The sequence below is a fragment of the Gorilla gorilla genome, chromosome 22, assembly GCF_029281585.2.
Source record: "Gorilla gorilla gorilla isolate KB3781 chromosome 22, NHGRI_mGorGor1-v2.1_pri, whole genome shotgun sequence".
Taxonomy (NCBI): Eukaryota; Metazoa; Chordata; class Mammalia; order Primates; family Hominidae; genus Gorilla; species Gorilla gorilla.
Window position 1 is genome coordinate 34,041,257 of NC_073246.2, and position 144,179 is coordinate 34,185,435.

Below are 144,179 nucleotides of genomic sequence, written 5' to 3' on the forward strand. Positions count from 1 at the left end.
ATACCAAAGTATAGGAAGGTGGAAGCTGATATATACACTAGATTTCCATCTTTTCCCTCTTGGTGCCTGAATCTTAGTAAAAGTGTTCTGGTTTGGGGGATGTTTCTTGAATTACATGGTTCATTAGCTCGTTCATGCATTCAGCACTATGGCAGGTCCATTGTCTGCTGAGAATAAGCAAGATGTGGAGGACACAAAAATAAGACCCAGTCACTGCCTTTGAGAAGCTTTGATAGCAAGATCCACACTTAAACCTATTATTGCCACATAATCAAAGAGCTATACCAGGAATGACAGTTCCTGGGCTTGGAAGCATTCAAGCTGAGTTTGCAGTTTGAGTTCAATCAAGTTAATTAATGCTGCACCAAACAAAGCAAAAACAAATAAACTCCTGTGAAAGAATATAACAGAATCCAGAATTCTACAACATAAACTTTGTAATATGCAGGGTACAATAAAAAAAACTATTCAACATATGAAAAGCCAAGGAAATGTTACCCATTCTTGAGAGAAAAGACAATCAATGGAGATCAAAACCAGATGGTGAAATTTGCAGACTTGGGTTTTAAAGCACCTTTGAGCCACATTCATTGACTTAAAGGAAAATATGCTTGCAATGAATGAAAAAATAGGAAATCTCAGTGGAGAAATATAATCTATAAAAAGACCCAAATAGAAATTCTAGAACTGGGCCGGGCGAGGTGGCTCATGCATGTAATCCCAGCACTTTGGGAGGCCGAGGCAGGTGGATTGCCTGAGCTCAGGAGTTCGCAACCAGCCTGGGCAACATGGTGGAACCCGGTCTCTACTAAAAAATTCAAAAACAAATTAGCTGGGCATGGTGGTGTGCACCTGTAGTCGCAGCTACTCAGGAGGCTGAAGCAGGAGAATTGCTTGAACTCAGGAGGCAGAGGTTGCAGTGAGCCGAGATCATGCCACTGCACTCCAGCCTGGGTGACAGAGCAAGACTCTGTCTCAAAAAAAAAAAAAAGAAAAGAAATTCCAGAACTGAAAAACACATCTGAAATTTAAAATGTACTGGATGTGCTTGAGATACAGGAAAGAGTCAGTAAACTTTAAGATAGATCCATAGAAATTATTTAATCTTAAAAAAAAGGGAGAGAAAAAAAGGTTTAAAAACTAAATAGTCTCAGGAACCAGTTAAAAAAAGTTTAACATATATGCATTTGGAACCTCAAAAGGAGATAAGAAAGATTATTTATCTTTCTTAATTATTTTTCTACTGCCTTTATTTGGAGGTAATGTTTCAAAAAAACAATTGTAATAAATAATGGATGAAATTTCCCCAAATTTTGTGAAAGACATAAATTTACAGATTGAAGAAACTCAGCAAACCCCAAGCAAGGTAAATATGAGTAAATATGAAGAAAACTATGCCTAGGGGACATCATAGCTAAATGCTGAAAATAAAAATAAAGGGGAAAAACCTTAAAAACAAGCAAAGAAAAATAATATAATACATAGAGGAGACAAAGATTTGAATGATTTTTGACTTCTCATTAAAAACTCTGGAGGCCAGAAGACAGTGGAAGAACATCTTTAAAGTGCTGAAAGAAAATTCACTTGGCAAACATTCAGTGAAAATATTCTTCAAAAACGAAGGTGAAATAAAGATATTTTTAGATAAAAAGAAAAGAGAATGTGCTAACAGAATGACACTACCAGAAATAAAAGAAAAATTTTAAGTTGAGAAATAAGAAAAGCTGGAAAATCAAGTCCTTAAGAAGGAATAAAGACTGTCAGCAATGACAAATATCTGTCTAAATATCAACCCCATAACTGGGAACTATATCCCTCCTTCCCTATATAAGTTCTGTTTAAAGTTGAACACAAAAGGAATTCCATGATATCTCTGACATGGAAAGGAAGCAGTAACCATTACTCCCTGAAGGCTTAGAGTCAGATGCAGCAACTGAAGAAGAAAAAACTTGGGCTCGATTTACAGATGGTTCTACACAATATACTGGTACCGCAAAGGAGAGCTGCAACACGACATTGCCACTGAAGGACAGGGGTAAACAGAAATTCTCTCCGTTGGCAGGAATTCAAGCAATGTACTTGTTCATTTTGTCTGGAAGAAGAAGCGGCTAGAGATATGTATGTATACTGGCTTATGGGCAATGGCAAATGGTTTGGCCAGATGGTCAGGGACTTGAAATACAATTGGGAAATTAGTGACAAGAGGATCTGGGGAACAGATATGTGGATATGTGGATAGGCCTCTCTGAATGGACACAGAGGACAAAGATATTTGTGTGCCACATGAATGCTTGCAAAAGAGCAAACTTACCTGGGAAGATCTTAATAGACAAGAGAGCCCATTCTGTAGATGTCAGTCTCATTGCCACCTTTCCCTGTCTTCGCCCAATGGACTCATGAACAAAGTGAACATTGTAGCAGGGTTAGAGACTATGCATGGGCTTTTGCTTACCAAAGCTGATCCACCTACAGCCACTGCTGGGTGCCCAACCACCCAGCTGCAGAGATCAACAGTGAGCTCCTGATAAGTTATCATTCCCAAAGGAATCAGCCAGGCACATGGTAGCATATTTTTCACATTCTCTATCACTTCCATATGGCAGTGATAGCACTTTGGTCTCACCAAAATAGACACTTACTCTGTATATGGATTTGTCTTTCTTGCCTGCAAACCTTCTGCTAAAACCATCATCTCTAGGCTCACAGAGTGCTTTATTTAGTGCCATGATATTCCATGTAGCATCGCTGCTGATGGGAGGGCTCATTTTATAGCACATGAAGTACCACAATGGACTCATACTTATAGAATGCCCAAGTCTCACAATCATCCTAAAGCAGCTGGCCTGGTAGAATGATGGCATAGCCTTTTGAAGACTCAGTTGTAGCGTCAGCTGGGTGGAAACATTTATGGGCCTCCAGAATGTGATACTTGCTCTAACTCCATATACGCTGATGTTTCTCTCAAAGCCCGAATTAAGATGTCTGGGAATCAAGGGGTGGAAAAGGGAGTGATTTCTCTTACTAGTCCCTTAATAATTCACAAGCAAAGTTTTTGCTTTTCGTCCCCATGATTTTGGGTTCTGCTTGTCTAGAGGTGTTTGATTCTGACAGAAGACACAACAGTGGTTCTATTAAACTGGAAGCTGAGACTGCCACCTGGCTCCTTTGTGTTTCTCATGCCATGAACCAACAAGCGGAGAAAGAGCTTACTGTACTGACTGGGGTGCTCGATCCTGACTCTCAAGTGGAAACTGGGTGGTGACCTCACATGAGGGCAGATGAGCGTATGTCTGAACCATAGGAGATCCTCTTGGGCACCTCTTGGCACTCCCATGTCCTGTGACAAAAGTTAGCAGGAAATGACAACAAGCCAGTTCAGACAGGATTGCCAGTGGCACAGAGCTTTCAGGAATGATGAAAGCATGGCTGCTGAGGTGCTTGCTACAAACAAAGAAAATATGGACTGGGTGGGGAAGAAGTAAGTGATGAATGTCAGCCATGACCATGTGGCCAGTTGAAGAAAACAAAGACTGCCATCATGATTAGTAATTTCAAAAAGGGACCCAGCTAGAAGAGAAATGAGTATCACACAAAGATGGATAAGAGGAAGATTTGTGTATCCTCTTTCGGGGAAAGGATGACATGTTTGGGGTGTTCAAGTTGTGCATCCTGTTAGGTGGAGGCATTATTTTTCTACTGCCTTTATTTGGAGGTAATGGTTCAAAGAGGTGTGTGTGGATACCAAGTTGATATAGAGTCCAGGAGTGTCCAATCTTTTAGCTTCTCTGGGCCACACTGGAAGAAGTATTGTCTTGGGCCACACATATGACACATTAACACTAATGATAGCTGATGAGCTTTAAAAAAAAATTGCAAAAATAATCTCATAATGTTTTCAGAAAGTTTACAAATTTGTGTTGGTCCATATTCAAAGCTGTCCTGGGCCGCATGCAGACCTCAGGCCACAGGTTGGGCAAGCTTGGTGTAGCCTGTGTTAGATTGTCCTATTGACAACTTGGTTGAGTTGGAAATTTCACTCCCAGAATCCTCTTCTCTGTATGGTTCTGGGTTAAATTTGGCCAAAAGGGGAACTTGAAAAAGATCTGGGAGGCAGAGGCCAGGCACGGTGGCTCACGCCTGTAATCCCAGCACTTTGGGAGGCTAAGGCAGGCAGATCACAAGGTCAGGAGATTGAGACCATCCTGGCTAACACAGTGAAACCCCATCTCCACTAAAAATACAAAAAAAAAAAGAAAAAAAGAAAAAAAATTAGTCAGATGTGGTGACGGGCACCTGTAGTACCAGCTACTCAGGAGGCTGAGGCAGGAGAAAGGCGTGAACCTGGGAGGCAGAGCTTGCAGTGAGCCGAGATCGTGCCACTGCACTCCAGCCTGGGTGACAGAGTGAGACTCCATCTCAAAAAACAAAAACAAAAACAAACAAACAAACAAACAAAAGATCTGTGAGCCAGAAGTGAAGCAGCATCATTTTTGCAGGGCATCACAGTTACATGCAGAAACAGCAGCACGGAGGTGCCAGGGATCCCGGCTTGGCCTTGCTCCCCCCTGCTCCACGCCCAGCACATCCTCCTGACAGTAGATCCCCTGACCAATAGTGGCCCTGGGGCCACCACCAGACTCTTGGTGGCGGACCCACAGAGTGGTGGTTGCGCTCAGGCAGCAGCCTCCCATCAACATGTCCCCCACTTCATGGTCCCACTTGGTGGCTGGATGTACCTGGTCTCTCACATTTCTCCTGAAAGCTCCAACTTGTCCACTTACACCAGTGCTTCAGGGAAAGCTGGTTAATGACTTCATCTCTAGCCCTCTAACTCTCCTTAACTACCTTCACCTCCCCGGTTCCTCTCATCATTATGTAAGGTCTAATTCCTGAACTAAATGTCTTATTAGGTTGCTGCAAAAGTAATTGCAGTTTTTGCCATACTTTCAATGCCATTACTTTTGAAAGGAATGGCAAAAACCGCAATTACTTTTGCACCAACTTAATATCTAATAACATTGATAGTGGTTCCACTTCCCTGGATGTATTTTGGCTTCCATACTAGGTGGCATGGGGGAGGGGAGGTGGGGATATATTAGGGTTCCTTAGAGAAATACGGCCAATACCATATATATATATATATACATATGATTTCTTATGGGAATTGGCTCATGCAATTATGGAGACCAGGAAGTCCCATGACGTACTGTTGCAAGGTGGGGAACCAAGAAAGCCAGTGATGTAATTCAGATTCCACAGGCCTGTGAAACAGGGGAGGCAATGGCCTCCTAGTCCGAGGCCAAAGGCCTGAGGACTGCAGTGGGGACAGGGGAGGCCTGGAGGGTAAGTTCCAGGGTCCACTGGCTGGAGAAGCAGAAGCACGGAAGTCTAGATGGAGGTCCCAGTGCAAGGAAAAAGAGAATGTGCCCTTCCTCCCCCTTTTTGTTTTATTTCAGGCCTGCAATGGATTAGATGATGCCTACCCACAATGGGGAGGGTGGGTCTTCTTGACTCCATCCACTGATTCAAATGCAAATCTCCTTCAGAAACACCCTTGTAGACACACCCAGAAATAATGTTTTACCAGCTATCTTGGCCACCCTTAGCCAGGCAACTGGACAAGAAAAATTAACCATGACAAGTAGTGAATTGCACACTTGTGCTGGAAGTTTCCATCCATCAAGAGGTACATCATTTCTGCTTAAGCCTTATTAGCCAAAGCAGATCCGATGGCCACACCTAACTTCAAAAATGGCAAGGAAATGCGATCCTATTGAGCCTAAAAGGAACTTGAACCAGAATATTTGTGAACATGTGAAGGTGACCACCATGCATAGGAAATAAGTAAATGACCAATAGATATTTGGATATTTGGATGAATGTATAGATGTGAGATTTTAAATATTTATGAAGATCAGTAGAAATCAACAAAGAGGAAAACAAATTTTATTGATCAGGTCTCATGCACTATGCACTAACCTTGTATAAAATCACTTACAAGCTTTTCATTAGACCTCAAAAACTCCTATAAAATAAATTTCCTTCTCATTTTACAAACTCCATGAAATCAGGAACCATGCTTTTTTAATGGGCTGTATTTTTTAGAGCAGTTTTATATTTACAGGAAAAACATTGAGAAGATAGTCTGGAGAGTTTACATAATGTTGATGAAAAGAGTCAAACTCTGTAAAATATTTGAAGAGATTTATTCTGAGCCAAATAGGAGTGACCATGGCCTGTGACACAGCCCTCAGGAGGTCCTGAGAACATGTGTCTGAGGTGGTTGGGGTACAGCTTGGTTTTATGTATTTTAGGGAGGCATATTTTTAGGGAGCAATCAAATACATTTAAGAAATACATTGGTTTGGTTTAGAAAGGCGGACAACTCAAAGCAGGGGCTTCCAGGCTATAGGAAAATTTAAACATTTTCTGGTTGACAATTGGTTGAGGTTATCTGAACACCTGGGATTGATAGAAAGAATGTTCATGTTAAAGATAAAGGATTGTGGAGACCAAGTTTTATTGTGCAGATGAAGTTCTTACCAGACTTTAGAGAGAGCAGGTGGTAAATTGTTTTATATCAGACTTAAAAGGGCACCTGGCTCTTAGTTGATTATCTCCTGGATTTGGGAAGGAAGGAAGGAAGGAAAACCAAGGGGAAAGGGGATTCTCTACAGAATGTGGTTTTTTCCCACAAGAGACTTTGCAGGGCAATTTCAAGGTATAGCAAGGAAATATATTTTGGGGTAAAACATTTTGATTTTCCTCCTTGTTATGCCAGAGTCAGATTGGAAAGTCACGAGATACAGGATTAAATAAAATCCATTTGATAAAAATTTCTGGTTTTTAGGGCGTGACTCCCCAGACCTCTTAGAAAGGAATTTGGGTAAGGTAAAAAATCAGAGTTTAGTCTTCAGTCCTCCCTCTTGGCCAAAAAGCATTCACAGAAAGCATATGCAGGCCAACAGCGGCAGATTCCATGGCTCTAGGAGCGCTTATTCCTAGAGTTGTCTGATCTGGTCATTTGGTGAGGTCCCACGGTGCTAGGAAGGCTTATTCCTAGTGTAGTCTGGTTGATGGCAGTTTTAAATATTAGCGATTTGGATAATGGGGGGAGGACATGGTCTGACCTGATGCAATAGCCAATTGTTTACCGAGTGAGATGGAGTCAGGCCTAGGGTTTAGTCTAAAAAAAAAACCATCCCGGATCAGATCTATTTTCTGAGTTATTATGATCCAGGTTTTTAATTGTGTCTTTCCTTTTGCTGTACCTGGCATAATATTTGCAAGAAAATGTCTAATGTTAATATAGTAACAAATATTATAAAGATAGAGAAGGTTTGGGCGTCCAAGGTTGTAGTTAGAATCAGAGGATAGTAACCAACCCAATCAGCCAGAAAACCCCACATGCATCATCATATTTTTGATCAAACTCACAATGTGTTTACCTTCCTTATTAAGGGTTATTTGGACCTTGTGAGAAATCTTACTTGAGAATTGTGGGACAAACATTAAATTAGAATTTAATAAATTTAATCTCTTTTCTAGCCGATGTGTTTCCATAGGTATAGCATCCTATGCATATAACATAAATTAAATACCAGAAACACCTGGTCCTCAGTGTTTAAATTGTGATAGACTTGTTAACAGTAGACAAATCTATTTCCCGCCCACCACCCCCACCAACCGACTTTTGTATTGCACCATATACTGGTATTTGGAGGGAAAAGGTTTTGTCACAGGGGAAGTTATATAATTCTACAGTGTTATTTTTTTCCTTGGCAGGACTACCTATGGCTGAGGACCATAAGAGTTAAAAGACTTATAGCCAATTAATTGTTCTAGGCCAGATAGGAAGGGTTGTGGACAGCCATTTGTTACTTTTTAAAATTATTATTTTAAGTAAAAAGGCCAGCAGAAAAACCAAAAGGCAAAGTTGCAAGACTGACTTATTTTTAACTTCTATGTGTTGAGCTGCTGTGAGTTTGGTTTTTGTTACAGACTTACAGCAATTAGCTATACAAAACATAAGCACTGCTCTGAAAAATTAAAAATATATATATGGATAGATAGGTTTATTTTTACCAGTTATCATTGGGAGTATTATACCCAGGAAGCTTTGTGGTAAGGTATTTTATCCTGTTAGTAAATGTTTTTCTTTAATTTTATAGCGAAATTTTATGGTTGGGATGGATGCAAAAGTGACACATAACAGTTTAGAAGACAAGCAAACTTGTTTTACCAGCTGTTTAGGCATTTTTTTTTGGACCTCCTTTTTGATTTGGAGGGTTTGATCTTGTCCTAATTTTATCCCTCGAAACTGGCCCTTACAAATTGTACATGCCCGCCCTTACAAATTGTACATGCCCGCCCTTACAAACTGTACATGCCCGCCCTTTCTGTGATAGTCCCTGGACCTAGAGGGAGGCAGCTTGTATAGTTCTGGCAGCAAAGCATTAGCAGTGAAACAGATCCAGACCCAGTGGATGTCAAATGAGGGAGATTCCTATCTCTGGTCTTCAGAATACCATGATTTTGGTTTCCTTGGAAGTAAAACAAAAAGAGAAAAATAACATTTATGGTTTGACAGTTATAACAGTAATTTGTATGTTAGAACAGAAAAAGGAACCTGTTCCATTAGGGCACCAACTGAAAACATGAAGAAAAATTATAATCAGGTACTTTTTAGAGGATTATTGTAGCCAAGAAATAATGATTTAATCTGTACGTAAAAAGTTAGGGTTGAAATGTAGTATTAAGTGTTACACTTTGCCCTTCAAACAATTTTTTTGCTGCCTTTTTTATTAAAGAGAATTTTATAGCCAGGCCAATTTGTGTGCAATGCTAGTTTTAGGCTTATTATGCTTGCCTGATTATTTGCATAAAATGCAGCAAGAAACTGACTGGCCATATAGACTTCTTTTAAAGTTGATTTTGCTGAAACTTTACCTAAAAATAGGCTATACTAGTTTCAGTCTTGGTAAAATAACCAGTGTCACCAATTGTTAGGAAAAAAAAAACTATTATTGAACTTATGCAGGCAACTATATTGCCATAAAATTACAATCTGAATTTTGGAGGATTCAGAAAGGGAAATTTGCTTACAAAAACATACTTTATCCAAATAATTTAAAAGAAAAAAGATTTCCTTGACCCTTTTTTAACCGGAGCAGCAGCTTTTAAAACAAGATGTTTGTTTACCTTGGAAATGTCATTTACAAATCAAACAGCTCAGGAGAGCTATTAGGCATTGTGGAATTTAGCAGCTCCTTACAATTAGTTCTAGAAAAGAGCCTCTCTGCTTATTAGGTAGCAAGATTTTATGTAAACCATTTTTATTTTATTATGGAACTTTTTGGGAAACATTATTTCCATTAATATAGAGGTAGCTTTAGTTAATATTCCATAGCAAGCCAGTAAATGCCCCATCAAAATACCTCAGTTGTTGTTATTGAAAAGTACTCACAGTTTTTGCCATCAGCCCGGATAAATGCTCCACACAAAAGGCTATGCAGTGGAGGATTTACATGAGCAGATTTACATGTCTTCAGTTTTATAGTACTAGAAAGGGGAAAACATCCCCCAGTGAGTTAGATATCGTATCCACTTTTATAAGACATTTAGGTAAAAGGGGTTACAACTACCTTACATAAAGCTTGTTTAAATATTTTACATTTTATAATTCTATTAACCTATATATTTTTATGTTCTGGTCCCAGGAAGCGTTTTTACCCCCAGACCATTTTACCTTTTCTGGAGAAAAGGATTTGGGTTTCCAGCGGGGGGTTGCATCTGTGAGATCTATGAGGGATATCAGATTTGATAAGGCTTCTTAAACAGACCTATGATTCTGTGGGAGGGGCACCCATGTAAAAGAGACCCCCTTAACCCCCAAATTGACCATGACCCAGGTAATAGACATATTAGGTGGGAGGATATCCCAGTTATAAAGCTAGTTCAACATGGCTTGCATATGAAAGATATTAACTGCTTCATCTAGGTACTTCACTTGGTATTTTATAGGGAGATTTGGGCAGTCCCCTTCTCAGGGCAAACAGAACTTATATGGCCCACTAGGCTGATTGCATTTTCTTTCTTTCTTTCTTTCTTTCTTTCTTTCTTTTTTTTTTTTTTTTTGAGATGGAGTAGTCATATTCTGTCACCCAGGCTGGAGTGCAGTGGCGTGATCTTGGCTCACTGCAACCTCTGCCGCCCGGGTTCAAATGATTTTCCTGCCTCAGCCTCCTGAGTAGCTGGGATTACCAGGCACCTGCCACCGTACCCGGATAATTTTTTTTTTTTTTTTTTTTTGTAGTTTTAGTAGAGACAGGGTTTCATCATCTTGGCCAGGCTGATCTTGAACTCCTGACCTCGTGATCCACCCTCCTCAGCCTCCTAAAGTGCTGGGATTACAGGCATGAACCACCGGGCCCGGCTGTTTGCTTTTTCAGGAATAAACCTTTGTGCATTAGTGATTGTTCAGTAGTGAGCTCTGCGTCCTGCAAGCTCTTAAATTTTGTAGCTTTTAAAATCAAGAATTTTGTCCCTAAAGTGGTTAAGTGGTTATTTTTACAATTTACTATAGTAAAGTGTTTTTTTGTTATTGTTGTTTTTAAAGAAGCTAAATGATACCAATCTACAAAGTGGAACAATTCCTTTACATGACACCCTTTGGTTTTAAATAGTTACTTGGTTTTGCCCTTCCCCCATATCAACTATTTTCTTGGTAACCATGGGGCTCAGAGTTTTGTTGCCCTAGATTGTTATTTTTTTGATTTAGTTTTATTCGTATAACTTCCTTTATTATAAAGCAACTCTTAAATAGTTTCTTAACCAAAAAGAAACTTACATTTTTTTGAGATTTGATACTATGTTTATAAAATTTTAACAAAAGCATATTTTATGTTTCTACTATTTTAACTGTTTAGTAACCGAAATTTCCAGTGGGGGAAAAGGAAAAACCAGAGGGTTTAACACGACTTTGAGAATTTTAAATTACTGGAGAGTTTTGAGATTAAATTTACCAAATTAATTTTTACCAAAGATTACCACGGTCATGTGAATTAAAAGGCATCTGAGCTAGTGTTTACCAATTTGATAACCATTTACAATTTTTTAAGTTACTTGATTAGAGCTTTTTCATGTGGTTTGGTAGTGAAATATCACTTCCACATGACACATATAGAAATAGAGATATAACAGGCATGCAGAATTAAAAGGCAGGTCTTTACTTGTCTGTTTTCAAAAATAATTATTCTTCCTTACTTAGATAATTAGTAAAAGTTACAGGAGCCAACAAAAGGTGAAGGAGAGAGCCATCATTCAAGGCCTTTTCAAAAGAGAAACAGTGGCACTTTAAAGATATCAATCTGAAGAATGTTAAAGAAACAGATTATAGAATTTAAAAATTTAAAAACTTTTTGCATTGAAAAAAAGTCAATATTTGTAATAAAATCTTGTTTTAACCAATTGTTTAGTTTTGTATTAGTGCATTTTTTTAGTATTAAAGACCCATCTCTAGAAAGATTATTATGATTTTTTTTTTCTTTTTGAGACAGAGTTTTGCCCCTGTTGCCCAGGCTGGCGTGCAATGACACAGTCTCGGCTCCCCGCAACCACCGCCTCCTGAGTTCAAGTGATTCTCCTGCCTCAGCCTCCCGAGTAGCTGGGATTACAGGCATGCACCACCATGCCCAGCTAATTTTTGTATTTTGAGTAGAGACGGGGTTTCTCCTTGTTGGTCAGGCTGTTCTCGAACTCCCGACCTCAGGTGATCTGCCTGCCTTGGCCTCTCAAAGGGCTAGGATTACAGGCATGAGCCACCACACCCGGCCTGACTTCTTTTTAATTATAGCCAATACCAGCTGAATTATATAACATCCTTAAAAATTTATTTTACTAACCTTATTACGACTTACCTAGACCTTTAACAATGGTTAGAGTTTCTGTTTTATCCTAAATATCTCTCTTCCTTGAACAACCCAGTTATTTTATTTTAGGGCAAAAATTCACCACACAAGATTCTTTCTTATATAAAATCACTTTCCTTTTTACTTTCTTTACCAAAAATACCTCCTTATATCTTTAACTTTTTTCATCTTTTATTTCCCGATTTCTTTACCTTGTTTTATACATAACCCTTAAATAAGGTTTGAATTGGACAAAGATATTGTACCTCTAATAAGAATGTTAAAAAAATGTTTTCCTACAATTCTTAAATTGGAAATTACCCAGATACTTCATATCAGAGAATAACCTTACGTCCTAAATTATGACAACTTTGTTTAAAAGCATTTATTCCATTACATTTACCTCATTAATTTTGTAGTTTGCCTAGATTGTTTACAAAAACTGTGAGAGCCAATATTTAAAGTTAATTTTCTATTAACCATTTTTATAGCTCTGAATTTCCGGTATTTACTTTAGTAATAAAACTTATGGTTAGTTTTAAAAGTATTTATACCAATAACTCAGTATTTAGCTGTTGTCATTTAAGCCAACAATATTTCATAAGCATATACAGGCAAAAATCATTTTGTCTTGGTCTGTTTTATAGTTTATAACCCTTATGGCAAAAATTATAGTATTCAAGAGTCAAACTCTATAAAATATTTGAAGAGATTTATTGTGAGCCAAATATGAATGACCATGACCCGTGACACAGCCCTCAGCGGGGCCTGAGAACATGTACCCAATGTGGTTGGGCTACAGCTTGGTTTTATGTATTTTAGGAAGGTGTGAGACATCAATCAAATACATTTAAGAAATACATTGGTTTGGTTTGGAAAGGCGGGACAACTCAAAATGGGGGCTTCCAGGCTACAGGGAAATTTAAATATTATCTGGTTGACAATTGGTTGAGGTTATCTGAAGACCTAGTCAACAGAAAGGAATGCTCAGGTGAAAGAAAAGATTGTGGAGACCAAGTTTTATTGTGCAGAGGAAGCTCTTAGGTAGTGGACTTTAGAGAGAGCAGGTGGTAAATTGTTTTATATCAGACTTAAAAGGGTGCCTGACTCTTAGTTGATTATCTCCTGGATCTGAGAAGGAAGGAAGGAAAACCAAGGGGAAAGGGGATTCTCTATAGAATGTGGATTTTTCTCACCAGAGACTTTGCAGGGCAATTTCAAGGTATGGCAAGGAAATACATTTTGGGGTAAAACATTTTGATTTTCTTCCTTGTTATGCCAGAGTCAGATTGGAAAGTAAGTCATGATATACAGGGTTCAATAAAACCCATCTGATGAGAATTTATGGTTTGTAGGCCATGAGTCCCCAGACCCCTCAGAAGGGAATTTGGGTAAGATAAAAAAATCAGAGCTTAGTCCTCAATAAACACCTCTGCAACACACACACACACACACACACACACACACACACACACACACACACCATTTCCTCTATTACTGATATCTTACATTAGTACAGTATGTGAACCCCAAATATCTGAGACAGGTCACAGTTAATATAGAAAGTTTAGTTTGCCAAGATTGCGGATGGGCACCTGTGACACCCTCAGGAGGACCACCTCTCAGGAGGTCCTGACAACATGTGTCCACGGTGGTCAGAGCACAGTTTGGTTTTATACATTTTAGGGAGGCATGAGACATCAATCAACATATGTAAGATAAACATTGGTTTGGTCCGGAAAGGTGGGACAACTCTAAGCAGGGAGGGAGCTTCCATTCCAGGTAGATGAGAGACAAGTGGTTGCATTCTTTTTTTTTTTTTTTTGAGACAGAGTTTCGCTGGAGTGCAATGGCATGATCTCAGCTCACCGCAACCTCCGCTTCCCGGGTTCAAGAGATTCTCTTGCCTCAGCCTCCCGAGTAGCTGGGATTACAGGTATGTGCTACCATGCCCAGCTAATTTTGTATTTTTAGTAGAGACAGGGTTTCTCCACGTTGGTCAGGCTGGTCTCGAACTTCCAACCTCAGGTGATCCGCCTGCCTCAGCCTCCCAAAGTGCTGGGATTACAGGCGTGAGCCCCTGCGCCTGGCCTGTTGCATTCTTTTGAGTGTCTGTCTAGCCTCTCCAAAAGAGGCAATCAGATACGCATTTATCTCAGTGAGCAGAGGGGTGATTTTAAATAGAAGAGGAGGCAGGTTTGCCCTAAGCAGTTCCCTGCATGACTTTTCCCTTTAGCTTAGTGATTTTGGGACCCCAAGATTTATTTTCATTTCACAGTACATTCATCATAATTAACGAATCGATAGTGATACATTACTATTAAAGTTCACACTTTAGCTTGATTTCCTTGGTTTTTATCTAATATCCTCTCTTCTTCAAGAATCCCATCGAGGATACAAGTTACATTTCATTGTTGTGTCTCCTTTGTCTCTTTTCGGCTGTGACCACTTCTCAGATTCTCAGGCTGTCCTTTGTTTTTGATGACCTTGACAGTTCTGAAGAGTACTGGTTGGGTATTTTATAAAATGGCCCTCATTTGAGATTTGACTGATGTTTTTCTCAAATCAGACTAGTGTTATGGGTTTTGGGGGTGACCGTTTACTTAGGCAACACAGGGCTGCATTTGGAAGCTTGTTTTTTGTTTGTTTGTTTGTTTGTTGTTTTTGAGACGGAGTCTCACTCTGTCACCCAGGCTGGAGGGCAGTGGCGTGATCTCAGCTCACTGCAAACTCCGCCTCCCGGCTTCAAGAGATTCTCCTGCCTCGGCCTCCCAAGCAGCTGGTATTGCCGGTGCCTGCCACCACACCCGGCTAACTTTAGTATTTTTAGTAGAGATGGGATTTCACCATGTTGCCCAGGCTGATCTCAAATGCCTGATCTCAGGTGATCTGCCCACCTTGGCCTCCCAAAGTGCTGGGATTACAGGCATGAGCCACTGTACCTGGCCGGAAGTTTTTAAATAAATGTTTTTTGACTAAATGAATATTTACCAGTAAGAAAATACATTCAGAAAGTTTAAGAAATGTGTTGAAAGGTATCTTGCTCATCAGAGGCAAAACTAGGATAGAACCCAGGACTCTGACTCAGAAACTCTACTTTCCAGTAGATTATATTAACTTCAAAATAATTATAGCCACAGCTTCTAGACACTGTCCTAGTTAATATAGTATATATTGTTTCTAATTCTCTCAACACCATTTCAAGGAATGCATTATTATCCTATTTTCCTGAAGCTCAGGGGTATCTGGAGCATCTTTTCCAAGGCCACATGTGAAAAAGTGGCCTGGGTTTTGAACCAACTGTGGCTGCCTCTAGAGTTTCTGCCCACACCATTACCATCGCAGTGAGCTCTCAAAGACGACCAAGTGATTCTTCCCGCCTCAAAACTCTCCAAAGCCTCACTGACACTGCCAGTGAAACTTTGCCTGCCCTACGCACCCTCACTTCCCACTTTCCCAACTGCACTTCCTACTCCAGGCATGGGAAGCCCCTGGCCACTCCCCTAATGGGCGCGCTGCGTCGAGGATCTTTGTAAGTGCTCTTGTCATGCTTAGAACACCTTTCCTCTCCCATCTCTTACCCCTCTGTGGGAGACGGGGGATCTTATTTATATTTCACCCATCAGTTTCAACTCCCAACTCTATGAAACAAACCTCTGATCCATCCAAGTGGACTTCATCCTCCCAACATTGTGCACCTTAGTTCATAGTACATGCCACTATTATTGTACTGATCGTATCATAGTGATATTGTTCAAGTATAGCTCTTACTCTCTAATCAGACATGGAACTTCTCTGGGCAAGGATACTTTCCTATTCATCTTTATACCTACCATAACCTAGTAGAGTGCCTGGCATATCACCAGTGTTCAATAATGAGTGAATGAATGAACAAATAAATGAGTAAATATGGAAGAGTATATAGCAATCTTCCACACAGGAACGTACAGCTCCCGAAAGTGAACTGAATGCTGCCTCCAGACTCCCTTCTCCTCCAAAGCCAGGGGCACATGGCCAATCGCTCCAGGAGTTTTCCATCTTGCTATTAAATGCATCTTGTTGGATCCATGGACAAGTAACACCAAGGACCTTAGAGTGAAGAATTGGCTTAATCTCAGTATCTAAGCAAGTTAATGAGCCAGAAATCCAGCAGAGCCTCTTCTGTCATTTCGCAAAGAAAACACAGGAAAAGTCCCATCATAAACTACCTTAAAGGCCAAGTATCTATTCCACAAAGACGTTCTCATCAGCTCTGTATAGAAGAATCAGATGCTGGTTTAATCCCCTTTCGCTTTTGCTGTCCCTGAGCAATTCAAAGTGGAGTGGAAACCTGGCAGTTAACCAATTAGCTTGATTGGAATAAACAGCCAAATTAGATAATTAATGACCATGTTTGCCAAATTTCCACTTCATTTTTTGCTGGGTAGATACATCCCTGAGGCTACAGATACATTTACAAGCAAATTGCCCAATTTTCCTGCTGAATCCTCCTGTTTCGTGAATCTCACATCTACCCCTTCTGGTTCTTTTCCATCACTTTAGAAAACAACTAGAGAAAGAGTCATGCTCACAACATCACAACACTGGGAAACTAACCCTCACACCTAGTTCTTAGAAGGAGACTGGTGTCCACGTCTGGCAGGTCAACCCAGGCCAAGGTTATGACCTTGCCTTTGCTTTCTACATCAGCATCCGCAAAATGACTGCTCTGCCTGCCCTTTGACACAGGAGCCAAGAAAAGTGGGAGATCCCCTCCTACAGGTCACATACTGGATGTGACTTGAGGAATTGATATCCTTCCTCTCCAGATTGTTTCATCTCACTATTTGCATGACTGGGAGAAGCTACGTCTATTGCTTCCCAAAGGCTCTTTTTGGCCACTATTGCATTGATGGAAAGTTGAGTGGCAGGACGTTTCTAGATCAACAAAAGATTTCTGGAGGTCTAAAGGTCTAGAGGTGTAAAGGAGGCAGTTTTTTGTAATGGAAGTAACATGGTGGTTGTCTTCATTTGTTTGTGTTGCTATAAAGGGATACCTGAGGTTAGGTAATAAGGAGAAGAGGTGTGCAAGAAACTTGGGGTCAGCATTTGTTTCTGGTGAGGCCTCAGGAAGCTTCCACTCATGGTGGAAGGTGAACAGGAACAGTCATCACATGATGAGAGAAGAGGCGAGAGAGAGGAGGTGCCAGGCTCTTTTCAACAAGCAGTACTTGTGAGAACTAAGAGTAAGAACTCATTCATTACCATGTGAGGACTGCACCAAGCCATTCTTGAGGGATCCACCCCCATGATCCAAACACCTCCCACTAGCCCGCACCTCCAACATTAGGGTCAAATTTTAACATAAGACTTGGTGAGGCCAAGCAAACCATATCCAAACCATAGCAGTGGTCAACAAGATAAGGAGTATAAAGCATCCTGCACAGATTTTAATCAGGTGCTGGGAAGCTAGAAGATGGGGGATAAAGAGAGTTGCAGAGCTAGTATTAGCATAGTCAGTCCATCCTGTAGCTATATTCAATTACTGGCGTTAGAGTACTCAGGAATTCTCAAACCTTTCAAGAAGCACACTTTCTTTTTTCATTATTTAGAGAATACTTTATTAGTTTCTGTAATCAAACTCATGTAGATAAGACCTTACATATTTAATATAGTGTGTTACCCCTGTACAAATGGAAAAATATTAAGTTTAATGTTTCTAGACCAATATGGCTGTTAATTTCTGTACAATGCCAACTTAACACAGTAAACTGGGATACTTTTTCCAAAGGTCACAGCACAGCTGAAGTTTCCAAAAATTCAAATTATATATATATATTTGTATATATATATTTATATAAAAAGACCAATAATAGCAGTATGTTATGCATCAATAACAGCAACAGCTTTTCTAGGTTCTGCGGTCATCTGAACAAAATTATAGAGACATCCAGCACACTCCATTTAAAAAAAGTCAGGGGGTGGGGGAAAGGTAAAAAACAAATCCCCAGAAAATTGCAAAGTTCTGTTACTGTTATGGTACCTGGCACCATTTTTTAAAATTAGCTTCTGAATCATCATCTGGAAAGAAAACATTCTAGAATAACATCCTTAAAAATAGCTCTGATAAAGCATGGTCACTACTACATATCAATAAGCAGGTACAAGACATTTTACAATCACACAGGTATGACACAGTACTGTCCTATGCCAATAGATAGAGGATACAATTAAAAAGGCATTACTTGGCCAGGCACGGTGGCTCATGCCTGTAATCCCAGCACTTTGGGAGGCTGAGGCAGGCGGATCACCTGAGGTTGGGAGTTCAAGACCAGCCTGACCAACATGGAGAAACCCTGTCTCTACTAAAAATAGAAAATTAGCTGGGCATGGTGGCGCATGCCTGTAATCCCAGCTACTCGGGAGGCTGATGCAGGAGAATTGCTTGAACCCAGGAGGCGGTGGTTGCGGTGAGCAGAGATGGCGCCACCGCACTCCAACCTGGGCAACAAGAATGAAACACATGAAGAACATAGAAGCCCACACTGAGAGACATTCCACAAAATAATCAAAAATCCTCAAAACTCAATGTCATGAGTACTAAATTAATTAATTAATTAAGTAACATGATCTAAAAAAAAAAAAAGGCATTATTTGAGACTTGATTCTACTTTTCCAGCAGAGGGCCCAAAGGATGGCATGACACAGCTCTGTAAAGAAAGGCACTTTCTTAGGATTTCCTTTAATTAGTGACACAGTTCTAGGTCTCACTGTTCTTCATGAACACCAGCTAAAAACTGGTTTAAAAAAAGAAAGAAAGAAAAGGAAAAGGAAAAAAAAGAAAAGAAAAAACCCCCAAAACCATGGGATTCATACAAAGATGACTGAGTGGGGGCAAGGAAGACTCAGCCTAACTAGTATTTTACCAAATCTGACACATTTGAATGATGAGAGCTCCATGGAAGAAAGGAGATGATAAGAGGTGAATAAGCACACTTTTAATGGTCACATGTCTACATTACACTGGGCCCTTGTTGGGATTTTATGCATTAAAAAATATCTTTTTAGTGTCTACCTACTTCATGCTAACTGCTATTCTACAGACACAATGATAAACAAGACAAATAACTTACAATCTAGTGAACAGGCATTATCACCTTCTCACTCCTGCAAAGCTGATATTAAAACCCCATCTTGGTCATCCCTGACCACTCCAAGGTCTACAAACCAGGTAGAGATGCTAGGACTGGAACTAAATGCAGAAAACAGATCAGAGTTGCCAGGGGGTGAGGGGCAGGGTGGACAACTACAAAAAAGATGCACAGGACAATTTTTAGGTGACTGTAGTGTTCTACATGTACTATGGTGATGGATACACGATTCTATGCATTTTCAAATGCCATTGAAATGTATCTCACAAAGAATGAAGTTCAGTGTAGGCAAAAATGTTAAAAATCAACCAGGAGGTCATGGAATCTCAGGAGGTAATGCAGACAGTGATAAATTGTATTACAAATGTATCACATAATCCAGTTAGCAGCAAGCACACCAACACCAGATATTGGCTTCTAAATACCATTCTCTGACAAAAGAAACCAGAGCACTGGAGAAATGTTTGATTCTAGGGCTGGGACAGGGAAAATGCAAAATGAGCCTGGAGTATCGTGTAGTATCAAGAAAGGAAGTGCTCAAAAAACAGAAGGATGGAGGCAGGTCAAAAGGACATGACAGCCAAACTGAAAGAGTTCCCAGTGACCAAAGCTGGAACAAATTGAGTACTAAATTAATTAATTAATTAACTAAGTAATATGATGCTAAATTGCAATCCAAAGCATAAAATAATTATACATGAGTCCACACTGATATAAATTTATTCATATAATTAAATAAATATGTAAATAAGGGAGAAAAGATAAAGCTTTCTTAAAAAAGAATTCCAAATAATTATGTAGATACTCCCCTTCGAGAGATGGAGTCTAGTGCTACCTCCCTGTGCTTGAACCTGGGTGGATCTTTATGACTTGCTTCCAAAGAAGAGAATATGGAAGGGGGAAAGGGTAACTTTACAGTGGAGAAAACTTCCAATTACTACCTTGACTGAGTGATCAAGGAGAGGCAAGGGCTGAAAAACTACCTGTTGGTTAGTAGTTCACTATTTGGATGATGGGCTCGAGAGTAATTCAAACCTCAGCATGATATAATGCTTAGCATTTATTACCATGTAATAAACCTGCACATTTATCCCCTGAATCTAAAAGAAAAAAATTTAAAAAAAATTTCCAAGTTCTCAAACTGAGCTTAACAAAGACCACAAATTAGTCTTGACTTTTCTCAATCCCTGACTGGATTGAGATGTTCTTCTCTTCTGTTGTCTGCCAGAGTATAGGGTGAATCTTCTCTGGAGGTAGATAATATGATCCAGAGCTCTATAATTTATTATGTACAACATCCAGCCTTCAATTGAAAATTATCAGACATACCAAAAAACAGGACCAAAAGAACAACTAGAGAATAGACTTACAGGTTCCCATATGCTGAAATTATCTGACATAGATTTTAAAATAACTGTAATTAATATGTTGAGAAACTAGATTACCAGATGAAGTTTTCACCCAGATAATTGGAATTTATTTTTTAAACACAATGGAATTATAAAACTAAAAATTACAAAACTGAAATTAAAAACATAACATGAGGTTAATAGTAGATTAAACATAGCAAAAATAAAGATTGGTGAGCTGCAAGATAGGTCAGCAGAAAATATCCTTACTGGGGCATAGAGAGCAAAATGAATAAAAAAAACAAAAACAGCATAAGAGAAATGTACCACATGATGAAAGAGTTAACATCCATGTAATTGTAACAATATATGCAGAAATAATGGTCAAGGATTTTTCCAAATGAATTAAAGACATCAAACCACAGATTCAAAAAGTATTACAAACTCTAAGCAAAGCAAGCAAAGAAAATCATACCTTCTCACATAATATTAAACTGTCAGAAGCCAAAGACAAGGAAAAAAGTCTGTTTAACTGCCTGAGAAAAATATATATATTATTTTCCAAGGAGAAAACATAAGACTGACATCTCAGCAAAAATAATGGATACAGAAGACAATAGGACGTTGTTATGGACTGAACGATTGTGTCCCCCCAAAATTCTCATGGTGAAGCCCTAGTTCCCAATGAATGATGTTTGGAGGTGGGGTCTTTGGGAGGTAATTAGGTCATGAAAGTGGAGCCCTCACAAATGGCCCTCATATATGTCTCTTATGCTTCCCTTATATGAAGAGATGTAATAGAGATGATCAATCTCTCTACCACATGAGGAGACAGCAAAAAAGGCAGCCATCTGCAAGCAAAAAAGAGGGCTCCAACCAGGAACCACATTGGCTTGCATCTTGATCTCATACTTGCTGGCCTTCAGAACTATGAGAATTAAATGTCTGTTGTTTAAGCCACTCAGTTTGTGATATTCTGTTATGCCAGCCCAAGCAGACAAAGACATATGTCATCTTCAAAGTACTAAAAGAAAATAAATGTCAACAGAGAAATCTACATCTAGAAATAATATCCAATAAAAATGAGAAAGAAATGAAGGAGTTTTTCTAATGTCTACCAGGAGACTTACATTAAAAATGGACTTATTTAGACAGACAGAAACGTATGAAGGAATTAAAGGGAACAGGAATGGTAAATATATTGCTGAAACTAAATTTTATATTGACTAGATGAAATAATAATAATATGTGGTACAGTTTCTTATATTGTAAAATAAAAATGCATTGTAAAGGGTAGAAAAGAGGGAAATCAAGTCAAAGTGTTGTAAGGCCCTAGCATTAATCTGGGAAGGGCAAAGGTACTAACTAATAGTAGTCTTTAAAATGACAGTTGTGATATTTAAAGTGATCACTGAAAGAGTAGTAAAAAAATATGCATGTAACTAATAAGCTAGCATTGGGAAAAACACTAAAACACAATCTTTTTAAAGCATAAAATGAGGGAAAAAGGAAAATAAGAAATAAGCGGCAAACAGAGTCTAACTAGTAGGATGATGGATAGGTACCTGAATATGTCAGTAATTTAATCAGTGTAAACAATCTACATACTTCAGTTAAAAATCAAAGATTGGTAAGGCACTTCTGGATTGATGGGGCCCTCCAAAATTCCACTCCTCCATAAAAGCGCAGAGAACAACAGAAGCAGAATTGGTCGAAATCACCTATGTCAGAACTCTGGAAATTAACCAAAGGCTAACCAATATGAGGTGCATTTATTCAAGAAAAATAGCTGAATCTTAGTAAGGATAACAATCTCTGTGGTTTTTTCACTTGCCCTGGTCTCACCCCCACCCCTACCTTTCAGCTTAAAAACCAGCAGCCTCACAAGCACAGCAGCTGTGAAGAACAGCAGTCTAGCAGCCACTGGAAGGGGCATAATGGATTTGAAACCCCTAAAAAAACTCATTCCCAGAGAGTTGTCACTATATGGCCCTTCTAGCAACTCCCTGGAAAAGCCCCATTCATAAAGCCCCTCTTTATTTAACCTGACTCAGAGCTCACTCAGTGGGCATTTGTCAAAATCATCAGTGCCAATTAATTAACATCACAGCTGCCTCAAGTGGCAAAACTAGTTGGGCCAAATGAGAGGCTGGCAGAAAACTCAAAAGGAAAATATGGAAAACGAGATGTCCATAGGGAACTTTGAAAAATCTAAAAGGCCATGAGCATGGCTAGGATTTCATGCATGCCCAGGAAATATCTGAGAAAACCCTAATCTCTTACCGGTGTCTAACCTTGAGGCTTTGTACAAGCAGGAAATGAAGGCAAAGGCAGAATTGTAAGCCACTGAACACTGAAGATATACCCCGACACACACACACACAGAGCCCCTCAACTTAAAATGAGAGCTATACTGGTTCAAGGCATTTGAGGAAACCTCTGTCTAATAATTATATGAACATTAAGTTAGTCAAGTAGAAGCTGTAATGGCCACACACAACAAAGAATAAAACTTCACGGAATAAGCCCAGGACAGTCACTAGAAAAACAAACAACAACAACAATAAAAAACAACAACAAAACTTGAAGAGCAAGGAAGAATCTGACTTCCAGAGTGGCTGCATTCTATTATTTTTAATGTCCAGTATTCACAAAAAAGTATAAGATATGAAAATAAATAGGAAAATATAGCCTATATATAGGAAAAACAGTCAACAGAAACTATCCCTGAATAAGCCCAGATATTGAACTTGCTAGACAAATACTTTAAACAAACTATTATAAATATGTTCAAAGAACTAAAAGAAACTGTATCCAAAGACTTAGAGAAAATTATGACAACAACATCTCACCAAAAAGAAAATTACTGGGTATATACCCAAAGAAAAATAAACCATTCTACCAAAAAGACACCTACACTCATATTTTTATCACAGCACTATTCAAATAGAAAACACAAGGAATCAACCCAGGTGCTCATCACTGATGGATTAGATAAAGAAAATGTGGTACTTTGGAATACTACAGAAAATCCCCATTCATAAGGCCCTTCTTTATTTGACCAGACTGAGAGCCCACTCAGTGGGCATTTGTAAAAGACCATCAGTGCCAATTAATTAACATCACAGCTGCTTGTGATGTTATATTTATATAGAAAATATAAGAAATGGAAATTCTGAAGTAGAAAAGTAGAATAACTAAAATGAAAATTTCAGTAGGGGGGCTGAATAGAAGATTTGAGATGGCAGAAGAAAAAAATAGAAAGACTGAAGATATATCCATTGGAAGGACATAAGGAATAGAAAGGGGAAAAAATTAAGAAAAACTAACATAGCCTCATAGACTTGTAGGACAACATCAAGCCTACCAACATACACATAATGTGAGTCCCAAAAGGAATATAGATGATTCTATATTATAGAATAGATATAGAATAATGTCAATAAAATACTAGTGAACGAAATCAAGCAGCATATAAAAGGATTATATATCAAGACCAAGTGGGATTCATCCCAGGAATGTAAGGTTAGTTTAATACCCAAAAATCAATCAACATAATATACAATATTCATAGAATAAAGCTGAGGGGGGAAACATATGATCATCTCAATAGATACAGAAAAAGCATTTGACAAAATCCAACATCTTTTTATAATAAAACACCCTACAAACTAAGAATAGAAAGAAACTTCTTCAGCCTGATAAAGGGCATCTAGGAAAAAACCTACAGTTATCATTACACTTAATGGCGAAAGACTGAATGCTTTCCTTTAAGGTCAGGAAGAAGACAAGGATGTCCATTCTTGCCTCTTCTATCCAACATTACACTGGAGGGTTTAGGTAGTGCCATTAGGCAAGAAAATGAAATAAAATGTATCCAGATTGAAAAGGAAGAATTAAATATCTCCATTAGCAGATGGCATGATCTTCTGTATAAAAAGATCCTAATGAATCTGCAAATAAAACTATCAGAACTAATAAATGAATTCATCAAAGTTGAATTTAACAATATAGTCTACAAGATCAATGTACAAAAGTCAATTGTAGTTCTGTACACTGACAATAAACTGTTTGAAAAACATTTTATAAACAATTCTATCTATAATAGCACCAAAAAGAATAAAATACTTAGAAACAAATTTAACAAAACAAGTACAGTTATGTTTCACTTAATGACAGGGATACATTCTGAGAAATGTCTTTAAGACAATTTCATCATTGTATGCACATCACAGAGTGTACTTACACAAACCTAGATGGTATAGCCTGCTACACAACTAGGCTATACGGTATAGCCTATTGCTCCTAGGCTACAAACCTATATAGCATATTACTTGACTGAATACTGTAGGCAATTTTAATACAATTATAAGTACTTGTGTATCTAACCCTCTAAACACAGAAAAGCTACAGTAAATATACAGTATTATAATCTTATGGGATCACTGTCATACATCCAGTCCACAATTGACTGAAACATTGTTATATGGCACATGATTGTACAAGATTTGCAGACTGAGAACTAGAAAACATTGTTGAAACAAATAAGAGAAGACCTAAAAACATGCAAAGATACCATTCCATGTTCATGGACCAGAAAACTTCATACTGCCAGAAGGACAAGACTCCCCTATATTGGTCTATGGAACTTAGTAGCAAGAAAACAAGCTTATTTTAAAATGGGCAAAGGACTTGAATAGCCATTTCTCTGAAGAAGACATAAAAACGGCCAAAAGGTATATGAAAAAGCACTCAATTTCACTAATCAACAGAGAAGTACAAATTAAAGCCACAAGGAGATATCACCTCACACCTTTTAGGATGGCTATTATCAAAAAGACACATGATAACAAGTGTTGGTGAGGGTGTAGAGAAAATGAAACCCTTGTACTCTGTTGACAGGAATATAAATTGCTGCAACCTTCATGGAAAATAGTATGTAGATTCTTCTAAAAATTAAAAATAGATCTATCATAGGATACAATAATCCTTTTTCTGGGCATATACTCAAAAGAAACAAAATCAGTGCTTCATAGAGATATCCGTGCTTCCGTGTTCATTGCAGCATTATTCACAATAGCCAAGATATGGTAACATCCTAAGTGTCTGTCGACAGATGAATGGATAAAGAAACTGTGAATAATATTCTATTTGACTATAGTAACACTTCACTATGTATATCAAAACATCATGTTGTACACCCTAAGAATATACAATTTTTAAAAACCAAATTGATGTATAGCTTCAAAGGAATTGCTATCAAAATCCCAGATGCGTTTTTTTCCTTTTCTTTTTCCTTTCCTTTTTTTTTTTAACAGAGACTAACAAGATGATCCTAAAATTCATATGGAAATGCAAAGGACCAAGAATAATCAAAACAATCTTTAAAAAGAACAAAGTTGGAGCACTTACAAATCCCAGCCTCAAAACTTAACAATAAAACAGCATGGTACTGGCATAAGGATAGACCAAAATATCAATGGAATAGAATTGGGAGTTCAAAAATAAACCTTCATATTTATGGCAAATTTATTTTTGACAAGAGTCTAACACAATCCAACAGGGAAATTGTCTTTTCAACAAATGGTGTTGGGACAACTGGTTATCCATATAAAGACAACAGAAGTTAGATTCCAACCTCACACCATAGCCAAAATTAACTCAAAATGGATCATCAACCTAAATGTGGGAGCTAAACCTATAAAACTATGAAACTGTTAGGAGAAAACTGTTGGGGTAAATCTTTGTGACCTTAGGTCAGGCAGTACTTTCTTGGTTATGACACCAAAAGCATAACAAAAAAAAAGATAAATCATACTTCATCAAAATTAAAGTCTTTGGTGCTTCAAAGAAGACAATCAAGAAAATGAAAAGGCAACTCATAGAATGGAAGCAACCATCACAGGAATGAATGCTCAGTATCTCTAGTCATTAAGGAAGTGCAAATCAAAACCACAATAAGATACCACTTATTAGAATAGCTAGAATCAAAATCGACCATAACAAATGGGGGCAAGAATGTGGAGAATTTGGAATCCTCATGCAATGCTGGTAGGATTATAAAACGGTGCGGTAACTTTGGAAAACTGTTTGGCAGTTCCTCAAAATGTTAAGCATAGAGTTATTGTATGACCCAGCAGTTTCACTCCTACAAATATACCCAAGAGAAATGAAAATATATTTTCACACAAAAACTTGTATTTGAATGTTCCTAGCAACATTTTTCATAATAGCCAAAAAGTGGAAACAACCCAAATGTCCATCAATGGATGAATAAACAAAAGATGGTATATACATACTCTGGAATATGATTTGGCAGTAAAATGAAGTACTGATGATGAACCTTAAAAACATTAAGTGGAAGAAGCCAGTCACAAAGATATATTGCATGATTCCTTTTATAGGAAATATCCAGAACAGGCAAATCCACAGAAACAGAAAAAATACATCAGTGTTTACTAGGGGCTAGGGGATGGGGGTAATGAAGAATGACTGCTAACGGATATGGGGTTTCTTTTGGGAGTAGCAGTGAAAATGATCTAAAATTAAATAGTTGTGATGATTGCAAAACTCTGTGGATATACTAAAACCACTGAATTTTATACTGTGAAGTAGTAAATTTTACTGTATGTGCATTATCTGTCAATAAAATATTACTTTTTAAGTTTTTTTTTTTTTTTTTTTGAGACGGAGTCTCACTCTGTTACCAGGCTGGAGTGCGGTGGCACAATCTTGGCTCACTGCAACTTCCACCTCCCGGGTTCAAGCGATTCTCCTACTTCAGCCTCCAGAGTAGCTGGGACTACAGGTGCCCGCCACCATGCCCAGTTAATTTTTGTATTTTTAGTAGAGACGGGGTTTCACCATGTTGGTCGGGCTCATCTCGATCTCCTGACCTCATGATCCGCCCGCCTCAGCCTCCCAAAGTAGTGGGAGCAACCGCACCCAGGCTTTTTAAGTAATTTTTAATACCAAAAATTGTCAGACTGCGTTTTTAAAACATGCATGCTGCTTACAAGATGCCCTATATAGAAGAAAGTTGAAAGTAAAATAATGAAAAATACATACTATGCAAGCACTAATCAAAAGAATGCTGACATAGCTCTCAAACAAGGTAGACTTTAAGACAAGAAGCACTGCTAGAGCTATAGATGAACACTACCCATGGCATATGTTTACCTATGTAGCAAACCTGCACATCCTGTACATGTACCCCGGAACTTAAAATAAAAAGATGAACATTTCTCAATGAATAAGTGGTCAATTTCCCAGGAAGATACAACAAAACTTGCATGTGTTTAATAACACAGCTTCAAAATATACAAAACAAAATTGAAAGAGCTAAAAGAAATAGTAAACAAATCCACAATCACAGTAAGAGTCATTAACACACCATCCTCAGTAACTAATAACACAAGCAGAAAAATGACAGTAAGAATGATGAAAACTTGAACATGATTAGCCAACTTCACAAGTGACATACTGAGAACATAATATTCAATGACATAGAATATACATTCCCTTCTCAAGGACACATAAGATATTTATTAAAACAGACCATATCCTGGTCATAACAGAAGTCTCAAATATAAGAGAATGGAAATCACTCAGAGTAAATTTTCTAAACACTATGGAATTAAGCTAGAAATAAATACAGTCATGCATTGCTTAACAACAGGGATACATTCTGACAAATATGTAGTTGGACAAGTTTGTTATTGAGCAAACATCATAGAGTGTACTTACACAAACCTAGATAGTATAACCTACTACACACCTAGGCTATATGGTATAGCCTATTGCTCCCAGGCTACTAACCTATATAGCAGGTTACCAGACTGAATATTTTAGGCAGTTGTAACACAATGGTAAGTATTTGTGTATTCAAACATACCCAAACATATAAAGATACAGTAAAAAATGATATTAAAAATATCGAAATGGTACACCCATATATGGCACTTACCATGCCTGAATGAAGCTTGCAGAACTAGAAGTCGCTCTGAGTGGGGAGTGAATGCGAAGGTCTCAGACATTCTTGTGTGCTACTGTAGACTTTACAAACATTGTACACTTAGGCCACACAAATTTATAAAAATATATCTTATTTCTTCAAGAATAAACCTTAGCTTACTGTAACTTTTTTACTTTATAAACTTTTTAATTTTTTTTAACTTTTTGGCTCTTTTGTAATAACACTTAGTTTAAAACACAAACACACTGGCTGGGCACAATGGCTCACTCCTGTAATCCCAGCACTTTGGGAGGTTGAGGTGGGTGGATCATGAGGTCAGGAGTTCTAAACCAGCCTGCCCAACATAGTGAAACTCGGTCTCTACTAAAAAAAAAAAAAAAAAAAAAAAAGTAGCTGGGCGTGATGGTGGGTGCCTGTAATCCCAGCTTCTACTTAGAAGGCTGTGAATCACTTGAACCTGGGAGGTGGAGGTTGCAGTGAGCCAAGATCGCACCATTGCACTCCAGCCCAGGTGACAGTGAGAGACTCCATCTCAAAAAAAAACAAAAACAAAAACAAAAAAACAACACATTTTACAGCTATACAAAATTTTTTTCTTTATATTCTTATTCCATATGCCTTTCTGTTTTAATTTTTTTATTTTTAAACTTTTTTGTTAAAAACTAAGACACAAACACATACATGAGCCTAGGCCTACACAGAGTAGGATCCTTAATCCCACAGTCTTCCGCCTCCACATTTCACCCCACTGGCAGGTCTCCACACAATAACATGCATGGAGCTGTCTATGATAACAATGCTGTCTTCTGGAATACCTCCCGAAGGACATGTCTGAGGCTGTTTTACAGTTAACTTTTTAAATAAGTAGAACGAGTACACTCTAAAATAACTAAAAAGTATAATATACTAAATACATAAACTAATAACATAGCTGTTTATTATCATTATCGAGTATTACGTACTATACATAATTGTATGTGCTATACTTTCATACAACTGGCAGCATGATAGGTTTGCTTACAGCAGCACATAGTTCATTGAGCTATGATGTTACAACGGATATGACATCACTAGGTGATAGGATTTTTTCAGCTCCATTATAATCTTATAGAACCATCACTGTATATGCAAACTATCATTGACCAAAATGTTATTATGTGGTGCACAACTTTAGCTAAAAATCCCTAGGAAATCTTCAAATATTTGTAAGCTATATTGTTTAATTTAAAAAATTCCATTTTAAATGAATGATAATGTAAACATGACCTATCAAAACTTGTGAGTTACAGCTAATGCTGTAAAGAGGGGGAATTCATAGCTTTAAAAGTGTATATATTAGAAAATAAGAAAGGCTGAAAAATCAGTTGTCTAAAGATCCATCTCAAGAAGTTAGAAAACAGCAGGAAAATAAAACAAGAGAAAGTGGAAGGAAGGTAATAATAAAGACAAGAGCAAAAATTAACAACATAGAAGAAAAGCGTATAACAACTGAATATCAACAAGGCAAAACTTGATTCTTCAAAAATCAAGTGAAAAAAAGTGAAAGAAGAAATAGCACAGATATTACACAAAACTATCCCAGATAATAGAAAAAGAGAGTATTCATACAAAACCATTTTATGAGGATGAAATAATATGGGTACCAAAGCGTGATGAAGACAATACAAGAAGAGAAAATTACATTCCATGGGTTGAGCTGGGGGTAATAAAAGACAGTGAGAAAGAGAGAGAGAAAAAATTTCAGGAAAATCTCTCTCATGAAAGCAGATGCAAAAATCCTAAATAAAATAGTAGCAAGTCAGATCCAGTGATAAATAAAAAGGAGAATCCTTCGTGATCAAGTGGGTTTATTCCAGATAGACGATGCCTGTTTAAAAATTAAAACTCAGTTAATGAGTTTACCATATTAACATAATAAATAAGTTAAAGTATAAGACCATCTTAATAAATGCAGAAAAGCATCCAATAAAATTTCATCTCTACTCATGGTAAAACCTTTAGCAAACTAGGAATAGAAAATAACTTTCTCAATCTAATAATAGTATCTTTAAGAAAAACACCTACATCAAATATGATACTGATGATGCATTACTGAAAACTTTCCATCTGAGATCAAGAATAAAACAAGAATCCCTGCTTTCACTATAACTATATTGTACTAGAAGTTCCAGCCATTGAAAAAAGGCAGGAAAAAATGCAAGTATTGGAAAGTAAGAAATGAAACGTCATTATTCCCACACAACATAATCACAACATAATTGTATGTATAAAACTCTGAAGAACTTGCAGACAGTTGAGTAATTTTAGCAAGGTCATTGGATATAAGGTCAATTTAAAAATCAATTGTATTTTATATACAAGGAATGAACAATTAGAAAATGAAATTTTAAAAACAGCATTTACAATAGCACAGAAAATCAGAATCATGGGAATAAACCCAAAGAAAATTTTTCTATACAGAAACTACAAAACTAATATTGCTAACATTATATTATTAATTAGTAATTATTAGTAAGTAAAGAGAGAGATGATGTTCATGAATGGAAAGACTCAGTATTATGCAGATGTCAGTTATCTCCAAATTGATCTATAGATTCAATGTAATCCCAATAAAAATCCTGGCTTTTTTTTCTTTTTTCTTTTTTTTTTTTTTTTTTGAGACAGTATCTCGTTCAGATACCCAGGCTGGAGTAGAGTGGCACGATCATGGCTCACTACAGCCTTGACCTCCAGGGGTCAAGAGAGCTTCCCTCCTCAGCATCCTGAGTAGCTAGCTGAGATCACATGTGCACGCCACTATACTAGGCTAATTTTGTTTATTTTTTGTAGAGACAAGGTCTCACTATGTTGCCCAGGCTGGTCTCAAACTCCTGGGCTCAAGCACTCCTCACATCTCCGCCTCTCAAAGTGCTGGGATTATAGGCATGAGCCACAGCACCTCATTTCCAGCATTTTTTTTTTATTCCTGGAAATTTAAAAAACTGTTCTAAAATTTACATGGAAATGCAGAGAGACCAAAAAAAGCCAAGACAGTTTCATAGAAGAAATTAGACATTATTGCTGCTGTTGTCATTTTTATATAGTCATTGTTTTCTTAGGTTTATTCACATATTTACATTTTTGTTTTTCTCTATTTTTTCTTGCATTTCAGACTTTCTTCTGGATTCATTTCTTTTCTTCCTGAATTATATTTTTTAAAGTTACTAATAAATGTCTACTTACTAAACTATCTCAAGCTAGCTCTCCAATTCTAGGTTTACAATTATTTCTTTAGCATTTTGAAGACAGAGTATCTTAATGTAGTCTTGATGATTTTGAGAAGTCAGCTATCAATCTGTCATCACTTAATAGGTCATCTATCTTTTCTCTTTTAAAATCTTCTTTGTCTTGGTCTTTGACTAAGTACAAGGTACTCTTTCCTTATCCTATTTGGAATACATTGAGCTTGTTGAGTCTATTAATTCATATCTTTCATCACTGAGGGAAAATCCTAAGCCATTATCTCTTCAAATATTGCCTCTCCACCATTCTGTCTAGTCTCTCCTTTTGATTAAACTCATGTAAAACCTTTTCGATCTGCCCTCTGTTTCTCTTATCTTTCTTTTTTTATCCTTTATTTCTCTCTGCTGCACTTTCAGTAATTTCTCAGCATCTATCTTCAGCTGCTTCAGCTGCTGTTTAACCCAACCATTTGAGTTCCTAATCCCAAGTATTATATTGTTTATATTTAGAATGTTAGAATTTTATTAATCTTCCCAGTTCTTTATAATAGTGTCTTCTCCCTTAGTTTTATTTTCAATACTCTCTTTTATTTTTTTAAATATATAAAATATATATATCTTATATTTCTCTTTGCTGATTCCAGTATCTGGAATATGTATCTCAGTGTGATGTTACTGGATTTCAGTTCCCAACCCACACAAGAACTTGAAATTAGGAACTCTCTAGACTTTCTCTTTCCCCCTGTACTCAAAGCGAAGGCCAAGATCACCAAGAATCTTCACTTTGTACTTCTGTGAGACAGGCTTCCTTCTTGGGATTCTTGGCTGTCTTTGGGAGAAGCCCCAGGTTTAGTGGAGGTGAGTGGTCTCTGATTCAACTTCACACTTTGTGTGGGCCAAGATCACCTCCTACGTCCCCCTTCATGCACACATGCACACACACACAAGCACGCAAATGCACATATACACACATCTACACTCTAGTTTTCCAGGAGCCTGCAGATGACCCCAGGATAACCGCCAGTTGCAGCACTGATGTGCCCTTCTAGATTCACACCTAACCCTGAAGGATTTCCCTCGCTTTACCGCCAGATCACCCATGCATTCATTTTTCATCTATTTTATCAGTGTTTTAGCTGCTATGTACTGAGAGTTTCTCTCCAGACATCAATATCACCAATTTTATTGAAAAGGAAATACAAGCTTAAGGGTTTCTATTAGATAAATGAGGAGTAGCCCATTGTTGGGTCAAATGACTTTCTCGAGTTCAGACAATGTCACTCACTAAGGAATGTGGGATAAAAAACAACAACAACAAAGAGGAGTGTGAATGGGGTGGAGGTTGGGATGTTCTCATGAAACTCTGTATACAATGTTCCAGTAATGGAGTTACGAATGAAATCTACACCTCCTAATTTCCAAGGTTAGTCCTTAGCCTAGGCTTTCTGACAGCTCTTTCTTCAGAAACACAGGTAGAATACTGTACAAGAGAGCGGACACAGCCAATAGCCTATTGAACACGGGTGTGTTTCAAAGAAACCCAGAACTGGCTTATCAAGGTGAAGACTTCAGAAAGCCCTAAATTCAGCAAAGTAAGCAAAATGTATTGGGGGGAATTAATGAGACATGTTCCCTCCTCAAGGAACTTCATATACAGACTCTCCTAGGCCAGTTCTTCGCTTTCAGACAGGTGAACCTACACTGAAAATACAGCATGGTCTTCTGTGGATCAATTTCAGAAGTCACCCAAGCTGGAACTCTGCTTCTACTGAAGCCAAAGCTCTCTTCATCCAAAAAACAGGACAGCAGCCCAGTTCCTAAGGTCTCTGCTGCCAGACCCCATTATGCCACTTTCATTTCCCAAGGCTTCCCTCTGCAACCCACCCTGCTTTCCGTCTATAGCTGACCATCCTTTTCCCTTCTCCACCAAACCTCCACAGTCCCTCTCTCTCACAGCCCTCTTCTCCATGATCTTGTGAATGCATTGTTGTTTCTAATTTTCACTATCACAGCTGCAATACACGTTCTTGTGCACATGTGTCAGTTTCTCCAGGAAAAATGCCAATGAGTGAAGTTGGTTGATCATAGAGTGTGCACATTGTTCACTTTCCTAGATATCACCAAAGACCTCACCATAGTGGTTTACCAACTGCACTACCAACCACAGTGTATGGTGGAATCCTGGTCCTCCATATCCTTGTCAACACATGGTGCTATCAGAGTTTAATTCTTAAGGAGCTTCTCCCTACAAGCCTATCCAGTGAACTACTCCCTTCTGACCTGCTGATGGGTAGTGAATAACACATTTGCACTAGTTCAGTCTCTTCTGAACATTGGATCTTAGAGCAGGGGTCTATAACACTTTCTGAAGAGTGAACTGAGATCTGTCAATTCCTCCCAGCAGCTGACTGGGAGAAGGGAATGTGATGGTTAATTTTATGGGTCAACTTGATTGGGCCATGGGATGCCCAGATAGCTGGTTAGACATTATTTCGGGGTGTGTCTGGAAGGTTGTTTCCAGGAGATAGTAACATTTGAACCGGCATATAGAATCAAGCAGATGGCCCTCCCCAGTGTGAGTAGGCATCATTCAAATCACTGAAGGCCTGAATAGAACAAAAAAGCAGAGAAAGGTTGAATTAATTCTGCCCGACTGCCTGAGCTGGAACATCAATCTTTTCCTGCCCTCAGCACTCCTGGTTTTCAGGCCTTCAGAGTCAGACCGGAACCTACACCACACTCTCCAGTTCTTAGGCTTTTGCACTGTGTCCCTGGCTTTCCTGGGTCTCCAGCTTGCAGGTAGTAGATCGTAGGACTCTTCAGCCTCCATAATCGCATGAGCCAATGACTTATAATGAATCTCTTTGTAGATACAGATATAGACATTAATATGCTCTGTTGGTTCTGTTTCTCTGGGGAACCCTCACTAATACATGGGGAATAATGACTCTATCTTAGTTTGAGTGAGAGCACATGCCAGTGAGAAGGAGAAATGAGGCTTCTACCGCCCACACTGCTTACCAGCATGGGTCTTGGAGGTAAGGTCAGAAATAGCACTGACTCTTGAGCCAGGGGAACTGCCCCACCTGCTGCTGCTGGGACACAGTGCCCAGTTAATGGGAACACCAGGTCCTGGAGCCACAGGATAGAGAGACATCTGGTCTCAATGATAGATGGCAGGGCAGAGGAGGCCAAGCAAAGAAGGGACAAAGAAACAGGAATGAGGGCAGTGAAAGGCCTGGGAGACCTCTATGCACATCTGGATCTGAGACATGTGTTTGCCCATCATTCTTGTCAGTGTTAAGAGGCAGCAAAGGGGGCAGAGTGATTAAGCATGACCTCAGAAGGTAGCTAAGCTGGGGTCTTCTACCTACGAGTCCATGATCTTACACTGACCACTTACCCTCTCCCTGCTTCTGGTTCCTTGTTTGTAAAATGAGAATATTAGTACATGTTTATAAAGTTGCTATGAAAATAAATGAGATAATAACAGTAAAATGCTTAGCAAGGGTCTGATGCATAGTGAGGACTCAGTAAATGTTAGTTGTTATTCTTATCACCATCATTATTGCTATTTCAAATTATAGCCTATGACCAGCTTCCTTGGAGCAAACCGCAAATCAGGACTGGCATCTTATCCATCAATTCTGATTGATAGTGGTTGTCTGCTGAGGATTCCATGGTCACCCTTGTGCTCATCTGAAAAGAACAGTGAACTGTGATCCATTGGCAATGTCTGCCATGGCTCTAGATAGGGAGCAATAGCAGAGGCACCATGCACTTGATTCCCGTGGTCTACATTTCACAATTTATCTGGCAGGAAATACTGATTCAGGAATGTTCCCATTTTAAGTTTCTAAGAGAGTACCTATGAACAGCATCCCCCCCACAAACACACACAAAAGGGCTGGTTTTTAAATGAGGCCAACTGCACATGGCTCTTTTTAAAACTGTACGGAAAGCAGGTTCTCCCTCCTTTTCTGCTCTGTAGACAATATCCATTTCATCATTCCCGGCTGCTCAGCCACATTCCTGCCTGCAGCGGCAGGTGAGCCTCGGGTGGGCTTGTCATAAGTGGGGTCCACACATAGCTTTCTACAGCTGGAGCTACTAAAGCAGACAGCCCTAGGGTGCCAAGGGATCCACATAAGAACACGGTGCAATAAAAAATGCCTGGGAATCCACAGGCCTGGATTCCAGCTTCAGCAGAAACCCACAGTGTGAAGCTGGGTGGGGCAAGTGACTTCACAGAGGCCTAGTTTCCTGTCACCAAAATAAAAGTCAATGATCTCCAAGATCCCTTCCAATTTTATTATTCTGTTCTAGCAAAGGGAATGCACCTCCTGTAGTTACTGTATGTTTGAAAGAGGGAGAAACAGGCAAAGACGTACACTTTAGTAGACCCTTGACTTTCTTGAAGGGGAAGCTCCAAAATTTTCTTAGATTCCCAAATGGCGAAATAGCACTCCAGCCCCATTTCTTCTGGGGATTAGTTTTTCACAATGATCAAAGGGTTTATCAGTATGAAAGATGATATTATAGAAAAGCAAGAACTAGAAAAATGGATTCTGGGGCAGGAGCTGGTCCTGTCTTAGCATCTATTCCCCTGCCCATCCTGCCCCACACACTTGTACTCACACACACCAACTTCTTAGTCCATTGAACCAATGTCATATTTCAACAAAGTTATAAATTAGTGCCTATCACGGACTTCTGCTATTAACACTACAACTGTTAAATTCCTCACCATGAGGCAAGCATCCATTGAATACACACATACACAAAGCACCTAGACAACCATAGCTGTGTAGCCTGTTTTGGTAATATGTCATCAAGCAAATGTGCAATTGCTTTTGCCAACAGCTATATACTGAAAACATCATGATAATTTCCCAAAACCATAATGGATTTTGCACCTGTCTTTTCTCATATACAATAAGTATAATATGTAATGATTTATTAGCACAAACTCATATGAATGACTTCTCAGAACCATCCAGGTCCTCTCATCTGAGTGAGAAGTGTTCCTTTCCAAACAACCCCCTCCTTGGGAGTAGCTGTCCTCACTGACATGGTGTGGTCATTTTTGGCCCTTCTCCTTAGAAACTGCTTTTCAGAGCCAGTGAAGGAGTCTCAGAAGGAAACTGTATCCCAGCTGCTGACACACCTTGTTTCAGATCCAAAACAATATTTGCAGATCCATCACAATGACACAGTTCACTTCAAGTCTCAAAAACCATGTATAGAGATTTGCCTCTGAATGGCTCTTTGCTGTTGTCCAAAACCCACATCTACCCTTTATGGAAGAAAGTGGTCACCACTAAGGTTACTGGAGAAAGTGCACCACACCTGAATGCAGTTCCTCGCAGACAATATCAAACATGTTTTAGACTTGGGCAGCACACACACGATCTGTTGATACCATCCTTAAAGGGGCTGTATTTAAGGGAAGGACATTCATCTGCGTTTTTCAAAATACCAAGTTATATATGAGTCTCAGGGATTTCCGAGTCAATTTCTAAACCCCCACTCTGTCTACACCCATTCAGCCTCACCCTCTCCCTGACTCCTGTTAAAGTGGCTGTGTCAAAACGGCCACTTCAGAAAGCCCCCAGCATCACAACTGCCACCTGGGCATGACTGGGATATCATCTGCTTATCATCCCCGGTCAAGAAATTTTGTAGATTCTGCTACTGCCCTCCAGACGCGACTTGCTTGTTTAGCCGCCTACTCACAGGGTGAGGCTGCACAGCAGGGCATTTTCAAAGACATCATCAGGAGAAGCAACAAACCAGGATCTCGCTTCCATACTGAGAAGATAAAAGAGGAAGCGACAAATAACATGTCCAAATGCCACCTTCTGAATCACTTATAATTCTGCCACCAAACTGAATAGAAAATGCCAGACCCAGGTTACATGGGCTCCTCCTTTAGGAAATAGGCCATTTGAAATTTTTTCACAATCTCTGTTCTTACATGGGCTGTGGAAAGGTCATCTGAGACATCCCAATTATCACCCTTAATGGTTTCCAGTCTGCACTCATCTGACCTGATATCCGTGACATGTGACACCTCCCCACCTCCTTCGGCTTCCTGCATCCCTTTTCAGTTGCACAACCCCCTCCTGTGTCCCAGTCTCATACGACCAACAGATGTCCCACTTGCACTTCATGCTGGAGATGCACAAATGCGCGCTCGTCCCCGCCCACTACAGGTTGGGCTCCCTCCGCTGACACCTTAGTTGCTGTCCCTGTAGCATCATGCACTGGGTCCTCTGGGCACAAAACCTCAACTACTCATTGCCACTCTCTCCTTGTCCCTCACAACCAGCCACAGGGTCCTGGTGATTCTGCCTCCTCTGTGGCTCCCAGCCACCGCAGCCAACTCCCTAGCTTGGGCACTTACAGCCTAAGCTCAGCGCCGGCTCCCACCAGCCTTTCTCTTACTGTCCCTTCTCCCAGGATATCCACTTCGCAGGTCTGTCATAGATTCATCTCCCTCAAAGCCTGCTTAAAGCATTTCCCAGAATTTTCCATGGCTCCCATTGCCTACGATGTAAGTACCCCAGCCCCTCTCTGTCAATCAAGGGACTCTTCACATAGCCCCCATTTAACCTTACCCCTTCAGACGGGTCTCTCCACTGCTCCCCGCACACTTACTAATGGGGATCCCACCTCCCCCACAGCTGGTTTCCACCTGGGGCAGTTTCTATAAACACCCTGGTCCTCCTCCCCCTCACTCACTCCTCCCCAGGAGGGACTTAACTGATTGGTTAATTTGGGAGAAGAAACGGAGCACTCCCAGCCCAGCATTTTTCTCTTCTCTCTTTACCCTGGGAGCTGAGCAGCCCACTGGGCTCCTCCAGGCCATGCTTCCAGAGGCAGTGCTCCCACAGGGAGGCCTGTGGTGCTCCCATGGGGAGGTCTGTGGTGCTCCCAGGCTACCTGTGATGCTGTCAGGAGCCCCCTTCCCTGTCAATGTGGCATGCATCCTCCAATATCAGACTTCTCAGTAATAAAAGTGATCATGGTTTTGGACTCCCAGGTGCCATATTCCTTTTGATTCATTCTCAATTAGTGTAGAACCCCAGGGAAGAGAGGAGCTCTTGATAGAGCCCTTTTACACACCAACAACCCTGGAACTTTGCTGCCTCTGGGTCTGGCACCTCTCATTCCTCCCTCACAGGAGCACCTTCCCCTCTCGCTCTGTCTAGTTCTTACCCACCTTCAAGACCCTCCTAAAATCCAATATCACCTGAATCCTCCCTGGGCCCCTGCCACCTCCCCTCCCTCTGAACTCACAGTTCCTGGCTAGACTCATCACTTGGCAACCATGCACCGCCACATCGTGTTTCCGGTAACTTCATCCTGCATTCTAGTGCAGGGGTCTCACCTGTTTACATTTTGGCTCCCTGGTAAGTTACACCTGAGGACAGGTGCATTCCCTTCAGCCTCATTATCATGCTTCCCCTCCACAGCACCTGCCCAGGGTCTTGCTCAAGGTAAGCTCTGGGTGACTGTTTAATTTTGCTGCTGACAATGCACAGGCGGCTTCCCACCTTCTCATCTCAGCCCTAGACAATGTGAAGGTCCAAATTATGGCATCACGGCAACATTGGCATGGTCCTTTTTAACTCCTAACACTTTGATTGTGGCCTTGGACAGTAACTCTACCTGACAGATGGAGAAATGATCACAACGACTTGAGAGATTTTCAGAGACTCTGTTCTCTGACAACGTGTCTATCCTGTACCAAATAACTTTGCCTTGAATAGTGAGTAAAATAGAAGAAGACAGCAAACACAGAGCACAGGCATGCTAGCTTTGCCTTGCCCACGAGCCTGCAGGCTCCTTAAGGCTAGGCCTTATGTTATTTTCTTCTCCCTAGTACCCTAGTAGCATGGATGCTGTGTTCAAGGTAGGTGCTCAGGAAACACTTGTTAGCTCAACTTATTTAACAGTGGGAACGATCTCCAAACTCCGACATCAGGGTCACCTTTGCTTTTGATTATGTAATATGGTATTTTGTTACTTGAGGTTAAACTTTATGCTTCAGTTGCAGATAAAATAAAGAAGAGGGTGATACATCTACAACTAGCTTGTTGGGGGCAGCTGTGTGAAAGAGAGAGCGCAAGAGTGAGAGAGAGAAAGAAATTAAGAGCAATAAGGCCAGTCTTGAAACAAAGTACCATTCACACGAGCAAAATTGTTCTCATTACAGTTATTTTGCCCTCCCCTAAGCCTCCATGAGCACTGAATGGGTAGAAATACCTCTTTGATTCAAGGCAATGGTTGGCGAAGTAAACCATATGCTCCTGGCTGGTGCAAGGAGCTCAGAGAGAGCCCATTCTAACCGAGAACAAAGGTTCGGGGAAAAGCAGTTTCCCGCACAATGCAGCTGAATGATTGACAGGCAGATTATTATTAGGCTGAGTTGGCCTCATCTGGCCTTTTTTTAAGTGCAATATGGTCTGCATAACATGACATATGAATGCTAAACTCCTGGCAGGTCCTGCGAAGGGGACAATGGAGCTGGCAGCCTGACACCGGTGCAGCTGGGAGGGGAAGGCTTGGTTTCTGCACATTAACACATTTGACATTTGGTATCTAAAGGGAAGGGCTAATAAATAACCCACCAACGATGACACTCTGTAATGACAGCTTTTATTACCAGCCAGTTAATCCTCCACTCCAGTTCTGTCCTTTCAGGCCATCTGGTGTTGAATTCTTATTTACTTATTTTTATTTTCCTGTAGCTTGAACTTAGGACATTTGCCTCCTGCCAGTGTCATATTTTGAAGTCAATTCAAGGGCCAGGAGGGTGGCAGACTGATTGTGGATGATTCCGCACCAAGGTCTGCAGAAAGTGGAGTGAATGGAGTTTTTAGCAGGTGACCTTGGGTTTGGGGTTCAGCTGCATGAAACCAGTTAGTCATCTTGGGTCCAGAGGGATGGGGGAAATTCACCTCTTCATTACCACCTCTTTCTAGAAACAATACGCATGGTTTCTGCCTCAATGGATCTGACATACATTTTCTGAGCATCCACTCTGTGCCCCATAAAAGGATGTGTTCTAGGTATGTTAGTCCATCCCTTTAAGGCCAAAGCTGACAGACAAGAAGGTGAGCCCTCGCATAATAAATCTATGTAATAGGATCTGAACTCTAATAGGAAGAAGCATAAAGTGCTAGGGGGTGGGAGATGACGAAGAAATCCCTTCTTCCTCAGAGGATTTGAGGAAGTTGCCCAGAATTATAAAGGATCTGAGGTTTTACCCTATTTGCATGCTAACAGGTTAGCTGGCATTATGGACTGAATGCCCCAAAATTCGTATGTGAAATTCCCAACCCCCAGTGTGATAGTTTTTGGACGTGGGGCCTTTGGGAGGTGCTTAGGTTTAGATGAGGTCATGAGGGTCTGGCCCCCATGATGAGATCAGGGTCTTCACAGGAAGAGAGACCAAAGAGCTCCCTTTCTGTCTCTCTCTCTCTCTCTGTCCCTTTCTCTCTCTCTCTCCGTCATGCAAAGACACAGCAAGAAGGTGGCCATCTGCAAGCCAAGAAAAGGGCCCTCACCAGGAACCAACCATTCTGGGACCTTGATCTTGGACTTCCAGCCTCCAGAGCTGAGAAAAGTAAATGTCTGTTGTTTAAGCCACCCAATCTGTGGTATTCTGCGTTGGCAGCCCAAGCTGACGAAGACAGCCAGCCACAGTTTCATGCATGTTGGCAGAAGACACAAGACACCAGGGTCAGAGACAAAGGACTTTATTACTCACAGCATTGGCAGTAGCCAGAATATCAGCTTTTGTATGGATTCTCCAAGCTCATTTCCCACAGAGTGACACAAAGAAGGCCAGATGACACCTGCACACATGGCAAGTTACACTGCAAGAGAGGGACCCTGGAGCTAGGGAACCCAAATCTTTCACAGTGGGCAGTAAACATGCCCCATTTTTGCACTGGAGAAAGACACTAACTCTGTCTTTAGTCCCTTGTAAACTCAGACCCATGACATCAAGCGCTGGGTGGAAGAGAAAATGAGGGTTATTCCCTTAGTGAATATTTGTTGGGTAAGTGCTCAGGGCTGGGTCCTTTGATGGGAGCAGAAAGAGGAAAAGACGTTGCTCCAGGTATCCCAGTGACTGGTGTGGAGAGAAATACATGCAGATAACTAAGAATGGTGTGGAAGGGCAGTGACAGGCTGGGCACAGAGGATGACAGGAAGCACAAAGAAAGGCATCTCCTGTAGCCTGAGATGATCAGAGATGGGGTGTCCACCGGACAAACACCCATGAAAAGAGAATGGAGAATGAGCCAGTGAGTGCCTCTGTTCACAGATGTGCAAAAACACAAGAGACCCTTGGAGAACTGTCTCCCAGAAGAGGCCACCAAATCAATGGATATCAGTTCCCAATCAAACGATTTTTACAAAGGCCAAGATGTGTTCAAAAAAGGAAACAGAAATTATCTCAAGGTTGTGTTTCTCTGTGGTTGGGCTGTCTATAGGACCCCCTTAAAATACAACCCACAGTGGCACTTCTGGACAAACTCCCTCAGCTGTCACCTCATGGAAGAGGGGAAGCGGCCATGGAAAAGCAGGCGGTGTGCGGAGCGCCGCCATGACTCCATGTGCAGGTGCATCAGAAGGGAGACAGGAATTGGTATTCAAGGCCCTTCACGATGTGGTCCTTGCCCAACTCCCCTGCCTTGTATCTGGGAACTCCCTGCCTCATACTTCATTTTATTTTATTTTTTATTTTATTTATGTAATTTTTGAAACAGAGTCTCACTCTGTCACTCAGGCTGGAGTGCAGTGGCATGATCATGGCTCACTGCAGCCTTGACCTCCCAGCCTCAGGTGATCCTCCCATCTCAGCCTCCAGAGTAGCTGGGACCACAGGTATGCACCATCACACCTGGTAAATTTTTATAATTTTTGTCGAGAAGGGGTTTCGCCACGTTGCCCAGGCTGGGCTCAAATTCGTGGGTTCAAGCAATCCACGTGCCTTGGTCTACCAAAGTGCTGGGATGACAGGCATGAGCCACCACTCCCAGCCATGCCTCATGCTTTATACTTTGCCATGATCCTGATTCCGCACCTTGCTGTTTCTCCCATCCCTTTACCTTTTATCATGCAGTGCTCTCTGTCTTTCCCACCCCAAAACTCAGCTCCCTTGACTCACCTGTGTCCTTTAGGACTGAGCTCCAATACTGTCACCTGCAGGCAGTCCTCCTAGATCACCTCAGGTGGGAGACACCTTTCTTTTGCTTCCTGCCATCCTCTGCATCCACCCTGTCACTGCCCTTCCACACCATTCTTAGTTATCTGTGTGTATTTCTCTCTGCACCGACTCTGGGATACCTGGAGCAACGTCTTTTCCTGTTTGTGCTCCCAGCGCAGGACCCAGCCCTGAGCAGTTACCCAACAAATACTCACACAAGGAACAACCCTCACTTTCTCCTCCACCCAGCCCTTGACATTATGAGTCTTGGTCTACAAAGGTCTAAGGATCCATCAGCAAATGTGAAAATTACAGAAGAAGGTAACCATGTGCCACAGAAAACTCTGTTATTTTCAAATAGCCCCCAAGGGCCGTGAGATAGTGAAACTGATTTTTTTCACTACTTTATTTTCACCTTCTTCCTCTCCTAAATGCAAACAGCAACTGCAGCATCATCTCACTGTCTCTCTCTCTCTCTTTTCTTCTTTTTCCTGCTTCCCTTCTCGTGGCATGATTATACTAGCTGCATGCAATGGTATTGCACAACCCCTCTGGTAGCTAAAGGTGCCACCCACCTCTGTTCTACAGAGAAAAATGAAAAATGGAAGATGCTCGATGATTAGATGGTTCCAAACCTTTGTCTGTGTTTTGAGAATTGGTAGTGAGCATTCCTGACAGACACCCCTGAGAATCTGATGAAGTACACAGTTCCCTCAAAATGCATATGCCCATTTACCCACAAAATTTCACAGACCATTGCTGGGAGTTCATACAAGCCTGTGGTCTCCAGCTATAAGAACACATTTTTTAAAAACACTAAACAAGACACCCACATATTAAACCCACATATGTTTAATTTTCTAAGCTTCCGTAGCGATGAAGCACACTGTCTCAGAAGAGGGCCAGGTCCTGCAGCTCCTGTCAAGTGAGCCAACCGTGGGATCTAACAACGGGGACTGAGGAGCAGATGGCATGTGACTGTTTGCTGTGGCCTCACTGCATGTGGGTGACAAATAGGCAGAGAAGCTATGAGAATAGTTTTCAGTAATCTTTAGACCAATGAAAGTTCAGCCCAACCTGGAAAGTCCGCATTCATTAATTCTACCTCCTCCTGCTCCTGGACACTTCGATGTATGTCTGCCACTGCCAGTTGTATTGAATATGCAAAATGGAGTCAGCTGTGTCATACATACATTCCCCCACCTGTGCCCACATCCTGTGAGGCACACGGCTTTCCCTGAAATTGAAACAAAAGATGTGCAGAAAGAAAGAACCCGGCGGATTATATTTTGAATGTGTAACCTGAGTTCAGCCCACCAGGCTATCTGCTCTTGGAGAGCCGTAGCCATCTCTTGTTCATGGCTGCACTTCCAGTCAGCACCTGGCATATAATAAGTGCTCAACAAATAAATGTCCAGGGGATAAATGCATGAATGGACAACGTAAAGCGCACCATAAATTCCCAGTGCCCCCACAATATCTTTTCTCTATGAAAGTACAGAAATTTACTGTATCCCAAAGCCCGAAATCCACCTCAAATTTTCAGCATAAAAGTTCTGCCCTTGGCTGGGCATGGTGGCTCACACCTATAATCCCAACCACTTGGGAGGCTGAGGTGGGAGGATTGCTTGAGCCCAAGAGTTCAAGACCAGCCTGAGAAACATAGCAAGACCCGATTTCTACAAAAAAAGTTTAAAAACTTAGCCAGGCATTGTGGTGCAAGCCTGTAGTCCTAGCCACTAAAGAGGCTGAGGCGGAAGGATCATTTGAGCCCACGAGTTCAAGGCTACAGTGAGTTATGACCCATTCCAGCCCTGGGTGACAGAGCAAGACCCTTTCCCTTAAAAAAGAAAACAAAAACAAAAACAAAATTCGTCAGGCATGGTGGCTCACGGCTGTAATCCCAGCACTTTGGGAGGCCAAGGCGGGTGGGTCACCTGAGGTCAGGAGTTCAAGACCAGCCTGGCCAACACGGTGAAACCCTGTCTCTACTAAAAATACAAAAAATTAGCCGAGCGTTGTGGCGGGTGCCTGTAATTCCAGCTACTTGGGAGGCTGAGGCAGCAGAATCGCTTCAACCTGGGAGGTGGAGGTTGCAGTGAGCTGAGATCGTGCCATTGCACTCCAGCCTGGGCAACAAGAGTGAAACTTCATCTCAAAAAAAGAGAAAGAAGGAAAGAAAGAAGAAAGAAAAAGAAAGAAAGAAAGAAAATCATCTCCCCTTACCCCCTTTTACCCATGCTCTTTCTCCTTCAAACAAAGGTGATGCAAATGTTTGGAGACAGAGTAGAATAAAACCCATTGGAAGGAAGGGAAGATATCTCACCAAGTCCTGATGCCATCAATCATGGTGTTGATTGAATTGAGCTTGTATCCTCTTTCTGGACTCAGTAGACTCCTGTGCCCAGATGCACCCCACTCACTGTTCCAGTGGAGTCCCCTCTGTTCCCATAGGCAGCCCCAGGACAGGACAAGCAGTCTGGCATTTGCCCTGTGGACATATTTTGCAAATGCCATCATAGGGACCCTCACACCAGGCCCTCCAACCCGACTGCAGAACTGCAGCCCCACCCCAACCCTACCCTGGGGTCTCCTCGCGTGGCTGCGTCTTCCCTCTGCTCAGGAACAATGTCACTGAGGTCTCCTTCCTGGCCTCCATATGGGTACTCCTTTGTATCTGTCCCCCACTCCCCACACTCCAGGAGCTTGGCAAATTCTGCTGGGGAGCCCAGGACCCCCAGGCCACCAAAGCCACACTGAAGTTGCAGGGGGGGGGGTCAGAGACTAGCCCCCTTTCCAACTGCATCATCTGGTTATGCTACAGTCTCACGTGGTCTCTCGTGGATTCACCTCCCTCAGCCTCTTGCCCTGACCCTGCCCTCCAAGAGGCATCGTGCTGCCCATTAGCAGGGAGCAGGGGGAATCATGGCGGGAATATCAACGCTTCACTTCTCCCCACTTCCCCCTCTACATCTCAGGTGTCTCCAAACTCCTCCTTCCTCTTTTAGTCCAAACAACCAAGCTCGGCTGAATAACCCTCTCGTAGGAGCAACCTCTTGCAAGGTGGGAGCAGTCACCCATGTGGCCCACCTAAGAAGCTCTGGCGGTCTTTGTGAGAGCTGCTTCTAGGAGCTATAAGATGTCACTAAACAGATAACTGCATCCCCAGCTTGAGGTTGACCATTATCCCTATCTCTTGTTTGCCTGATTAAATCAGATTAAAATCAACATCAAAGGCTGCCTGTGGACACACGAGAAAACAGAGGGTCAACACTTTGGTTTCCTGATCATGAAAAATGAGGGAAGACAGCAAAGATTCCATGCCCAGAATCTGCCTCACATTTTCATTTCATTTTGTTTTATTTTAACATGAGCTGAAGCAATTCCCTTGCGCTCTGTCCCCTAAGCCACTACCAGGGACAGGCAGTGCAGCAAAAGGCGAGGGCATGAGGAGGCCAGGCCTGGGGCTCCTGATGCTGTTTCCCAGGGACAGTCCTGTCCTTAACTGCAAGGAGAAAAGGCCTCCCACATCCTTAACAGTTCATGGACTAAGGACTGTGTTCATGGGTTCTTCCAACGTGGCAGATTACAATTAGAAATGCAAGGCTAGATCCTAGGCCAGCAGTGGAAACAGAAACTCACACGTTTCAGCCCAAAGAGAAATTACCTTGTTCCATTTTACCAAAGTTCAAGCAATTTGTGCTTGATATAATAGGTTGATGATAGATGATAGACAGATAGATAGATAGATAGATAGATAGATAGATAGATAGATAGACAGACAGATAGATATAGATAGATCGATCTAATTGAGCTTAAACCATAATGAGCTCTGGAATTGCATAAATAATTTTAAGAAAATAAATCTGTAGAAACTAATGGTTTCTGTTTCATTTTTGCCCTCAATCAGTAACCATTCTATTTCTCTAAGAAACGGGTTTTATTTAAGAGGTCCACTACTGTCAACTATAACCTGTTAAACTATTTCTTTTTTTTTTCTTTTTCTTTTTCTTTTTTTTTTTTTTTTTACAGCAGATTTGCCACTGCTTTGGTTTTATTTTTCTGATGTTTTAATGTGTACTTCTGCAAATGACCAATAAACAAACTAAGAAAGATTTGGTGACAATTTTGGCATAAAACTCTGAAATGGCTTCTCAGCATTGGCTCTACTGGTATTTGGAGTCTGCTCATTTTTTGTTGTAGGGCAGGGGGCTGTCCTATGATTGTGGGATGTTTAGAACATCCCTCACTTGTACCCACTAGAGGCCAGTGGTACCCCCTTGCCAGCTGATAACCAAAAATGTCTCTAGACATTGTCAAGTGGGAAGCCCCCAGCTGAGAGCCCCAGTTCTGAAATGATGAGGCTGTGGAATGGGGAATCTCAGTCACCCAAAATGAAATTTGGGCACCAATATTTCTAGACTCCCTGGAAGTTGGAGGACCCACACCTGTGCCTTTCCACGCAAGCCCTGAACCTGTATGGAAAATGGGAAAACAACCATTGTCTTCATGAGTAAGTCCTTCTGTACTTTTGTTTATCACAGCACTACTCACAGTGGCAAAGTCATAGAACCAATCTAAGAATTCATCAATAATTGGATAAAAAATATTGTATATATATATTCCATATATATGATATATATATAGTAGATAGATATAGATATAGGCCAGGCATGGTGGCTCACGCCTATAATCCCAGTACTTTGGGAAGCTGAGGGGGGCGGATCACCTGAGGTTGGGAGTTCAAGACCAGCCTGGCCAACATGGAGAAACCCTGTCTCTACTAAAAATAAAAAATTAGCCAGGTGTGGTGGTGCATGCCTGTTATCCCAGCTACTTGGGAGGCTGAGGCAGGAGAATCGATTGAACCTGGGAGGCGGAGGTTGCGGTGAGCCAAGATCATGCCATTGCACTCCAGCCCGGGCAACAAGAGCAAAACTCCATCTCGAATAAAAAAAAAAAAGATATAGATATAGACACCATGGGATACTACTCAGCCATAAAAAAGAATGAAATCATGCCTTGCAGCAACATGGATGGAACAGGAGGCCGTTATTCCTAGTGCAATGACTCAGAAACAGAAAGCCAAAAACCGCAACTTCTCACTTACAAGTGGGAGCTAAACAATGGCTACACACAGACATACAGAGTGGAATAACACACATTGCAAACTCCAAAGGTGGGAGGGTGGGAAGTGGGTGAAATACCATCTGTTAGCTACAATGTACCGTGTTCGGGTGATCCTGCACTAAAAGCCCAGGCCTCTCCAGTCCATAACATATTCACATAACACAATTGCACTTGTAACCCTAAACCCATGTAAAAATTTTAAATAAAATAAAATAAAATAATAAAATTCATAAAATAAAAAGCAGAGGGTTACAAAATGCACCAATTCTACGGAAAGACAGTTATCAAAAAGATTTGAATCTGTCATATGGCAGGCCTCATCATGACTGTACTGTTAACATGGTGAAGAGCTCAAGAAATATTTTGAGATGCCTGTCTTAACTGTAATGTGATACAAAATATGTCTTTTGTGTCTATTGGTTTCAAAGTCACAGGCACTATTCATATTACTGAGCTACGTGGCCTATGTGCGTCATTCAAGAAAATCCTCGATTTCAGTTAGAGGGATAGTTGAAATTAAAATGCAAGTTCTCAGACCAAGTTGGCACACCTCCTGAATTCTGAGGCCTTTAAATTCCAGTGGCTTCCATGTCCCAAGGCAGGAGCTCTTTTTCCCTCACCACGGGGGCTGGCTGGTGCCCCATGCTAGCCAGTTGGAAGCCCCTCCCTGGAGACCTAGTGAGTTTTCCAGGGATAGGCACTTGACCTGGACCAGACCAATCAGGGTCCTTTCTGGAACTTTCTGACAAATTTCTCAACGTAGATCCTCTCTTTGCACAGGGGATATTGTGAGTGTGTTTATTTATTTTTAATTATGAGCTCCGTGCTCCAGAGCAGCTTAGAGGAATGGAGGTGGGAAGCAGGTGCCTCAAAATTCTAGTCTATTTGGGCCAGGCACAGTGGCTCACACCTGTAATCCCAGCCCTTTGGGAGGCAGAGGCAGGTGGATACCTTGAGGTCAGGAGTTCGAGACCAGCCTGGCCAACATGGTGAAGCCTTGTCTCTACTAAAAATACAAAAATTAGCTGGGCATGGTGACACATGCATGTAGTCCCAGCTACTCAGGAGGCTGAGGTGGGAGGATCGCTTGAACCTGGTTGGAGGAGGTTGCAGTGAGCCGAGATTGTTCCACTGCACTCCAGCCTGGGCAACAGAGTGAGAGTCCAACTTAAAAAAAAAAAAAAATTCTTGTCTGTCTGTGATGGTTACTTTTATGTGTCAGCTTGACTGGGCCATGACGGTGTCCAGATATTTGGTAAAACACTATCTGGGCATGTCTGTGAGAGTGTTCTGGAGGGGATTACCATTTGAACTGGTACACTGAGTAAAGCAGGTTGCCACCTCCGTGTGGGTGGGTCTCGTCCAACCTGTTGAAGGACTGAATGGGAAAAAAGGCGGAATAAAGGAGAATTTGCTCTCTCTCCCTGCCTATCTTCAAGCTGAGACATTTGGTCCTCTCCAGTCTTTCGACTGAAACTCAGACTGGAACTCACATCATCAGCTCTACCGCCTCTTAGGTCTTAGGACTTAGGTCTCAGCTCTCCTGGTTCCCAGCTTGCTGCCTGCAGATCTTGGGGCTTCTCAACTCCCATAATTGAGTGAGCTAATGTCTTTTTTTTTTTTTTTTTTTTTTTTTTTGAGGCAGAGTCTCTCTCTGTTGCCCAGGCTGGAGTACAGTGGCACAATCTCGGCTCACTGCAACCTCCCAGATTCAAGCAATTCTCCTGCCTCAGCATCCCAAGTAGCTGGGACTACAGGTGCACGCCACTATGCCCAGCTAATTTTTGTATTTTTGTAGAGATGGGGTTTTGCCACGTTGGCCAGGCTGGTCTTGATCTCCTGACCTCAAATGATCCGCCCGCCTTGGCCTCCCAAAGTGCTGGGATTACAGGCATGAGCCACCACGCCTGGCCAAGCTAATGTCTTATAATAAATTCCCTTAGAGATAGATTGATGATTAATAGAGAGATAGGTCGGTTAGATAGATAATTGATTGACAGGTAGTTAGGTAGATTGATAGAAAGATAGGCATCCTATTGATTCTGTTTCTCTGGGGTGCCCTAACACACAGTCTAAGCCTAAAGTCCATGGTTCACATGTGTTTGTGTAAGATGCAGTATACACACACAGAAAGTTTACATTTTTCCCAATGTACAAGCCTGTCATTAATATTTTAATCTCAGGACAGCAGGATTTAAAAAAAATAAATAAAGATCTATTGAGAATAACAGAACCTATTGTACAAAATGAACTGATATGGGTTTATTACATGGTAAATACATAGTCCCATAAACTGAGTATAACCTACTAAGTAGTTCTGAAGTTCAGTTCCGATCCCTCGGGATAGCTTCTGGAAAGAAGGAAATTTTGAAGCCAAGCACCTTCTTCACAAAGTCTGTCCTTATTAGGTCAAAAAGACATTACCCTTTGGTAGTTCCTTATGTCATGCTATCACATTTATTATCCCCAGAGCTGTAGCTGTCTGAGGTTTTGCTACCTATTTCCTACCCACCCACGTGGGGCTGACATTTAGACATTCACTGCCCATCTATAGTTCTTGCATGATACATGGATTTGAATCTCCGCATCTGACCACCAGTTCCAGCCATGCCAAGCAGATAATGAACCCAAGGATCCAAGAAGAAATGTTTTTTAATGGATTCAATATTTCTGGTTCACTTGTAGCATCTGGGAAAAGGTCTCAGGATCCCTGAGGCTGAAACTGAATATTTTGAGCAACTTTGCACTAATGAAATAATCAAATCAAAATTAGAACTATTTAGATCATTTCTGTAGAGACCGTCTGCCTGCTCTCTGATCAAAGCACAGCAGAGGAAAAGTTTCCTTGTAACTTCCTCCCTCTTCATTTTGAGGATGGGAAGCATGTTTCAAAGACCCACTGGAGCTTTAAATCAAGGAGAGATAAAAGAATCCACACCTGAATTCTAGGAGGGCTCATTCCAGACACAGAGCTGTTTTCTCCACCAGCATCTCATGGTTGGCCCCGAACAGGCTTCAGTTGTTTTTAGTGCCTTGTGCAACTAATTCCAAAGAAATGGCTATTTTATTTGGCTTTTATTCTATTACTCATGCAGTGCAACATGTCTGTGCAACCACACATCCAAGAAAGTGAAATATAAGAGATTAAAAACAGATCCGTCTAGTGAACAGGTGTCAAGCATTATCTAATAGCAAACTAAATATAAAAACGGAGCCTAATTAGAGTTCTGGCATCTCTCCTGCTGTGGGCTTCACAGCTCTTTAACTCTTGAAGTTGCTTCTCAGATCAAAGACCAGAATTCATCAACAAAGGGAGGCTGTGATTTCTGTATTTAGGAGGGTGTGCACGTGCATGTGCACATATGGGAAGGGAAGGAAAGAGGGCCTGGGAAGGGGCAGTTTTGCCAGGCAGTGCCAAACAGTGAGCTACACTGATGAGAAGTTGCTTTTCTATCACAGGTATTGAATGAGAATAAAAATAAATTTTAAAAAAGAAATTGCTTTTCCTGAAAAAGAGTTCTAGACACTTGTTCCTCAAAGTGTGTTCCTTCCCGGGTGGGTATCAGAAATGAGAATAAGCATTTACCAGCGACTCCTCTGGCAGAGACCTGGGCACACTGGCCAGCAGAGAGCTGGGACCTGTTAATGCAGAGAAGGCAGGGTCCATGCTGCCACCGCCTCCCCTCGGGTGCCGTTGCCCCGGGCCCGAAGCACTAGGCAGTCTGCCCGGTTCTGCCCATGGCTTCTGCTCCAGAGGAGCCCAGCAGGGATACTCACAGTGGAAGAGTGAGGGGCTGTCCTTGCGGAGGCCCTGGCTGCTGCCCCCAGTGGCACTGTCTCCCAAAGGCTTTGGAGGCCCCAGAGGGCAAAGGGGCCGAAGACCCAGCTTTGAATGTAGTTGAGAGATTCTTGGAGCAGTGATGCTTGTTACAGAATAATTTACCGGGAATTGAAAAGGTGGCTTTAGTCCACATGTTATTAGCCTGAGATGATAAGGAGTTTTAACCAGTTGACCCCATGGTATGGCATGGGCCTGGGCAATAGAGTGAGGCTCTGTCTAAAAAAGAAAAAAAAGAAAGAAAGAAAGAAATACAGTCGTGGGCACCATCCCAGAGGCACTGAGTCAGAACGTGTATTTCTAAGCACTGATTGCCAGTTGATTCATATGCACATTAAGGTCACAAAAGTGTGTTTCAGGAATTGGAATGGATTGGATTGGGATTTGCAGCAAGGCGGGCATGGGGTCGGGCTAAAGTAGGCGTTTTTCTCATGGTATGGAAAAAATTCCCAACAGGAACATATTTTATATGGATTTGCATATTTAACAAATGTTTGTAAAAGCCTATATCTGTGCTTTTAACAGGTTTAGGTATTTTAGGGTAGGGTGTGGAATGGATTTCCAAGACAGGAGCCCTGATTTATACCGTCGTGCTGTGGAAAAGGATTGACTTGCCTTCATTATTCAGGACCAACTGGAGTGGGAGTTGGGGCTACCTTTGCTTACATGCTCCCTCTTACTTCTTCCATTTGAATCCTGTTACACTTGGGTTGAAAAAAATCATAAAACATTTTGCCTTGAAAACAGAAAAAAAATATTTAAAAAAATGAAAAGGAACTAAAAAAGAGGGTGGCCTCAGACCACAGAACGCCCTAGCAGCTTGTTAGAAATACAGTCTTGGGGCCGGGCGTGGTGGCTCATGCCTGTAATCCCAGCACTTTGAGAGGGGGAGGCAGGCAGATCACCTGAGGTCAGGAGTTCGAGACCAGCCTGGCCAACCTGGTAAAACCCCGCCTCTACTAAAAATACAAAAATTAGCCAGGCATGGTGACACGCACCTGTAATCCCAGCTTCTCTGGAGGCTGAGGCAGGAGAATCCCTTGAATCCAGGAGGTGGAGGTTGCAGTGAGCTGAAATCACTACTGCACTCCAACCTGGGCAACAGAGCGAGACTCTGTCTCAAAAAAACCAAAAACAAACACAAACAAACAAACAAAAAAACAAATACAGTCTTGGGCACCATCCCAGAGGCACTGAGTCAGAACCTATATTTCTAAGCACTGATTGCCAGTTGATTCATATGCACATTAATGTCACAAAAGTGTGTTTCAAGAATTGGAATGGATTGGATTGGGGTTTGCAGCAAGGCGGGAATAGGGCTGGGCTAAAGTTTTCCTGAAGAGGCAGATTTGAGTGGGATACTCGGCAGTTGCCTGAGGCTGAGGTCAGCAAGCTTTTCCTGTAAAGGTCCAGACAATAAATACATAGGCTTTGCAGGTCATACAGCTTCTGTCACAACCAGTCAACTATATCACTGTAGCGCAAAAGCAGCCACAGACATAATGTACACAAGTAGGTATGGCCATATTCCAATAAAACTTTATTTGCAAAAACAGGCGCTGGGTCCAGTTTGGCTCATGGGGAGTAGTTTGCTGACCCCTGGCCCCAGAGAACAAGTGTGTCTTCATAAAGTGTGGAACATTCTAGATCAATTGTGGGTTGGGTTGTACCTGGTCCCAAGACTCAAGGTCTCACTAGCTTCTGAACCCAGCTCTGTTAATGAAACAGAATACTTTATATCAAGGCTTTTTCTTTTTTTTTTTTGAGACGGACTCTCACTCTGTTGCCCAGGCTGGAGTGCAGAGGTGCAATCGTGGCTCACTGCAAGCTCCACCTCCTGGGTTCATGCCATTCTCCTGCCTCAGCCTCCCGAGTAGCTGGGACTACAGGCATCTGCCACCATGCTCAGCTAATTTTTTTGTATTTTTTTTAGTAGAGACAGAGTTTCACTGTGTTAGCCAGGATGGTCTCGATCTCCTGACCTCATGATTCGCCTGCCTTGGCCTCCCAAAGTGCTTGGATTACAGGCGTGAGCCACCGTGCCCCGCCCAAGGCTTTTTCTTTAAAAATTAAGGAGATGTGATGTAGTTCTATTCCTCAACCATGCTCCTTATTCTGAAAAATGTTCAAAACTCAGGTTACTGTACACTTAGAGCACTCCTAATTATCTACTACTTAAAACTCTCCTAATTATCTTTTGATAACCCTCAGGAGGCAGGAGAACCAGAGGATGACGAAGTCAACCTACCTGTGCCTATCAGTCCCTTTTGCCTTGCTATAAAGGAATACCTGAGGCTGGGTAATTTATAAAGAAAAGAGGTATATTTTGGCTTATAGTTCTGTAGGCTGTGCAGGAGACATGGCGCCAGCATCTGCTCCTGGTGAGGCCTCAGGAAGTTTACAATTGTGGAGGAAGGTGAAGGAAGAGCAGTCATGGTGAGAGAGGGAGAAAGAAAGAGAGGGGACAGGTATCAGATTATTTTTAATAAGCAGAGCTCACATGAACTCATTGCTGCTGGGAGGGCACTAGCCACTCATGGGGATCCGCCCCTATGACCCAAACACTTCCCACCAGGCCCCACCTCCAACAAAGGAGCCAACCCCAAGACAGAGGATAAATAGAGGAACCAGGTGGAAAAAAAACAAAATACACTGAAAGTCTGTTTACAGACTGGTGGAATCCTTATATTCGTCCCCCATTTACCCTCAGAACTTCGGAAGGCAATTTAATAAACTTTTCTCTTGAGATTTTAAAAGCCCCAAAATAAAGACCTCCAGTATTGACATTTCGGGATCCCCAGTTGTCCCCCAAGGCTACAATGACATCTACCAATCAAAAAGTTCCTTGCAGGCTGGGCACAGTAGCTCATGCCTATAATCCCAACACTTTGGGAGGCCGAGGCGGGAAGATCACCTGAAACCAGGAGTTTGAGACCAGCCTGAGCAATATAGTGAGCCCCTGTGTCTACATAAAATTTAAAAATTACCCTGGCATGCACCTGTAGTCCCGGCTACTTGGGAGGCTGAGGCAGGAGAATCACTTGAACCTAGGAGTTCAAGGTTGCAGTGGAGCTATGATCGTGCCATTGCACTCCAGCCTGGGTGACAGAGCGAGACCCTGTCTCTAAATAAATAAATAAAATTTAAACTAAAAAAATTTTTAAAAAAAATCCTTGCAACACAGGAAATGTCCTTTCAACTTTGCGTTACCTTTCTTAAATATAAATAGAAAGCCGAGTATTACCTGATATTCAAGAAAGGCCATCAAAATTAAAGGCATATACCCAAACATACAAATCAGGGATAAAGAAACCCTGAGGCCAGGTGCAATGGCTCATGCCTGTAATCTCAGCACTTTAGGAGACCAAGGAATGTGGATCACTTGAACCTAGGAGTTTAAGACCAACCTGGGAAACATGGCAAGACCTTGTCTCTACAAAAAATTAAAAAATTAGCTGGGCGTGGTGATGCATGCCTGTAGTCCCAACTACTTGGGAGGCTGAGGTGGGAGGATTACCTGAGCCTGGGAGGTTGAGGCTGCAGTGAGCCGTGACTGTGCCACTGAATTCCAACCTGGGTGACAGACTGTGACCTTGCCTCACAAAAAGAAAAAAAACAGAAAAGAAAAGAAAAAAAGAGCTCTGAGTTCTAGAAATTTGTTTTAAACTTCAAAGGAAACAAACCATTACTATGAAAGATAAGAGTTTGAATTCATGAAACAAGCACAAGATGCTATGTAAAACAATTAGAAAATAGCAAAGAGCTCTTGGAAATTTCTGTAATCAAAATACACATAACATAAAATGTACCATCTAAACCATTTCTAAGTGTTCAAGGGTATCAAGTACATTCATATTGTTGTGCAACCATCACCACCACCTTCTATCTCCAGAACGCTTTTCATCTTGCAAAGCTGAAACTTTGTACTGATTAAACAATAATTCCCCATTCCACATCCCCCCTTGGCAAAAACCATTCAACTTTCTATGTCTATAAAGTTAACTACTCTGGAGACTTTACATAAGTGAAATCAGACAGAATTTGCCTTTTTATGACACACTTATATCACTTAGTACAATGTCTTCAAGGTTCACCCACGTTGTAGCATGTGTCAGAATTTTCTTCCTTTTAAGGCTGAATTAATATTCCATCATATGTATATACCAGTTTGCTTATCCATTCACCCACTGATGGACACTTTGGTTGTTTCTACCTTTTGGCTATCGTGAATAATGCTGCTATGAACTTGACTATACAAATATTTCTTTAAGACCCTGCTTTCAATTATTTGGGGTATATGCCCAGAAGTGGAACTGCTGGGTAATATGGTAATTCTATTTTTAAATTTTTGAGAAATCACCATATTGTTTTCTTAAAAATTTGTAATGTAATAGAAAATTTTAAAAGTACCCCCCAAATAAAGATGAAAGAAAACATTAAGAAACTCTTCCAGAAAGTAGAACAAAGAGACTAGAAATATAAAACAGAAAAGAGAAAAAAAAAATGAGGATCGCTCCATAAGGTCAAATATCCTAAGAGGAACTCCAGAAAGAAGGAATAGAAAAAATAAAGAAGAAAAAATTATTATCTAAAGAAATGCAAGACATTTACCCTAAAACTTAAGAAAATTAGTTTCTAAAATGAAAGGGTCACTAAGAGCTTAGTACAAGTCATGATGAAATCTCAGAACCCCAGAGATAAAGAAAAGATATTACAGTTTTTAGAGAGTGATGGGAGGAATCAGTTTACATGCTAAGGGGTGAAACTCAGAATGGTACCTTACTTCTCAATACCATCCTTGGGAGCTTAAAAAAAAAAAAGATAGTGTTACTTTTAAAATTCTGCATAAAAACACATTTCCACCTAGCAATCTATACCTAGCTAAACTATCAATCAAGTGGAATAAAATATTTTTTAAATGCCTTTTTTTTTTTTTTGAGATAGGGTCTCACTCTGTCACCCAGGCTGGAGTGCAGTGGCATGATCACAGCTTACTGCCTCTAATTTCTGGGCTCAAGTGATCCTCCCACTTCAGCCTCCTGAGTAGCTGGGACTACAGGAACATGCCACCATGCCCAGCTAATTTTTTGTATTTTTTTGTAGAGACAAGGTTTCACTATGTTGCCCAGGCTGGTCTTGGACTCCTGGGCTCAAGTAATCTGCTGACCTCAGCCTCCCAAAGTGCTGGGATTACAGATGTGAGCCACTGTGCCCAGCCCAGCAAATTTTTTGAAGAATGGGTGAGCTTATAAATGGAAGACAAGGCCCAATCATTAGACTCATGGATTCAATCCTGTAAGAGAGAGGAGCACAAGAATGTCTCAGGAGGGAAGTAAAGGGCAGGACAAGAACAACTGGTCCAGCTGAAGGTGTAGAGAAGCCCTAGAAGAGAGGTCAGCAGGAAGAGGATATGAATCAAATGAATTGAAAGACATATTGCACATTTGTAAAATAACAAGCTGCTGATGGAGCAATTAGAGGGGTTCATAGAAAATGAAGCAAATGAAAAAAAGGAAGGCCAGGCACAGTGGCTCACGCCTGTAATCCCAGCACTTTGGGAGGCTGAGGTGGGTGGATCATGAGGTCCACAGTTCAAGACCAGCCTGGCCAAGATTGTGAAACCCCATTGCTACTAAAACTACAAAAATTAGCCAGGCACCATGGCAGCCGCCTGTAATCCCAGCTACTCAGGAGGCTGAGGCAGGAGAATCACTTGAACCTGGGCAGCAGAGGTTGCAGTGAGCTGAGATCCCGCCACCGCACTCCAGCCTGGGTGACAGAATGAGATTCCGTCTCAGAAAAAAAAAGAAAAAAGGAAGCAATTATTAACTCTGGGGAAAAAATCCAAAGGTACAAGAAAGGAAATAGAAACATGTAATTGCTACACTGAATGTTGCAACTTGACATGTAATTTAGGCCAGACACAGTGGTTCATGCCTGTAATCCCACCTCAGGTGGGTGGATCACCTGAGGTCAGGAGACCAGCCTAGCCAACATGGTGAAACCCTGTCTCTATGAAAAACACAAAAATTAGCCAGGCATGGTGGCAGGTGCCTGTTGTCCCAGCTACTCAGGAGGTTGAGGCAGGAGAATCACTTGGGCTTAGAAGGCAGAGGCTGCAGTGAGCCAAGATCACGCCACCGCACTCTAGCCTGGGCGACAGAGCAAGACTCTGGCTCAAACAAACAAACATGTAATTTAAAACAACAACAACCCTAGACTATAACTATCAACAATGAAGAACTGGAGTTGAAGGATAAATGGCATAGCCTCCCATTCATTGGATGGCCAATTCTAGGAAGTATTCTCCATTCTCCACCAAAGTCCTGGCAAGATTGAGCCACCTTTGCCTACCTCAGTGACTTTACTAATTACATCCTTATAAGAACTTGTCCTTTTTTTTTTTTTTTTTTTGAAACAGAGTCTCACTCTGTCTCCCAGGCTGGAGTGCAGTGGCTCGATCTTGGCTCACTGCAAGCTCCACCTCCCGAGTTCACACCATTCTCCTGCCTCAGCCTCCTGAGTAGCTGGGACTACAGGCACCCGCCACCACACCCGGCTAATTTTTTGTATTTTTAGTAGAGACGGGGTTTCACCATGTTAGCCAGGGTGGTCTCAAACTCCTGACTTTGTGATCTGCCCGCTCGGCCTCCCAAAGTGCTGGGACTACAGGCGAATTCATCCTTCTTATCTGTCTCATTCTCCCTGCTCCCTCATTCCTAGTTTCTGGGATCATATTGCAGATAGAGCACCTGCAATGAAAACAAACCCCATTTTCATTTTTCCCCCACCCCTACTTAAATCCAGCCTGCACAGCCTCACCATTTGAATAAAATCTAAGACAAATCCAGTGATCTCTGTGTGTGTGTTGGGGGTGGAGAGGGTCTTTATTAAGTAATTTAAAAGCTTCTTGGCCATCTAAAATAAGAAAAAATGACTTGTTTCAGTGTTAAAATCTCCAGATCTACCTAATGATATGTATTTTACTTAAATTTAGAGCTCCACCTTCTCTGACTGTCCCATTCTGGGCCGGTTGGCTGCCTGAGGGGGTTGGCAGCTCAGCCTTGCGTTTTCTGCTTTCTACTCTCAGCTTGTTAAGCAAGGGTGCTGGCCCCTTCAGGATGGGAGAAAGGAGAGGTAAGGTTCAAGGGAGCAAGAAAGGTCAGATTTGCCATAAGATGGCCAAGCTGCTTCTGGGCTGGATAGGGGGGTTTGGGAGACCCCCCCATTCCAATCGTTCTTGGGGTTTTTCTCACCTGCAATTCTCTTGATACTGGCCAATGCCTTTCCCTGGCTGGCCACTCCTTGTTTTCCCTTCAGCTCCTGGGAATCCAGTGGTCCCCCCATCCACTGTAGTCACCAGGTCCTCCAGGCCAAACTCAGAATTCAGATGACCCCTCTCATGTGGTCCCATCTGACTCAGTCTCACTTTTAGATTTTTTTAAGTGTGATTCAGGCACCACCTAATAGGTCTCCACAGGCTCTTGGAGACTTGCATCAGGGACCCCTGGAAACCCCTTTCCCTAGGCTGGGGGTGAAGGAAAAGTATTTTCCATCCCTTCCACGTGTGTTAGGGTGTATATTGGGTGAGGGGGGATTAGTGTTAAGATTCTCAGCACTCTGACAGCTCTCTCCAAAAGGACTCATCTAATCTCCAACTCCCTAGACTTCTACAGTATCTTTGTATAGACTGGAGCTGGGTGGTCAGTTAAGAGCAAAATCTCATTATTGGATTCTCCATTGCAAGTCCTGCTTGGCGGCCTCATTCCTCACTTTGAAATGTGGGATTCATCAGCCTCTTTTGTCCTGGAGTTTTAGCTTAAATGGAGGGAAAAAGCATCCTATTTTAACATCCTGTTACACATAATACACAACTTGGTTCAGCACTAAATAACATTTACATGGTTGTAATAATGTAAACACTGAAGACTGATTTAACAAAAAATGATGATGGCACCGTAACGGGAGATGGGCAGAAGGGTGAGAGAGCCGCAGCTTCATCTAACAAGTGTGAAAGTCAAGGCTCTGAACTGCAAACAGCAGACTTTCCCTGGCTAGTGCAAGCAGGAAATGAGGTTATTAAAGGAGATCAGGTCACGCTCCAGCATCTTAAGGAACAATGCCCAGCCACACTGCGGGCTGCTCTGTGAATGCCCCGCTGTCTCTAGTGCCCAGCACCCACACTACACCTGATACATCACACCACTGATGCCTGGGACCATATACCAGAGGCTCTACCCGTTCAGTTTCACAAACGCCAAACTGTGAGCCACCCACCATGGCTGCCAGAAGATTCCTTCCCCTGCACGCCCCTTTCCTCATGGGCTTACTTTGGGATCAAAATCTTAACAAGGGGCATCTGATTGATGAAGTCTAAATTCCACGCCTGCGCCCCAGCTGTAATGTAATGACACATTTTTTTATGACTTCTATCTTGGGAACTCAGGAAATTACCAGAATACGAGGCGTATTCAAAAAATGTTGAGCTTCTACAAGTAACAAATATCTGCTTCAGGAAGTCAACAGATAATGAGGAAAATGGATACATGCAAAAATTGCAGATAAGCATCTCGTCTAGAAAGATAATGGTAAATACCAAAAGAAACAGCTCAGGGTTGAAAGTCCTGGAAAGAAGGATGAGGGGAGACGATGGTGGGTCAAGGGCAGATGTTTTTTACATAAGTCGTTGGGAAATGTTATATTTTTTTACACCATGCGCATGTGATACCCTGATAAATATAAAACTGAGAAACGGGTCACATTTCATAAGCATCAGATTTTAAAGGTATTTCACCTCAGGTACTGCAGTCCAGCTGGCCTGGTACAGCCGCTTGCCAGGATATCTGGCATGTTGCCATATCATGCATTTTCTGCTAATCTGCCTGCAGCTGTCTATGGTGGAGGGGCTGCAGCCTCTCTTGCTAACAGTTCAACACTGGCATAAATAGGCAAAGGTTTGTTGGAATTTTTTGGTTTCTTCTTTTCTTTTTCTTTTTTTTTGGGGTTATCCACCGTAAATATAAAGGTCTTGTTGAAACTTTAAAAATTATAATACCAAGTTCACCAAACATCTATTAATGCAGGATATTACATTTTATAACGCTGTGCTTTCAAAAACAGACCAGAGAGTCCAGTGTACCTCTTGGCCTCCTGGGCCCAGGGTCTACTTCATGGGCAAGGGATCTGTGCAATGGCATAGGGGCCTATGCTCAAGCTTGGTTTAATGTTTAATGCTTGGTATTGCTGTCTGGAAATCCCTAATGATGTTTGAACAAGGCACGCTGCATTTTCATTTGGCACTGGGTCCTGCAAAATATGTAGCCAGTCCTGCATGGACCTCAAAGTCCAGCACCAAATGTAGGCATAAACACACAGGTCTCATTAGTCAAGCTTTAGTGTACTTCTTTTCTCCTGCTTCCTCATCTGCCTTTCGTCTCTCTCTCTCTCTCTCTCTCTCTGAGACTCTTAACTTGGGGACTCCACAAACTGCAGAGAAACATTCCTGTGGACATGTGAATGTGAATAACATGGTTTGGATCTGTGTCCCCACCAAATCTCTTGTCGAATTCTAATCCCCAGTGTTGGAGGTAGGGCCTGGTGGGAGGTGACTGGACCATGGGGGTGGATTTCTAATGAATAGTTTAGAACCATCCCCTTGGCTCTGATCTCAGGATAATGAGTGAGTTCTCATGAGATCTGGTTGTTTAAAAATATGAGACCTCCCCCGTCTCTTGCCCTTGCTTCTGCTTTGGCCATATGAGGTGCCTGCTCCCCCTTCACCTTCCACCATGATTGTAAGTTTCCTGAGGCTTTCCCAGAAGCTGAGCGGATGCCAACACCATGCTTCCTATAAAGCCTACAGAACCATGAGCCAATTAAACCTCTTTTCTTTATAAATTACCCAGTCTGAGCTATTTCCTTATAGCAATATGAGAATGGACTAATACAGTGCATTTTTTGGGAAAGAGTATCTCCTTAGCCTTTATCAGGTTCTCAAAAGTGCTGTGGCCTCCAAAATTTGAGAACCACCAATTTACAGGAGCTTTGGCCTTCTAGTTTCTCTTTAACTACTCAGCATAAGTGTGGATGTCATCCTATGCCACCTCCAAGCCTTATTGATAGCAGGTGGCACATAAATTATAACTACATGGAGTGTTCACTGAGTAGGCGGAGCCAGGTCCTTGCATTTCTCATCACCAGGTGTCCCTCCCAAAGGAGAAGACTGCACCAAACAGTGGGCAAACCTCCTTTGTTTAAAATGGCTAGAAATGGTATAATTACTAGTCAAACTCTCTCCTGAGATCAAAAAGCAGTTGCTAGAAAGCAAAGTTCTCGCAGTAGCTCTCTATCTAGAAGGAGGCATTTAATTTATGTAAGGAAGTCACCTAAAAGAAAATTCATTTGTTATGGTGTGGCTTTAAGAGTTACTTACTTTTAATGGAATCCCCCAGATAATAATAAATTCTGAAAAAAAAAATCAGAATCATGGCATGTTAAAACTGGATACATTCCTAGAAATAGATGGAAATTGCTCTTGCAAAAAGCTTAGCACACGTTAAAGCATTTTAGAAACAATTTGCCAAAGTTTATTTAGTCTAGTGATTTTGACAGGTTAAATGGACCCTTTGAGATCTTTCTTCCTCAAGTACAAAGGCTCACTTCCTTAATGAACACAGTCCCAGAAAAGCAGGGGGCTGAACCTTGGCTCTACCATCTTACCTAAGATTCTAGAGTTAGCAAAGGGTTTCCACAAGCCCAAATTATTATGTTTAATCTTTTCAATTATCTGTGAAGCATTAGGTTGGTGCAAAAGTAACTGCAGGTTTTGACATTAAAACTGGCAAAAACTGCAATAAGTTTTGCAACAACATAAGAACACTATCCCCATTGTTCAGTTAAAGAAATTGATATGGTTTTGCTGTGTTCCCACCCAAATCTCATCTTGAATTGTAGTCCCCATAATCCTCATGTGTGATGGGAGGGGCCCACTGGGAGGTAATTGAATCATGGGGGCGGTTACCCTAGTGCTGCTGTTCTCATCATAGTGAGTGAGTTCTCATGAGATCCGATGGTTTTTTAAGGGGCTTTCCCCACTTTTGCTCACTCTTCTACTTCCTGCCACTACATGCAGAAGGACATGTCTGCTTCCCTTCCACCATGATCGTAAGTTTCCTGAGGCCTCCGCCACCCTGTGGAACTGTGAGTCAATTAAACCTCTTTCCTTTACAAATTACCTAGTCTTGGGTATGTCTTTATAGCAGCAGGAGAATGGACTAATACAGAAATCAAAACTCAGAGAAGTTGTATAACATGCTCAAGGCCTCCCTCTTCCTCTCCCTCCCCCTCCCCCTCCCCCTCCCTCTCCCTCTCCCCTTTCCACGGTCTCCCTCTCATGCCGAACCCTCTCCCTCTCTTTCCACGGTCTCCCTCTCATGCCGAACCGAAGCTGGACTGTGCTGCTGCCACCTCAGCTCACTGCAACCTCCCTGCCTGATTCTCCTGACTCAGCCTGTCGAGTGCCTGCGATTGCAGGTGCGTGCCGCCACGCCTGACTGGTTTTCGTATTTTTTTGGTGGAGACGGGGTTTCGCTGTGTTGGCCGGGCTGGTCTCCAGCTCCTAACCGCGAGTGATCCGCCAGCCTCGGCCTCCCGAGGTGCCGGGATTGCAGACGGAGTCTCATTAACTCAGTGCTCAATGGCTCCCAGGCTGGAGTGCAGTGGCGTGATCTCGGCTCGCTACAACCTCCACCTCCCAGCCGCCTGCCTTGGCCTCCCAAAGTGCCGAGATTGCAGCCTCTGCCCGGCCGCCACCCCGTCTGGGAAGTGAGGAGCGTCTCTGCCTGGCCGCCCATCGTCTGGGATGTGAGGAGCCCCTCTGCCTGGCTGCCCAGTATGGAAAGTGAGGAGCGTCTCTGCCCGGCCGCCATCCCACCTAGGAAGTGAGGAGCACCTCTTCCCGGCCGCCATCCCCTCTAGGAAGTGAGGAGCGTCTCTGCCCGGCCGCCCATCGTCTGAGATGTGGGGAGCGCCTCTGCCCCGCTGCCCCGTCTGGGATGTGAGGAGCGCCTCCGCCCGGCCGCGACCCCGTCTGGGATGTGAGGAGCCCCTCCGCCCGGCAGCCACCCCGTCTGAGAAGTGAGGAGCCCCTCCGCCCGGCTGCCACCCCGTCTGGGAAGTGAGGAGCGTCTCTGCCTGGCCGCCCCGTCTGAGAAGTGAGGAGCCCCTCCGCCTGGCAGCCGCCCCGTCTGAGAAGTGAGGAGCCCCTCCGCCCGGCTGCCACCCCGTCTGGGAAGTGAGGAGCGTCTCTGCCCAGCAGCCACCCCGTCTGGGAGGGAGGTGGGGGTCAGCCCCCGCCAGGCTAGCCGCCCCATCCAGGAGGGAGGTGGGGGGTCAGTCCCCTGCCCGGCCAGCCGCCCCATCCGGGAGGGAGGTAGGGGGGTCAGCCCCCCACCCGGCCAGCTGCCCCGTCTGGGAGGTGAGAGGCGCCTCTGCCCGGCCGCCCCTACTGGGAAGTGAGGAGCCCCCCTGCCCGGCCAGCCGCCCCGTCCAGGAGGGAGGTGGGGGGGTCAGCCCCCCGCCCGGCCAGTCACTCCGTCCGGGAGGTGAGGGGCGCCTCTGCCCGGCCGCCCCTGCTGGGAAGTGAGGAGCCCCTCTGCCCGGCCACCACCCCGTCTGGGAGGTGTACCCAACAGCTCATTGAGAACGGGCCATGATGACAATGGCGGTTTTGTGGAAATAGAAAGGGGGGAAAGGTGGGGAAAAGATTGAGAAATCGGATGGTTGCTGTGTCTGTGTAGAGGGAGGTAGACATGGGAGACTTTTCATTTTGTTCTGTACTAAGAAAAATTCTTCTGCCTTGGGATCCTGTTGATCTATGACCTTACCCCCAACCCTGTGCTCTCTGAAACATGTGCTGTGTCCACTCAGGGTTAAATGGATTAAGGGCGGTGCAAGATGTGCTTTGTTAAACAGATGCTTGAAGGCAGCATGCTCGTTAAGAGTCATCACCACTCCCTAATCTCAAGTACCCAGGGACACAAACACTCTGCCTAGGAAAACCAGAGACCTTTGTTCACTTGTTTATCTGCTGACCTTCCTTCCACTATTGTCCTATGACCCTGCCAAATCCCCCTCTGCGAGAAACACCCAAGAATGATCAATAAAAAATAAAATTAAATAAAAAAAAAAAACATGCTCAAGGCCAAGAATGCAGCAGGATGAACAGAGTTGTTAGACTCTGAATCACGTGCTCCTTTCACTACCAGAGACAGTGATGCTTTCCCCAAATAGCTTCTCTGCAAAGTCTCTCCTGAGTGGCTTCATAGGGAGGTGCTGGCACTCACTTCTTAGCTATGTGATCTTAGGCAAGTTACTTAACCTTTTCTTGCCTGTTTCTTCATGCTTACAATGGGAATAATAATAATCTCCATCTCACAGAGTTATTGTGAGGATTAAATGAGTTGTTATTTGTACAACCGTATTTTAAAAGGCCCTAGCTTATAGTAGGCACCATGGCGTTGTCATTATTAATAATACTATTATTACCCTTATAGCTCATCAGTATTGGAAATTACTTGATTTGCACACTTGGATACCTAGAGAGGCTAAACTCTTCATCTCTAGCAGCCATTTGTGCTGATTTTGTGAGTTGCCTCAAGTGTCCTCATGCATTTTCAACAGTCGAGAAGGGCTTCAGGCTGACGGTGTGCATCAGATGGGATCAGTGTATTTTAATGTGCCTCCTCCCCATTGCCCCCCATCTGCATATTGAACATTGACTTTATGATGTCATGAGCACAAAGGTCCCTTGAAAATTAAATTCATTGTTTACTTGGAGCAGTGTCGGGGGAGCAGGAATGTTTGTGCTGACAACTCGGGGCGTTAACAGTTTCATAACTGTAAGGGAGAAGACAAACAGTGTAACCCACTCATTGTTAATAGAGGCATTAAAAGGTGGATGGACTTCTATTCCTATAAAGGTGACTTTTAAATTCATATGCAATCTGCTGCCTTTTTATCACATCACCATTCTTGCCTTCCTTCTGACCAAACCATGAGTGTGGGATTTACTCTCATCTCCTACTCAGCCCATTTTCTTCTCTTCCATTAATAAAATAAATTCTGGAAAAAAAACACTTTCCTGAGTCTGCCTCCGAAATAACTCTCAGGTCATCTTGATAGCCCTGTGCCAAGCCAGTCACCAGTCCACAAAAGCCAACCAATAGGCAAGATTTTTTCTTTTTTTCCTTGAGATGGAGTCTTGCTCTGTCGCCCAGGCTGGGGGGCAGTGGCGCGATATGAGCTCATTGCAACATTTGCCTCCCGGGTTCAAGCAATTCTCCTGTCTCAGCCTCCCAAGTAGCTGAGATTACAGGCATGTGTCACCATGCCTGGCTGATTTTTATATTTTTAGTAGAGATGGGGTTTCAACATGTTGGTTAGGCTGGTCTCGAACTCCTGACCTCAGGTGACCCACCCACCTTGGCTTCCCAAAGTTCTGGGATTACAGGCGTGAGCCATCATCCCTGACTGGGCAGGATTATTAATTGGAGAAGGGAGGAAAGGGGAAACATGTAACTGTTCCACCAAATCATGCCTCTCCTTTCTCTTTCTGAATTTCAATCGGGAAATGACATGCATCCCCTGCCAGCTGTATTACTTAACTGCCACCTCAGACACCATCTCCTAATGAGAGGCTGTTTCGGAAGACGGCTATCACCTCCTTATGATTCTGTTTCCAAGATCCCAAAAGACAGATTAGCTCAGTGTCCTCCCTGCCACCACTGAGTTACAATCTGAGAGAAATCCTAGGCATGCAACCCATGATGGAAGTCTTAGGAGCAGCTCTGTTTTGAACTAGAGATTAGAAACTTCTCATTGGTAGTTTCTGGTTACTCTTACTGACCATTAGGCCAGACATTTCCATGATGGACTTCATAATCATGCAAGCTGCAATAGCAAAAATAGAATGAAAAGAAAATGACCAGAATGCTGCATACAAAGGGCACAGCCCAAATTACATAATTTTGTTCCCATCTGCATTGAGAGAATCACTGCATTTTTCAGAGGCTAAATAGCTAAAACCCAAGACTCCATTTTCTCCCCTCTCAGGCCTCTCCCCAGGCCCATACCCTATCTCTCCCCTGGCACTCTGATTTTGATGCAATGAATGCATTTGAGGGACTACATGATAAATAAGAAGTTTTTGGTATGACAGAAAGTCTAAAATTAATAATGCCTTTTTACCAGCAGTGACTATGGGCTGATGATGCTACTCGTGAAATAAACCTGGTGGAGACAGGCAGGACAGAGGTGAGTTAAGTCAGAGAGGAGAGGCTTACATCAAGGCAACCCAATATGCTTTTTATTTGAATAACTGGGTGGCTTCCTCTTACGTAAAGTTGTTACTCAGATTACCAGGAGAATTGATGAGTGTCAAATGCAGCACAATCAGAAGGCATGACTTTAATGTGTCCTGAAAACGCAGTCATGCCTCCGTCCTCCTACTTCTCGAGGTTGGCAGGAACCTGTAGCAGCTCACTGCCTCCATCCTGTCCCTGAATGCCCTAGACTTTGCATTCTCAGCTGCAAGGGTCTACATTTTATCCAGCCATGAAGATTGCTGTCAAAGAAGGAGCTGGAGAAGTCAGACTCTCAAACCTGCACCTTCAGGAGGGCTGAAACTGAAGGGGGAAGTAGGGGTGCTGCTCAGGTGTGCAGTGACTGAGGACACAGGACAGGGGCCCTTCTGGGTTTGGATGCTGGTGATCCTTCTCCAGCTGCTGTTTCAAGAGTGCATCAGGTCCCCAAGCTTTCGCCTATTGATATGGTTTGGCTGTGTCCCCACCCAAATCTCACCTTGAATTATAATAATCCCCACATGTCAAGGTGGGGGCCAGGTGGAGACAATTGAATCATGGGGGCAGTTTCCCTCATACTGTTCTCAAGGTAGTGAAAAAGTCTAATGAGAGTTGATGGTTTTATAAATGGGAGTTTCCCCTGCACAAGCTCTCTTGCTCATCACAGTGTAAGAAGTCCCTTTGCTCTTCCTTTGTCTTCCTCCATGATTGTGAGGCCTCCCCAGCCATGTGGAACTGTGAGTCCATTAAACCTCTTTCCTTTATAAATTACCCAGTCTCGGGCATATCTTTATTAGTAGCATGAGAACAGGCTAATACACTTATCAAGCTTGTAGAAAAGACCAGATCAGATAACTGGGGCTGGGGAACAACTACTTTCAAACATTGCTGCTGGGAGTGTGAATTGGTACAACCTTTAAGGTGGGCAACTCAGCCATATCTAACCAAATTTTTAAAAAATGCACATACCCTTTGGCCATCCCCCTTCTGGGGTTTAATCCTGTAGATAGGCTTATACATATACAAAATATAACATTACTGAGATATTCACTGAAATATTGTTTGGAAAGAGATTGGAAACAACCCAAATGTCCGTCACTAAATGGCTGATTGTATGAATGACAACACATAGATAGACAAAAGGAAATTAACACTGTTATTAAAAAGAAGAATCAGCACTGTACATTCTGATATAGAATTCACTCCATGATAATATAAAGTAAAAAAAGAAAGTGCAAAATACTGTGTATAATATGCTACTCTTTGGACAAAGTGTACTTTATGTACATATATGCTTGTTTATGCACGGAATACCTCTGGAAATATCCACAAGAAACTGATTAACTACAGTTCCTTCTAGGGAGGAGAAACCAGTGGCTGGGAGATGGGAGAAGAGAGTCTTTCTGCACTGTGTACCCTTTTCTACCTTTCAACGTGTGGATCATATTCAAGTGTTAATTTTTTGACTGAAAAAGAAATTAGCTATAAACAGCATTATAAAGACTACTACCAGGAACTCTTCTAACATTCTCAGGGTCAGAAGTCCAAAATCAGTCTCATGAGGTTAATGTCAAGGTGTCAGCAAGTCTTGTTCCTTCTGGAATCTCTACGGGACAGGAGGCTCCCTGCATTCCTTGGCTTGTGGCCACATCACCCTGACCTCTGCTTCTGTGCTCACATCTCCTCCTCTCTGACTCTGACCCTCCTGACTCCCTCTTATCAAGATCCTTGTGGTTACATTGGGATCTTGGGTAAACTGGCATAATTAACAGATTCTGGGAATTCTAGGACTGAATATCTCTGGGGGTTCATTATTCAGTCTACCACAGGGGGTATGGGAGGAAATACTCCTGTTCTCTCTTCATTCCATTTCCCCTGTCCCCTAGGAAACTGGAGTAGACACTCTGACATCCACCAGCCAGTGCTCCCCAGTGGAGGGACTGCTGTGTTAAAGGCTGTGGTCCCTCACTCCCATGGTGCCCACGCCCTTGACCCCACGCCCCACCTCTCTTCTCTGAGGAACATAGCTATCAGGTCCACCTTGGAGGCCAGAAACCCCCATTCTCAGATGGGACATGAGAGGATCCACCACATTCCTCAGGAGGTTGATTCAGAGCTCCACATCTTGGCAGTTGGTGGGGTCTCATCTAGAGAGTGCATTGGACCTAGAAAATTCTGACAAAGCCACTTCCTTTGGCAAGAACCTTGGAGAGGCAAGAGCTGGGATTCAGACAGGTTGCAAGGGTCCCAGTCAGGGAGGTTTGGTGCTGCGCTTTCCAAACTTTTATACATATGTATGGTTGACTAGTGATCTTGTTATTATTTTTCTTCCATGAGCTCTTGGGTTTTAAAAGCTTTTTGTCTTCTTAACCATCTACATTTAGTAAGTAGTAGCCTATATGTTCTAATCACAGATTAAGGCATAATTTCCATTAAACTTTTAAAAATCTTGAAAAGAAGCACACAACTCCCATTACCATATTTCAAAATAAACCCTTGACAGTCTCTGGAGTCCAGACTGGAAAACAACGATACAGAAATAACAGCAATGACAATAGCAATGTTACCTACAGCACAAGGAGCTCTGGGCTGAGGGACAGGATACCTGCAGCCCGGCCCTTGCCCTGCCACTCACTCACTGTGCCAAGCTAAGAAATGACTCACCTGCCCAGTGATCACAAGCCCCAGCCCCGGAGCCTCTGGTTTAACTGGGCCAGGGTGGGATTCCCCCAGGTAAGTCCAGTGTGAGTCAAGACCACTGGTTAGACAGGGTCTAGCTGCCCCAGAGAACACTCCAGGTTGAGTCTCCCGGAGCCAAGGGGACAAACTTGGGACTCTGTGAGAGGGAGGGCAATGGGACGGGACATAAGCAAGCCAAGCTGCACCCAGGGCCTGTGAATGTTGACATCTTGTGGGCTCAGGCCACCTGGTGAGGCTAAGCAGGAGAGCGCTTGGCTGTTCTGACACTGTTCATTAAGCCAGGGACAGACAGAGACTAATGTGATTTAAAAGCCTCCAAAAGACACACTGCAAATCAGGGTCACAGCAAGGGCCAGTCAGCAGACAGCTCAGGCTTGCCCTCTCTCCCTCTCACCCCTCCTTTCCCCCTGCACTCACCTTGTCTGAGCCAAATTGTTTTTCCACCAAAGTTTACAGGGGTAGCACTGTGGGGAAACATTTGGGAGAGATCTCCGGCTGTGACCCACTGTTAAAAGCATCTCCACTGGCTATTGTTAAACAGAAAAGATTGTGGCTTCCCAGCAAGGCTGATTTCCCAGAAAACAGCCCTGGTAGGCCAAGGGGTAGGAACACGAGGTAAGTGCTTATCTCCATGTGCTGATGTTCACTAGGGAAGCCAGGGACGGTCAGGATATCTCACCCCAGCTGAAATCAGATGACAAGCTGGTATCCATCTCAGAGGGAGCTCTAGAGGACAAGCAGAGGCAGGCTGAACATAGGTATCTTCTTTTTGTTGAAACACAAAGATAGCTGCTGCCTTTCTTTCTTGCCCTCTTACTCATAATTTTGTCCTGGAGAGGATCAGGAGGAGCCTCCCTGGATTATTCCAATTAGTCATTAGTCACTTGTTTCTCTGGTATGGGATAATCTGGTTCTATGATTACAGTGACCTAGAGTATCTGAACCAAAAACTGAGAGGCACATTTTAGTAAAAATTATTTTGGTGGGAGGTTTTTCCCACTATTTGTCATTCTATGAAAACAAAAAGTTTGCAGGCTAGAATACAAAAATTTAGATCATAACAAAAAGGTCTAACATTCTAAGATGAATTTCTAACACTCTGTGGTGCCATCACCATAAGAAGGTGTGGGGGATGTTAGTGGATGTGGTGGATTAAAGACCCCTAAAACTCCTCTCCTCCATAAAAGCAACAGAAACACTAACCAAGAAAAAGTCAGAATCAAATTTTTCAGAAATTTAGAAATTAACCAAAGGCTTGCAACAATCTGAGGTGCATTTATTCAGTAACAATGGCTGAATCTTGGTAAAAAATAGAAAGCTTTGTGGTATTTTAATTTGCCTATTCCCATCCCTTACCCGTACCCCCAGATTTGCAGTACTCTGGAAAACCAACAGCCCACAATCGCAGTGAAAAATCTCAAAAACCTAGTCTGACAGCCACTGGAAGGAGAAGAACAGTTCTGGAGCCCCCTCAAAGTTCCATTTCCAGAGAACTGTCATCATTCCACCTGTCTATTTTCCTGGAAGACCCCACCAACAATGCTGTCTTTATGTGATGTGACTCAGAGCTCTTCCAGTGCAAAAAGCCTTTTCTTCAGAGGATATTTGTCTAAAACAAAGCATCTTGACTGCCTGAGGCAGTAGATAGCAGTTGGGGCAAATAATAGGCCAACCAAAGAGCTTAAAAGGAAAAGCTGGAGAATGACTTGTTCATAGAGAGCTTTTAAAAGCTCTGACATATTCCTGTTAATCTAAAATGCCACATATATGCATAGGACAGTAGGCATGCCCAGAGCTATATCATGCCCAAGAAAGACCTGAGAAGGGCTGGCTGACTTTGAAGCTCTGTGGAAGCAGGAAGTAAAGGCTAAGGCAGAGTTTTTAACTTCTTGACTGAATGTTAAAGGTGTGCCCCCAATACACATACAGAACCTCTCAGCAAAAAATGGGAGACTTATTGGTTCCACGTACTTAAGAAATATTTGACTAACTATTAGTGTACCACTAAGCCAAATGAGCAGAGCCTTCAGGGGCCACCTATGACAAAGACGACAGACTTTACATAATTAGTTCAGAAAAATCACTAAACAAACATTTACAAAATAAACAGCAAGAACAAACCCTGGAGAGGGGTGAAGATCTGATTTCCAGAGTTGTCATATTATATTATGTAAAAATTCCAGTTTTTAATAACAATAAAAAATTATGAGACATACAAAGAAACAAAAAGTATGACCCATACAGGCTGAAAGAATCAGTCAAGAAAAACTGTTCCAAAGGAAAACTAGATATTAGACATACTAGACAAGGACTTTAAACCACCTATTTTAAATATGTTTAAAGAACTGAAGACACATCTAAAGAACTAAAGTATGAAAATGATGTTTCACTATATAGAGAATACCAATAAAGAGACAAAAAGAACAAAAACGACCCAAATAGAAATTCTAGAGTGGAAAGTACAAAAACTGAAATGAAAAAAATCCACTCAACAGCAGACTTGAGCTGGCAGAAGAAAGAAAGAACATACTTGAAAATAAGTTAATTGAGATTATTCAGTCTGACTTACAGAAAGAAAAAAGAAGGAAGAAAATTTAACAGAGCATAAAAGACCAACAAACACATAATTGGAATTCCAAAAGTAGTGAAGAGAGAGAAAGGATCAGAAAGAATAGTTGAAGAAGTAATGGCTGAAAACTTTCCAAATTGGATAAAATATATTTACCCACACATCCAACTAGCTCAACAACCTTCAGGTAGGATAAACTCAAAGAGACTCACACATAGACTCATCATGATCCAACTGTCAAAAGATAAAAAGAGAATCTTGAGAGCAGCAAGACAGTAGAGATCCATCATGTATAAGGGATCCTCAAGAATGTTAACTTTCTCATCAGAATCCATGGAATCGGGAAGGCAAAGGGTGACATATTCAAAATTCTGAAGGAAAAAAACGCTATCAACCAATAATTTTACATTCAGCAAAACTATCCTTAAACATGAAGGCGAAATTAAGACATCAAGATAAACAAATAAGCTGGGTGCGGTGGCTCACACCTGTAATCCCAGCACTTTGGGAGGCTGAGGCAGGCGGATCACGAGGTCAGGAGATCGAGACCATCCTGGCTAACATGGTGAAATCCCGTCTCTACTAAAAATATAAAAAATTAGCCGGGCATGGTGGCAGGCGCCTGTAGTCCCAGCTACTTGGGAGGCTGAGGCAGGAAAATGGCATGAACCCAGGAGGCAGAGCTTGCAGTGAGCCGAGATCGGGCCACTGCATTCCAGCCTAGGCAACAGAGTGAGACTCCATCTCAAAAAAAAAAAAAAAAAAAGATAAACAAATAATGAAAGACTCTGTCACTTGCACCTAAACTACAAGAAATACTAAAGGGAATCCTTCCAGCTGAAGTGATAAGACACAAAATAGTAACTCATGAAGAAGCAACCACATGAAGAAATAAAAAACACTGGTGAAGATAACTACGTAGTAAGTATGAAAGACAGAATAAATGTATTCTTCTTTGTGTTTTACTCTTTTTTCTCCAGATTTAAAAGACAACTGCATGAAGCAATAATTATAAGCCTGTGTTAACAAGTAAACATAATATAAATATGCAATTTGGATAATAAAAGCACAAAGGAGCAGAGAGGAAATAGAACTATAATAAAAAGAGTTTTGTATGCCTTTTTAAGTTAGGTTGTTATGAATCCTAGCTTGTCATAAATTAAGATGTTAAATGTAATCCCTAGGGCAACAAATAAGAAAAAACTAAAAAACATATAGTAAAAGAAGCAACAAAGGAACTAAGTTGGTACACTAGAACATGGCTGTTTAACATAAAAGAAGGGAATAGTGGAGGAATAAAAGAACAAAAAAAGATATAAGACTTACAGAAAACTAATATTGAAATGGTAGAAATAAATCTTATCAGCCACTTTGGGAAGCTGAGGCTAGTGGATCACCTGAGGTCAGGAGTTCAAGACCAGCCTGGCCAACATGGTAAAACACCGTCTCTACTAAAAATACAAAAAACATTAGCTGGGTATGGTAGTGCGCACCTGTAATCCCAGCTTCTAGGGAGGCTGAGGCAAGAAAATCGCTCGAACCCGGGAGGCAGAGGTTGCAATGAGCTGAGATCGCGTCATTGCACTCTAGCCTGGGTGACAGAGTGAGACTCTGTCTCAAAAAAAAAAAAAAAAATCTTATCAGCAATTACATTAAACATAAATGGATTCACATTCCAACCAAAAGAAACAGATTGGCAGAACTAATTCTTAAAAATGCATTATTCGGGGGCTAGCAAGATGGCCGAATAGGAACAGTTCCAGTCTGCAGCAACCAGTGAGACTAACACAGAAGGCAGATGATTTCTGCATTTCCAACTGAGATACCCAGTTCATCTCCTTGGGACTGGTTACACAGTGGGTGCAGCCCACAGAGGGCGAGCAAAAGCAGGGTGGGGTGTCGCCTCACCCGGGAAGTGCAAGGGATTGGGGAACTCCCTCCCCTAGCCAAGAGAAGCCATGAGGGACTGTGCTGTGAGAGATGGTGCTATCCGGCCCAGATACTACGCTTTTCCCACGGTCTTCGCAACCTGCAGACCAGAAGATTCCCTTGGGTGCCATACCACCAGGGCCCTGGGTTTCAAGAACAAAACTGGGCAGCCATTTGGGCAGACACAGAGATAGCTGCAGAAGTCTTTTTTCATACCCCAGTGGTGCCTGGAATGCCAGCAAGACAGAACGGTTCACCCCCTGGAAAGAGGGCTGAAGCCACAGAGCTAAGCGGTCTTTCCCAGAGGATCCCACCCCCACAGAGCCCAACGAGCTAAGATCCACTGGTGTGAAATTCTCTCTGCCAGCACAGCAGTCTGAAGTCAACCTGGGATGCTCAAGCTTGGTGAGGGAAGGGGCATCCACCATTACTGAGGCTTGAGTAGGCGATTTCCCCCTCACAGTGTAAACAAAGCCTTAGGGAAGTTCAAACTGGGCAGAGCCCACCACAGCACGGCAAAACCACTGTAGCCAGACTGCCTCTCTAGATTCTTCCTCTCTGGGCAGGGCATCTCTGAAAGAAAGGTAGCAGCCCCAGTCAGGTGCTTATAGATAAAACTCCCATCTCCCTGGGACAGACCACCTGGGGGAAGCGGCGGCTGTGGGTGCAGCTTCAGCAGACTTAAACGTTCCTGCCTGCTGACTCTGAAGAGAGCAGTGGATCTCCCAACACATCACTTCAGCTCTGCTAAGGGACAGGCTGCCTCCTCAAATGGGTCCCTGACTCCTATGCCTCCTGACTGTGAGACACCTCCCAGCAGGGGTCAACAGACACCTCATACAGGAGAGCTCCAGCTGGCATCTGGAGGGTGTCCCTCTGGGACGAAGCTTCCAGAGGAAGGAGCAAGCAGCAATCTTTGCTGTTCTGCAGCCTCCACTGGTGATACCCTGGCAAACAGGATCTGGAGTGGACCTCCTGCAAACTCCAGCAGACCTGCAGAAGAGGGTCCTGACTGTTAGAAGGAAAACTAACAAACAGAAAGCAATAGCATCAACATCAACAAAAAGGACGCCCACGCAAAAACCCCATCCGAAGGTCACCAACATCAAAGATCAAAGGTAGATAAATCCATGAAGATGAGGAAAAACCAGCACAAAAAAGCTGAAAATTCCAAAAGCCAGAATACTTCTTCTCCTCCAAAAGATCACAACTCCTCACCAGCAAAGGAACAAAACTAGATGGAGAATGAGTTTGACGAATTGACAGAAGCAGGCTTCAGAAAGTGGGTGATAACAAACTCCTCCGAGCTAAAAGAGCATCTTCTAACCCAATCCAAGGAAGCTAAGAACCTTGATAAAAGGTTACAGGACCTGCTAACTAGAATAACCAGTTTAGAGAAGAACATAAATGACATGATGGAGCTGAAAAACACATTACAAGAACTTTGTGAAGCATAAACAAGTATCAATAGCTGAATCGATCAAGCAGAAGAAAGGATATCAGAGACTGAAGATCAATTTAATGAAATAAAGTGTGAAGACAAGATTAGAGAAAAAACAATGAAAAGAAACAAACAAAGCCTCCAAGAAATATGGGACTATGTGAAAAGACCGAACCTACGTTTGATTGGTGTACCTGAAAGTGACGGGGAGAATGGAACCAAGTTGGAAAACATACTTCAGGAAATTATCCAAGAGAACTTCCCCGACCTAGCAAGACAGGCCAACATTCAAATTCAGGAAATACAGAGAAAACCAGAAAGATACTCCTCGAGAAGAGCAACCCGAAGACACATAATCAACAGATTCACCAAGGTTGAAATGAGGAAAAAATGTTAAGGGCAACCAGAAAGAAAGGTCAAGTTTCCCACAAAGGGAAACCCATCAGACCAACAGCAGATCTCTCTGCAGAAACCCTACAAGTCAGAAGAGAGTGGGGGCCAATATTCAACATTCTTAAAGAAAAGAATTTTCAACCCAGAATTTTCTATCCAGCCAAACTAAGCTTCATAAGGAGAAATAAAATCCTTTATAGACAAGCAAATGCTGAGGGATTTTGTCACCACCAGGCCTGCCTTACCAGAGCTCCTGAAGGAAGCACTAAATATGGAAAGGAAAAACCGGTACCAGCCACTGCAAAAACATACCAAAATGTAAAGACCATCAACACTATGAAGAAACTCCATCAACTAATGGGCAAAATAAACAACTAGTGGTCCAGGTGTGGTGGCTCACACCTGTAATCCCAGCATTTTGGGAGGCTGAGGCGGGTGGATCACGAGGTCAGGAGTTCAAGACCAACCTGGCCAAGATGGCAAAACCCTATCTCTACGAATAATACAAAAAAAAAAAAAAAAAAAGATTAGCTAGATGCGGTGGAGGGCGCCTGTAATCTCAGCTACTCAGGAGGCTGAGGCAGAGAACTGCTTGAACCCAGGAGGTGGAGGTTGCAGTGAGCCAAGATCATGCCACTGCACTCCAGCCTGGACAACAAGCAAGACTCCAAAAAAGAAAAAAACAGCTAGCATCATAATGACAGAATCAAATTCACACATAACAATATTAACCTTAAATGTAAATGGGCTAAACGTCCCGATTAAAAGACACAGACTGGCAAATTGGATAAAGAGTCAAGACCCATTGGTGTGCTGTATTCAGGAGACACATCTCACGTGCAAAGACACATATAAGCTCAAAACTAAGGGATGGAGGAATATTTACCAAGCAAATGGAAAGAAAAAAAAAAAGCAGGGGTTGCAATCCTAGTCTTTGATAAAACAGACTTTAAACCAACAAAGACCAAAAAAGACAAAAAAGGGCATTACATAATGGTAAAGGGATCAATGCAGCAAGAAAAGCTAATGATCTAAATGTATATGCACCCAATACAGGAGAACCCAGATTCATAAAGCAAGTTTTTAGAGACCTACAAAGAGACTTAGACTCCCAAACAATAACAGTGGGAGACTTTAGCACCCCACTAACAATATTAGACAGATCAATGAGACAGAAAATTAACAAGAATATTCAGGACTTGAACTCAGCTCTGGACCAAAAGGACCTAATAGAAATCTACAGAACTCTCCACCCCAAATCAACAGAATATACATTGATCTCAGCACGACATAGCACTTACTCTACAATTAACCACATAATTGGAAGTAAAACACTCCTCAGCAAATGCAAAAGAACTAGAATCATAAAAAACAGTCTCTCAGACCACAGTGCAATCAAATTAGAAATCAGGATTAAGAAACTCACTCAAAACCAGCCAGGCGTGGTGGCTCATGCCTGTAATCCCAACACTTTGGGAGGCCAAGGCGGGCGGGTCACGAGGTCAGGAGATCAAGACCATCCTGGCTAACATGGTGAAACCCTGTCTCTACTAAAAATACAAAAAAATTAGCCAGGCGTGGTGGTGGGCACCTGTAGTCCCATCTACTTGGGAAGCTAAAGGAGGAGAACAGTGTGAACCTGGCAGGCGGAGCTTGCTTGCAGTGAGCTGAGATTGCGCTACTGCACTCCAGCCTGGGTGACAGAACAAGACTCCGTCTCAAAAAAAAAAAAAAAAGAAAGAAAGAAAGAAACTCACTCAAAACCTCACAACTACAAGGGAACTGAGCAACCTGCTCCTGAATGACTACTGGGTAAATAACAAAATTAACGCAAATATAAAGAAGTTCTTTGAAATCAATGAGAACAAAGACACAACATACCAGAATCTCTAGGACACAGCTAAAGCAGTGTTTAGAGGGAAATTTATAGCACTAAATGCCCACATGAGAACATGGGAAAGATCAAGAACTGACACCCTAACATCATGATTAAAAGAACTAGAGAAGTAAGAACAAACAAATTCAAAAGCTAGCAGAAGACAATAAATAATTAAGATCAGAGCAGAACTGAAGGAGATAGAGACACAAAAAACCCTTAAAAAAAATCAATGAATCCAGGAGCTGGTTTTCTGAAAAGATTAACAAAATAGATGGAACGCCAGCCAGAGCAATAAAGAAGAAAAGAGAGAAGAATCAAATAGACACAATAAAAAATGACTAAGGGGATATCACCACTGATCCCACAGAAATACAAACTATCACCAGAGAATACTATAAACACATCTACACAAATAAACCAGAAAATCTAGAAGAAATGGATAAATTCCTGGGCACATACACCCTCCCAAGACTAAACCAGGAAGAAGTTGAATCCCTGAATAGACCAATAACAACTTCTGAAATTGAGGCAGTGATTAATAGCTTACCAACCAAAAAAAGGCCAGGACCAGATGGATTCACAGCCAAATTCTACCTGAGGTAAAAGAGGAGCTGGTACCATTCCTTCTGAAACTATTCCAAACAACAGAAAAACAGGAACTCCTCCCTAACTCATTTTACGAGGCCAGCATCATCCTGATACCAAAACCCGGCAGAGACACAACAAAAAAAGAAAATTTCAGGCCAATATCCCTGATGAACATCAATGCAAAAATCCTCAATAAAATAATGGCCAACCGAATCCAGTAGTATATTAAAAACTTACCCACTACAATCAAGTTGGCTTCATCCCTCGGATGCAAGGCTGGTTCAACATACACAAATCAATAAACGTAATCCATCACATAAACAGAACTAATGACAAAAACCAGATGATTATCTCAATAGATGCAGAAAAAGCCCTTCAATAAAATTCAACACCCCTTCATGCTAAAAACACTTAATAAACTAGGTATTGATGCAACATATCTAAAAATAATAAGAGCTATTTATGACAACCCACAGTCAATATCATACTGAATGGGCAAAAGCTGGAAGCATTCCCTTTGAAAACCGTCACAAGACAAAGATGCCTTCTCTCTCCACTCCTATTCAACATAGTATTGGAAGTTCTGGCCAGGGCAATCAGGCAAGAGAAAGAAGTAAAGGTATTCAAATAGGAAGAGAGGAAGTAATTGTCTCTGTTTTCAGATGACATAATTGTATATTTAGAAAACCCCATCGTCTCAGCCCAAAAACTCCTTAAGCTGATAAGCAACTTCAGCAAAGTCTCAGGATACAAAATCAATGTGCAAAAATCACAAGCATTCCTATACACCAATAACAGACAAACAGAGAGCCAAATCATGAGTGAACTCCCATTCACAATTGCTACAAAGAGAATAAAATACCTTGGAATACAACTTACAAGGGACGTGAAGGACCTCTTCAAGGAGAACTACAAACCACTGCTCAAGGAAATAAGAGAGGACACAAACAGAGAGGATATAAGAAAATAAGAGAGGAAAATAAGAGAGGAAAAACATTCCATGCCCATGGATAGGAAGAATCAATATCATGAAAATGGCCATACTGCTCAAAGTAATTTATAGACACAGTGCTATTCCCATCAAGCTACCGTTGGCCTTCTTCACAGAATTAGAAAAAAAAAAAACACTTTAACTTTCATATGGAACCAAAAAAGAGCCTGTATAGCCAAGATAATCCTAAGCAAAAAGAACAAACCTGAAGGCATCCTGCTACCTGACTTCAAACTATACTACAAGGCTACAGTAACCAAAACAGCAATGGAACAGAACAGAGGCCTCGGAAATAACACCGCACATCCACAGCCATCTGATCTATGACAAACCTGACAAAAACGAGCAATGAAGAAAGGATTCCCTATTTAATAAATGGTGTTGGGAAAACTGGCTAGTCATATGCAGAAAACTGAAACTGGACCCTTTCCTTACACCTTATACAAAAATTAACTCAAGATGGATTAAAGACTTAAACGTAAGACCTAAAACCATAAAAACCCTAAAAGAAAACCTAGGCAATACCATTCAGGACATAGGCATGGGCAAAGACTTCATGACTAAAACACCAAAAGCACTTGCAATAAAAGCCAAAATTGACAAATGGGATCTAATTAAACTAAAGAGCTTCTGCACAGGAAAAGAAATATCATTAGAGTGAACAGGCAACCTAGAGAATGGGAGAGAAATTTTGCAATCTCTCCATCTGACAAATGGCTAATATCCAGAATCTACAAGGAACTTAAACAAATTTACAAGAAAAAAACAAACAACCCCATCAAAAAGTGGGCAAAGGATATGAACAGACACTTCTCAAAAGAAGACATTTATGTGGCAAACATACGAAAAAGCTCATCATCACTGGTCATCAGAGAAACGCAAATCAAAACCGCAATGAGATACTATCTCACGCCAGCTAGAAAGGCGATCATTAAAAAGTCAGGAAACAACAAATGCTGGAGAGGATGTGGAGAAATAGGAATGATTTTACACTGTTGGTGGGAGTATAAGTTAGTTCAACCACTGTGGAAGACAGTGTGGTGATTCCTCAAGGATCTAGAACCAGAAATATCATTTGACCCAGCAATCCCATTACTGGGTATATACCCAAAGGAATATAAATCATTCTACTAGCAAGACACATGCACACATATGTTTATTACAGCACTATTCACAATAGCAAAGACTTGGAATCAACTCAAATGCCCATCAATGATAGACTGGATAAAGAAAATGTGGCACATATACACCATGGAATACTATGCAGCCATTAAAAAGAATGAGTTCATGTCCTTTGCAGGGACATGGATGAAGCTGGAAACCATCATTCTCAGCAAACTAACACAGGAACAGAAAACCAAACACTGCATGTTCTCACTCATAAGTGGGAGCTGAACAATGAGAACATATGGGCACAGGCAGGGGAATATCACACACTGGGGCCTGTTGCGGGGTGGGGGGCAAGGGGAGGGATAGCATCTGGAGAAATACCTAATGTAGATGACGGGTTGATGGGTGCAGCGAACCACTATGGCATATGTATACCTATGTAACAAACCTGCACATTCTGCACATGTATCCCAGAACTTAAAGTATAATAAAAAAAAGTTTTTCATAAAAAATGCATTTTTTAATGCTCAACTATGTGCTGCCTACAAAAGACGCATTTTAAACTTAATGACATAAATAGGTTGAAAATAAAAGGACAGGAAAATATATACCATTCATACAAAAGAGAGTTAGAGTGGCTATACTAATATCAGACAAAATGGACTTTATACAAAAATCGTTACTAGAGACAAAGAAGGACATTTTATAGTGATAAAAGTATCAATCTATCAGAAAGAAACAACAATTATAAACATAGAAGGACCTAAAAACAGGGCCTCAAAATACATAAAGCAAAAACTGACAAAATGGGCAGATATGAAAGAATAAATAGACAAGTCAGCAATAACAGTTGGAGACTTTCAACCACACTTTCAATAATATAGAGAAAAACTAGACAGAAGATCAACAAGAAAGTAGAAGACTTGAACAGTACTATGAACCAACTAGACCTAATAGGCATCTACAGAACACTTCAGAATACATATTTTTCTCAAGCACACATGGGATATTTTCTAGGATAAACTATATTGCCATAAGACAAGTTTCAATAAATTTAAGTTGATTAAAAATACACAAAATATGTTCGCCAACCATAATGAAATGAAATTAGAAATCAATGACAGAAGAAAATTTAGACAATTCACAAATAGGAAAACAACACAATTCTAAAAAAATCAGTGGCTCTAAACTAAAATCACAACAGAAATGGGAAATTGAGCAGAATGAAAACAAAACACAACATATCTATGGGATGCAAATAAAGCAGTGCTTATAGGGAAATTTATAGTTGTAAGTTTCTATATTTACAAAGTAGAATGATCTTAAATGAATAACCACTGGCTACCTTAAGAAACTAGAAAAAGAACTAAACCCAAAGCAGAAAAAGGAAGGAAATAATAAATATTAGAGACAAAATAAACGAAATAGAGAATAGAAAATAATAAAAATAAATCAATAAAACCAAAAAGTAGAAGTTGATAAGATCAACAAAATTGACAAATGTTTCCCAAAACTGGACAAGAAAAAAAGAAAGGATTCAAATAACTAAAATTGGAAATGATATAGGGAATGTTACTACTGACCTTACAGAAAAAAAAAAATAGGATTATAACAAAAAACAATGGGCAATTGTACACCAAAAAATCAGATAACCTAGATGAAATGGACACATTCTTAGAAAGATAAAACAACCTAAACTGACTCAAAAAGAAACAGAAGTCTGAATAGAGTTATAAAAAATACAGAGATTGAATTAGTAGGGAAAAACATTGCAAAGAAAAGGTCAGGCCCAGATAGCTTCACTGGTGAATTCTACCAAAACTTTAAAGAATACTTGACGTCAATCCTTCACAAACTGTTCCAAAAAATAGAAGAGGGAGAACGTTTCCCAACTCATTCTATGAAGCCAGTATTATTCTGATACCCAAATCAAAGACATCATAAGAGAAGAAAATTACATACTAATATTTCTTGTGCATATATGCAAACTTCTGAACATACTATTAGTAAACCAAATCCAACAACATATGAAAAGATGTATACACTGTGACCAAATGAGATTTATCCCAGAAATGCAATGTGGATTCAACATAAAAAATCAAGCAATGCAATATGTCATATTAATAAAGGACAAAACCACATGGTCATCTCAGTAGACATGGAAAGCATTTGATAAAATCAACATCCTTCCATGATAAAAACACTCAATAAACTAGTAATAGAAGGGAATTTCCTCAACCTCATAAAGGGCATCTACAAAAAAAGTTAACATCGTCTTTTTTTGTTTGTTTCTTTTGTTTTATGAGATGGAGTCTCTCTCTGTCACCCAGGCTGGAGTGCAGTGGCGCCATCACGGCTCACTGCAACCTCTGCCTCCCAGGTTCAAGTGATTCTCCTGGCTCTGCCTCCTGAGTAGCTGGGATTACAGGCATGTGCCACCAGACCTGGCTAATTTTTGTATTTTTAGTTGAGACGGGGTTTCACTATGTTTGGTCAGGCTAGTCTTGAACTCTTGACCTAGTGATCCGCCCACCTCGGCCTCCCAAAGTGCTGGGATTACAGGCATGAGCCACTGCACCCAGCTATTAATATCGTCTTTAATAGTGAAAGGCAGTGCTTTCTGCCTATGATCAGGAATAAGGAAAGTATGTCCCCTCTCTGCATTTCTATTCAACATTTAGTGGGAGATTCTAGCCAGGGCAACAGGCAAGAAAGAGAAATAAAAGACATCCAGATTGAAAAGGAAGAAGTAAAACTCTCTAGTGGCAGATGGCATGATTTTGCATATAGAAAATCCTAAGGAATACACACACACATGCACACACACCCCAACATATTAGAGCTAATAAACGAGTTCAGCAAGGTTGCAGGATAAAAGATTAATAAACAAAGTTCAATTATATTTTTACACACTACAATGAATAATCTGAGAATGAAATTAAAAAGCAATTCCATTTATAATCAAAAAGAATAAAATGCTTAGGAGTAAATTTAGCAAAAAAAGTGCAAGACTCGTACAGTGAAAATTATAAAATATTGTTGAAAGAAATTAAGGAAGGCTAAATAGATGAAAAGACACAATGTGTTCATAGATTGGAAGACTTAACATTGTTAAGCTGGATTATGAAAAAAATCACCTATATATGCTTCTAGTTTTCATTTTTAAGTATTTAAATCTTTTATTTTCTTTTATTTCAGCACAAGCAATCTAGTTTTTTTTCCAAATGGCTGCCACTAATTCTAATGTTACATATTAAATGTATCTTTTCTTCACTGATTTGAAATACTGCCCTCTAAATTCCCAAAGTATTTCTTAATTACTATGTTTCTTAGTCCCTCGGGATTCTTACAAAACCTGTGTTAACTGGATACATGTCAAAAAAACGAATGAGATAAATAAGAGAATGGAAATATTCACCTAAGGGTAAGTCAGCAGGAAAGTTCTTCAAGGACATAGTCATTTTAACCAAGTGCTATGTCTAAAGTTCAATTAGATGGTCTGCATCTGCAGCAGGTGCCAGGCGAACAAGCAAGAGGGCAAGGATCTAGGGCAATCTGGGGTTTTGTGGCCCTCTTACTGTAAAATCCTTCCCATTAGAGTTCTTGGATTTTTGCGAGAGCATGGTGGTTTTTAATAAGTACATAACCGAAAGAAGGCTTTGCACTTCAAAGCCTGTTGCAATTACCCGCTGCATTAGTAAAATAAGACCAGTTGCAACAAGAACTTTAAGTGTTTCATGGCATCTCTTTGCAGCAAGACAGCCTTTCTGTAGGTGACTGCAGACAGACATGGTCCTGCATCTTTGCCAAATACGGAATCAACTCAGCATCTCACTGACACTAATTATCAGCTCGTGTTTATTCACATCACAGAAAAGAGCTTAATTTACATAATACATATTGGTCAATTCTTTGCTTTTGAACTTTACCTTTGCTCATCAGCGGATCAATATGTATTTAATCTTCTGTTTTAGAACTGATTTTAAGACTCACAGTAAGAGGCCCAGATTTCACAATCATTAATCGCTATTATCAGCCCCTTTTCATTTCCTAAACATCAGCAGTTTCGTAAAGTTCTGCTTTCATTCCTTTATTAAGTTATCCCTTCTTGTTCATCACTTGGTTCTACTGTGTCTTTCAACAAAGTACAGAGTTTACAACTAGCCAATAATGTAAAACAAAAGAATGCTCTGAAATTTTCCATTGATTCTCCAGTCTATCCGACCTCATCAACAACTGCATGCAAAACTCAAGTCGTCTGACCATTTCCTGATGGATGCTATCAAGTACTTCCAAAGTTCTAGATAGGTCTGCCAAAGGGTAGAGGACTCAGATTCTTCCCTTCTCTCTTTTAAATAAGAACTGAATTATCATCTTTGGATGGCTAATTATTCTATATATTACAGTGTAACTGGTTGCTCCCTAAATTTTCATATTTTCAAGTATATCAAAATATACTATACTCCTGACTAGCATCAGGAGAATCTGCCATTCCTTCACCACCTAATTCAGGCAAGTCACTTAATCTCTCTGGGTCTTAGTATCCTCATCTGTAAAATGGATTAACAATAGAGCATTTTTGGAAATTATACGATAACCTGAATAATGTATTTTACACAGAGCCTGGCTCCCAGGACAAATAAGGGACTTAAAGCCCAAATGAAGGACTGTCCCGTTAACAGTATTGGTATCACTGCCATCACGTAGACTAAATAAGGGGTAGTAACCGAATGGAAGGGAGTCATCTGACTAAATGGTCAGTTGTGTTCATACCTGCCCTCATATTTACCCTCAATTGATTTTCAACAAGGGAGCCAAATTAATTCAATGGAAAAAGAATATTATTTTCAACAAATTATGCTGGAACAACTTGGTATCATCATGCAAAAGAATGAAGTTGGACTCCTATTTCATACCATATACAAAAATGAAATCAAAATGGATAAAAGACCTACACGTAAGAACCAAAACTCTTACAAGAAAACACAGGGGTAAGTCTTTGTGAGTTTGAATTAGCAATGGTTTCTTAGATATTACATCAAAAGCACAAATAACAAAAGCAAAAATACACATATATGATTGCATCAAAATTAAAATATTTTGTGCTTTAAAGGACTTCATCAAGAGAGTGAAAAGAAAACCCACACAGGCTGGGCGCAGTGGCTCATATCTGTAATCCTAGCACTTTGGGAGGCTGAGGTGGGCAGATCACTTGAGGCCAGGAGTTCGAGACCAGCCTGGCCAACACAGTGAAACCCCCGTCTCTAACAAAAAATACAAAAATTAGCCAGACATGGTGGTGCACACCTGTAGTCCCAGCTACTCGGGAGGCTGAGGCAGAGAATCCCTTGAACCTGGGAAGTAGAGGTTGCAGTGAGCCAAGATTGCAGCACTGCACTCCAGCCTAGGCGACACAGCGAGACCCTGTCTCGAAAAAAAAAAAAAAAGACAACCCACAAAATGGGGGAAAGTTATTTGCAAATCACATATCTGATAAAGACTTGTATCTAGGATATAAAGAATTCCTAAAATTCAATAATAAAAAGACAAATAATCTATTACAAATTGGCAAAGGATCTGAACAAATAAACCATGAAGATAATACAAATGGTCAATAAACACACATGAAAAGATACCCAACCTCACTAGCCATCAGGGAAATGCCAGTCACAACCACAATGCGATATCACTTCACACCACTATGATGGCTAGAATCTAAAAGACAGATAATAAGTGTTGGCAAGGATGTGGAGAAATTTGAACGCTCATATGCTGCTGGTGGGAATGTAAACTAGCGCAGCTACTTTGAAAAACAGTCTAGCAATGCCTCAAAGTGTTAAACATAAGAGTTAATACCAGCACTTTGGGAGGCCGAGGCAGGCAGATCATGAGGTCAGGAGATCGAGACCATCCTGATAAACACAGTGAAACCTCGTCTCTACTAAAAATACAAAAAATTAGCCGGGCGTGGTGGCGGGCACCTGTAGTCCCAGCTACTCAGGAGGCTGAGGTGGGAGAATGGCGTGAACTCAGGAGGCGGAGCTTGCAGTGAGCCAAGATTGCGCCACTGCACTCCAGCCTGGGCAAAGAGCAAGACTCCGTCTCAAAACAAAACAAAACAAAAAAAAGAGTTACCATATGACCCAGCAATCTCTCTGCTGGGTATATTCCCAAAGGAAATGAAATCAGCATCTTGTAGAGACATCTGCACGCCCATGTTCACTGCTGCATTATTCACAGTAACCAAGGTATGGAAACAACCTAAGCATCTGTCAACAGATGAATGGATAAAAAAACTGTGGTATGCACATGTATGTATATATCTATCTCTATCTCTACATATCTATACCTATAGCTATATATCTAGATATATCTAGGATCTGAGCAAATATACCATGAAGATCTATATATTCAGATATAGAGATCTATAGATATATCTAGATATATAGATATATGTGCATACCACAATTTCTTTATCATTCATAGATATAAAGATATATCTATAGATATAGCTATATAGATAAATATATGTGCATACCACAATATATATATCTATGTGGTATGCATAGATACACATTATATATCTTTATATTACATATATAAAGATATATATATATTTAGAGTATCCATCATTTTTAAGGCTGAATAATATCCATTGTATACTGAATAACTTCCATTGTATACAGAATAATATCCATTTTGTGTATATATATAATTGAATATTATTCAGCCTTTAAAAAATACAAATATTATTCATCTTTGTGACAACATACATGAACTTGGAGGACATCATGCTACGTGAAATTAACCAGACACAGAAAGAAAAATGCTGCAAGATCTCACTTATATGAAGAAACTTTTGAAGAGTCAAATGCATAGAAACAAAGAAAACTGTGGTTACCAGGAAGGTGGAAGGAGAGGGAAGAAATGAAGAGATATAGGTCAAAGGAGACAAAGCTGCAGATAGGCAGGATGAATAAAACCTAGAGACCTAATGTACAACATGAGGACTATAGTTATAATATTATATTGTATACTGGAAGCTTGCTAAGAGAGTAGATTTTAGGTGCTCTCTACAGGGTATTAGAGTGAGCAGAGATGGAGAATCAATGGGAACCTGAAAATGATCATTTTATCTGGTCCAGCTTTGACATACACAGTGAAATTGTTTCTGTTTGAAAACAGGAAAGGCAGTAGTCTAAATTCACTTAACCTTTATATTCTGGGCAAACAAATAATTGTCCAGTTTACAAAAGAGCAACAGGTTTCTTTAAATAGGCCAGTGTTTAATTGCTTTCCTGGATGAATTCCTTGTTTTCTGAATAAAGGCATGAGTCAATGAGTTCAATGAGTTCAGCTCAGTTCAGTGAGCACCACAGCTCTTTGCTATGTAAATGACCTATTTAGAAATGAATTGCATTTCTGAATTTTTCTCAGCAGCAGTTGTTTTTAACCAAGGTCTTGCACATCAATTGTTCTGTAATCTTCAGGGTTGGGATGGGGAGAGAAACAAAAGAAATAGCAAATTAATTGTACTGTGTAATCGTAAGAATCTACACTTTGAGGGTTTGCCATTTTGTTGATAGGAAAAAAAATTGCTATGTGCAGTGATACTGTAATCAAAATGACAAGCAATGGAAAAGGAATTTCAGGCATACTCTCCTGTTTTAAGCTGAAGCACAGAGAATAAAGTACGTAGCAGCCACGGCTTTGATTCTGGTCAGAATTACTCAGGTTTCCTCTCTACAATTGCTTAACCTTGGCCATCAAATTTTGTGCCACTTCTTATGCTACCATTGTGGGCATATGGAATCATCCTCCTGGGAGCTGTAATTCGTTTCATCTTATCTTGCAGGCAGGGGACCCTGATTTCATTACCAAGGTTGTAGGCACAAAATAGGATGGCTAGGGTTCACAATGACCCCCACCCCAACCATGGACTTGTTCTGCTCCCACTCTGCCCCTGGCCATGGCAAATTGATCCAAGGAGGAAGACGCTGGACTCAAACTGAGCCAAAATTAAAGGGGAACAGAAAGTAAAGGATATCTACAAACACCTCACCAATACTCCTCAAAACTGTCCAGTCATCGAAAACAAGGAAAGTCTGAGAAATTCTGTCTAGAGAAGCCTCGGGAGATATGACTACTAAATGTAATGCAGTGCCCTGGATGGGCTCCTGGGGCAGAAAAATGATATTAAATAAAAACTAAGGAAATCTGAGTAAACTGTGGAATTTAGGTAATAACAATGTGTCAACATCCGTTCATTATTTGTGACAAATGTACCATAGCAGTGTTAACAATAGGGGAAATAGTACAGGGACTCTTTCTAATATTCTTGCAACTTTTCAGTAAACTGAAACTATTCTAAAATTATAAGTTGATCAAAAAGAAGGAATCAGAGAGACCAGAGGTGGTTGGAGCGGAGGGTTCTGGCCCCACCCTAGAAAGCAGTCCTGATGCTGAGGATGCTGGAGTGGCCCCAATTCCTGCTCAGCCTTACGGTCTTTCTTTGATCCCATGAGCTCCCTCAATGTGCTTCCCATAGTCCTAATGCCTAACGTGCTGAAGTTACCCAGGAATGAAATCTGTTGCTTGCAACCAAAGGTTCTTACCAGAAGCTCTGCTTCTGAGTCCTTAGGAAAGAGGTAGTGCCAGCTCTCAATTTATAAGGCAATGGTTGGGCCATGATGTGGTGTGGATGTTTGTCCCCTCCAAATCTCCTGTTGAAATGTAATCCCCAATGTTGAAGGTGGGACCCCCTCATGACTGGCTTAGCAGCATCCACGGTGATGAGTGTGTTCTCACTCAGTTCATGTGAGAACTGCTTGTTTAAAGGAGTCTGAGACCTCACCCTTGGCTCTCTGGCTCCCTCTCTCATCATGTGACATGCAGGCTCCGCCGTGATTGGAAGCTTCCTGAGGCGTCACTAGAAGCCCAGCAGATGCCAGTACCACACTTCCTGTACAGCCTACAGAACCATGAGCCAAGATAAAACCTCTTTTCTTTATAAATTACCCAGTCTTGGGTATTCCTTTATAGCAACACAAGAACGGAGTAACAGTAAGCTGTAATGCAAATCTTATTCTGTAATTTTCATAACTTTCCTCAGTAAACATTTTACCAGAGCTCTTGAGACAGAGGAGCACCTATTTCATTCTTTCCTCTCCTCTCCTCCCAGCATGGGTCTCCACAGAGATGACCCATGCCCATGGCAGACATAGCTAATTGATCACAACACTCATTCCCTGAGCATGAATGCAGAGGAGTAGATGCTGTTGGTATTGCTCCCAGGTCCCTTTTATCACTAAGGGCACCCATTTCCTGGCTGCTATGAATGCCAATACTGGATACTCACAGCTGCCCCCACCTCCACAGAATTGTCTTCAGCGGAATTGGAGGATCTTCACCTGAGGCGGCCAGCAACCAATAACTGACTAATAAAGTCCAGCCCTCTTGCCTCGAAGTGGGTACAACTCTGAGGTGTGATTTACGCTCTAGAGGCCTGCATGGGATTAAGCTGAAATTGGGCTGCAGCTGAGACCACATCCCTACATAGCTCCTTCCCCTGCCCTATCTGGTTGCCCTCACTCCCTTCCTCCAAAGAGCCCCTTTCAATAAACCCAGTGCATCTGAATCCTTGCCTGAGGTTCTGCTTCAGGGAACCCAACACAGTGACTCTGGCAGCCACTACCAATACATAAGTGTTGACACATGAGGTGAAACCTATTTGACATCTCTACTAGGAAAAATACGAACAAATGGGAGAAATTGTGGCAGCAAAAAATGAAACATCAACAAAGAAGCTAGAAGCCCATTTAACCACTGGCCCCTGCAAAGGCCAAGGCGAGTGTATAGCCTGCACGTTCTCTGTGGAGACACCGCGTTCAGACACGGTTTGAGACCTGCCCACCATCATCCATCATTGGACTGCCTGTCCTCAACCCACCATGGAGAACAAGCTTTTCTATGGGAAGGACATCTGCAGGATAAAATGGGAAAAGAGGAAGGTAAAGAGGGACAGCTCTTACTTCCAGGAGCTGTCCTGTCTGATCTCGGAAGGCATTTCTCCTTCCCTTTGAAGAGTGTCCTGGTGAAGAAGCAGGCTCACTGTCTCAAGAGCCCCCCTGCAAGTGGCATCAGAGAACTCTCACGCAGTTGGGCATTTTTATTACTAAATATAACCTGGCCTTTTTTTCTCTGCTATTGTTTAATGCCAGCTGTGTTTTATTCAAAATAAAAAAAGAGTGGGCTGGGCGCGGTGGCTCACGCCTGTAATCCCAACACTTTGGGAGTCCAAGGTGGGTGGATCACGAGGTCAGGAGATCGAGACCATCCTGGCTAACACAGTGAAACCCCGTCTCTACTAAAAAAAAAAAATACAAAAAAATTAGCCAGGCGTGGTGGCGAGCACCTGTGGTCTCAGCTACTCGGGAGGCTGAGGCAGAAGAATGGCATGAACCCGGGAGGTGGAGCTTGCAGTGAGCCAAGATCGCACCACCACACTCCAACCTGGGTGACAGAGCAAGATTCCCTCTCAACAACAACAAAAAAAAGAGTGTACTTGGGCAGGAAATGTGTATGTAAGACTGATGAAACAGAAACCCAAAATAACACTGGTCAAAAAAATAAATCAAAATCTATTTATCTATTTCTGTCTTATGTAGAAGTCCAGGCTAGTATGGCAGCTCAATGGCATAGCTCTTGAGAGGGTACAGATTCCTCCTCATGTTGCTTTGCCATCTCCAGAGCATCACTCTTGTCTGGTGAGTCCAGTGTGGTTCATCATTGCATCTGGACTTCAGCCAGCAGCAAGTGGGAACAGGTAAAGGGGTGGATATGCCCCTTCCTTTTAAGGGCATGACCTGGATCACACATCATCTTAAGGCTATATTTCCATTCACCAAAAAGTTAAATACACAGCCACATATACCTGCAAGGGAGGCTGGCAGATGGAGGGTTTAATTTGGGAGCCATGAGTCCAGCTACCAATGGACTGTTTTATTGCTATGAGTGAAAAGAGAATGGATATGGGGGTACAGTTGGCAGGGCAATGAGATATCAGGAATGCAGGCAAGGGTTTGAGAGCAGTGATACCTTCTTAGGGAAACTGGGCTGACTTGAGGGTCTCAGATACCCCAATTCATTGCCTCCATTGGATTGTATTACTGTTCCCCCAAATTCTACTTTCCTCTCGTGGTGCAACACCCCCCGCCCCCGCCCTGTAAAAATCAACTTGCTTCAGCCAATGAGATGTGGGCAGAAGTGACGTGTGTTGCTTTCAGAAGAAAGCTATAAAGGCCAGGCCATGATTCATGGTCTCTTTCTTCTTTTTGCCACAAAACCAGCAATGTTCCAGACAGGCCGTTCCATCAGCCTTGGAACTGCAGATGATGTGGGCAGAACCAAGCCTGCCTGAGAGGGTCATGCAGCATGAGAGAGAAACAAACCTTGATGCTGCTGCAAGCCCCTGAGGTTGCCAGGTTGCTGATGTGTTAGCACAGCATAACTCAGCCTGGCCTGCCAGGTACAGTCCCATGTCCGCCTGCCAGTGAATCCACAGTGGAGTCCATGTCCAAAAAGTACAGCCAATTGCCATAGCTTAATAGTACTAATGGCTGCCTTTCACTGAACACTTACAATGGGCTAAGCCTTAATAATTTTAGTAACATTAAAGAAATCATTTAAGCTTCACTTGGAGTTGATAATCAAATTACAGATAGTTCCTAATGCTTTCATTTCATAATTGATCACTGAAATGCACATGGGTAACTGGTATTTGAAACAACTCTAATGAGTCCTTTTATAAAATAAGAGTCTTTGAGGACGAAGCCCTGCCCCTAAATATATCTTATGAGTTTAGCATTTTACAGATTGCAAAATTGTAGAATTATATTCCTGATGATTAGGAAAAATGATCATTTTAATTATTTTATTGTTAACATACTATTAGATGGACAGCTAGGATACTCTGACTGTGAGTAGGGGAGGAACCAACCAGAAGCAGCTAAAAGGCTAAGGATAGTCTTAACAGACCCAATCAGAAGTACAGAGGCAGGGAAGCTCCAGGCTTGGTTCAGTGGCTCTATGGTGTCATTAAGGACCCAGATGCTCTCCATCTTTCTGCCCTGTAATCCCTATGTCAGTAATGCCTCCCCTTATGGTTACAAGGAGGCTGCCATAGCCCCAAGTACCATATCTATATAATATGTCAACATCTGGCAAAAGGAGAGGGGAGAATGGCAGTGTCTCCACACTCATCTCTTCTTCTAAGGCAGAAAAGCGATTTTCTAAAGCCCCATCATAGATTTCACCCAACCCCTGTGTCACATGAACACTTTGCCAATGCCTAGCCACAAGCAAGACAAAGAAGGCAAATTTCTTTTAAGCATCCACATGGCTAAATTAGTTAGGATAGGATAGGTTGTGCTGCAGTGACAATAACCCCCCAAATCTCAGTGACTTTATACAACTTAGGTTTGTTCCACACATTCATACTACAAGTCCAAGAAGTCTCTCAGGGATCCAGGATACACCATTTTTAATGTGAGGCCTCCCCATTTCCTACAGCAGGGGATGAGACAGCTACAGGGTCATACACCAGCTTTTCTTTACTTCAGTCTGGAAATAATTTATGTTCCTTCTACCCACTTTAATCATAACTTGCTCCATGACCCCACCCTGCTGTAAGTGCTAGACGATGCACAGGGACAGATGAAATTCTGTCTCTGCCATGCTGGCTTTTCCCCACTATCACCATTCCCTCTCTGTTATCCCTTTGCCCCTTCCTCAATCAACCCCCAATACCATCACCTCTATGCCCTTGTTTGTGCGGTCCACGTCACTCCTCCCTTCCTCAGAACTCTGTAGGTCCCAAGCCCTTCTTGTATCTTTGTGACTGTACCACTCTAGTGACTTCTGTAAGTCAAAAGCATTCTTTCCTCTGCCTGTTGCTGCTGTCAAGAAGAGGGAGGGGTGATTTTTGGGAACCATGAATAGAGGAAAAAGGACATCAGAAATTCCTGTTCCAGTGTACAATTCGACGTTTGTCAAAGTGTCTAAATAATCATTCCAACCTCACAGTGTAAGGATTTGTTTCTTGGGGGAAAAAAATACCTCTTTTAGTTTTACATAAGAGATGCGGATTCCACCTAACATAACATTGTCTTTGGAATTTCAATTGTGTAAGAAAAAAATTATATATGTGCACTGGGAAAAAATCTTAGCAAAATATTAACAGCATTTACACCTGTGCAATGGGATTATGAGTAACTTATTTTCTTCTTAACATACAAATGCCATGCTTCAATAGTGGGGGAAGAACTGTTTTAAAGAAGTCAAGCTTTTTCATCCCCAAGGTATCACTTCTCTACACTTGCTTTCCGTCCGACCTTGAGAAGTTAATTCCCAGCACAAATACCAAGTATTATTATTATTAGGGGTTAGTTTTCTGGTGGGGAGGCAGGAGCTAGGGACAAGGGGGAGGATATTTTACCTGAACTTAAAGTGGAAAGCATTTATGCAATTTTTCATTCCCAGGAGCAATCTTCCAGCTGGACTAAAAATTCCTCAGAACCTAGCTGATACTGATAAGGTTTGACAGAAGATAAAATCCCAATCATTTTCACCCAGAAATGTTGAGCAGAAAACTGAAGTGAAAAAAGAATTTCTATCACCAAAAGCTTTCTTGTGCTGCTCTTTGTTATTTATAAGATTCTCACCATGAAAGGTTCCCCACGAAGGGGCCATCGCAACCAGGTATGTGCAAGCCGCCTCGGAAGAAAAATGGATTCTTTGACTGACTGTGAGCCATAGGAGGCTTTTATAATATTCTGACCACAGAAGAGCCACGAGAAAGAAAACAGAACGGGAAAAGGGCTCAGCATGAGTTCCACCCTTAGGTTTGGTATTTTCTGTTGCTGCTTTTAAACAAAGAAAGCTCAAACTCTATTTAGCCCTCTGAGGAAGAAAAGTGCTATGGGATTGGCACATTAATTACATGCCAAGGACATTTTCCTAAGGAGAAAATCTTTGGTGGTTTCAAAGAAAAATACACTGCTGTTGACTGAAAGGGGCTGCTGGGTTATTCCTGATCACCTTTCCTGAACCACAGACATCTTTTTCTTCTGGGTACTATTGAAACAAAAGAAGTTATAAATAAATAAGTAGGCATCCTTAAAGCAGAATTCCATTTGAGTTGTTGGGAATTATGTACAAATACGCAGTCCAGGTCTGTGGGGGACACGATGATGTCAATGTCACAGTGCTGCAAACGTTGCATCGCATTGCTGCAATGTTGGTTCTGGAGACAGCAGAACCAACATCAACCAATTACATGATGCATGGACTGAACCTTTGTGTCCCTTAAATTCATACGTTAAAACCTAATCCCCAACATGGTGGTACTGGAATGTCTCTGGACAGGTGATTAGGTCATGAAGGTGAAGCCCTCATGAATGGGATTAGTGTCCTTATAAGGAGCTAAAGAGAGGAGAGTTGTCCCTTCCGCCACATGAGTACCCAGCAAGAAGATGCCATCTAGGAACCAAGAGCAGCTGCCACCAGATGCCAAACCTACGGGGCCTTGTTCTTGGACTTCCCAGCCTCCAGAACTGTGAGAACTACATTTCTCACAGTTGTTGTTTATAAGCCACCCAGTTGGTGGTATTTTCTTATAGCAGCCAAAACAAACTATGACAGTGACCCTGGGCAAAATCAAGGGATACAGCCAGACTTGGTTTCTTCTACATCTATAGGATGGTGATAATAATAGCACACAAAAATGTTGTCACGATTAAATAAGACTTGGATATACAATATATGTTGCTACACTTACTCGTATCTATACATGAATGCCCTGGTCTTTGTACATAAACATCTGTGTCTGCAATGAACTGCCACAGACACTGATGCCCAAAAGATGTGGTTTTGGTTTTTTTTAAAGTACCTACTCAAGGAAATTAGTCCAGCAATTCCTTCTCAGTGAACTCGTACTGCAGAGCGTATTTGCATCCCTCTCCCTTGGATTCATTTATTTGCAGTTTATTTTTCTAGCAGTCACTACAATCCCCATAATACAGGAAGTCTCATTCATGGCTCATGTCTGGGAGACTTGACAGATGCTGCTTAAATATTTAGAAATTTCTCTTTAAAGAAAGCAGCTGAAACTGAAGCCTGTCAAGCTGTTAAAATGTGGCCCTATTCCTCAAGTTCACATTTAAATGTTAAGATTATATTTGGCTTTCAGCGTTTCTAGAGAGACCGTAGTTATTTTTATATGTATATTTTTTCAAAGTCAACATAGATGGCACTTACCTTTTCATAACTTTCATATACAATGTCATGACTGAAAACTAAACATGTAACTGACTGTTCACTTTCAATTTAAGCAAATCATTTGGTGTGGTTATTATGAAAGTAGAACTTCAAATTCTTCTCCATCCAAAGAAAACACAATTAAAATCCGAGCAACATTCCAGTGGAGTACTGCTTTATTTGAAGAAGCAAAATGTCCAGCTGACAATAAAAAAAAAAAAAAAAAAAACTCAAGAAAGCGACAGAGCCAACTGTCAAAGATGTGACACCAAATGGTAACTTAAGTGTCATCGTTCTTATGATTCTGTCTCAGTGAAGATGGTGTGGCAGGGTGATGGGCTACATCCCATTTCCCTTTCCTTAGAAGGAAGGAACATGGAGTTCCTGAGAATTTAGGAAGACTTGGAGCCAGCTACCTCGGCCTTGTTGCCTGTCTGCTAGACCAGACTGTCTGAAGCAGAGATGTGAGAAATTAAACATCAGAGAAGGAACTAGGGCTTCTCAGGCTGGGTTTCTGACATTCTTTCCTCCCCTGGCAGGTGTAATAAAAGACACGCATGTCAACCCTTAACAGCTCAGAGGTAAAGCAGGTAACATTTCACTATAAAGAGCACGATTATGGAAAACTGCCTTATCGAGCTATTTTCTTGTCCCACAGAAGACTCAAAGAAATTCTTCTGTGTTGCTCTCTTGACAATTTCATACCAGAAAGGATTTTTACAGCAGCAAGAAGCAGCCTGAGAGCGATTGAATTTTCCAATACAAACCTGAATCCACTTCAGGAGGAGGGATGATAAGGCTCCATGGCCTGTCACTTTCCAAAGATGCTTGGATATGGCCATTTCGGAAGGTGAAAGCCAGTGCCTGTTTCGTCATCATATTCTTCTACTGAGTAAAATACATAATCTTAGGTATAAATGTATGTCATTTTTTCATGGCATTTAATATAATTATTTCATTTTGGTTGGGGAAAAAGGTCATAGCCCATAAGTATATTTTCTTCATCTGAATTAGACTGTACTTAAAAAAAAAAGAAAAAGTTTTTGAGTGCTGGAGCACAGCAAAAATGTCTCTGCTCCCTGTTTGTAAAATGGTCACTCTGTGATTAAAAGCCTCCTTCTAAATGTGACTTCTTGTCTATATTCTTGAATGTAGACAGTATTTAGCCAGTGAATCATTAGTCATTTTTTTTCCCACAAATATGATTGAGCACCTGCTATGTGGCAGGTCCTGTGCTGGGCTTATCAAAAAGAATGTCACTATCCCTGCCCTCCAGAAGCTCCCAGTGTTGTGGGACTCTGATGGATGGACAGGGGTAGTGAAGACTCAGACATGGTGGGGCCACGTCGAACTGGTAATGTTTTAAAACACTTCTTTCAGCAAAAGTGTAGCCAGACTCCTAACAAATGAGTGAACTATTTATCTACCTCCTCAAGACAGTGTGGTACTGGCAGAACAAAAGAGAGCACCTGGAAACAGACCCACACAGACAGAACCAATTGATCCTTGACAAAGGTGAAAAGCAATTCACTGGAAGAAGGATGACTTTCCAACAAACGGTGTGGACTTATTGGACATCCAGAGGCAAAATAAATAAACTTCAGCATAAACTTCACACCTTATTAAAAAAAATTCAAAATAGATCACAAACCTAAATGAAAAACATTAAACGTTTTAGAAGCAAACATAGGAGAAAATCTTTGTAATCTGGGATTAGGCAAAGAGTTTGTAGATATGACACCAAAAAAGATAAAGTTGCTAAATTGGACTTTATCAAAATAAAAAACTTGCTCAGTGAAAAGTTAAGAGAATAAAAAATCAAGCTACAGACTGGGAGATAATATTTTTTAAATACCTAAAAAAAGAGTTGGATCTAGAATATAAAAAGAACTACCAAAGTGCAGCAGTAAGAAAATCAGACAACCCAGTTTTTAAAAAATGGTCAAAACACTAGAATAGGTGTGTTACCAAATGGTATATATATGTGACAAGCATATGAAAAAGACGTTTATCATAGTCATTAGGCAGATGCAAATGAAAATGATCATGAGGCACCACTGCACACCTATTAGAATAAATTTTAAAACCTGACAGTAACAAGTGCTGGTGAGGATGCAGGGAAACTGGAACATCCTAACATTTCTTATAAAGTTAAACACAGACCTACCATATGACCCAGCAATCCTACTCACAGGGGTTTATCCAAGAGAAATGTGAGCCTGTGTCCACTCAAAAATTTGTATGCAGATACTTATTAGAAGTTTTATTCATGACAAGGCCAGGCGCGGTGGCTCACACCTGTAATCCCAGCACTTTGGGAGGCCAAGGCAGGCAGATTACCTGAGGTCAGAAGTTCGAGACTAGCCTGGCTAACATGATGAAACCCTGTCTCTACTAAAAATACAAGAATTAGCCAGTGAGCTGCAATGAACCACAGTGAGCCGAGATCGTGCCACAGCACTCCAGCCTGGGCGACACAGCGAGACCCTGACTCAAAAAAATAAAAATAAAAAAGAAGAAGAAGTCATAACACTATAAAACTGGAAACCACCCAGATGTCCATCATCAGTGGGTTAACAAATTGTAATACACCCATACAATGGATAACCAGCAGCAATAAAAAGGTACGACCTAGTGATTCCTGCAATAACATGGATGATCTGAAAAGCATTCTGCTAAGTGAAGGAAAGTCAGACACAAAAGACTACATACGGTATGATTTCCTTCATATAATATTCTAGAAAAGGAAAAACCATACCGACAGAAGAAAGTACAGTGGATTGCGCGGGGCCAGGGCTGGGGAGGAAATTGACTCCAAAAGGGCATAAGGGAATTTTTTTTTTTTAGGTGCTGTAAATATGCTACATTATAATTGTGAGGTGGTTACATGAGGGTGTATATGTGTCAAACTCATCAAATTGTACATTTCATTTTTTACTAATTTGATCCTTTGTAAAATATGCCACAAAAAGCTGACTTTTACTAAATCAGTGGGGGCCAGGCATGGTGGCTCATGCTTGTAATCACAGCATTTTGGGAGGCCAAGGTGGGAGGATCACTTGAGTCCGGGAAGTTGAGATCTGCCTGGGCAACATAGTGAAACCTCATCTTTACAAAAAATCAAAAAAGTAGCCAGGTGTGGGGGTGCATGCCTGTAATTCCAGCTACTTGGGAGGCTGAGGTGGGAGGACTGCTTGAGCCTGGGAGGTTGAGGCTGCAGTGAGCTATGATTGAGCCACTGCACTCGAGTCTGGGCAACAGAGATCCTGTCTCAGAAACCAACCAACCAACCAACCAATGGGAAGTAAAAATCCATACATTAAGCCAAGAGTTTTTTGGAAAAGGCACAAAGATGGAAGGATTTTATATAGAAGATATCAAAATATGGTAACTGTAAAGCAACCATATTTTAAAAGTATGCTACTGGTACAGCAATAGACAAATGGATCTGTTGACATAAAATAAAGTCCAAAAACAGAGCAATGTACATATTCAGTAAACACTTTAGGCAGCAATTTAAATTTGCAGGAAAAAATGGACTGTTCACAATTCAATAAATGGAGCTGAAATCTCGATTTCATTTGGAAAAAGAATTGTTAGTTCCATAATGCACATCGTTCTCAACAATAAAACCTTAATTGATTAATTGATCATTGACTTACTTGTGAAGGCTCACACCATTGATTTCATGATCCTATTTAATGTCTGGAAGACCACTTCCTGGATTATGGTAGGCAGGACCCTACAATAAATTAAAAGAATGCTCCTGAACACCCAAACTGATGGTGTCACTTCTGCCTTCTAGCGGGCATCAGTCATCACACTGGGAAGATAAATACCTGAAGTGTTCCCTTCCACCTACACAGATAAAGCAGAGAGAATGGAAACCCTGAAATGTCAACATCCCTGCTCGCTCTTCCAAGATGCCGAAATAGATATGTGATCGTGTGTGAAGCTGAGCCCTTTAATGTTACTTAGATGTCCAACAGAGGGACGAAGAGTCAAAATTCTCCGCATTATAAGAGGAATTCAGGAGAAGCACCTTCCAGGAGGGAAGGCTCTAGCAACACCAGAGGAAGCTGCAGCTGGGAAGGAGGCAGCCAGGGAACAGTTCTTGGTGGCTGGGCCAAAGGACTTCCAAGACAAGGAGGCCAATGGCTAATACTCAAGGTTAAGCCGTCAGTGTCAAGCAGTGTGAGCCCACCCTCTGTCCTTCCAAACCTTCAGTAAAGACCTAACACCTGACTCTGCTGGGTGAGTTGTTTTGGGGTAAGTGGCAGTGTTGTGGGAAAGCTTTTCTTCCTATTCCTGATCTTTCCTTCTATGAGTCAGGACATCCATTCACCTGACACTCAGCCTCCCTCTGCCCCTGAACACCTGTATTAGGCCATTCTTGCATTGCTATAAAGAAATACCTGAGACTGGGTAATTTGTAAAGAAAAGAGGTTTAATTGGCTCACGGTTCTGCAGGCTTTACAGGAAACGTGATGCTGGCATCTGCTCGGCTTCTGGAGTGGCCTCAGGAAGCTCATAATCATGTTAGAAGGCAAAGGGGAAGCAGGCACAGGCCCAGAGCAGGAGCAAGAGATGGAGGGGTAGGTGCTACACCCTTTTAAACAACCAGATCTCACAAACTGACCACTATGGTGAGGACAGTATCAAGGGGATGGTGCTAAACTATTCATGAGAAATCCGCCCCTATCATCAAATCACTTCCCACCAGGCTCTACCTCCAACACTGGGGATTACATTTCAACCAGAGATTTGGGCAGAGACATGTATACAAACTCTATCACCACCCCTCATTTGCTGGAAAGAGAAGCTGGGCCAGCAGAGCTCAGCTGCTGCTCCTGCTTGTCTTTCAGAACCAGCCAGGTGTAGACTTGGGACTGCACACGCCCTTCGGTACGCCCCTTCTTCCCTGGCCTCTGAGTCTCTGGTTTCTGTTAGGAAACCCACTACTGTGCCTCCGAGGCACATTCTCCTCTCCTTTTGTCTTGGTTTAGGAGTCTGGCAGGTGGGAGAGGGTATGATTTATGGAGCCCCTCAAATCTCAGGAAGAGGTTCCATGTGTAAAGGAAAAGCCCCAAGATTCATCCAAGCACCCAGGAAGCTGAGGACACAGTGTCCTTGTGGGAACTCCCTGAGAAACTTTCCTTCCAGAACTCAGAGTTGAGGGTATCTTCCTTCTCTTTATCTTATCTGACTCTTGTCCTAAATCCTTCACTTTGTCACTGGAGTCCTGACAGACCCTTTCCAGCGCCTTCTCTTTCAGTCACTGGCCTTCAGAATCTCAAGAGCAGCAATCCCAGCTCTGCCAAGCCCCCAGCAGTGTCTGCCAGAGCGGGAGCTGGGGCAGACAAGCTGATGATGGAGGGAAATGAACAGAAACTGCTTTTCTCTGAGACTTCTCTCCAAAATATGTGCTGCTTTGGCTCTGAAGGGCGGAACTTTATTTTATTTTATTGTCAGAAGAAAAAGAGAAAAGTTGCTTCTGACCAAAAAAAATTCAGTCAGTCATAGATGATGACTGGCTCCAACCCAAACGCAGATTATGGGAAACACTCCATTTTGAGCAAGCATGAAGGCTTTCCCAGCAACTCTCGTCAACACCAATTATTTACCCCTCACTTTGGCGCTCTGTCCTTAACCAAGGCAAGATTTAGAATCACTGAATCATGGGATCATTGGGCCCACTTGCCTCTACCTACCCACCCCATTTCATCCATGAGAAACTGACCCAAACGATGACATCTCTTACCTACTTGGTAAGCAGTGGCATGATCTGGACGAGGATCCCAAACTCTGGAGTCTCAAGTCTACACTCATCCGGTGGCTCAGGATTTGTTTCACAGCTCCAGGCATCATCTCCCTTGGGGAAAAGGAGTTCCTTGGTGGCAGAGAGCTAGTGCTTTGCAGAGAGAAGAAAAGAGTACCAAAATTTGAAGAGAGCCTGCTATGGTCCTGTTGCAAGGCTAGCGACATGGCTAGAGTGGACCCCTTTGGGAATGTCTTCCTAACAAGCCTGTCTGTTGGAGGACATTGTTTTGGGCTGAATTGTGGGCCACAAAAAATTCATATGTTAAAGTCCTAACCTCTGGATCTCCTGAGGTAACCATATTCGGATGTAGGGTTATGAAAGAGGTAATTAAGTTAAAATGAGGCCGTTAGGGTAGGCCTTAATCTGACCACAGTCCTTATAAAAAGAGGAGATTAGGACACAGACCCATACATGGAGGAAAAATGTGTGAAGACACAGGGAGAAGGTGGCCACCCGCAAGCCAAGGAGAGAGGCCTCAGAAGAAACCAACCCTGCCCACACCTCGATCTTGGACTTCCAAGATCTAAACAAAGCCCAGTTGTTTCAGCCCCTCAGTCTGTGGTATCTTGTTGGGGCAGCCCGGAAGATTCATATAGGCACCCAGTCCCCATCCTACTCAGGCTTCCAGGCTGGGAGCCTGCCCCTCTGGCCAGAGCCAACTGAACCAAACAGACTCTATGTGAAGAGCTGGAACTGAGAGTGGCACAGAGATCGCCGCACGGAAGAGCTTTGTTAGTGGAGACTTTGGGGTGAAGATACCCCCTCCTTGCTGCTGAGAGCCCCAGAACGGCTCTGGTCTTCTCTGTCCTCCCTGTGGCTCCCAGGCTACACTTCCTGGTAAAATCCAGGAGAGACCCCAACACCCTTCCAAGAAATTCCCTTTCTTGGTTATGTTTGAAGTGGGTTTTGTAACTTGCAACCCAAAAGACTTTAGCCGTGACATTGACATGTGTCACCTCATACAGTGTAATTTCTCCCTGAGATATTACTGCCCCATCTTACAGACCAAGGAACTGAGATTCAAGGATATTAAGCAGCCAGTCCAAGGTCACAAAATGGTGGAACTATAGGGATCTGCACTCAAGCTTCTTCCTCTCTCCACACTGTCCTGGATGCTACACTTCTTCCTTATCCCTCTGAGCGCTCAGCTAGGAGTCAGACATATGGTAGGTGCTCAATAAAAGCTTGTTAAATGGAATAGAGCCCACAGGCATATGTTCCATCTTTAGACTAAAACATAGATAAATATGCTGCCTGTTCACACAATCGGAGCCACAGGTAAACAAAACCAGTGTCGGGAATTCATTCGTCTCGCTACCCTTCTCTATTCAGACCTAATGAGGCCAGAGAGCTTAACCCAGGCTTTCAGTGGAACCCTTGCTTCACTCAGTAACACCAAGATAGTCTGGTCTCATTGAATTCACAAATTCCCTCTAACTCTTCCCATCTGTTCCATGTTTATTTAACCTGCAGACCAGGGCAGCTACTTCCCCAGCGGAACTTCATAGTCTCCAGAAAGAAAGATCTGAACTTCCTCCCCTCCCGCTTTTGTCTTGTAGCAAAAGGACATAAACCACCCTTTGTTAGGAACAGTAAACTTGCCTTTTTTTCAAGGCTTAGGGCTTTGTAGTAAGCAAGTAGCTGGGGAGAAAAATGAAGAAAGGGCTCCACTGGCAAGGGCTTTCAGGGTATTTTTCTCTTCTTTATAAAAATAAAATTACTTTTCCCCTGTTGCTTTGGAAAGGCCCCAAAATAAACCTAAGAGCACTTGCATAGCTGTCATTAAACTTCCCAGGCTGATCGAGACTCTGAGGCTCCCTGGCAGAGAAAGATGGTTGATCTGGCCCTGCCATCTTGTATTTCAACCTGGATGCTTCAAGCTCAGGAGGGGGCCCTGGCCTCCTAGTGCAGCATCACAGAGCAATGAGAAAGCAATGCGTTATTCTCTGACATTTTACAGACTAGAGGAGTGAGTGTGGGGGTGCTTTTCCCCACCATGAAACCCTCCATGCGGGGCCCTCAGTCGAGACATGCAGCCTGTGCCTCCTCGTCTTCCACCCTCTAACACAGGCTGCCCGGGTGGGGAAAGACAGCACAGGTGCAGTGAGCATGCCGCACAGGCACTCATCCACACTGTTTGTGTTTCTATTATACATAGCCATAATTAACCATGAAGACTTCTGGGAGGAGCCATGGATTCCAGCCTCAGCAGGGGAAAAAACACACCAAAATTATATTCCAGAATTAGAGCCACCGACGTTTACGTGGCAATTTACGAAGTAATTTTTATGGGGCTGTGTTAGTCCATTTTGTGTTGCTATAAAGGAATACTCGAGGCTGAGTAACACATAAAGAAAAGAGACATGGCACCGGCATCTGCTTCCGGTCAGAACCTCAGGAAGCTTCCACACATAGGGGAAGGGGAGGAAGGGCGAGAGGGCGCTTTTTTAAACAACCAGCTCTCCAGTGAACTAATAGAGCTGAAAACTCAGTATCATGGGGAGGGCACCGAGTCATTCATGAGGGATCCGCCCCCATGACCTAAACACCTCCCCCAGCCCCCACTTCCAACATAGGGGGTCACATAGCAACATGAGCTTTGCAGGGGACAAACATCCAAAATATATCAGGGAGTTTTCATGGAAGCCTCTCAACCACTCTGTGAGGGAGGAATTCTTGGCACTCCCATTTCACAGAGGAGAAAACCGAGGCTTAGGACACAGCTGCCTCCTGAGAGAAAGGAGCAGCCAGAAACAGAAGTGCTATCTCCTAAGCTGGGACTCGACTTTCCTTCCCGTGGCACTATGCCCAGCCCCACGAGCCAGCCAGCAGTGTGGGTGTCACCAGCCCCCAACATCTGAACCTAGTTCAACCCTGATTCTTGCCCCTTTTTTTTCCAAATTGGAAATCTTGATATTAGATTTTTCCTAATTATAAAAGACGCACTTATAAAAGAGATTTTAAATAATACAGAAATTCTATGCTAACCAACTCTCCCTGTCCCAATTAAAAAATAAAACCCTAAAGATAATCAGTTATCTTTATAGATATGTAGATGTAATACGCAATTTCCATTTTCCCTTTTGAGCAGCTGGGATCCCAGCAAGGTCACCCTCACACTCATGATCAGATTGCCAGGACTCTGAGCCCCAATCCACGTGACTATGGGACCTCACATCCCTCTCCCATCCCCAGGTTGTTTCTCAGTTCCCAAAGGGCTTGAATACTGGCTGTCCCCTACAGCTTAGGGGGCAGCTGCCTCCACTTTCTTCTCCAGCTCTGACTCCCTAGGCTGTCCTGAGGAACTCTCAGACCTTCCAGAAGGAGCCTTGCTTCTCATAGGTGGATTGGACAGATGTGTGTAAAATCTCATTTCTGTGTAGCCATCTAGAAGCCCTTGGCCAGGCCACTCTGGCAAAACCCTTGGACAGCACCCATGCCTCCTCTCACCTATTTCCCAGCATGAGAAAGCCCAATAGAATCGTGAGCCCTGGATGTGGCAGAGGGGAAGGAGGGCTTTTAAACAGATTTCTTGAAGGCTGTCTCTTAACAGGTGATATGGTTTGGCTGTGCCCCCACGCAAACCTCATCTTGAATTGTAGTTCCCATAATCCCTACATGTGGCGGAAGGGATCCAGTGGGAGGCAATTGAATCATGGGGATGGTTACCTCCATGCTATTCTCATAATAGAGTGAGTTCTCATGAGATCTGATGGTTTTATAATGGGCTTCCCCTTTTGCTTGGCTCTCATTCTTCTCCTTCCTGCCACCATGCGAAGAAGGACCTGTTTGCTTCCCCTTCTGCCATGATTCTAAGTTTCCTGAGGCCTCCCCAGCCCTGAAGAACTACGAGTCAATTAAACCTTTTTCCTCTATAATTTACCCAGTCTCGGGCAGTTCTTTATAGCAGCATGTGAACAGACTAATACAACAGGTAACACAAAAATCTCAGTGATTCTTTCTCTCACTTGCATGAAAGCAGCCTTGAGAAAACAGTATTTTGGGAGGATTTTTGTGGCTCTTAAATGTACCAATTCGATACCCAGTCCCTCTCTCTTTCTCTCTTTCCTTTTCTCTCTCTCCTTCCCTCTCCCACCTCCCAGCTCTCTATCTCTGATTATCTCTTCCTTTCTCCCACACTCTCCCTCTTCAGGTTGGCTAACCCCAAATCCTTAAATCGCTAACCACTCCTTCTCCTAAGAAACTATCATGTGTCCCTCCCCCACCACCCAAGCACCCCATGCCAGCGTCTAGGAAGCTCAGATAGGGGTGTGACCTTTAACCCTGTCAGCCCCCAAAGAGAACTTGTGCATATCTCTTCTTGAACTTGTCATTTAAGAGAATGAACCCAAATAAAATATGTCCCTCCCTTTATGATTTGTCAACAATGAAAAGATGAATCACCAAACAAAAATACAAACTTCATATTTGAAGGCAACCAAAAAGTTAGATATTTACTCCAAACTAATGTCTTTTGCCAGGCTCTAATTACCGAAGGTGGGAGACTGTCTAAGAGCACAGGGTAATGTCTCTCAGAAACATTTATGCACTTGTGTTTATGGTCCATAATATAATTCTGTCTCTCATATTGATCAGATGCTACAGTCCTCTCTTTGGACTGTAATAGCAACTAAAAGTCCATCTTACAAGCAGCACTCCTCTTCTTCCAGATTTTCATCAGTATAGTTTTAGAAAATTTCCAGCCTAGGCAACATAGCAAGACCCTGTCTCTACAAAAAGAAAATGAAAAATTATCTGGGCATAGTGGCATGTGCCTGTAGTCCCAGCTACTCAGAAGGGTGAGGCCAAAGGATCACTTGAGCCCACAAGTTTGACACTGCAGTGAACTAAGATTACACCACTGCACTCCGGTCTGGGCAACAAAGTGAGATCCTGTCTCAAAAAAAGAAAGAAAGAAGAAGAAGAAGAAGAAGATGAGGAAGAGGAAGAGGAGGAAGAGGAGGAGGAGGAGGAGGAGGAAGAGAGAAGAGGAGGAGGAAAAGAAAGAGTAAGGAAAGAAAGAAGGAAGGAAAGAAGGAAGGAAGGCAGGCAGGCAGGGAGGGAGGGGAGAGGAAGAGAGAAGAAAGAAGGAGAAGAAAAGAAGAAGAAGAAGGAAGAGGAGGAGGAAGAAGGGGAGAGGAGGAGGAAAAAGAAGAAGACATGTATGTATTAGTACCTTTACTTGATCAGCATTGGATAACTGCAAGGGAGATATCTACAGCAAAGCAAAAATATATTTTTATTAAAATAAAGTAGCATTTATTCATCTCTGCTTCTGAAGAATGAGTGTACTCTCATCCCCTAGGCTCCAGCATACCCGCTGTCAGAAGTATCCCTTCCTTTCTGCCTCACTTAACTAAATTGACCCCCTATCACACTGAGTTCAAGTTTGGGGGCCTAACCAGGAAAGAAATATGTGTCAGCTTTACAATGTGCCTTTCAGAAAACTCAAGTGTTGTCTTTATAAATTTAGATGTATCTATTTTTTTCTAACCCAAGATGTCTTCCTTCATGGGTGAGAATACAAACGATTTTGTTTAGGGATCCCAGAGAATGACTGTGAAATTTCTGCATCGTTGGCAGACAGGTGGTGCAGAGATCTCCCACTTCTGGGTCTGATGCTACTCACTCGTCCATTTGGTGAGTGCACAGTGAACATCTACTCTATGCCCAGATCCCTCCTAGGCTTAGAGAACTAAGGAAGGAGCTGCCCTTGGGACCTCTCCAGCTAGGAAAGGATGGAGGGATGGGATGTGCTTTAGGGGAGCTGTGCTCGGGACTTCTCCAGCTGGGCGAGGACGGAAGGGTGGGATGTGCTTTAGGGGGCCACTCCATAGAACACCATGCAGATGGTGACCCCCGCACGACCCCCAGCATCAGAGTTGTGCACTGATGGCCTGCAGATGAGCAGGGGAGGGAAGGAAGGCTCTATGCCGCTTTGCGTGTGGTCAGAGGCATTTCTCCCAATGCTTCTGCATCCTATTGGTGAGTGACAGGTACACAGCGAGCATGCGCAGTTTCCAGCTGAGGATTGTCCCTTTGGAGCTCATTTGGCCTGCAAGGTTTCCATTCATGTTACCTAATCGCCCTCCCCCCACCCCCCATTAGGCCTGCTCCCACGGGTGGCTGAAATTCCCAGAATTCATTATTAACATATTTTTGTTCTGACTCCACTTTCAACAGCCATTTTTATCTCTGACAGCAAGCTGGCCTCTGTCTCTGGGGCTGGACAGCATCATGCCCAGATCACTCCATTTTCAGAGCAGGCTTTAGCAGACTCCTGGCTGATGGGAGCCCCAGGGAGGGGAGCGGGAGAGTGAGCGACCTGCCCCCACTGCAATCACACAGCAAGGGTTACTTCCCCCTCCACCAAGTGGGACCGTTTGCAAAGCCTTTGCTCCCTCTGCCTTTGGGTTGTCATAATTCAGAAGGCAGGCTGCTATCTGATTAGCCCAAAACGCTCCTAGAAGCTTCTCCCCAAAAGCACCCATTCAGGCACCACAGCTTCCAAATTACTCAACATTCAATTGGTTCATAAAAATCTGTATTCCTGGAGAAAGTCAAAAAATTGGAAATAGTTTTAGTTGATTTAATAGAATTTTTTTTAAACAGCATTTTGGAAAAAAAAATCATAAATCCCTATAGAAGTAAATTGCTGGCTGGGCGGTGGCTCACGCCTGTAATTCCAGCACTTTGGGAGACCAAGGTGGGTGGATCACAAGGTCAGGAGTTCAAGACCAGCCTGTCCAATATGGTGAAACCCCGTCTCTACTAAAAATACAATAGCTGAGTGTGGTGGTGGGTGCCTGTAGTCCCAGTTACTTGGGAGGCTGAGGCAGGAGACTCACTTGAACCTGGGAGGTGGAGGTTGCAGTGAGCCAAGATCATGCCACTGCACTCCAGCCTGGGCGACAGAGTGAGACTCCAACCCCCGACCCCAGAAAAAGTAAATTGCTTTGGCCAGGCGTGGTGGCTCACGCCTGTAATCCCAGCACTTTGGGAGGCAGAGGCAGGTGGATCACCTGAGCTCAGGAGTTCAAGACTAGCCTGGCCAACCCTGTCTCTACAAATACAAAAAGAAATTAGCCAGGTGTGGTGGCAGGCACCTGTAATCCCAGTTACTTGGGAAGCTGAGGCAGGAGAATCACTTGAACCCGGGAGGTGGAGGTTGCAGTGAGCCAAGATTGCGTCATTGCACTCCAGCCTGGACAAGAAGAGTGAAACTCAGTCTCAAAAAAAAAAAAGTAAACTGCTTTATAACTTTAAATGGTTTTTCACACCTTTACCATATCTAATCCTTTCAGTAAACCAGTTCAAGATTTCATTAATTATGTCTAACTTTTGTCATGTTGTTATAAATAAGAAAACTAACCAGAGGGAGGTTAAGTAACATGCTTAGGGTTCTATGCTGGGCCGGACCTAGAATCCGTCTCCTCTTTTATTCTTATTGTGTGTTCATTCCACATCTTAATCCGGGCCCAGATTTAACAGCCTCAGTTCTCCCACCAAATTCACACAGTCCAGATTCATTCATTATATGGCACAAAGATTTCACTAGATGTTCAAAACTACATTGTTTGTAGTACAAAAAAGTCTAGAAACAGCCTAGTACATAACGCCGAGAGTTTGGTTAAGTGAACTATTCAATATTGTGAAATATTATGCAGTCATTGAAACAAAGTTGCAAAAGTATATTTTGTGATATATCAAACTATTCATAATATAGTAATATAGAATATGCACAGCAAGCTGTCCTTTTTATAATTATATGTATAAATAAAATGCATAGGAAATCATGTGGAAGGATATACCCTGAGATATTAATAGTGGATACTTATGGAGATACTTGGATTGTAGGTACTTTTACTGTCTTCATTTCAGTTTTCTGTAGAATCTTCTAATTTTTCTACGGTAAAAATACATTTCTTGGGTACTTTTTTTTTTTCTTGAGACGGAGTCTTGCTCTATTGCTCAGGGTAGAGTGCAGTGATGTAATCTTGGCTCACTGCAACCTCTGCCTTCCGGGTTCAAGTGATTCTCCTGCCTCAGCCTCCTGAGTAGCTCGGATTACAGGTGTGTGCCACAATGCCCGGCTAATTTTTGTATTTTTTTGGTAGAGATGCGGTTTCACCATGTTGCCCAGGCTGGTCTTGAACTGCTGACCTCAAGTGATTTGCCCACCTCGGCCTCCCAAAGTGCTGGGATTATGGGCGTGAGCCACCGTGCTTGGCATTCTTGGGTACTTTTTGAAGTTTCAAAGTTATTTCAGCTGGAAGACCCATCTGGTTAAAGAATAAATGTGTGTTTGGCCAGGCACGGTGGCTCACGCCAGTAATCCCAGCACTTTGGGAGGCCGAGGAGGGTGGATCACGAGGTCAGTAGATCGAGACCATCCTGGCTAACACGGTGAAACCCCATCTCTCCTAAAAATACAGAAAAAATTAGCCAGGCGTGGCGGTGTGCGCCTGCAGTGCTAGCTACTCGGGAGGCTGAGGCAGGAGAATGGAGTAAACCTGGGACGCAGAGCTTTCAGAGAGCCAAGAACGTGCCACCGCACTCTAGCCTGGGTGACAGAGCGAGACTCCGTCCCAAAAAAAAAAGAAGAACAAACATGTGTTTATGCCTGGGGTAAGTACATTTAATAGTGTAAAAGTTCAGTCATTTCCATCTATTTTATCTCATCCCTAACTGGCTATGGATGGTAAACTCAGTTGACTTCTTTGAGGATAACCATAAATGTGTGTCACAAGCTTATTGATGTCTACTTTTAGTGAATTTCTTCAGGAAACAGAAGATTCATTATTAAACATTTTTTTGATGTCTACTATGTTGGGATTGTTCTCCCCAGAAACCTCGTGTATTGCTGCTCAAACCTAAAGAGAGTTACTCTACTCTTTACTGGACAAAATCACAAAACCATTGACTGGGCCACCCCAAATTGTGTTCCCTCAGAGAGTACCATTGCCTCGAAGTCTTTTTAATCTATTTCTGCTTGATCTATCATCAAATTTCCCTGAGCTGCTGTTCAAACCTGTCCACATTTCTTTCATTTCTCTACTCCATTCCCACCCGACTCAGTTTCATCGGATGACTTGGCATCCTCCTCTCTCACTTGAGCCTTGTGGCTGTCACACTCCGGTAGCTGAGGCCACCTTTGTTCAATGGCTCTCTACCGGGAGGCATAAAAAGTACGGTGACACGTGTGCTGGTTTTCCCGGGACAATTGACATCTGTCATCCCAACTTAATTATTAGATGTTCCCTCTTTCGCGAATGTGCCCTGATTTGGACAATAATTTTTATAGTCCTACTAATGATGAGAAAAACATTGAAGATGGAAGCTGTTCTCAGTGGGGACTGTCCCTTGCCCCTTTTTCGGCCTCTGTGTCTTGGCTCATGCTAATCTTTCTTGTACTCAGTGACAAAAATGATCTCTTGTTCCTGTGAGAATTCTGACTTTATTACTTCTTAATCTGGATGATCATCTAGTGCTTCTCAGACTGATGATCTGTGTATATTTTCTTTTAACCACCCATCTCAAACAGTTCAATTCAAATCCTCATTTCAGAGCTACAGAAAAATGCATGTGAATAAGACTCATTCTTACAGAGAAAAAAAAGAAACAGGCTAGAACGAAAGTCTGCTCATTCACAGATTGTTTTCCCCCACCCTGGCTCCCTTAACAGCCACATCAGGACTGGATTCTCCCAGGTTTTCCTTCAGAGTGGAGAGAAACACAGCAGTCATTGCCTTGGAAACTCTGTCCAGGGGCTGGCATCACGGGACTTGGCTCGCCTGCTCGATGGCTGACATCCAAAGCTGACTCACTTAAGTTTTGATTGGTTATGGCTTCGCTAAGGGGGACATAGCGATTGAGGAGAGAGGACAGGGGAACTTGAGCAAGTGAAATGACTATAGCAAGACATCTGTCTTCTTCACAGAGAGTAACTCAAATGATGGCAAAAGAAATAACCAGTGCACTTTAATAATGAAGATTCTTGGTGAAATGTTGGCAGCCAGAGATGCTGTTAAATAAAATGTTCACGTGCCCATGTTTTAATCCAGTTCAGAATTCCATGAGCTTATTCAAGAATTTCTTCAAGACATGCACCTGGTGCCACCTACAACTGTTCATTACACAGCAGCAGCAAATGTGGGCGGCTCTTCTATTCTAAGCTTCTTTTGTGGTCTTGGTTCTCTAATAGGCAGAATATTGTCAACGTCCATCAGATTACAAATGCCTTAGATGAACCTCTATCAGCTATCAATCGAGGTTTCCATTTCAAATCAATACTTAATTAAAATAACAAAACATTTCTGATTGCTTTTTTAGATTACTTTTAAAAGGAAACCTACGGAGCATCCTAATCCAACCCCTTCTTTCTACTGATGAGGAAACCTAGCCTGGGAGATGGACGCCAGGGATGTGAAATTGCTCCAGTTGTTGGAGGCTCTGTAGGACACACACCCCAAGGCTCCAGGACTCCCAGTGTGCTGGAACCTCACTGAACTACCACTTTGCCTCTGCTACATTCTGTGGAGTATAATCACTTAATGCACGAGTATTTTTTTTAATCTGTTTCAGCAAATGGAAGTGTGGCATAAAATGTAGTTGCCTGAGTTCACTTTAAAGCTTTGGACAATGTTGTCGTCTAAATAATGTGCTTTGGATGTCTTGACCCATAACAAGATAGCACTGTTCCTTAATCTTTCCAAAGGAATCTCTAGCATTAATACAGATAGAGGGTTCCTGCCAAGTCTCGTGTGAGTCAGACACATTAGCAAGGTGATCAGAAATGTCCTTATTCCGGAAGACTGCCACCTCTCAGACGGCAACTCCAAACTGAGCTGGCAAACATAGCATTAAGGACTCAGAAAGCATTGGGGGAGGGGATTTAGTAACAAATCTGAGTCATGAAAACAGAAAACAACTGAAAGAAAAAACATAATTAACTTCCAGTGTAGAATGCTAGTGCCTTGGGGAAAATCCTGTGCAAGTGTAGACGTAAGCAATTTTAGGGACGAATACCGAAAAAGCTGTTAGCAGTCTGACGGGGGCTGCATCGGGGACGGGGGGGCCTTGACTATTATTTTATTTTAATTAAGAATCTTGGTTACAAGAGTGAAGGGATAAAGTCAGGTTGCAATGAGGCAACCTTCCTGTTGGACAGGGCCTCCTGCAGCTACTGAGTTTCCCACTGTGGTTGTGAACAGGCTGGACACGATGAATGTTTACATGGTGAAATGCGGCCTCTTGTGGCCTGACTGGGAAAACAAAACAAAAAAGTCCGACTCACAGCCTGAGAGTGATACTAACCTACTTTACAGCATGTCAGTGACACTGAAAAAATGACTACGGTACTCAGCAAAATTAGTAATCACACCAAAACGCACCAACATATAAAAGAACCATTTTATTCAAGAAAGCCGGGAAGAACTGTCCCCTAAGTCAGCTCGTGTCACACTTGAACGTGCCTGGGGACCACCTAGCATCTTGTTGCAGCAGCACAGGTTTGGTTCAGCGGGCCTGGATGAGGCGTGAGGGTCTGCATTTTACTTATTTATTTATTTATTTACTTACTTAGAGATAGGCCTGTTGCCCAGGACGGAGTGCAGTGGTAAGATAACGGCTCACTGCAGCCTCGACCTCCCAGGCTCAAGCAGTCCTCTCACTTCAGCCTCCAGGGTGGCTGGGACTGCAAGTGCACGCTACCACACCTGCTAACTTTTTAATTTTTTCACAGAGTCTTGCTGGTCTTGCTATGTTGCCCAGGCCAGTCTCGAACTCCTAGACTCAAGTGATCCTCCTGCCTCGGCCTCCCAAAGTGCCAGGATTTCAGGTGGGAGCCACTGTGCCCAGCCAGGGTCTGCATTTCTGATAAGCCTCAGGCAATGCCCACCCTGAGAGTGGCCAGGGGCTCGAGGGAAGGGTTGGCCAGGTCTCCTCTATCACGGCCTCCTCACTCCAGGACCGCAGGCCTCTGGAGGGCATTCTCTGCCTCGCCTTGGCCTCCCAGGGGTTACAATTCTTTCCCACACCCAAGCACTGAGAAGGCTGGGGAGCCACTTTTCTTTCGAATCTTCAAGCTCAAGGGCCTCCTTACCTCAGCTCGAGGTCATCATTTCCCCCTAAGAAAGAGTGTCCTGTGAGGAGACAGCCCACTCCCTGACACCTTCCTAGCCTACTCTGGACCTTCCTACTGCAGGAAGCAACCATTCCAGGCCGGCATCTGACTGTGTCTTATGGATTCCGCATTCATGAAAGCCACAGGTTTCTTTCTTGATCACTGAAAGCAGCAGGTGGTTTTCAATGCCATTGCCTCCAAGTCTCCTCTTGGGATGTGCATGTCTGAAGGTGGCGTTAATGCGTATCTGCCGGGCTTCTCCCTCGCACCCAGATAGTGCGCACTGAGGCCCACTCCGGCATCTTGTTTCCAGTGTCAGAGTGGCATTCACACCCCACCCCACCCCCAATCCCAAGAATTCATTGTATTTGGTTATGAAGAAAATCTTTAATACAAAGTATTTTTAACCCAGTGTGGGGGAGAAAGACAGAATAAATACAACAGTAGAATGATCACAGATGGGTAATTACACATGTAAATGAGCTCAATTTGGTAAATTTCCCTTGAGTTCCTATTTACCTGATTAACATTTTATGCTAGCCCCACAGCACCACTGCAGTTTGGGTTACTTTCTTTTTACTCTTATATGTCAATTCTGAAATATGAAAAGCAATTTTGAATACTTTGGTGGAACCATTTTCCTCAGCTTATTTTTTTTTTCAGATTTTTCCATTTACCATCATAACTGGTCTACAAAGTATGAATCGCCTCCAGTGTACAAGGTCCCACAACATGTTGGATCTCTGGAAAACACAACCCTAGTATTCCAGGAACAGTTCCCACAAAACTAGAATACAAAATCAAAGTAATAAGGTCAGACCATGCTGAAGTCATTTAAGAATAATGAAGTGGGAGAAATGACATCTGACTGAGAAATCAGCAAGGGCTTCCTGGAGGAAGTCGCACTCAAGCAAGATCTTGAAGGACAAGTAAGAACTGTATATATATAGAAAAGGGTCAGGTCTGAGACACAGAGAGTACACAGGGCATATCCAGGGGATGTCTGCAGATCATTAGAAACTCAGGACCAGGGACCCAGGGAGACAATTGAGGGCTGTGGGAATTAGAGACACAGGAATGATCACTGAAATCCTGGCAGGGCAGAAGTAGCCAAGAGAGACTGCAGAGAGAGAAATGAGGGCAAAGGCAGAGCCTGGGAGAAGCAGGAGGAAGGTGAACTCCAGCAAAGCAGCAGCAAGGAGGCAGGAGGCCACCGGACAAGTCGGATGCCATCAATGCCCAAGGATGAGGGCAAACTTGTTTGTTTTTGGTTTCATAAAAATTTTCAAACAATACACAGGCCAGGTGCAGTGGCTCATGCCTATAATCCCAGCACTTTGGGAGGCCAAGGCAGGAGGATCACCTGAGGTCATAAGCTCGAGACCAGCCTGGCCAACATGGGGAAACCCCAACCCTACTAAAAATACAAAAATTAGCCGGGCGTGGTGGCCTATGCTTGTAATCCCAGCTACTTGGGAGGCTGAGGCAGGAGAATCACTTGAACCCAGAGGCGAAGGTTGCAGTGAGCAGAGATGGCACCACTGCACTCCAGCCTGGGCGACAGAGTGAGACGATCTAAAATAAACCATACACACTCAAAAGTGCAGATATAATGAACCCCCACCCATGACCATTCATAAATAATCAGCAGAGATTAAGATGAGGGCCATACTATCCCTTTTGCTGTGTGGTTACTTTACTGACATTTTACCACAAACCCCAGGCCCCATGGCATCCAGCCCCTGCATACATCATTATGCCTCGCTCAGAAATGCGGGCAATCAAGAAGAAAATGTTAAAGGGGAGGACAATTTTAAATTGTTGGAAATTTTAGGGATTTCAGACAGACAGTAACACTTTGTAGGAACTCACTGGCGGCCTTCAAGAGAGTAGTTTCAGCAAGATGCCTGGAGCGACGACCAAAAGCCCAGAGTTGAAGTGTTGAGTGGGCAAAGTCAGTGCGGTTAAAAATAAGAGAGCAGTTCAGCGAGGTGCCTGGGCCACGGGAGGGCTCTTTGTCACCAAAATGAGACGTAAGTATGCTTGCGGGTCAAGATAAAGAATCAATAGAGTCGTTAGAGAATGAAGATGTGAGTAAACAGATGCTCGATGCAGCAACATTCATTTGTTCCATTGAAGATGGAATGAGCACGTATTACGGGGCTGCATTCTTTTTGGCCCAGGCCATGAGATGGATAAAATCCCTGCCCTCGTGGAGCTAACACTCCAATGGCAGGACAGACATTAAACCAACAAACAAATGTAAAATATAATGCCCAACAATGATAACCGCAATAAAGTAAAATAAATGACTCAAAGGAGGTGGCACACGACACAGCCAAGAAGACACACGAAGAGGTGAGAGCTTGAAAGAGAGGCCAGACAGTACCTCTGGGCAGAAGAGGGGCTGGGGGATCTGGTAGCCAGAGAATCTCAAGGGAGGGACAACTGCAGGGAAAGGAACTCATGCTGAGTTCACTGTGTTCTACAGAAGAAAAAGAGAGAAGCTCAGGATTTCTAAACCCTTCTAGACGCTAAGATTGCTAATACTATATTAACTGACGCAATGTCCCTTTATGTGTTTTACTGCTAAAAAACAAGCTCAGAGTGAGGGAAGAAGGCAGCCATGCACAGAAGGAAGGCACTAGGTCTGCTTATTAGCCAAGTGGGACTTCAGGCAATTTAAAGTCTCTGAGCCTCAGTTTCTGCATGTGTAAAATGGGTATGATGCTTCCTACGGAAGAGGGTTCTGTGAGAATGAGGTAGTAACACACATGGAGCCCCAAGCACAGTGCTCCGCACCTCCTAAATGATCGTTAAGTGCTATCTTAGAAAAGAAAAGCCATCCCTAGGGAAGCAGTTGTGACAGTCAAAAAGCAGCTGTCCTGTTTTGAGAAAAACCCTTGGAAGGCTTCCTAAGGTTTCTCCTCAAAATGGCTACATGCTCTTCTTTTTGGTTTGGAAAATGTTATGCAATCAAACACACGTTTTACTTTCTCAAAATTTCTACTGTTCTCAAGAAGCCCCCAAAATGACAAGTCCCGCAGCTCCTGGTAAGGGTGGACAACGGTTAATGGAGAGAAACGTGAAAGTGACGACATCCTGGAGAGACCTCAATTATCTCATTTCCTCAGATCCACACAGTTGGTTCATGGTCTCACTTCCCCCCTTTCAACATTTCTCATTTCCTTTCAGGGTTACGTGAATTAGAAGGTTGAAGAGCCCTTGAAGGGTCACCTTGTCCATCTCTGCCTTAAAATTAGATAGAGAACTAAAAACCATGGTGGTAATTGTTCAGGGAAAAAAAGAGTTATAGAGTTCATTTAATTTTGTTAAGCTAATTAGTAGAGGTCGACAGAGCCAACTTGAATGAAATGAGGCCAGTTCTGTTTGAAATCACATTTAGGCTAATAAAACTCTAGGCCCCAGCACATCCATTCCTCATCCCATCCTCCCCTCCCTTCTCTACCTTCGAGCTTATCACTGGGATTTAAACAGGTGTGACTATCCCGAAGAAACTACAGCTCTATAGACTGGCCATGACTGCACTCCTGCCCTCGTGATTAGCTGCCTAAATAGTGAATTAGCCTACAGATAGAACTCAGCTCTCACTAAAAAAATTAATGATCAATACCCAAAATATGTCAGATTAGATCAAAAAATAAGTTATTCTCCCTTAGTTCAAAAGTGATTGCTAACAAATTGTCTCTGGGTGTTCACTGGCAAGCAACTGCCCAGTTATTTATCCTATCTGGGGAGAGCAAAAATAACATCAACTACTTATATAAAATTTTAAGTCATTTGTTTCAGGTATTTTGGGTTTTCTCCAGGAGAGGTGGAGAATGTGGCTGTAATCCCTAAAGTCTTAGAATGAGACTGGGCACAGTGGCTCACACCTGTAATCCCAGCACTTTGGCAGGCTGAGGCGGGCAGGTCACTTGAGGCCAGGAGTTTGAGACCAGCCTGGCCAACATGGTGAAACCCTGCCTCTACTATTATAAAAATACAAGAATTAGCCAGGCGTGGTGGCACGTGCCTGTAGTCCCAGCTACTTGGGAGGCTGAGGCCCAAGAACCGCTTGAACCCAGGAGGCAGAGGTTGCAGTAAGCCCAGATCGTGCCACTGCACTCCAGCCTAGGTAACAGAGTGAGACTTTGTCTCAAAATAAATAAAATCGTATTTCCAGACATGGCTAACTTTAAAAAAAAATGAGTTTCATTTTAGACGTACTAAACGAAAAGATGTTAGGACTTGTTCTTTTGGGTGTTGAAAAGAGAAGTCACTTTCTCTTTTCAACTTTAAGTCAAACAGTATAAAAGGAATACACAGCAATATGCTGCAAACCCAGCTGGGGTTGGGGAAGCCTTCTTTTTTTTTTTTTTTTTTTTTTTCAGCACTTTCTGATTTCTCAGGTGTAAATATCCCCATCATGGCCAATTTCAAGCTACCAACAGTTTAATGACCAGCTGACAAAATTCCTGAAAATGTAATAATTGGCTCTCCCCTGCACACCACTGGAGCTAGACGAAGAGGTGAGTGATCTAAGATTTCTTCCCCGCCCTTTTATTTGGTTAGTAAACTCAGTTGTTAAATAAACCACTAAAAGGTGTGAATTTCATACCATATAATCACATTTAAACAAGCTTTTAAATATGGTTCTCATCCTAGGTGATCATTAAAACTCAGGTTGTAAAATAATATTCGATTATATAGAAATATTTTTAGGAAATATTTTAAGTGAAAATAGTGTGACCAGTATGACCCCAAATTTGCATATAAAAATGACTAGAAGGATATACCCCAAAATGTGAGTAATTATTAACTGTAAGATTATGTGCTTTATTTTCTTCTTTGTGCTTTTTTCTGTTTTTCAAATTTTGTGCAATGTTTACAACTGGGAAAAAAATAAAGCCAATAAATGTTATATAGTTTAGAAAAAATATACAGCATTTCAGATTATGTCATTAGAATCTTACAAATAGACTGGCTACAAGACTGAATCAGATTGACTCTATTTAAATAAGGCTAAATCTTTATCCTTTATTTTTATGATGTTTTACTGCTTTCAAAGTAGTGTCATATGTGTTATCTAATTTGATCATCCTTGACGCAGGGAAGACAGGTTATTATACTTTCATTATACAGATGCAAAAACAGATGATTACATGATTTGCCCCTGATCACATGGCTAATAAAGCAGTTAAACTGGGACTTTGACCCTGGATTTCTGGTTGCTACCCCCAAGACCCTCCTTCAAAAACAAGCTGGGGGAAGCTTTGCTCATGGCTCCTTGGTTTAAGAAGTTCCTACTGAAAACCTAGATCTGATTCTGCAATGGGTCCCTCTCCTGGTCTTGAGCATTTCAAATGTCCTATGCTTGACTAGAATCATCCGGGTAGGACACATGCCATTCAGGCATCGATGCTACACAGAACGATGCCTCCAGTGGACTCTTTAGCTTGGAAATGTATGAGCATGACTGGAGAACTTGGCAAGGACAGCACCCACACTCTGGGATGAAAAACATGCACAATGTTCTACAAACATCCAGTTACAACAATCTTTAAAGGCCGCATACCAGGTTCTGGAATCAGTTTCCCTATCTTCTCCCTAAAGAACTAGGGAGTGCCCTTTATAAGAATGGCCGAAGGAATAACTTCTGGGGAGATCTGTCTGAAGCCTCTGCTGGGTCCCGTGTGGTTTGGCCTGGGACATCCGTCTCCTGCTGAGAGGTGACAGCGTGCTGGCAGTCCTCAGAGCCCTCACTTGCTCTCGGCACCTCCCCTGCCTGGGCTCCCACTTTGGTGGCATTTGAGGAGCCCTTCAGCCCCCCACTGCACTGTGGGAGCCCCCTTCTGGGCTGGCCAAGGCTGAAGCCCACTCCCTCAGCTTGCAGGGAGGTGTGGAGGGAGAGGCACGAGCGGGAACTGGGGCTGCGTGTGGCGCTTGCAGGCCAGCTGGAGTTCCGGGTGGGCGTGGGCTTGGTGGGCCCCAAACTCGGAGCAGCCAGCCAGCCCTGCTGGCCCCGGGCAATGGGGGACTTAGCACCCGGGCCAGTGGCTGCGGAGGGTGTACTGAGTCCCCCAGCAGTGCCGGCCCACCGGCGCTGTGCTCGATTTCTCGCCAGGCCTTAGCTGCCTTCCCTCGGGGCAGAGCTCGGGACCTGCAGCCCGCCATGCCTGAGCCTCCCACCCCCTCCATGGGCTCCTGTGCGGCCGAGCCTCCCCGACGAACACCACCGCCTGCTCCACGGCGCCCAGTCCCATCGACCACCCAAGGGCTGAGGAATGCGAACACACGGCGCAGGACTGGCAGGCAGCTCCACCTGCAGCCCCGGTGTGGGATCCACTAGGTGAAGCCAGCTGGGCTCCTGAGTCTGGTGGGGACATGGAGTCTTTATATCTAGCTCAAGGATTGTAAATACACCAATCAGCACTCTCTGTTTAGCTCAAGGTTTGTGAGTGCACCAATCGACACTCTATCTAGCTGCCCTGGTGAGGACGTGGAGAGTCTTTATATCTAGCTCAGGGATTGTAAATACACCAATCAGCACCCTGTGTTTAGCTCAAGGTTTGTGAGTGCAACAATCAACACTCTGTATCTAGCTGCTCTGGTGAGGACGTGGAGAACCTTTATGTCTAGCTCAAGGATTGTAAATACACCAATCGGCACTCTGTATCTAGCTCAAGGTTTGTAAATACACCAGTCAGCACCCTGTGTTTAGCTCAAGGTTTGTGAATGCACCAATCGACACTCTGTATCTAGCTGCTCTGGTGGGGCCTTGGAGAACCTGTGTGTGGAAACTCTGTATCTAACTAATCTGATGGGGACGTGGAGAACCTTTCTATCTAGCTCAGGGATTGTAAACGCACCAATCAGCGCCCTGACAAAACAGGCCACTCGGCTCTACCAATCAGCAGGATGTGGGTGGGGCCAGATAAGAGAATAAAAGCAGGCTGCCGGAGCCAGCATTGGCAACCCGCTCGGGTTCCCTTCCACGCTGTGGAAGCTTTGCTCTTTCGCTCTTTCCAATAAATCTTGCTACTGCTCACTCTTTGGGTCCACGCTGCTTTTATGAGCTGTAACACTCACCGCAAAGATTTGCAGCTTCACTCCTGAGCCCAGTGAGACCACGAGCCCACCGGGAGGAACGAACAACTCCAGACGCGCTGCCTTAAGAGCTGTAACACTCACCGCGAAGTTCTGCAGCTTCACTCCTGAGCCAGCGAGACCACGAACCCACCAGAAGGAAGAAACTCCAAACACATCTGAATATCAGAAGGGACAGACTCCAGACACGCCACCTTAAGAGCTGTAACACTCACCGCGAGGGTCCGCGGCTTCATTCTTGAAGTCAGTGAGACCAAGAACCCACCAATTCCGGACACACTGCTTCTGGACCCTTACTCCTGCTCACAGGCAGTGCTTCCCCAGGGCTCATTTACCAGAAACGACCACACACTGGGTTTTCCAATTATAAGAAACAAAAACTTGTTGCCTCAAGTAGTAGGTTTTAGCAGGTGGATATATGGCACAAGTTAAACACACACACACACACACACACACAGACACACGTTCTGATGAGACCTCACAGAAAGCCAGAAAAGCCATGCCACCAGGCTTCAGAGAAACAAGTGGCCCAGGACAGGGTGGCCCACAACAGGGGAAGTCCCCTCTCCTGCCAGTGTCACCATGCAGCACAGACAGGATGCAGCACTCCCACCTGGACCCCAGCCTTGGAAGTCCCTCTCACTGTGATGGCAAGGCCACCCCTTCAGGGATGCCACAGGTTGAGGCCAAAGATGAAGACTGTCTTATGAAACAGTGTTTCCTGGATTGACTTTCAGATGCTTCAGTGGAGACCATGTAATACAAATGTGTGCTGGCTTCTGTCTGCAGCCCAGGGGAGCCTCGTTAACTTCATGTGAAGAACCCTAACAGGAATACACGTGCAGAGATGGAAAGGTAATCAAAGGCCCACTCTAGAGGCAGCCACTAAGGCATGAGCTACATTTATCTTCTGATCTGTAACAGAATCTTAATTAGTACCAGGATATTAGAAATTACTTTTCATTGGTGAAATGAGTTTTCAAGATGAGTGAACTGGCTACAAATATTGTACAGCCCCTTCCTTCCCTGGTATGAACAGGGTATAAGGAATCGGGGAGCCAAATTGCCTATGGCTTTGGAATGGAATCTGAAAATGCTTGCTGGAGTACTCTGTAACCTGCACAACCAGAGAGTTAGCTGAGTCTTGTGGCTAAAATACTCTCTCATCTGTTTAGAATGCATTTTCACACAAGGTGCCACCAAAGCACCTAAGCGGACAGACACCTGGGACTACATCAAGCTTGCTGCAGCTGGATGCTGCCTTGTTGCCAGCGGGTGATGACGTTTGCTTCCACAGCACCATAGTCTGTTAGTGGGAGAGGAGTCTGCGAGAGAGAACGCCTAAAGGACTCACTCAGCGTTAACTGAGGTTGTCGACAATCCCTCAAAAAGAACACAAGAATCCTGCATGATCCAGTCAATGTGACTTAGGACCTTTTGCTCTGAGAACTTTAGTATTCTCACAAGTAATCAGGGAACTTCAGAGCAAACGGTGAGTTACTCATACCACTCAGTACTGTTCCGTGACCTCACTCACACCCAGAAACAAAGGGGTCTGGGGAAATTTGGGGTTACCTTTATATTCCTGAGCAGGCCTTCCACACTGCCATGCTCAGTAATGTGTGGATTTCACAGCACCAGGATTTCTGATCTCAGTTAAATACAATTCAGTTTGTAAAAATCAATCTTAAAGGACTTTGTTTTAATCTTTATTCTCTTCAATTATAAAAACACATACTACAAAAGTTTCACATTATAGAAAACAGAAAAAACAAAAATTCCCCCAGAATCCCACCCTCAGAGATGGTTACTCCTCTTTGGTAAGTATTCCTCCAGGTTTTTTAAGCATATAGTAGCACATAAGCAGGAAAAAGTAAAATCCTATTATATATATGCAACTGCTCTTGAGCAAGTTTTCAAATGGTTCTGACAGATCATTCTGACCAATTTCTCCAGGGAACTTTATGGATTAGTTTTCAGAGAAGATTCCATGACACTGTGGGTAGACAAACCTCTAAGATTTTTCTTATCATTTATAATAAATGTTGTCCCAAGTGTTAAATGTCAAAGTTTTTAAAAATAGTAAATAAATGTGATACAGAGGAAAAAAAAGTTCAGAAAATCATCCCAGTTTCTTATCAAAATCAAAACTCCTAAGTCCCAATTCCAACAAGTACCATAAAACGGCTTTAAAATGCGATTTTGAGAAATAATCACTTCTTTATCATAAAATATAGCTATAAAAGTAATTCTACAATTTTGGGGTTTTTTTTTTTTTTGAGAGAAGGTCTCACTCTGTTGCCCAGGCTAGAATGCAGTAGTGGCATGATCAAGGCTCACTGCAGCCTCAACCTCCCAAGCTCATCTGATCCTCCCACCTCAGCGTTTCGCATGCCTGGCTAATTTTTTTTTATTTTTATTTTTGTAGAGACGACGTCTCACTATGTTGCTTCATTTAACAAATAAGGGGAGGAAGGGCGGGGGCAGAATGGAGGACACAGACTAGAGTTCAGCTTTTACAAGTGGCAAAGGACAATTTGGATTCGGCCTCCCACAGCTTCATTTGTAATGCTTTCAAGACATCTTCCATCTATTGAATTGAAAAAATAAAAAAATAAAGAAACACACATATAATTAAAAATTATACATGGTTAAATATAATTAAGATATACACTTAATGCAATTTTGGATATGTCATACATTACAAGGTAGATATTCAGTGTTTAACAAAACTATTTAGAGGCATAAATTTTTTTAAAATAAAGCATAATTCTATCAACAGTAGTTCTCAACCTATAATCTACATCTCTTTTATACAATCATCACCATCTCACCTATCTGGCAATGAGAAAATGTTAACATCCAACAACAAGGCTATTTATACCACAAGAATTGAATCAAACAAAATACTGATTTGAATCAAAGATGTATTTCTAGCTTTGCAGTGTTTGAATATATAGTTTTGATTTTGACATGACATGTCTTCCTCATTATTTTGTTGATTAAGCTTAGCTTTTGAGTTCCCCAAAAATCAACTTTACTAACAACTGAAATGAAATAAGCACACTCTTCCTGCGATCAACACAGATGACGTTATGAGAATTATCGTTTGTGGGGGAGCACTTCTTCACTGACAAACTGTTCATACAAAGATATAAAATGTACAGAATAAAATTACCTGTGTTAGAGACTTTTCTATTTCAACTCTGCTTTCAAGATTAAAAAGCTCTTTATCTTCTGACACAATTTGCTTTTCAGAGGACCCTAAAACATAACTGAAGTACGGTACAAGGTTAAAATACAAGCTGGGTGTGGTGGCATGCACTTGTTCCCAGCTATTCAGGAGGCTGAGACAGAAGGATCATCTGAGGCTAGGAGTTTGAAACCAGCCTGGGCAACACAAGACCCTGGGCAATATGCCTGTAGTCTTAGCTACTTGGGAGGCTGAGGGAGGAGGATCGCTGGAGACCAGGAGTTCAAGGATGCAGAAAGCTATGACCACAGCACTGCACTCCAGCCTGGGCGACAGAGTGAGACCCCATATCTCAAAAAAATAAGTTTTAAAATAAACAAAAATAAAAAGCTGGGGGCAGGGGGCAATATCCTACTGAACTACTTTCAATTTTTAAAAACAACTGAATATACTTTTATTCCAAAAATTTTCTCACAGTGTTTTCTCCTACAATTTAGAGTGTCTGACTTTTCCAATACCAAATAAAGAAGCAGGTCAAAGCAAAAAAAAAAAAAAAAAAAAAAATTACTGGCTTTTTAGAAATCATTACTTGAAAATATATTTAACCAAACAGTATTGATTTCGTTGTGACACTTCTGTGCCTTAACTTTCTGAAACACCAGTTGTGAGGTAAACATTTATATATCAAACTTACCTTTCAATGGCTTCAACACTGAGGCAAAACAAGTCTCTCTTGTAATCAAGATTCTTGGGCGTGCATCTGTACACGTAGCCAAGATTGAGTGAGCACCCCGCGCAGCACAAAGTCTCAAGGACGCTGCAATAAAGAAATGCCTTGCTTTAGGAAACAAAGGAGCAACTCATTATAATAAAAATCTCACTGTTAAAATCCATAAACACTTCAGTTTCTGAAGTATGCTATTCTGACCACACTAGGTCATACATAAAGGATAGGAAAAAATGATAGTAAGATATTTATAATAAAAATGTAAAGACAGTCATCTCCAGGCCACGATGCCTTAAGTATCAAATGACAAGGGACATACAAAAAAGTGACAAGAGAGAATATTGAGGTGGTGTTTTTCTAGAATATAAATTCCTCCATCTGGTACTAATGTAACAAAGTGGAGAATAAATATTTTAGCCTCGCCAGCCATATGGTGTCTGTCACTACTCACCTCTGCCATTGTAAAATGGAAGCACCTATAGACAATACTAACTGAATAACCTGTGTTCCAATAAACTCGTATTCACAAATGGGTGCCCGCCCCATGGGCCATAGTTTACCAAACTCTGTTCTAGTGGAAGGTAATACTGCTTGGCTTAATTAAAAAAAGTCTCTAAAGTTAGATGACAACCCATGTAATTGTTTCTTCATTCTAGTTACCTCTCAACTCAGGTTCCACACACTTGAATATACCCTCCCCCAAAGCCTATTCATGTCTCCTTAAAACCTGGCTTAGAATCCAGTGTCTCCCAAACGCCTTGTTGAACTGACCCATCCAAATTTACCATTCTATAAATATACTAAAATTACCATTCCAACACATAGCAAAATGATAACTAGAGATTTAAATCTAGTAGTGATCACAGTAGTAAAACATACACCACAAACGATTTTTATTACAAAAGTATTCTAACTCCTATTCAGTACGTGAAACACTTGTAATCACTAAATATCCATTCCTGCTATCAAGCAAAAGGGAGCTACCCAAGACTCACAGATTATAGACTACATCATTGTTTACTTACAGATACTGAGACACTGTTAATTATTACAGCAACATATGGAACAAAGAACAAAATGGATCACCATCTGATTAAGTCATGAATTCTCACTGATGATGTGATTAGCTGGATAGTATGCCACTGATTACATATTAAGTGTCTACGGGCTTTTATAAGCTTCTATACTTTTTTTAGTTTTATAGTAGAAATAGTCTCGCTATGTTGCCCAAGCTGGTCTCGAACTCCTAGCCTCAAGCAAACCTCCACCTTGGCCTCCCAAATGTGAGATTACTGGCAGGAGTCACCATACCCAGCTAGCTTGTATAAATGTTTATATGAGAAATACAAAAGCATGTCGGTAAATCCCACCTAAATTACTCACAGTGAACAGGTAAACCTCCATGCTATATATCAAACCTCATTACCATTATGAGACTGCCTCACACCATTACCAAGACTGCAAACTAATATCTAATGTCATCAGCCAAGAAAGGACACTCAGAGAAACCAGAGGCTTGAACTCCCCAAATCCACTGAGCCATGAATAAGACTGTTTTATCCCGAGTTATCAAAATCAACCTAAACACCACCAAAAATAGGAACAAACCCATTCACACTTCTAGAATCATCTTGTGGAGCAATGAAGAGATGGTAGCTACTATTAAGGCAGCAACTTTCTGCTTTCACAGTTGGCAAGAATTTGGCCAGCATTCACCCCTTTCATTGAACAATAACATTGAGAAGGCAGTGCCAATAATCGTAAGGTGATGTTAGACAAGGAATAATCCGATTGTTAAGATCCTCAACAAAGGACAAAGTCAGACTTAACAGAGAAAACAGCACTGGCACCTTCACAACATATTTCTAAAGCCCACAGTGCTCTTGCTGACCATCAGCAGAATGGCTCAGGCAGGTATCAAAAAATTCACAAGCATCCCAGAGCAACATGGGAGTGTGGAGCACACAACCCTAGTGAAGTCTAAGACAACTGAAGGCAGTCTAATCGATGGGTTTAGGTGATACAAACAGTATTAATAACTCTGGATCAAAGAGAGTGAATTCTCTATCAATCCTGATTAGAAAAAAGAAGAAAGTCTCAGTTTGGGGCTAGACTGTCTTTGACACTTGTCTCATAGTCGCAAATCTTTTAATAGTAACAGAACAGACCTCAGGCAGAGAACCAGCCAGGCAACAACATCTCAGCTAGAACTAATAACATTTGTTTTCACTGTAATTATCTTCAGAGTTACTTTCTAGTTATGGCAAGTATATATTTATGATAGTAAAAACAATCCTTTTAAGACAAATTTAAATAAAAATTTTGAATTGATTTAATTTTAAAAATTTAGTATGTAATAGCACAGTTGGTAGCTGGTACACAAATAGGACAAAAATGATGGTGGTATCAAAATGGCTAGAGCTAGAAAGTGGAGAAGAAAGAGCACTTCGAAGGCAGTAAGGAAGGATAACAAGCATCATCCTAGCTCTTACTGCTAATTAGTCCTGTGACCTTAGCAAAGTTCTAGCCTCCCTGGGCTAACTTTCTTCAACTACAAAATGAGAAATGATCTGAGGTGGGTTTTCCAAATTTTTATGGCCTGCATGCCGGCACCACAATTTCTGTCACATCCACAAACCATCTGTACTATTACTAATTTATCTTAAATGGAGAAACTTTTTTTTTCTTTTCTTTTTTTTTTTTTTTTTTTTTTTTTTACTTTTATGGAAGAGATACATAGCGCAAAGGTTACAGAAGGGGGACACAGAGTTTCCAAGACCTTTCTAGGTACACCACCCTCCCAGCATCTCATATTCACCAATCTGGAAGTTCTCTAAAACCCATGGGTTTTTTTGGAGGTTTTATAACACAGGCATGATTAATTACATCATTGCTGATAATCTCTAGCCCCTCTGCCCTCGATGGAGGTGGGAGAAGAGGTTGGGGTAGGGCCGAAACTTCCAACCCTCTAATCATGCCTTGGTCCTTCTGGCCCCCAATCCTGAAGCTACATAGAAGCCCCCCAGCCACAGTCACCTCATTAGGATTCAAAACGACATTATTATCACTCCAGAGATTCCAAGCATCTTAGAAGCTCTTCTGTCAGAACTGGAGACTAAGACCAAACATGGTAACAAAAGATACCCTTATCAACCCATCACTCAAGAAATCGAAAGGGTTTTAGGAGCGACTAAGTATTGAATGTTTCTGTCCCCTACCACATGTATAAGTTGAAATGGTAGCTCCTAATGTGATGGTATTGGGAGGAGGGGTCATCAGGAGGTATTTGGTCATAAGTGCACAGAGTAATTTTTTTTAAATTGAAATATACTTTATTTGATAGGATACTCTAGCATCACTAAAAATGAAAACCCAGTATTTTTAATACACATTAAAATATACACATAATTAATTTTTGTTTAACTGTGTACCACCTGAAGTTATTTCATATGCCAGTGTAAGATACAGTTTACATTTGCGGCAACAATTATATAGGGCAGCGCTTCCCACTCAGTTTGCTCAGGCGTCACTATGGCACATGGGTGGCAGGTATGGCAAGATATTTGTCCCCTCTACCCTTAAAGTGGCCACACAGGGCCTCAGATTGCTGGAGCTCCTGTGTTGTTTGCTCTTGCCACAAACAGCCTTGTCTGTTTACCCCAATAGGCTGTGTGTGTGACAGCAGCATTTTATGTGTATGCCATAACATGAGAAAGGTGGGCAGCATTAGCCTAAGGCACCCTTTAACATTGAGATTTTATAATATAGGTATTTCCTTTTCTTTTTTTTTTTTGAGACGGAGTCTTTCTCTGTTGCCCAGGCTGGAGTGCAGTGGCGATCTTGGCTCACTGCAACCTCCACCTCCCTAGTTCAAGTGATTCTCCTGTCTCAGCCTCCTGAGTAGCTGGGATTACAGGCCCGCACCACCATGCCCGGCTAATTTTTGTATTTTTAGTGGAGACGGGGTTTTGCCATGTTGGCCAGGCTGGTCTCGAATTCCTGACCCCCCGGTGATCTGCCCACCTTGGCCTCCGAAAGTGCTGGGATTACAGGCATGAGCCACCATGCCCCACTTTCTTTTTCTATTTTTATTTTTGATTTTCTTCAGCACCAAGCCCAAAGATCCAAAAAGGGAATGTCAGAATATGCTTTTAGAAATCTAGAAACTCTAACTTTTCAATATCTAAAGGTGACCACAACCACTCAAGAACTAACATATTCCTTTCTAAAACAGGATATAGAAAAAGCAAAAAAAGAACTGATATATGCGAATGACTGATTTTTTTACTATCATGAAAAGTTTTATCCCAAGTAGTCTTACTACTAGTAATGACCTTTTAAAGATTTTTATTAAAAAAAATTCTCTAACATATTCATATAAATACAGTTTTACTCACCAACCATTTTCCTTTTCACGTTTGGATAGCTTCTGTTCCTTATCCACAGAAACATTACAGGAAACACCTAGAAACAGAGAAAGTAACAATAATTTATTAATGTAGTTTGTTATAACATACATGCAGACAGAGACTTTCTAATCCAACTTTTTAGAACTTGGAGGACAAAAAATAAGCCCAAAGTCAAACACACAAAAGAGCGGTTTAAAACTAAATGTACTGGGATCTTCTGGGAAAAGATAGCAGAATAAGAGTTATTTCCAACCAGGTGCTCACACCTGTCATCCCAACCCTTTGGGAGGCCAAGGTGAGAGAATGGCTTGGGGCCAGGAGTTCGAGGTCAGCCTGGACAACATAACGAGCCTCCATCTCTAAAAAAAAAATTTTTAATAAAAATTTAAGAAAAATTTTAAAAGGTTATTTCCTCCCTTTCCCTGAAAACCACTAACATTAATAGAATGGCTAAAATTAGAGGGAAAAATTCATTCCACAGTAAAGTTGGAACCATTAGAACCTCAAATCACACACTGCAAAGAATTATCTGCCAGATAGTGAAATTGGGTTCCAAACCTAGGAAGATGCAAACAGCCAACACATATATCTCCAGATTTCAAACACAGGGCCCATTTCTCTAAAAGTAACTGAGAGGGTCCTCAGGATCCCAGCCACACATCTTTTACTTGAACAATGACTTGGACAGAGGTCACTGCTGGACTTCAGAGGCAGCAGCAAACATTCCCAAAGAATCCAGCTCTAGGAAACACTAAAGGACAGGGTAGAGGGTGAAGAGAAATGAAGAAGGGACATGTGACCTAAAATGGCCAAAACAGACTCTTGATTTCACGGCCTCCTACAGTCTACCTTAACCCGGTAAACTCCAACTCCATCTACCTGCTTGCTGAAATCAGAAACCAGGGTGTCATCCTTGATTCTTCATCTCCTCATCCTGCTCCCCCGTATCTACTCCACTGATCCATCCCATCAATTCTACCTCACAAACTTCACTCCAGCCCCCAAACCACCAGCACCACCTCTCGCCTGGACTACTGCCCTGGCTCTTCACTGACCTCCCCACTTCCATACTTGTTCCTCCTTCAATGCTTTCTACAAAGAAAATGCGGGGTCACATTACTCCCCTGCCTAAGCTAGCACAATAACGTACTCACTAGAACAGACTGCTACTCTTTAGAACAGACTACAACGCCTTGCAGTTTCTGGTCTCTTCCTTCCTCCCAAAATCTTATCTTTATTCTCTTTAACCATAGTCTCAAGGCTTTTCCACCAGCTGCTCAGCACCCGTAAAAACCAAAGAGCATGACCAAGAACTGTACCTGCAGCCAAGCTAGCATTCACTTATAAATACAGGAAAATAATCCCAGCACTTTGGGAGGCCGAGGCAGGCGGATCATGAGGTCAGGAGATCGAGACCATCCTGGCTAACATGGTGAAACCCCGTCTCTACTAAAGATACAAAAAAATTAGCGGGGTGTGGTGGCGGGAGCCTGCAGTCCCAGCTACTCAGGAGGCTGAGGCAGGAGAATAGCATGAACCCGGGAGGCGGAGCTTGCAGTGAGCTGAGACTGCACCACTGCACTCCAGCGTGGGCAACACAGTGAGACTCCGTCTCAAAAAAAAAAAAAAAGGAAAATATTTTCTAGCACATAAACTTGAAATTTTCTTGGAGATGTGGACGTGGGGAGCACTAATGATTAATCAAACAATTCAGGAATGACAAAGCTATTAAGAAGCTTTTTTATGTTAATGAGTACTGGAGTTGGGAAAAAAATTTACATAAACTTTATAGGATTGGGTGCTGTAACTCACATCTGTACTCCCAGCACTTTAGGAGGCCGAAGCAGGGGATTGCTTGGGGCCAGGAGTTTGAGATCCGCCTGAGCAACATAGCAAGACTCTGTCTCTACAAAAAATTTAAAAATTAGCCAGGTGTTAGTGTGTATCTGTAGTCCCAAGCTACTTGGGAAGCTGAGCCGGGAGGATAGTTTGAGCAGGCGTTCAAGGTTACATACAGTGAGCTATGATTGCGCCACTGTACTCCAACCTGGGCAACAGAGGGCTGTTAACCCACTATAACCCTATTAAAAAAAAACCTATTAAATAAATAATCCTATTTTAAAAAATCATAGTAAGGCTGTTATAGCTACAGAACAGAATGTAAATGTACAGAATGTAAATGTATAAACCTTGACAAAATGAAAATAATTAAACTAATTCAAACTGGGTAAGGAAGGAATGGAAATGAATCCGAGTTCATTTATTTATCTTTACTGGGGGGGCGGAGAGGTGTTAAATCCTATTATCTAAATCTGATAAATCAAAAAATGTATAGTTCTTTAAATTTTAAACTATTTACTATTTTAGAACTATGTTTTAAATTTAAAAGCTATTAATAAAAAAATTAAACAAAAACAGCCTTTCTATAAGTAAAGCAAAACAACGAAAAGAGCCCACATGGCAAAAAATACACTCTATCGAAACAAACAAATAAAATGAAAGATGTAACACCAAACACGTTATTCCTTAAAAACATGTAAACAAGGTAATCTCATTCAAACAAAGAGCTTTTCCTACCGAACCAAAAATCTGCATTTTTTTTTGAGACGTTGTCTCGCTCTGTCGCCAGGCTGGAGTGCAGTGGCGCAATCTCGGCCCACTGCAACCTCCGCCTCCCGGGTTCAAGTGATTCTCCTGCCTCAGCCTCCGGAGTAGCTGGGATTACAGGCGCACACCACCATGCCCGGCTAATTTTTTATTTTGGCGAGGCTGATCTGGAATTTTTGTATTTTTAGTAGAGATGGGGTTTCACCATGTTGGCAAGGATGGTCTCAATCTCCGGATCTCGTGATCCGCCCACTTCGGCCTCCCAAAGTGCTGGGATTACAGGCCTGAAGCACTGCGCTCGGCCTGGTTTGATTTTAATAGGTGAAAGAGTTAATCTCAACTTTCAGTTAACTACTGGACACTGGTGTGCTCCTTTATTCCCAGTATTACACCAAGGAAAACGTTCCAGAAACGTCGATAAGCCGGTGGTGAATTACTGCCATCGGAACATTTACGGCATTCAAAGACAGAAAAAACTTCATCTTGAAAAATCACAATCCAAAAACAACAGCCATTCTTACACCAATTCATAAAAAATATGTGAACCACTTTATCCCTAAATACTGCAAAAATATCAAAATGAGGGAACAGTGGAACAACAGAGGTAACTGCTAGAACCAGGATTAGAAACTAATTCCTGCCTTCTTCTGAACTCTTTTGCTACATCCTCCTTCCTCGCCAATTTTCATGAGGTTGTTGGTGCTTTTATTGCAAGTTTCCTTCCCTTTCTTCCCTATAGCACTGTGTTCCGTCAACTCTGAGGCTCTATCACTGGAGGCTGTAGAGGCATCCGCTGATACACCAACAGCCTGCTAATTTCTATGGGGAGTAATAGTACTGGCTGCACCTCAAGTGCTTACAGTCTAGTTGACCATTTGTTTCTCTTTTTTTAGGGTCTTTAAAAGTGTTATTCTTTGTCGCCCTTTGTTTCTGAGTAATGCTCACGATGATGCTGATTCAACCGCTGCTCTTCTGGGACCGGGGACCCCAGAAAAGAACCCACCGCCCGAGAGCCAAAGTGGAGGAGTGACCCTCCTCCCCTTTTCCTGCCACAGCTCACACTCTCAGACTTTTTGCTCTTAAAGTCCCTGGGCAGCCCCAAGGAGCCCCCGCCTCCTCCCGGGCCGCCCACGCGCGGCACCCCTGGAAGAAGGCGACCCCACGCCCCCCCTGCCCGGCTCGACCCAACTGACAGCGAAGCAGGATGCAGTTGGTGTCCTCCTGGCTGGCCACCCAGCTCAGCGAGTCGCCCAGCGGCCGCCGGCAGCCGGAGCACAGGAACACCAGCGGCCTCTCCTCCGCAGCCGCCGCCTCCTCCTCCAGCCGCGCCCTCTCCATGTCGGCCACCGACGCGTCTTCGCTCATGGAGCTCCACATGCTCGCCCACTTCTGCAGCAGCTGGTGGCGGCTCGAGTCTTCGGAGAGTCTCTTGCCCAACAGCGAGGAGTCGCTGCATTTGCCCTTGTCGCCGCACTCACAGCCGCCAGCGCATCCTCTGCTACACCTCAGTGAGCGAACGCCTGCCATTACCTACAAATCGCCCGCGCCCCAGAGCGCCACGGGAAAAAAAACCGCCGCTGCTCATGCGCGGGGCGGGGCGCGGTGGCGGACGCCGAGAAGGGGCAAAAGCCTTAAGGGGGCGGGACGGCGGGCGGCCTCTAGTGCGCATGCGCGCTGTGCGGCCTTGGCCAGGCGTGATAGTCACTGCGCCTGCGTCAGGTTTTCCAGCCTGAAGAAATTGGTGATGCAGACCTGTGCTTGTCTTCCTAAGGATTATTCACCCCTTTCCGTGGGAGGGGCAGCGTCACTGAGAAAGTTACGGGTTGCAAGCTTGAGTGTCTAAGAACCACCTGGCGAGCTTCTTAAGCAGATCGCCAGGTTCCATCTTCGCAGACTCTGGTTCAGCAGGTAGCAGGTTAGCCCGAGAATCTGCATTTCTAACAAGCTCCTAGGCGTGCCCACGCTGTCAGTATTGGCAGCCCAACCTTTTTTGGGGGGTTGGGGGGGAGTCTTTCTATGTTGCCCGTCTCGAACTCCTAGCCTTAAGCGATCTTCCCTCCTCGGCCTCCCAAAATGCCAGGATCGCAAGCGTAAGCCACTGTGCCAGACCACCACCCTTTTTCTTCTTTTTTGTAAGTGGACTAATTATAGTTGTATATAAGCAGCTCCACTTTTGATGACCACTGCTCTATTTTGTCGGCTCCTGGGGACCTCCTTTCCATGAAGTGGAGAAGGAAAGGGATAGAGGAGTCCCTCATCACAGGGTCCTTTTGCGCATTGCTATCCCTGGAATAGACCCTGGGAAGGGCCCCGGATCACTCAGGCTGTCACTGCAAGGAAAAAGTTGAGGAAGCAGCAGTGCCCCTGGAAAGCCTGGAAGTGTCCCTGCTGCTTGGATCAAGGAACAATTCGTCCTTGCAAGGAAGAAGCATCCCTTGTTGATGATAAGGACAGATTTCCTCAGCTGCCCCAGAAAGCCAGCCTCTGCCTAAAACACCGTAGGTCAGGAGGGAAAGCTGGCGGGGAACCAGCCAGCTGCACCACAGACAGTCTGGTGGTATACCTGGGAAGAAAGCTACCTGCAAGGACCTACTCTGTTCCTACTACGCTCTGGGTGTCCCCCAAGTCACTGCCTATTTTGCTTGGTTGCATAAACTATTTATGTAAATGTACTTCCAATTTTAGTGCTTACAGCCACTAGCAAAAAGCAAAAGCTTTGGAGTCAGTGGTCCTGGTTAACTTACCCCTCCCTCCACAAGGTAGTAACAGTGTAGGGAACTGTGGAAAAGGCTGTTTGCCTTCCCTGAGTCTAATTCTTCATGGAGTAAATGGAGTCTGTTTCTTCAGTACTACACCAAGTTGTTCATGAGGATCAAGTTTTCTAATATTCATGAAAATACTTTGTAAACCCTGGCACACCATGCTTATGTTAATCAGCTTCTTACTGGAAGAAAATGCTTTAGATAATTTAGGCCTTTTTTTTACCCATAGAATTCCCTTCCTTCCTTCTGCTTTTTTTTTTTTTCTTTATTTTTTCAGAGATGATGTTTCAGTATGTTGCCTAGGCTGGTCTCGAACTCCTGGCCTCAAGCGATCCTCCTGCCTCAGCCTCCCAAGTAGCTGGAACTACAGGCGTGCCTCACCATACTTTGCCCCTTCTGCTTTTGTGGAGCCAAGCCTGACCTTCCTGGACTGTTGTTTTCAAGCATAATATCTCTGGTACAACATTGATACAATCCACATGAGTTCTTTAAGTAAGTGGCTAGTTACTTGGGGATTCAAAGGATTGTCTTGTCTCAGACTTTGGGTTCCTATTGTCAATACTTAAATTCTATGATAGGATACCCCAAGAAAGAAGGAATACAAGGCCGAGCTGCATGGTGACTTTCAGGGGCCCTATTTTTGCCTTAGTAGGCCTTTCTCTCCATAAAACAGTTAATAAAAATTTCATTTTATAGTCACATTGCTATGAAGATGATTATATTAAAATGATATCATAAAACATTTTTAGACCTGTAAGTTCATTTATTTCTCTTGATTAAAAAAATTGAAACATTTTCATGGTCCTTCAGAATATCATGGTTTGTAGGCATGATGCCTCCTGCACATCATGGAGAAGTTGGCTGATGCAAAATGAATTCCTCTATAGGCACAAGTGTGTTTGTATTAATATTATGAATATAAAAACAAGGCTAGCCATGGTGGCTCATGCCTGTAACCCCGGCACTTTGGGAGGCTGAAGCGAGAGAGTCACTTGAGCCCAGGAGTTTGAGAACAACCTGGGCAACATAGAGAGACCCTGTCTCTACAAAGATTTCAAAATTAGCCAGGCATGGTGGTGCGCCTCTGTAGTCCCAGTTGCTTGTGAGGCTGAGGCAGGAGGATGGGTTGGGCTTGGGAGGTCGAGGCTGCAGTAAGCTGTGATTACGCTATTGCACTCCAGCCTGGGTGACAGAATGAGATCCTGTCTCAAAAAAATAAAAAACAAAACAAAACCTCAGCTAACCACAAAATCATCATATTTATGGGAGGACAAAATGAGATGCTTGAAAAAGATGACCTCGTAGTTTGTGGTTGTGGTTGCTTCCTAAACTACATTCTCACCGTACTTCCTAGTTATATAACTAGGAGATTTGGATAAGGTTGAGTCCATCTCCACCACTCTCACCACCAATTCCGGGAATGAGTCCCTAGAGGTTTAACCCAATCAATCAGGATGACCATGACTCTTCCATAGCGATTGGGGCAGGGATGGCACCTACCCCTGGCGACCCGTGCTGCTCCCCTGGCAATAGGGATTGGCTCAGAATAAAAACTTGGCCTTGTCAAGTTCAATTTTGCCCAGTCTGAGTAAGGGAATCACAGAGAAACAGCACCCAGTCTCTAGATCCTTCCAGTTGTGTGAGCCAACCAGTTCCAGTTATTGTGGAAGCCAGTTTCAATTGTTGTTTTGTTTTTACTAGCAACCAAAAATGTATGTAGCAATCTGTTACAGTATGTTAAAATTGAAGTTTCCACTAAGACTCCAAGATGAAGTAAAAATGAGATATCAAAGTGTGTGTGAGACAGATTGCCCTCCTTCCTGGGGGAATCTTCAGAGTAGATTTAGGAGAGATGATTTCCTCCTGCTTTTTTTTTTTTTTTTTTTTTTTTGGAGTCTCACTCTGTCATTCAGGCTGGAGTGCAGTGACATGATCTCGGCTCACTGCAACCTCCACCTCCCAGGTTCAAGGGATTCTCCCACCTCAGCCTCCCGAGTAGCTGGGATTACAGGCACCCACCACCACACCCAGCTAATCTTTGTATTTTTAGTAGAGACGGGGCTTTACCATGTTGACCAGGCTGGTCTTGAACTCCTGACCTCAGGTAATCCACCCACCTTGACCTCCCAAAGTGCTGGGATTACAGGCATGGGCCACCATGCCTAGCTGATTTCCTCCTTCTCTTAAACACCTCTGTCACACACTTTGGGAATATAAAGGAAGGGAGAAAATGGTGACCAAGATGACTTCACTGGAAGGATCTCTTTGGAAATAGGCCCCTCCCCAATAGAGAAGATGAGGGTATCTGCCTCCTTGCCTCAATTTGGCTGATAAGAGACTTTGAGGAGACACTTACATACCTGTTGGTTCCCAGGCACTTGGGGACAGGGTGACCTGCAGGAGCGTCAAGCTGCGTGTGTTTTGGTAGCACAACAAAGGCAAACAAGGTAGGTTGTCAGCCAGATCTGAACTTTGCTGGCAGGATGTCACCTAGAGTCTTAATTTCTGCCTAAGGAGCTAACCTGGAAGCACGAAGACTCCCCAGTGGTGAGTCAAGTGTGAACAGCACTCCTGGAGAACCAGGGCAGAGGGAGAGCCAGCCTGAGATGAGGCCTTGCCCAGTGGGTCATGGGCATGCACCTGGGATTTGGGAGGTGCAGGGAGTCCCTGGGGGGGCTAGGAGAGAGGGTCAGGTCTAACTAGATCTTACCCTAAGAGTGCAAAACAAAGTTAGAACAAGTTCAAGTGTGTATTAGTCCGTTCTCACGCTGCTATAAAGAACTACTTGAGACTGGGTAACTTATAAAGGAAAGAGGTTTAACTGACTCACAGTTCTGCATGGCTGGGGAGGCCTCAGGAAACTTGCAATCATGGCGGAAGACAAAGGGGAAGCAAAGCACGTCTTACGTGGCAGCAGGAGAGAGAGAGAGCAAGCCAAGGGGAGGTGCCACACTTTAAAACCACTAGATCTTGTGAGAACTCACTATCGTGAGAACAGCCCGGGGGAACTGCCCCCATGATCCAATTACTCCCACCACGCCCCTCCCTCAACACATGGAGATTGCAATTCAAGATGAGATTTGGGTGGGAACACAGAGCCAAACCATATCAAAGTGAAAACTGTCCTATCCCCCACTTTCCCCATCTCAGGCTAGGCAGAAATGAAAACCGCAGGGAACAGGTGAGGTGGGAAAGAGCAGGGCCAGCCACAGCCCCTTCCCCACCTGAGGCAGGGAAGGCTGAGGCGGCCTATGTCCTACCTGGGGCAAAGGGAAAACAGTTCTCATCCTGTAGTGAAGATTGCCATGTTGATTAGTATCTTGGACTGACACTACCATTTCTTCACTGGGATTCTGTTTGCAATGAAAGTGCCTACAGAATTGTCTATTCCCTAAGAGGGCCTTAGAAGAACACAGAGAGCATGCACTAAAATTCTGCTAGTGTGGGGAGGGATTCTTTGCAAAGGTTTGTAGGAGAGAACCATGAGGGATGGTACAGGAATCCAGGTTAAAAGCAATGAGGCCAACACCACCCCTCCCTCGACCTAGAGGGATGCTGGGCGAGGTTACCAGAAAGAAGGAGAGTTGTGAAGAGCAGACCACCTTGAGACAATCACCTTCCATCCAGGGTCACAGTCACCAGCTGGGGTGACCTCATAGGGAGGGAGGCAGGAGATTAAATTCTCTGACCTTGCTCTCTTCTGTCCCTCCAGTTTCCTGCTGGAACTCGCCATTGCCCATATCCAGCCAGAATCCACAGGGCACGTAGCATATTGATGTAATCCATACAAGTTCACCATGGTCAAGAGCAGGGTGGAGCGTGAATGGGAAGGGATCCCACACACAGACTGCCCTTGTGCTCATCTAGGGCCACAGGGAAGGCGGTCGTCACCGAAGAAGGTCTAAGGGCGTAGCAGAAGGCAAAATGTGAAAGAGAGTTCCATTTTTACTGTAACCTGCAGTCTTTTCTTGCACAACATATGGGTTACTTGAACTACCTGATTCAACCCTAATTTTTGGCTTGATTCAAAAGCTTTAGTGTAAATAACAAACAAATGCTCATCTAATTTATATCAATAGCTAGCACTAGAGGGGAGAGAGACAGAGAGAGCAAGAAAATATAACTGGGGGAGAGAAGGAAAAAGAGAAGAAACAAATGAGATCTTAATAATTTGGGAGAATTGTGGCCTTTTAAGAGTGCTCTGGCAATTGAGGAAAATCAGAAATTAATGGCTATAGGCCGAGCGCAGTGGCTTATGCTTATAATCCCAGCCCTTTAGGAGGCCAAGGGGGTGGAACACCTGAGGTCAGGAGTTAGAGACCAGCCTGGCCAACATGGCGAAACTCCATCTCTACTAAAAATACAAAAATTAGCCAGCTGTGGTGGTGGTCCCCTGTAGTCCCAGCTACTCAGGAGGCTGAGGCAGGAGAATCATTTGAACCCAGAGGGTGGAGGTTGCAGCGAGATGAGATTGCAGCGAGATGAGATTGCACCACTGCATTCCAGCCTGGGTGAAAGAGTGAAACTCTGTCAAAAAAAAAAAAAATTAATGGCTACAGAATGCAATCAAAGGCTATATTTTAATTTCATTCACTTCCTTACACTAACATGATGGGATGACAGGTAGCTGGAATCAGTGAGCTGGCTCCTTTAGTGCATAAAGAGTCGGCTGCAGCTGCATCTGAGGACCAGTTGATCCAATTCTTTTTTTTTTTTTTTTTGAGACAGTCTTAGTCTGTCACCCAGGCTGGAGTGCAATGGTGTGATCTCAGCTCACTGCAACCTCCATCTCCCTGGTTCAAGCAATTCCCCTGCCTTAGCCTCCCGAGTAGCTGGGATTACAGGTGCACGCCACCACACCCAGCTAATTTTTTTGTATTTTTAGTAGAGACAGTATTTCACCATGTTGGCCAGACTAATCTCGAACTCCTGACCTCAGGCAATCCACCCACCTCGACCTCCCAAAGTGCTGGAATTACAGGCGTGAACCACTGTGCCCAGCCTCTCAATGTAAAATTCTTCTATCAGCCCCTCACTTTCTTTCTGAGCTCTCCTTTGTTTCCCCACAGTTCTGTTCATTTTTTTTTTTTATACAACTGGAGGAAGATGGCTAAGACTGATCACCAGGGCTACGCTATAGCCATTAGGGAATAATAGGTTTTAGCATCTATGCCAAACATGTAAATCTCCCTTTTAACTAAAAGGGTATTTTCTAAACACAGCACAGACTAATCAGAAAGTCAGTTTTGTGACTTCTGAATCTGGAATAATATCAGAGATGCTTAAGATTACAAATCAAGTATTCTTGGAGAGATTCAAGAAACATCGTATCCATAGCTGAAGGATTGAAAGATAAAGGAATTCACAGAATATATAATCAAATAAGTAATAAATGTAAATGGCCAAAGAAAAGACAAGAGGCATAGGTCCAGGAGGTCCAACATCTGACTAATAGGTGGTTCAAATATACAGGGAACACAAAATAAAGAGAAAAAAATCATTTAAAAAAATACAGTTGACTGGGCACAGTGGCTCATGCCTGTAATCCCAGCGCTTTGGGAGGCTGAGGTGCGTGGGTCATTTGAGGTCAAAAGTTTGAGACCAGCCTGGCCAACCTGATGAAATCCAGTCTCTACTAAAAATACAAAAATTAGCTGGGCGGTGGTGACGCATGCCTGTAATCCCAGCTACTCAGGAGACTGAGGCAGGAGAATCGCTTAAGCCTAGGAGGCGGAGGCTGCAGTGAGCCAGGATCATGCCACTGCACTCCAGCCTGGGCGACAGAGTGTCAAAAAAAAAAAAAAAAAAAAAAGAGAGGGAGAAAAGAAAGAAAGAAAAGAAAAGAAAAAAAAAGGAAGGAAGAAAGGCAGGCAGGCAGACAGACAGCAATTGTCACTGCACTCCAGCCTGGGCGACAGAGTGAGGCCCTGTCAAAAAAGAAAGAAAGAAAAGGAGAGAGAGAGAAAGGAAAGAAAGAAGGAAGAAAAGAAGGAGAGGAGAGGGAAGGGGAGGGGAGGGAAGAGGAGAGGAAGAAGGGAGGGAATGCAATTGTCCAGAGCTAAAAGATGAATCTTCAGATTGGAAGAGCATACTAATTTCCTGGCACAAGAAATGAAATAATCTCACACCAAGGCTTAACATTGTAAATTATCAGAACTCCAACCTTCAGAGAAATTTCTAAAAGTTTCAGAGAAGAGGGAAAAGGTGCAAGAATCAGATCACATTAGACTTCTCATCAGCAACCTGACTTCAGAAGCCAGAAAGCTCAAAGTTCAGTGGGCAGGTGATTTTCAGACTACAGTTATATACCCATTCCAATCATGATCCAGGTATAATTGACATTTTCAGATGTAACGGAACTTGAAAATTTTATCTTTTATGTAGCTTTTTTTTTTTTTTTGAGACAGAGTCTTGCTCTGTCACCCAGGCTGGAGTGCAACGGCGTGATCTCGGCTCCCTGCAACTTCCGCCTCCTGGTTTCAAGTGATTCTCCTGCCTCAGCCTCCTGAGTAGCTGGGATTACAGGTGTCCACTACTACGCCCGGCTAATTTTTGTGTTTTTAGTAGAGACGGGGTTTCACCAGGTTGGCCAGGATGGTGTTGAACTCCTGACCTCAGTTGATCCACCTGCCTCGGCCTCCCAAAGTGTTCGGATTACAGGTGTGAGCCACTGCACCCGGCCACATAGCTTTTCTTATTTGAAAATATGCTACAACAAGAAATGTAGAAAGATAGGTCACTATAAAAGAAAAGCAAATATTTAATATATGAAAAGATTCTCTGCCATGCTCATTTTTAAACTACACTAAAAACTAATAGCTCACCTATCACCCTGATAAAATCCAGAAGTTTGACAACATGATCTGTTGTCCATACTGTTGCCCAAGAAAACAGGCACTTTCATACACTGTTGATAGAAATGCAAGATATTATAACCTCTATGGAAAGGAATTTGGCAATATCTAACACAATTGCATACATATGTATCCTTTCTCTCTCTCTCTTTCACACACACACACACACACACACATGCCCCTCACATCTAGGAGCTGATTCCAAAAGTACACTGGCAAAAATATGGTAAAACATGAACACAAGACATTGCAGCACTACTTGAAATAGAAAAGACTGAAAACAACCCAAACATTCATCAACTGGGAAGTGAATGGATAAGCTGTAGTAGTACAACCACATGATGGGAACATTACGTACTGTGAAAAAGAAAGAGGCTTATCTCTACATGCCATTGAGGGGACACCAGAATAAACGCTTAAGTAAAAAAAGGCAGGCTGGGTGCAGTGGCTCAGTCAGGCCTGTAATCTTAGCACCTTGGGAGGCCAAGGTGGGAGGATTACTTGGGTCCAGGAGTTCGACACCAGCCTGGGTGACATGGCAAGACCCTGTCTCTACTAAAAATACAGAAAAAGTTAGCTGGGCATGGTGGCACATGCCTGTAGTCTCAGCTACTCAGGATGCTGAGGTAGGAGGACTGCTTGAGCCTAGGAGGCAGAGGTTACAGTGAGCCAAGATTGAGCCACTGCACTCCAGCCTGCACAACAGAGCAAGACCCTGCCTCAAAAAAATAAAACAATGTTTTTTTTAAAAATGTAATTTGCCAATGGACATCTAAAAAAAGGTAGGGGGAAGACATTAATACACATACATATTTACTTATATTTTTAAAAATTGAAGGATATACCAAAAACATTTTTTAAAAGTGCCTACTTAGCTGAAAGTAACAGAAACACAGAAGAGGAATAGGAACTACAGATCCACAAGTGTACCTTGTCTTGTATATTTGACTTTGGAATCATGTAAGTATTTGACATAATTATAAAACAAAATCTGTTTTTAAAAAAGCAATCTCTAAATATGTAGATATTGAATATATCTAGTGGATGGCATAGCTGCATGGAGAAGAACTATTTTGAGTAATTTTAAAACATGAACTCGACTATACATATCTCATGAGATATACCCTAAGTACCAAAATAAATAAATAAATTTCTACCATCTCTTTCCCAAAAAGATTTTAAACCATTTTTAGTAAGCATGTTGTTGTTATTAGAATTGATATTGTTAGCTGCAAAAAATAAAATAAAATACTTAAGAATATACCTAACCAAAAACGTGAAAGACCTCTACAAGGAAAACTACAGAACACTGCTGAAAGAAATCATAGATGACACAAACAAATGGAAACACATCTCATGCTCATGGATGGGCAGAATCAATATTGTCAAAATGACCATACTGCCAAAAGCAATCTACAAATTCAATGCAATTCCCATCAAAATACCACCATCATTCTTCACAGAACTAGAAAAAACAATCCTAAAATTCATATAGAACCAATAAAGAGCCCACCCAGCCAAAGCAAGACTAAGCAAAAAGAACAAATCTGGAGGCATCAAATTGCCTGATTTCAAACTATGCTATAAGGCCATAATCACCAAAACAGCATGGTACTTGTATAAAAATAGGCACATAGACCAATGGAACAGAATAGGGAACCCAGAAATAAACCCAAATACCTAGAGTCAACTGATCTTTGACAAAGCAAACAAAAACATAAAGTGGGGAAAGGACACCCTATTCAACAAATGATGCTGGGATAATTGGCAAGCCACATGTAGAAGAATTAAACTGGATCCTCATCTCTCACCTTATACAAAAATCAACTCAAGATGGATTAAGGACTTACATCTAAGACCTGAAACTATAAAAATTCTAGAAGATAACATCGGAAAAACCCTTCTAGACTTTGGCCTAGGCAAAGATTTCATATCCAAGAACCCAAAAGCAAATGCAACAAATACAAAAATAAATAGGTGGGACTTAATTAAACTAAAGAGCTTTTGCATGACAAAAGGAAAATCAGCAGAATAAACAGACAATCCTCAGAGTGGGAGAAATCTCCACAATCTATACATCTGACACAGGACTAATATCCAGAATCTACAAAGAACTCAAATCAGCAAGAAAAAAAAAAATCTCATCAAAAAGTGGGCAAGGACATGAATAGACAATTCTTAAAAGAAGATATACAAATGGCCAACAAACATATGGAAAATGCTCAACATCACTAATGATTAGGGAAAGGCAAATCAAAACCACATTGCAATACCATCTTACCCACACAAGAATGGCCATAATCAAAAAATCAAAAAATAGTAGATGTTGGCACAGATGCAGTGAACAGGGAACACTTCTACACTGCTGGTGGGAATGTAAATTAGTACAACCACTATGGAAAACAGTGTGGAGATTCCTTAAAGAACTAAAACCATTTGATCCAGCAATCCCACTACTGGGTATCTATCCAGAGGAAAATAAATTATTATATGAAAAAGATACTTGCACACACATGTTTATA

At 42.4% G+C, this 144,179-nt stretch overlaps 1 protein-coding gene and 1 long non-coding RNA gene across 2 annotated transcripts; both read right to left on the reverse strand.

Annotated features, from left to right (window-relative positions):
* Positions 1–5,925: 5,925 nt before the first annotated feature.
* On the reverse strand, positions 5,926–101,956 carry LOC129529352 (uncharacterized). Its single transcript, XR_008674849.1, has 3 exons — positions 101,812–101,956; positions 99,713–99,792; positions 5,926–8,543 (listed from the first exon to the last, which is right to left on the reverse strand). It is a non-coding gene; the product is annotated as an uncharacterized lncRNA (long non-coding RNA).
* A 20,842-nt stretch (positions 101,957–122,798) lies between these two features.
* MIS18A (MIS18 kinetochore protein A) lies at positions 122,799–133,665 on the reverse strand. Its single transcript, XM_004062692.3, has 5 exons — positions 133,235–133,665; positions 129,423–129,489; positions 124,993–125,115; positions 124,284–124,380; positions 122,799–123,695 (listed from the first exon to the last, which is right to left on the reverse strand). The coding sequence occupies exons 1-5, from the start codon at positions 133,566–133,568 to the stop codon at positions 123,615–123,617; spliced, it is 702 nt and encodes a 233-aa protein (XP_004062740.2). The 5' UTR covers positions 133,569–133,665; the 3' UTR covers positions 122,799–123,614.
* Positions 133,666–144,179: the final 10,514 nt, after the last annotated feature.

Bases quoted from the DNA above. Each gene is read 5' to 3' on its own strand.
- MIS18A (XM_004062692.3), bottom strand. From the start codon at position 133,568: ATGGCAGGCGTTCGCTCACTGAGGTGTAGCAGAGGATGCGCTGGCGGC. The intron at 125,116-129,422 runs GTGAGTAAAACT...TCTTTATTGCAG, and splicing joins CGTGAAAAGGAAAATGGTTG to CGTCCTTGAGACTTTGTGCT. The intron at 124,381-124,992 runs GTAAGTTTGATA...ACCGTACTTCAG, and splicing joins AGTGTTGAAGCCATTGAAAG to TTATGTTTTAGGGTCCTCTG.